Source organism: Delphinus delphis, chromosome 4 (genome assembly GCF_949987515.2).
Source record: "Delphinus delphis chromosome 4, mDelDel1.2, whole genome shotgun sequence".
Classification (NCBI taxonomy): Eukaryota; Metazoa; Chordata; class Mammalia; order Artiodactyla; family Delphinidae; genus Delphinus; species Delphinus delphis.
The window spans coordinates 106,432,018-106,576,196 of record NC_082686.1 but is presented as its reverse complement, the minus strand read 5'-3'; the positions used below and the strand labels follow the sequence as shown (position 1 = coordinate 106,576,196).

The 144,179-nt window shown below is 39.7% G+C and overlaps 1 long non-coding RNA gene across 1 annotated transcript; it reads left to right on the top strand.

The window, feature by feature from the left end:
* Positions 1-72,567: 72,567 nt before the first annotated feature.
* On the top strand, positions 72,568-132,262 carry LOC132424239 (uncharacterized). Its single transcript, XR_009519187.1, has 5 exons — positions 72,568-72,729; positions 83,817-83,969; positions 101,199-101,293; positions 115,706-115,785; positions 132,166-132,262. It is a non-coding gene; the product is annotated as an uncharacterized lncRNA (long non-coding RNA).
* Positions 132,263-144,179: the final 11,917 nt, after the last annotated feature.

Here is a 144,179-nt window from a genome sequence, read left to right as displayed (position 1 = left end):
AGAAGCCAATTGGATGACTTTGGTTGTCATAAACTATTGCTGTTTGTAAATTAGGTTGACTCTTCTTTGTGTCCATTCTACCTGAACTATATCTGAAGAGTTAAACAAATTGGGCCACCACTCAGAAAGGCATTAAAATAGTTTTCCAGCTAAAGAATTCCCTCTACCAAGGGCTTTCTTCAACCTAAAGGAAATTAACAAAAGTGCTACACTGAGTAGGGTTACCTAGTTCTAAACATGTAAAATTGTGGAATCAGTAAATCAGGAAAAAACATTTATCTCATTATCAAGGGGATTTTGCTTACATGGTTCCTCTCATGGAGGCCATACTAGGAACACCACAGAACCTACACACAGGCTCACCAAGAGGACCCACTTGAGGACAGGATAAAGAGCAGAATAAGGGGATGGGATTATTTTTTACAATATCTAAACTGTCCTTCTCCTTCAGACAGTTGGGAAGCCACTAGTTATTTTGATACCAGTAGCCCCTCGATTAGAAACATCATTGAAGCTCCCCTTAGACTAACCCCATGGGTTACTATTTAACACCCTTAAATTGCAACTGTAGATTAATTTGATCAAAAGTTTTCATATGTCTTGAGAGATTAGTTTTGTGGTGAGTCAACATTTCTAGTTCAGATCTCCTTTAGAAGAACCTTTAGATTCTGCAATTCAGATTCCTAAATGTGCACCTCAGAGGTTCTGAAGTTCTAAAGGACAGAACCAGCCTGTATCTCCTACCAGGAGAGGTACATTCATGATGAAATAATAGTTTCAGTGAGTGGGCATATAAAAATAGGCCCAACACCTTGAACTTGAAGGAATTAATTCTTGAAAATTCAGCTTTCTTATAAAGGAATCATTTTGAAGGGTTGTCAGAAGACTACCAGCATAGGGTGTTGAACTTCATTCCCCATCCATCCATGTTCCTTGGAAGAATGCTGAGTCACTGCGGGCACTGCTCCAGAGAGCCCTGGACATCAAGGGAAATGCAGGTATTGGCCTCATGAGATCCGGCAGTGCATGTTTCCAGTACCTGCTAATTTTGCTAACCCTATTTAAATTGCATAAGCCCAGCATGCTAATCTGAGACACAATGCTGCCAACCTCCTAAGCCATTTAGTCTCTTTCCCTTGGGAAGAGGAGAAATCTGGGCAGGAGCAATTCAGTGCTGACGTTCTGTAACAGATGAGAATGAACTGCACAGGGGTCAGCAGCCCTGGAATCAGAAAATCACCTTAGAGAAGATTTGCAAATGACAAGGAGACCGAACGAAATAGCAAAGGCATATGGAAGACCTACATTTATTACACTCCGGCAACAGCCAGCTTAAGAGAAAACAGTCTAATAGATCCACAATCTCATTCTAGAGATGAACTATTTACCTGAAGCAGGAGCCAATAGATCACTGAAATACAACCAGCATTTTGTCTTGCCCAGAATATTAAAAATAACCAGTAACTTATTCCAAAAGAATTCAGTGATATTCTAGGAGCAATTCTATGCCAGTTATCTCTGAGAGCCTGCCAGGAACTTATAATCTATTTGGGAAGAGAGCAGCCACACGGGACGTATTAGGGAACCATCTGGAACTTACCAGTACCAAACAGTAAATGTGCAGTACTTTCCAAAGGTGTATTAATTTTCTGTGGCTACTGTGACAAAATTACCACAAAATTAATGGCTCAAAACAACAGAAATTTATTCTCTCATGATTCTGGAGACCAGTAGTCCAAAGCCAAGGTGTCAGCAGGTGGCACTACCTACGGAGGCTCTAGGGAGAATTCATTCTTTGCCTCTTCCAGCTTCTGGGCTGTCCGCATTCCTCGATTTGTGGCCACATCACTCCAATCTCTACCTCCATGGTCACACTGCCCCTTTCTCTCTGTGTGTCTCAAATCTCCGTCTCCCTTTCTCTTATAAGGACACGTGTGATGGCATTATTCCCACCCAGATAATCCAAGATAATCTTCTCATCTCAATGCCCTTAAATTAATTGCATCTGCCAAGACCTTTTTTCAAATAAGATTACATTCACAGATTCTGGAAATTAGGACAGAGGTATATCTTTGGAGGACCATTTTTCAGCCTATCACAGAAGCAAAAATTCACCATAGGAAGGAGTAGTCAGAGTTTGGTCTTTTATCCCTGAGATGATGGGTCTTGAGCAACACCTGTAAAGATGGCTAAAATTTAAACTGGCAGGCACCAGAAGTTGGCCATTCAACGTGGAGGCATCAGCAGGTGCAAAGGCCATCATGTGTTTTCAGCAAATGAGGCATGGGGCCCATGGGGAGTGATTATCACTGCTTATCAATTCCTGATGGAGGGCAAGTAGTAATGAGCAAGGTCAATCAGGCTGGGCAGTTACGATGGAGCCAGATTATGCAAGCTCTTGAAACACAAGTAAAGAAGCTCAAACTTGACGTTAACAGGGAAGAGGGAATTGTGGATTTTTAAATGGGGAAGTACCATGAAGGCTAGTTTTCTAGGATCTTACTCCATCTTCCCAGCATGCATTCTTTTATTTATCCTATTCTCATTAGCAAAATCTAAGTCACAATATTTATTATTTCCCTAAGTTATCTTTTTGGGGGAAACAGTAATAAGAATTCAGTATAATTCCCATAATGATAGGTTCTGCTACTGGACTTACCCATTTCCATTAAGGGAATATATATATATATATATATATATATATATATATATATAAAATATCCATTACTTTGCTTGAAGAAAAGGCTCTCTTCATGAGCATTATTTATTCATCTGGCTTATAATAAAATCATATCATGCAAATGAACTGGATTGACTCAAAGATGAAATTCTGATTATAACAATATGGGACTTTGCAGTATTCCATTAGGGAGAAAGGAAATGCTAGTCAGCAACCCTACCAGGAAAAACTATTTTGGTCCATAAATTATGCAGCTTTGTGTTTATTCAATTAGGTTAATCCTAAATGAATCCTTCTGTGAAAACTCTACGTAAACACTGCAACATACAACAGGAAAGCAATGCTGAAGGGATGCCTGCCAGGAGGGTTGCTGATTGGATCTGCCCCACTGTTGCTCATTCACTTGACTCCACAGACATCTCCAACAGTGTGAGATCAGGTTTAATAAAAGCTCCATCTAGTTCTGGCGCCGTGCAAATCCAGGTGAGGCCTCACAGGTTCTTAAAATTTGATTGTTTGGGACTGCAGCAACACCAAAATTTGATGGAGGTTTTATTAAATCTGTGAGAGCCTTAAGAAGGCATATTTTAAAAGCCTATATGGAGTATTGGGTGGGCTGCCCTTGTGGACACATATTAAAAGTTCCCTTGTATATGGGAATTGCATGGGCAATTGCCCCTTTTCCTGACTCTACATTGAGTAAAGCCGGCCAGTGTTGGAATCTTGTACCCATCTGCATTAGCTACAATTCCATTTTTACGTTAATAAGAAACAATTAACCTAGTCTGGTTAAAACTAAATATATGAGAGCTTTTACATTTCAGGAAAGGACAGTTACCTCTCTACAATTTGCTTAATGGCTGGTAGCTTCCTCTGGGCCTTGATGATAATCACCCTGAAGCTCAGAGTTGACTTCTAATTGATAGAGAGGCTCTGTATTCTAAACTCGGTTTATTCTTTCTTATCTAGTGATATACTCAACACTGATTTAACTATTTGGTTACACTGAAAAGCAAGTGGTGTCTCAAATAAGAGAAACAAGGAAGAGGTGGTAACGCAACAGCTGGAAAACATTATCTCCCCAAAGAAAACAACGCTGGTGGTCAGTTAACATTGCAGAGTTTCGAGATAACAGTAAGTCAAAACCCTTATGATGTTCCCCACCGCCACTACCCAAATGTGGGTTGTGTTAAAATTCCACAAAACTAAGATTTTAATTTGATGCCTTTGGATACCAAAAGAAACATTTTCAAAATGGTCTTCATTGTAGTAATTTAACCCCTCTAACCCATCTGGAAGACACAACAATTTGGAAATCACCAATGGTAAACACAGTATCTTGTTTTTCTTTCTGCCACTACCATTTAAGTTAGTTAGAAAGACTCTCACAGCCCCTTGGAGATGGTATATTTCTATTTGGATGTAAAAACAAAAGGAAACAATAAATGTATAGTGGCCCCACAGACAGATCCAATATTGTTGGGTGATGCATCAAAGCTCTAAGCTCCTCCATACTTTGGAAATACCAATGGTCAACCTGGAGAGGCTATGTTGGAGGATCACTGAGTTACCAAACTAAGAAAGTATTTCTGGGTTACCTTGAATAGAATGTTGTGCAGTTGGAAACCTTTACTGGGTCTCATAAAATAACCACATAGTGTTACAAATTCCATGTCCCAGGCACACTGTCAACTCAATATTTTGCTACCCCTAGATTTGTCCAGTTTCTTATAGCATGGAGTAAGTGAATGATAATAGAACTGAATCTCATGGTCATTTAAAGTCAGGTATTTATAAGTGCATAGCTGTCAGATTTTTAACGAACCATTCCAGCTACAACTTAGACTAAAATTGTGTTGTTCTCCTCTACAGTAACATAAAATAAAATGTCCCACAGTAATTCAGACTAAAGTTCCTGAGGCTCAAGTTGCAGATTATAGTTCTTCTAAGACTGTTCCCTTCCAGGAACTGCTTATCCAGTTAACCAATTCCTGAGTATTTCAGAATTTCAATCATTCAGAAATGAAATGATGAAGCTGACGATTAGGGACTAGGGTACCATTATGGCCTTGGTCAAATATGTACACTGCAATTTTTCAGACATGAGAAGATCGCCAAAACATTTTAACAGCTTCTTATCCCTACACATACACCATCATTTGCTCTATTTCTTCTCCATGTGTTGCTGTGATGGTATGTGTGTGTCTGTATTGCGCATATGCACATGTGTGGGTATGGTGGGTGAGCTGAGTATCTCTATCTGATTTAAGTCTTCCCAATCAAGGAATGAAAATAGAAGACAGATATGGTGAACCCCGGTACCCCAGTTCTTTGTTAAAAAAAAAAAAAGTTAATGGATATTGACACTAAAGCTTAAGCTTTTAGCCAAGAGGCCATAATCTCCTTATTCTCGTGCTGCATTTTATTCAAAATTCAGAAAGGCAGAATTGTTTCACCTGTGAAGCAAATGGACAGTCTGTGCCAGGACAGCCTGTGATCTGGGAAATGTGAGCACCGATGCGGACCATTCAGAAGTGGTCTCAGGGTTACCCTTCTGCCACTTGAAGCATTTTTAGAACATAGAAAGAGATGACCCTAAAAAGATTTCTCACCCTTGCAAATGTTCTTGTTACAAACTTATAAAAGAATAGAAAAAAGTTGTCTATAGCCCTTCGTATGTTTATTCAACAAACGTTAATATTCCATTGTGCTGTGCTCTAAATAAGACAAAAACAAAGATGTATAAAACATAGTGTCAGTCCACAAGGCAAACAACAATAAACAGCAAATGGGGCTTCCCTGGTGGCGCAGTGGTTGAGAGTTCGCCCGCCGATGCAGGGGACACGGGTTCGTGCCCCGGTCTGGGAAGATCCCACATGCCGCGGAGCGGCTGGGCCCATGAGCCATGGCCGCTGAGCCTGCACGTCCAGAGCCTGTGCTCCGCAACGGGAGAGGCCACAACAGTGAGAGGCCCACATACCGCAAAAAAAATAAATTAAATAAATAAATAAACAGCAAAGAAGCCTCCTCTAAAGCCTCCTCCTTGTTGATAAAGTTATTATTTATTCCTTGTAAATTTTTGGCAGAGACCCTGATGCTGTTTGACCAATGGAAAACAAGCCTTCCATGACCTATGTGGTTATGACTTCTGTTAGAAAGACAAATCTGCTTAGACAATACCCAGAAGAATGGCAAGGAACTCATGGAAAAGCTGTAAATAGCATCATCGGCCATTATTTTGATCAATACTATTGACTCATTTGACCCGACCATAGCGGGTAAAATGTCTATCTCTTTCACCGTACTCACCTACAACCTTATGTTTTATCATTTTCTATGATTCCAATTTAAAATTACAAATATTACTTTTGTTTTTTTAAGTTCTTTGAGGGCACAGAACAAATTTTATTTTCTCTATATCCTCCCATGCCTAAGGAGGGCTTTATACAGAATAGTCATTTAACAAGTAGTTAAATTGACTTGGATCTATTCAGAGTTTTCCAAAATACCCAAACAATGACTAAAAATAAAGTGCAAATCTTAGAAAGAAAGCTTTGGTGTAATAAGAGGCCTTCCTATTTTTAGTTTAAGAAAAAAAAAAAAACTGTGGATAAAAAATTTAACTCCTCAAAATCAACCCATTTGTAAATAAAACTAATCTTTGTCTGACAAAATCATCTATAAACTTGTTATTTCATTGAGTCAACACGTTTTTACTGAACACCTACTATGTACTGATCTTTTACTAAAGTACGGAGTTTTCAAATTATCACACATAGGGATGGATAGGTTGTCTGACATAAAACCTGTCTCCGGGTGAATTTTGTGCTTTCTGCACTAGAGTGAAACCTTACAGAAAGTCAAAATGTCAAGTATAAGACAGAGCTATGTACTTAATTCCTCTAGACTTCCTTGCCTTTCCTCACTGGCCTCATCCCGTTAACTCACACTCAGTTCCTTTTTCTTCAGCTCTAGGTATATGCCCAGAGGTTAATATTACATTTCACCTTGGAAATGTCTACATCCATAAAGAAAGCTAAAAAAATCTGTTTATTAAATGTTCAAATTGTTCCAATAAAGTTGCTACCTCACATATTTGGCCTATCAGCTCTTGTTCCTCCCATCCTGTCGGTCTTAGGTCACCATGATATGGGAGACTCTCAGAAAGATTACTAGTGACATGATGGTTACACCAAATTCTGATCACCTTTGGACTCTTCAAAAGAGAAAAGACATTCCCATTAATTTGCCCTGTTTTGTGAACCTTCTGCCCTGCCTTCTCCAAAATATCACCATAAACCCTTTGCCCTGGTTCCATCTGTACATGGTTCCTCAATGATCCTGGGCTCATGGACCTCCTCTTCCCTCAACTCTAACTCCAGCCTAGGTCACTGCTGGTTTGAGCTGAGGTATGAGACCAGGCCAGAGTAAATTTATTAATCTCCAAGATGACTCCTCCAGTGGTTCCTAGTGGCTAATATAAATCTCCTCAGCAGCTTCTACAACAGGTTTGATAAGCTCATAATTTAGGCAGCTATCATGACCACAGCCAGATCTTCCCTGGTCTAATAGTTATCTCCCATAGGTAATTTTTTTAGACTACTGATCATTTGTCTTACTAATCTATTTGTTCCTGCAACTAACAGCAGATCCCCAAATACCCCCTGTAATTTTCTAACAGGCTGAATTTCAATTCCCCATAAAGAAATTCTGCTTTAAAGTGTAATTAAAGATCATCTAAGAAAAACAGAGCCAACTTTGAACAGCCCATGAACAATTTTTTCCCTCTGCCAGGAGGAAGGGTGTTTAGGGGGAATTAAAAATCACTTTGCAAAATTATAAGCAGGTTTAATGCAACCACTTTGATCAACGGTCTTGTTCTCAGTAATATATCTAAAATTAAGGTGATGGATTTTAAAAGTGGATTGAATAAAAATCATCTGCTATTCAACAGGCATATCAACCAAGTAATTTCTAATTCTAACTACAGCCCTTTACTCTTTTTAAAAGGGCAATGAAAGCAAAACTTGGTTTGTGAGCTCCTATTAAATTAGCATTGATTTTGTTTTACTGCCAAGCTAAAGAAATAGCAACATCAAGGAGTTTTTTAACCCTATTTAAAGTATGCACACTTACGCAGAATTTAGTCCACAGGTTGTTTATCTTGCTATTCACAATGAACTTTAAAAAAGAAATCAGTCCCAGCATAGAAGCTTTATGCATTGGCTATTTGAGAAATTGTTAGAAAGCAGCAGTACCCTATTAAGCAGAACATAAGATGGTTTATTTACCCTGTTCAGATATAAACTCACTGAAGTGCAATCCAATGTTAAGTGTTAAAAATTGCCTGCATTTGATCCAGTACAGAAAGGAAGGGCTCATTTAAGGCAAAGAGTGACATGTGCCAAAGTTATTTTCTTGATAGTTCTTATGTCTGTAAATATTTAAGGTTGTTTGGAGGTAAAATATTTTGGGTTGTTTGGAGGCAAATCTAAAAGACAGGGAATAATAATACATGTATGAGATTAAACAGTAAATAAAGTACAGCTTTTCTGGTTAAAAAAAAGTCAGTTCAAAGCAATGAAGCTTTGAAACATAAAAACTCCAAAAGCTATGGTGAAATATGTCATAGTGTTGACAGAGGTGTCAAAACCACTCAAAGAAGTCAGCACTTGGTGCAGCCCCTATGGAAAGCAGTATAGAGGTTCGTCAAAAAATTTAAAATAGAACTACCATATTATCCAACATCCCAATTCTGGGTATATATCCAAAGGAAATAAAATCACTGTCTTGAAGAAATATCTGCACTCCCATGTTCCTTGCAACATTATTCACAACAGCCAAGACATGAAACAACCTCAGTGTCCATTGACAGATGAATGGATAAAGAAGATGTGGTATGTATGTACAATGTATGTGTGCATACATACATATACATGTGAATATTATTCAGTCATAAAAAAGAAGGAAATCCTCCCACTTATGACAACATGGATGGACCTTGAGGGCATTATGCTAAGAGACATAAGTCAGACAGAGAAAGACAAATGCTGTATGATCTCACTTATATGTGGAATCTAAAAATGTCAGAGTCATAGAAAAAGAGAGTAAATTTATGGTTTCCAGGGGTAGGTGGATGGGGATTAGGTTTGCTGCAAATATAATAGTAATATGTGGAACTCTCCTACTTTGCAAGAACCTGATCTTTTTCTGATTATCCAAATCTAAAATTGATTGAAAGAAGGACAGCTATTAGACTTGTGTCAAAATGCCTTTCCATAATAGAAATTTACTAGCCATTTTGAAATTTAATCATAACCCTTCAGATCTTTCAAAGCCCTTAGAAACAATTTCTTTTTTTAAAGAAGATGTTGGGGGTAGGAGTTTATTAATTAACTAATTTATTTTTGCAGTGTTGAGTCTTCGTTTCTGTGTGAGGGCTTTCTCTAGTTGTGGCAAGCGGGGGCCACTCTTCATCGCGGTGCGCGGGCCTCTCACTATCGCGGCCTCTCTTGTTGCGGAGCACAGGCTCCAGACGCGCAAGCTCAGTAGTTGTGGCTCACGGGCCTAGTTGCTCCACGGCATGTGGGATCCTCCCAGACCAGGGCTCGAACCCGTGTCCCCTGCATTAGCAGGCAGATTCTCAACCACTGCACCACCAGGGAAGCCCAGAAACAATTTCTTTTAAAGTATAACTTTAAATAAGTCCTCCATATTCTATTTTTCTCTTACCTACTATGTTAGGATATATTGAGCATCTCAGAAGTTGCTTTTGTAGGTTAAAAACAAGAGAATTAGAGAGAGGAAACAAATTCTATGATCAAGATAACTCAGAGCACTCTCAGTCATTAAAGGACTCATTCCCAGAGCCTATTCGTGTGACCCAAGAAATCCAAGCATAGAAACCATTAACTTGTCTACCAAGTTCTTGCTCAAACTGTATAAGGTATTCTTCTTCTAGTCACATAAACCAACAAGGGAGCTCAAATTTATTGCACCTTTACCATGTGACTGGCATTGTGCTAAGCATGTTCCATGCATAAATGTATTCAATCTTCACAACAATTCTATGCATATTTCCATTTTACAGGAGACTTACACATAGAGAACCAACCTTAAGGTAACTTCAGTCAGACCAAAAAGCTGTACATTTCTCTATCAGATAGCAAGATCAATAGAGATCCAGAAATGTCAAGTGTTTGAAAAGCTTTCCTTACCAGCTGAAAAATTCATTGTTGCGATAAATGATCTCCAAGTTTTTTTCATTGCATATTGCTCTCAGAAAAAAGAAAAATTCTTGTGCATGTACCCACAATACATACATATTCATTTATCATAAATTGTGTACTGTATAGTATATATTGCTGTTAATAGCTAATACCTCAAGACATATTATCAGCTTAGGGCAAGGTTCATGATTTTAAAACACTCTATGTAAATCCACATGACAAACAGCCTTCCTGATAATTTTGAATATTTTGGGCTGAACGTCTTGTCAGAGTTTGATTACCTCAACATTGATTTTACTGTGTGAAGTGGCTGAAGGAGAATTCATCTGGTAGGAAGAAAAGAGAAGGATCAATTCTGCAGTTTTCTGGTGAGTTACTTACTTTGCATTGTTAGGACTAGATTAAAACCAATTCCTTTACAGGAATCTTGTTAAACTACTTATCTATTTTGTAAGTTTTTTTTTTTTTTAACAAAAAAACCCACTTGACATCAAAAGCAGTACATCTAAAGACCAACATGGAGGTCAGGGTCCCCCACATGCCCTGCATCCATCCCCTCCACTTTGAAATGCCCTCTTCTGGCCCATCCTCAGGAATCACGTGATCCTCAGTGGGTATAGGGGTGAGGCAGGCACTGAGAGCAACAGTGGCAATCTTTATCTTAGGTCATTAGTCGTTTGATTTTTTTTTATATAAATTAATATAAATTTTAATATATCCTTTGTACATTTTAATGACTCATCTGACACCCAGAGCCAGTCCCTAATTTGAATACTACTGCTCTAGCAAAGAGGGTTAGAAGTCAACATAGATTCATAAACACTGCTTTCAGTACAAGGTCTTCCTGATTGATTTTCACTAACTTCCCAAGACCCATCTGCTTAAGTTCTCAAGGCAGAATGAGGTGATAGAGACAATACTGAAAATGGTTAAGAGCTCCAGCCCTGTTATTTATGAAAGACAAGTTGCTTCACCATATGAGGTGCAATACTTACTTTATTTACAGTTGTGAGGATTAGTCTAACAACACAAAATATTTAGCTCAGGACGCATCCAGTGAACACAATAAGTATCAACTGAATTATTACAAAATATTTAAGCTAAGAAATAACTTAATGAACAATCTCCCATAGGACGTTTTCTTCCCAGGAATTAGGAAAGCTACATGCGATTACCATAAAGTTATTCATATTCTGAGAAGGTCTTTCCATCATTATGCCAGTTGAAGTCCTCAGTCTGAGTCCCAACACTTAACCTGGGTTCATAAGAGTCAGGTTCAAACAATAATGATTTGATATTAAAAAAAAAAAAAAGAACAATAACCGAAAAACATACCCCTCTTTTTTTTGAGGGGGAAAGGAGTTAGAATAAACCAGTGGCCCCCAAACCAGCATCATCAGCATCACTGGGGAGCTTGTTAAAAATGCAGATTTTCATCCCAACCCTAGACCTTCTGAATCAGAAAATCCAAAGATAGGTCTTGTGTATTAACAAGGCCTACAGGTGATTCTGATACATGCTAAAGTCTGAGAACTGCTAGAATAGATGGTACCTGTCTTCTAAAACAAAGAGGTAAGTAGGATTTACAGTCTCAACTAATAAGTGCATTAACTTCCTCTGTATAACTTCCCTATAATGGAGTAAGCTCTCTTCCTTTGTGAACATTACAATGCTAGAACAATGATAGGGATAATCATACTTGTTAAATGTGGTTTGGTTTGGAAAAACTGCTCAAAGTTAAATACAAACATCTGACTATAATCCAGGACTGTCATAAACTCAAGATTGTTGCTGTTCATGAGACATTTTTAAATCAAATTGTATCCCTGGATTATAATTTCCAATTTGGTACAATAAATAAATAAGGTTCAATATCTGTTTTTTCACTGTTCCATGTTCTTGGTAATACATATATGACTATCTCATAAATTTGTTTGAATAAGGAAACAAAAATCTCATCTACCTAATTTTCTCAATATTGCATTTGATACTATAGCAAAAAAACAGTTTTCCCTTACCCTTTTTACCTTTTTCAATCACTTTAACTTACTGCATGTCACTGTTTTGTTTGTTTTTTTATTTGGCTAACTTAGTTATTCCAGATAGCTGTTTGTTTGCCTATTATTGCATTCTATCCATAACAATGTCTACAGCCCCATAGAGAAATTCTGATCTTAAGCCATTTGAAAAAGCATGAAAGCCAACAAAATCATAATTGTCCCCTAATGTGGAAAGGAAGACCTGTGCAGTTTTCAAAAATAAAAATCGACTTCTAGTTAGAGAATTCTAGGTAATGTATTATATACTGCTTAAATTCAACATACATTTAGCGGTACCACCAAAATCTAAAAATACATAGAGTTGGGTCTCCTACATGAACTACTTTTCCTCAATACACATGACCCTCCCCTTGAATCAACCACTATTTATTAATGGGCTGCTCTCTCATTTATTCATTGTTTGGGGCCTGCTGGCAGAGACTTTGGCCCACTCACGTGATATAACTTACAAGACACAATGTGGGTAATTTCAAGCTTAGATGGCCTTTCAGTATTAGGACTGACAGATGAGATGTTGTAATACATTTGCAAAATTTGAGGAAAGCAGAAAAGAATATTCTCAGATAATAAAGTATGGCCCAAGTCCAGCCAGCTGTGAACTTGATTCTTTAAAAATGATTCACATGGTCCAATTGCACTGTCTGTACAATTTTCTTTTTACACAAAAGTCTGGATCTAGATTATATATATGTAAGATTTATTTGGTGTTTCTTCTTCATTTTGATTTATTATTACACTATTTGGACTCTACTTTTTCTGAAATGTATTCCATGAAAAATGATGTAACATTTATTGCATTTATTATACTTAATGATAAACCTTTCAGTAAATTCACCAATGTAAAAAAAATGATCAAAATAACATACATTTAATTTAATACAACACACAATTTTTCTTTAAGAGATTTTACACAGACGAAAATCCTCAAGATTTTGGCCTTTATCTAGGGCAAATTTCTTTCAGCAGGAGACTAGTTTGAATCAATTCTTTTCCCTTTTAGATTATATTAGTGTCAAAATTCTTATGTGAACCTCATGGTTATTTGTGAGACATGACAAAGAAAGACAAAATCTAACCATTATTTCTAGTTAAAAGGTTTAGATACTGTTTCTTATTTGATTCTACCTCTTTTGTGTAAGATTTAAGTGTTTTATTTCTCTTACCGAAAAAAGAGTTCATAAAATTTAATTTTAAGCCAACTTTTTGTGGTCAGATATATACTCCTACATGGAATGGAATGCCTTGAATTTAAAACGATTTCCAAATCTCCAGTCATGCTGTAAGACGCGCAGTCCTCAGCTGGGGATGGATTAAAAGGGTTAACATATCTTTTCAAGTTAATCAAGACTCAATTTGAACTAATTCAATTTCCCCCCCCACACAATTTAATGCTTCCATTTTGTACCACTGACCTGAAAACATTTGATTTCATAGATGCCAATGTAGACAAAAAGCCTAAAACACCAACGAATTGGTCTTCATTGCAATGACAACTTGTTCATCTTGTTTAAGCTGGTTAGTAAAGTTCACATTTCCTTGTCTAACATTCCAAATTTTATACTCATGCAATCCGGGCATCTTATTAACATTGCCATGGAATGCTTAAGTTTATTTTCTTGACCTGTGATTAAATTTAAAATTTCAATTATTTCTCCTATAATTTATTTTGAAACTAAAAGCCCCACATTTTCGTAAATCTTTTAAGTGTTTGGAAATACGCTACCATAAAATTACCTGCTTATATATTTTATAGTTCACACACAAAGCAAAATCAATCCATAGCATTAAAAACAAATGAATCTGAAGATGATTAATTCAGCTGAGGAGATGAAATGGAGCAGGACCCTATGGTCCTTGCTGCCATGTCCTCGACTTGCCTTCTGTCTGTAGAAAAACTTTAGTCAAAGAATGTTTAATCAGAGAAGTGAGAAAATGCAGAAGCAAGAGAAAGCAGTCAAACAGGAAAAAATAAAAACAATTTAGTCATTGAGCAAATCAAGGACCTTTAGTTCCTTCTCAAGGGCTATAGATAATATTCTAAGCCATATCCTGTGAGCTGTCTTGTAGATACTGAAACCCCCAGCAGGTGGAAGAAGTTAACTACGTGATGACCAGGCTGTAGCCATGACATAAGCTGCCACACTTCCGAGAATTAACCTCAAAGAAATGGGAACAAACCGACCCTGGAATTGAAGACTAACTGTACTTAAAGCAATCAAGATGACGCTGGTCAGACCACTGATGACCAATTTCAAGGTGACTGTCAGAGCTGACTACTGTTTCTGCATGTACCTCCCTCCCTTCACCTATAAAAGCTCGTGCCTATTTAGGTCTTCTGCCCATTTTTGGATTGGTTTGTTTGTTTTTTTGATATTGAGCTGCACTGACATATATACACTACCAAATGTAAAATAGATAGCTAGTGGGAAGCAGCTGCACAGCACAGAGAGCACCTAGAGGGGTGGGATAGGGAGGGTGGGAGGGAGATGCAAGAGGGGGGGGATATGGGGATATATGTATACATATAGTTGATACATTTTGTTATACAGCAGAAACTAATACAACAATGTAAAGCAATTATACTCCAATAAAGATGTTAAAATAAATAAATAGTTTGAAAAAAAAAAGCTCTTGCCTATGATTGTCAGCAGCAGGAGTCAGCCTTTGGACATGAGTCTGCCACACACCCCTGCCCCGCCCCCATTGCCAGCCTCTGAAATAAAGCAAACTTTCCTTTCCACCAACATTGCTTCTTTATTGGCTTTTGAGTGGTGAGCAGCCAGACCCTACTTTCGGTAACAGAGACATCCTAATTTAAGGGTTTTTTAAAGGCCCTTACCAAATAAATGATATCATTTGTATGTGATTGAAAATGTTATCCAGAAAAAGACAAATTGTGTTTTAAAAGGAAATGAACCTTCCCATATTTTTGTAAAAGACAACATCACTTAAATTTAACCCTATCCCCAGCATATCACCTTCACTCTGACCTTTACCAGGGAAAGTTAGACCAACTGAGAAAGAAGTACTCCGCAGAGGAGGGAGGAAGCAGGGGTGGGGGTGAGAGGGTGGGTAGGGGGTGCTAGGGAGCCTACACTGGATAAAACACTAAGTTCATACAAATGAACCACTGATCCAAAACAGTTGATCTCAGAATGGAGGACACTTCACATCAACTCATCACATCTTAGCACTGAGTTTTTGTTCAGGTCCTTTTTTCTTTCTGTTCCCCTTTGAAACCCGAGACATTCAGATTTGCAATCTTTACAATAAGTCAGAGTAATGTTAGATTGTCAATTTATTTTAACTTGGAAAATACCAATGACTTATCATTTGTTAACCAGGTCTATTGGCTTAATTTCTGTATATGGACAACTTCATTTTCATGTATCTTATTCATTAGAGAAACTTCTATTTAACATGAGCTCAACATTATTGTTATAATGTAACAGAAATTCACTGGACAATTAAAGAGTTTCACATCTCCCTCATTGCTGGCAGCTGGCCCACTCTAATCGCCAACCGTGAAACCTGCATTTGGTCACTAATACACTAAAACATTGCTAATGATATGGAGGTATGACAAGATAAGACCAGCCTCATAATGAATGACTCCACAAAAGCAAAGTGGCAAAAGTAATTATAGAATCACATGGACCGCTAGCCTTGAATTGTCATGGACATCCCATTTCATGTTCAGCTAAAACAGCTCAGAGATAACCTTATGTTCAGCAGAAGCAGAGGTTGTATCACAGATGTACTTCAACTGACACATGCTTCTGTTTCAAGAACTAATTGTTCTATAGGAAAACGTCTTCAATTTCTTTATTACCGAGACGAATTAAACAGTTTTCTACCATCAGATTGTATCCTGAACACAGCACAAGCCCTGTGGAAATGGGGGTAAATGATTCTTAAATGTTTTAATAATCTTGTATTGGGTTTTATTAAATACCACTCAGCATCTCCAACGGCCCATACATTTCCATAAAACTTTGTAAGAAGTTTTAACTTATACATGATATGTAACTATCATAATTACAAAAAAGTTGAGTGCATTTAAATATTATATCAAATGTTTAATCTGATATAATTATAATCAGGAAAAATCTAATCAACAAGCTGAATAAAGATGCTGATAAAAGTTGTATATAAATATTTTAAATTACTTAATGTTGTTTTAAAAATATATTTCAATGCAAATAAAAATCCAGGGGGCAAATAATAAAATCAGTCGATAATTCTATTAAACGTAACATAGAAAATTGAAAATTTATTTTTTTAACTAAACAAAGGATTGCTTCACTGAGGCAACACTGCAACAGCCCAGTTGGTCTGTCGTAAAACTGAGCCCCACAATCCAGCCTGTGATACTTTAACTTTTATTCAGATGGACATTTTTCTCCACAGCCTCTTAATAGACAGTGTCAAGGTGATGATAAACACCAGAATCTAGGCACATATATCAATACACCCTGTGACGGGAGGAAAAAAAAAAGCCGAAATAACCACAAATTCTAAATAGACTTACTGCTGTGATAACCTCTACAACAAATGTAACAGGTCAAGGTATTTTTAAACGTTAACCATTTGTTTGAGATCTAGGTCTAAAATAGCATCATCCTAATCTTATCAATTGAAGTTGAGGAAAAAAAGCATAAAGTCAGGGATGTGTTTGCTCTTGTAGCGCGTGAAATCCCAATGACTGGTTCGTCACTGAAAAACACTAAGTATTGGTTTTTTGATAAGCTGAAATTAATAGGAAGTGACAAATGAGACATAGTATAGTCAGGATAAGAAATTTATAAAGGAAAGAAAAATGTTGCCAGGGCATGGGAAAGAGAGAAGGGAGGTTCGTGAGATCCTAGAAAAATCTTGATATAGGAAACTGGTTTGTACATAGCATATTTATTGAGTATTAAAGAATTTTACCCAGACCTCCACTTTAAGCTTTTGCTAGGAAGAAAGTATCATTCTTATTTCTCATTTTGCCTCAGACAACAAGAAAAATAGAGCCAAAATTGGAGTACAGAGTTGCAAATTGACAAGACCTTGTAATATGTTTGTTTTGTTTTATTTTTTAAATTCACCTTACCTTGGTTTTATTCTATTTTTACATATTACATCTATTTACTTTACCTTATTTTATGTACTTTGATAAACTGCTTCAAATTTCTCTTGGAAAGAAGTAGGAATAAATGCCTTATTTCATTGACTCGAAGTCCTCCTTTATTGTAAGATGCGCCATTCATGTTTATGTGACTAAGGAGGGGGGACAAAAAAACCAACAAGGAACACACTGCCAATTGATCTTTGACACAACATCAATTATAATATGAATGCTGATTTCAGAGATGATAAAAGTGAAACAAAAAGTCCATCTTTGAATCAGTGAAATACAGTAACATCATTCTCATGGGTATATTTATAAGTATTTATTAACAGTTCAATTTTGTGCTAGGCTTTGGAGGGCAAGGCCAAGAATTTGAATTGTGGAGATGGGCAAGGCGCTAACCACCATTATGTCCTACCCTCTTGTCTTACAGATGAGGATATGCAGAAGAGAAGACAGGGTCCAAATCCTCAAGAAGCTTATCATCTCATTGCATCTTCAATGACCACATGACAATGGAATGTGCGTTGATGTCTATCAATTTCTCAAAGAATGGGGTGTATCATACATGTGTATACTGAGACTAAAACTAAACCTAAACTTATAAAGCTTTTCTTTTTCTATGAAAAATGACACACCAATACCAACTGAGTAGTCTCTTACATCTCATTTTTTTCTGCAAAATATAAGCTATTTTCATTTCTGGCATCTCAATTATTATTAAAGAGTTCCTTCCATGATTAAACTCTGTTGCATTAGTTAATTAGTTAAATATTAGTGAAACATTTAAGCAGAAAGTGGAAAAAGCCATCTCATGTAGAATTATCCCCTGTTGGAGAGAATTTGACTCCTTGGGTTTTTCATATCTAGAATAAAATAAATTTTACATGGATTTTGTGACACTCCATCCAGTACAAGTGAAAAGTAAAATTTCTCTTGAGCTTACAGTGTTGTATATATTACAGGGAAAATGAGTCACTTAAGTCAGAATTTCTGATTTTTGTTAAATGGTGGATATAACAGATTTCCACTTTTCCTCAGTTAAGGATTATGATATATTATCTTTATCTCTGTAACATTTCTAACTGAATGGTAAATCTTATACACATATCTTTAACGTCAAGCTACACTCCAGTTATAACAGAGACAATCAGTATCATATATATATATATATATATATATATATATATATATATATATATATATATATAGTGTAAAAGAATTCCATACTGAAATAAAACCTGATTGTAAGGTGATTGGCAATATGAATAGTTGGAAGTTAACAGTGACTTTGCCTGAACACACAACATTTAAACATTAATGATGGTAGAAAGCTAATTAGTAAAATTTAATTGGATGTATGCAAAATGGTATAATGAGAAGAGTTAAAGCATATTTAATTTTTAATCCAAACCCAAACTCTGAGTGGAAAACCAACTAAAGCCAATCATTGTAAAACGCAGAGACTGACACATTTTAAAGCCTACCCTATTAGCACGCAGAATGAATTGATATCTAAAATTAAACACAGTAATGTATTCTCTCGTGCCTTAGAAAAAACACACGCACATATAAAATGCAATTATCTAAACTGCTTAAAAGCAAAAATTTTAAATGGAAGGGTAGAGACATGTATATGGAAAAATGGCTGCATGGAATATAGCTTGAAAAACGAATTGAATTTTATTATATGCAGAGAAGCATCCATGGTAAGCCATTCAGTGGGCCAGAGAAACCTAGCAAGCAGCAAAGGTAAAAGGAGACAGGTCAGGGTTAGTGCCCAATTTCACTGAATCTGATATCAGGGCAATATGATATGGAAGTCAAAAAGGTCAGTGCTATTTCAGGGAATATATGTTACAGACAAGTCGATAGTCCCTCTCGATACACATGATATTGAAACCACACCCAGAGCTCAGAGCAAGGGAGAAGGTTCCATTCAGAGAGGATCACAATCCTCACTGCCCATTATGATCATCTGGGGAACTTTAAAATACTGATGCCTGAACTCCCACACCAGGGATTTGAGTTTAATTGATCTGGGGTGGGGCCTGGGCATGAGGATTTTTTAAAGCTTCCCCAGGGGATTCTAATGGGCATCCAGTGTTGAGGACCTTGATTTGGAAAGACCTTGGAGCACTTCCTTCTGGCTTTTGCTCACTGGTAGGTGTGTAACTTTTTCTTGGAAGTGAATGTTAACTTTTTGGTCTTGCCTGATATTCTTCAAAGTAGAAATGTGACGTTGGCACACAACATGAGTAAGAGACAGTGTCAAGATTATAAGGCAGACCTGTGTTATCTTAAGCACCACAATCAAGTCTGCAGTGTTTTCCAATGTCTTCTCTGTATGATGGACAATTATGCTAGGTTTTGGACATTGAAAAAAACCTGGTTTTACGGCTTCTCAGCAGGGAACTTAAAATACAACATAATCAAGCATGAGTTGTATCTGTCAGGGTTCTTTGTAGCAACAAAAACATCTCTAATTTAGGCAGAAAAGGAATTCTTAAAAGGCTTCTCTCTAGAAAGCCAAGAGCCAGACTTGAGGCTACAAACCAGTAACAATGTTCCAAACCATACTTCAGGACTGTCCTGTGAGAACCCCACTGCTCTTGGGCACAGACCTGGCCAGTCGTCAGCCTCTTGCACTGTTGGCATCCCCAGTGCAGGCTGCGGGACCCTGTAGCTAGACACCCTCACCCGTACACACCAGAATGGAGCCCTAGCTCCATTGCATGGAGTCTTACTGAAGGGAGTCTGTCTACAGCCCACAGAAATCCCAGCAGTTCCTGCTTCCATGTTACTACCTACTGAATCTAAGTCAGCAAAGCCACATTCCTGCCCTTGGCTCTCAGGGAGGCTGGCAGAGCCCTCATCTGGCCTTTTCCACTCCCATAGTGGAATGTGTTCCCTCTTTCCCACTAGGACTCTGAAGATGGGAAATTCTTCAAACAGAAAGGGAGTTCATTCACTAAGAAGCCAAAAAAGAACTACAAATGGCCTCTACAAGAATCTTTCACTTTTCCTGGAAGTAAGTAAAGCTAAAGGAAATTACTTGGTCTGCGTTTTCTTCTGTGTCTATAGTTTGCTGTATTCTGAGACTAGACCCTAACTTCAAGTTCCCAAGTTCATTTTCACGTGTCTTGCATTCATTAGTCTCTCCGACACACAAATATTTTATTAAGCGCTAAAGTAAAGTTGCTCAGTTCATACCTAGCATACCGAGTTCTTATGTTGGTTTCCCACATTGTGCTATGATATGTTCTTATATCTAAAATTTGCCAAGTATGGGCAGGTATTACACATTGCAAAATACTGATGCATCCTTAACTACATGTGGAGTACGAAATAACAATGCCCATTACCATACTCCAGACACTTATCCTAAAATTTCCATTTTACGTTATAAGTAGATCTCATTTTTAGAGGGCACAAACACTGGTATATGCCAGGAACTATGAGGTTTAACATCTTTTTGTAGCCTTGAGATCCTAACTTGCCCAGGAAAAAAAAAGTTTGTGCTGGCTCAGAGACATCTCTAAAACTTGTTCTCCCTGTCCGTGATGCTTTGATTATTTCTAAAACATTTTCTGGCCTTGTAAATTACAGCTCCACCTGCCATTTGTTGGCAGACACTTTGAAAGGAGTGGTAATATATACTTTTCAGAAACAACTGAATGGTATAATTTCAAGCCTACATAGTCACTGTTAAGCAGCCTAGCCTAGTTCTGACAGGTGAATCCAAATCTTCTCTTTGGGAACATTTTAGGTTATTATCTGAAATACAAAATCAAATGAATTCTCAACCAAAGCTTTCTCAGAGTCATTTCTTTCAGTGGGAAACTTTCTTTTTTCCCATGAGAAAGAAAGAGGTCATCTTTACCCAAGAGCAAGTATCCAGTTCAAACCAGAAAAAGTAAAAAGTAGTCAATCTCAATATACAATTAACAGAAATAACTTTGGAGGAGGGACCCCAGTATTCCCACAACCTACCTTCCTAATGCAGAACTCTAAATTTCCTTTTGGGAAAATAAAACAGGGGTCAGGTTAGTTTTGAAGCACAGAGTAACTCTAAATGCAAAGGGTTCTAGCTCTAAGCAAAGAATAATCACAGGGCTTTTATGAGTTACCATATTCTACCAGTTCTATGCATTCTTCTATGGAGAAGGTGCATAGCTTTCAACAGAATCAAAAAGGGATACATCTCGAAAAGTAAAAGTTAAGAAACAGTACTCTGGAGACTTCCCTTGTGGTCCAGTGGTTAAGAATCCACCTTCCAATGCAGAGGACGTGGGTTCAATCCCTGGTTGGGGAACTAAGATCCCACATGCCACGGGGCAACTAAGCCCAGGCGCCACAACTACTGAGCCCATGCGCTCTGGAGCCTGTGCCACAACTAGAGAGAAGCCCACGCGCCACAAAGAAGAGCCCGTGTGCCATAACTAAGACCCAACGCAGCCACATAAATAAATAAATATTTTAAAAAAGGAAAGAAAGAAAAGAAACAGCGCTCTGGAGAATAAAATAAAGAGCCCCTTCCCTGGTCCAAGGGTGGGTTCTTCAACCACCACCACCCAGCCATCTAACTGAAACAACAAAAGGTAAAGTCAATTTTCCAAATTCAAGATTTCTCTGGAGTTCTAGTTTCCATATTTCTTATATATGAGGACACAAACTGCCAACATCCTTATTTTAAAGGGATTTCTATAAGGGACTGAATTATTCTTCCATTCCTTCAAGAACAGTGAGTCCCTAGTGGCTGCCCCTTCTAGTGTATATAGACATCGTCACCCTCACCACCATTCCCAGCCCGAACCATCACATGGTGGCAGGCAACAGTACTGCTCAAGGAGCAGAGATGTCCCTCTGCAGTAGGAGACATCGTCATATAGAAAGAAGCAATAACTGTGAGGGTGGCATTCAAGTCATAAAAATGGCAATCGTTAAACTTTAAAATGCTGCTTGGCAGTGTAAAATTCTCAACAGTAAAGGAGGTTCTTCTGATACTTTCCATTGTGTTTCCACAAAATTTCAAGGAGATAGTTGTCATCAGATATGGCTGATGACACTAAATGATTCTTCTTACGACATTAAAAATATTCTGATTTGTAATCCAGATAGTCCAGTTCTCATCAGTTTGTGATTATAAAAGAAGTCTTGACTGAAGTAATCATTAGCCTTTTATTTTTCAGAAATTTGTCTGTTTCAAAGTGTCCTCCATTAATCTTAGGGGCCCCCTACAATCCTAGTTTACTTTGTTCATTATGGTATGACACCAACATTCCCCGAAGTGTGTTCCCTGGAACACTAGACCCAGAAGATGCCCAGAAAGAAAGAGACTCAAAGTCTGGGAAATACTGTATCTAGATCCCTCCTTGGCAAGAGGCCATGCACATTCAATTAGTACAGGTGCTAAGAAGTCCTATTTTGCATTCTTTAATCTAGTCACTTAACTCCTGACCCAAAAAATGAAGATTTTGTGGTAGAAGTAGATGTTTACGTTCAGCTGTAACATTCTGTAACTTTTATGATTTCCTCCTTGTTAAGTAGGTGGGGCAAGTATCAGCTGCTCCATGTTGGAAATGAGAAAATTAAGGCATGAAAAAGTTAAATTATTTATTTAATATCACCCAGGGTACGTGTGACAAAGCTGAGACTCAAGTCCAAGTCTTTCTATTACTCTGCTGGGTTGAGGCATCCAAACAGTCCCAAGAGGCTGGGACAGTCACTTACTACATGCCACATAAACAAAGAAACGCACCTGGGCCTTCAGAGAAGCCACTGTAGGAAAAATTTCCTAGTCACGTGATTTTCCCCAAATCCTTGATCTTATTATCCTGCCCTATTATCTTATCAAGGCCAGGAAATTCCTACTGCTTTCTCTCACCAACCCACACCCAAATTGTGTGTCAGCCTTTCTCAATTCACAGCAATTAGGGATGACAAATCTCCTGAAAATTTCAAGAAATGATGAAATGTAATGAACTGGAGAGAAAAAAAACCGCAAACCCTATATTTAAGGTTTAATACATTCCTTTATACCTTTACAAATGTAAAATTACTCATTAGTTTATGGAACATGAAATATTATCAATTGTAATTTGATTTGCTCACAAAATCATTAGGTTTCATTATAGTTCAAATAAACCATTTAATGGATTAATTAAATTTACATTTAAATGTATTATATTTTCATATAAGTGGAACTTTTTATTGCCAAACCTTAAACAATTTAGCTAGTTTTAATATTTTTGAATTTTTTGAGAAGCAGACAAACTCTTGAGAATAAGTGAAACATTATACGTTAGTGAGACAGAAGGTTATTACATTTTCTGGGAAGACTCTTCCAGTATAGGACAGAAGAAAGATCATAGTTTTTACCAAAAGAGCTCAGCAAAAAACATCTTTTTGCATGATTAAGCTATCACCACATGCAAGTGTGTCCGGATCAGTCTTAGTTGTCTAGAAACTTCTACGAGCAATTTCTGCCTTTCAAAAGTTTCCTTTGCATCTTTTTGTGGGCTTCTGAAAATTAGTTTTGTCCTAAGTGAAGCAAGTTTCTTCTTGCCTGTTTTCCAACACAGCTCACTTTCTTCCACCGGAGGCAGCCTTGTGTGGATATGCCTGACCTAGATGCAAGAAAGAGCCTTCCCCATCCCTGCTCCATGCAAATTCCATAACGTTAGAGCCTCCCTGGCGTACCATCTAAGAGTCTGAAAACACTGGCCAGTCCCCTGCACTTCCTTCACCCCACCCCACCAGCAGCCTCCAGGTGGTTCCTTTTCCTGAAACTCCTCAGCTGCATCATTGCTTGGCTTCATCTCTTCTCACCTAATCTTCACCCCACAGTTGCCTCTTGTTTTTCAGCACAGGTAGGTCTTAAAAACAAAATTGATCAACTATGTGTTTAAGAAGAACCCAAGTGTGTATAAGGTCCTTTCCCTGCCATTTCATTCATCCACTCAACAGACTTTTATTAGGAGCCTGCTCTGGCTGGTTTGTGCTGGGTGCCAAGGATGCAGAAAGCGTTAAAACAGGACCCTGGCCTAAAAAAGCTCAGTCTAGCAGAAAAGACATTGTGTCCAAAATAAATTATGACACCACAGAGTACACACAGCGACAAGTGCTGAAGAAACACGGAGAAGGAAGCAAATTACTCTACTGGGAGAGTTAGAAAAAGGAGGTGGCCTTACAACCAGGTCCTTGAAGGTTTTTATCAGTCTGAAAACTGAGCACAAGTATACCAGAGGCAGTGGCATATTTTAATAGAAATAAATAGGATGACTACATGCATTTTAACTTCAAACTTACATGCCAATAAAGTTTTGGAGGTGCAAATACTGTCAACCTCAAAATCTCTGTGAGAGAAATTTACACTTTCTGACCCAAAGGAAGGACATCAATCAACTTTTGGCATTCCCTCCACCTTACCTCATAGTCCTGTCAGGAACCTCTCCACACCCTCACCAACAATGATTTAAATAGGTTATCCCTTCTCCCAAGTTTTCAGGCCTACCGGTTAACATCCCATCCTTCACACCTGATAAATGAACCAGCAATTCATTCTCGTGGAAATACAGCTATAAAGGTTCTTAAAATAATAAATTAAAACTTGCAGTTGCCATCTAGGTTAAAATAATCTTTAGACTGACTATTGGCAGAGCATTTAGTCATAGCTCATGATGTAATATTGTTCCACCACATTCAGTTCTAATTTGTGCCTGAGGGGAAGTTTCCCCGTAAAAGTGGATGGCACCACATCAAAAGTGTCTGAATGTCTGGCGTTACGTAGGCATAATAGCTAACTATAGTTCTGGGGGGATTTACTCATGATTTATCCATGATCCTGGTTTTCCTTATCTCAAAAACAAAAATTAAAAAATGAACAAAACTTCTGTTCCCCCCTCTTCTATATCTCCTTTACTTCCCCACCAAATTTGGGGTGCAAATGACACTTCCATTTTATTACCACCTGTTCCCTTCTACAACCCCTCCCCTCCTACTCAGTGAGCTCTTTGTCAGGCTACTCCAATCCTATTGTAGCGATTCTGCCACTTGAAGATCTCTAATGACCCCTATACCGGAATCAAATGTTCCCATCAATGCTTAATATTTTATACCACATTATGTATTATTCCTGCCCACCATCCCTTCTTCTCAAAGCCATCTTCTCTCTCAGTTCTGGATGCAGTCATTCATCAGACATCTACTGATGGACCCAAGTCTGTGTTAGGCACTGGGGTTAGCGCCATCTCTGCTTTCAAGAAATTTATAATCCAATAGAGAAGTCAGAAAAGAGTCCCGTAGTAACGAAGAGGCCTGGCATGTTAATGGAAGATTCCCTGGGTGTACCCAACCAAAGCCAAAAAAAAATGTCCTGGAGAATGTGAGCTGGGTTCAAAAGGTCAAGGTTGAGTTCATAAGGAAAGAAAAGAAGGCACCACATTCCTGGAGAAAAAGTACATTTGTGCTTCTCCAGTCCGGCTACCCTACCTGTCATTCTGTCTACATCTTTTCCATTTTGATTCTGGGTATAAACCGAGGTTCCGTCCTCATTCCTCAGTACTTTCTCTACCAATTTTCACTCATTAACAGAGCCTATGTCATAGTTTAGCCACCTGCAATATAAGATGATAGTCAAATCTGAACCTCCTGCCCAAGATCCCCAACTCCCCGCAGCCCAGCCCTGCATGAGGAGCACGCCATCTCCTGGTTGTCAGTGTTTTCAGACCCTGACTCGTTATCGGCCCATGAACAGCGTCCCCTTCATAACTTGAGGATTTCCAGCAATAGCACCATCCTTCTTCCAGGAACTAGAATTCAAAACCTTGAGAAGAATCTTTTCCTTTTCTCCTTTCTCCCTACTCAGTTTTCCATGTATTCATTAATGAATAGAACTACTGTTCATCATAGCTTCCCCCTCTTCTATAACCTCTAATGAACTCTTTTGCCCTCAAAATAAAATAAATTCTTAATCTAGATTTAAAATTCTCCATAACCTGGTCCCTTATCCAATCCCAGTACCAATACCATGTACCCTCGCCACATTAATATAACATTTGATGGTTTTGAAGGGATCTTCCCAAAGCACTTCTGCAAACATGATTTCTTTTGCTCTACCACAATGCCCTGATAAGATAGGCAAGGCAGGCATTATTATTCCTCTTCTTTTAGAAGACAAAACCAAGACTCAGTGAAACAGATTCAATCAGAATTGAATTCTGACTGAATTGAATTTAATCAAAAATCTTCTAAGTTTTTTTTTTTTTTTTTGCGTTACGCGGGCCTCCCACTGCTGCGGCCTCTCCTGCCGTGGAGCACAGGCTCCGGACGCGCAGGCTCAGCGGCCATGGCTCACGGGCCCAGCCGCTCCGCGGCATGTGGGATCTTCCCGGACCAGGGCACAAACGCACGTCCCCTGCATCGGCAGGAGGACTCTCAACCACTGTGCCACCAGGGAAGCCCAGGTTTTCTAATTTTTAACTCAGTGCTCCTTCCCATTGGCTCACATTATGTTTCATGTTTTGATTTTGTTACATAACTGCAACATCAATTGTTTCATTCTCTCCAAGTTGTGAGCTTCTAAAAAGAAGGAAAAGTGTCCAAGATTTTTTTCTGTAACTCCTCAGCACGTGGCATGTGGCACTGCCCTGTGCATCAAAAAGACACTCAAAGATAAGGTGACCATATGTGCGTGGGTTTATCTCTGGGCTTTGCAGCACTATTTACAATGGCCATGACATGGAAGCAACCTGTGTCCATCGACAGATGAATGGATAAAGAAGATGTGGCACATATATACAATGGAATATTATTCAGCCATAAAAAGAAACGGAATTGAGTTATTTGTAGTGAGGTGGATGGACCTAGAGTCTGTCATACAGAGTGAAGTAAGTCAGAAAGAAAAACAATACTGTACACTAACACGTATATATGGAATCTAAAAAAAAAAAAAAAAAAAATGGTTCTCAAGAACCTAGGGGCCGGACAGGAATAAAGACGCAGACATAGAGAATGGACATGGGGAGGGGGAAAGGTAAGCTAGGACTTACCAGTCCCAGTGGCATGGGCATACACTACCAAATGTAAAACAGATAGCTAGTGGGAAGCAGCCGCATAGCACAGGGAGATCAGCTCGGTGTTTTGTGTCCACCTAGAGGGGTGGGACAGGGAGGGGGGGAGGGAGACACGAGAGGGAGGAGATATGGGAATATATGTATACGTATAGCTGATTCACTTTGTTATAAAGCAGAAACTAACACACCATTGTAAAGCAATTATACTCCAATAAAGATGTTTAAAAAAAAAGAATAAAAACACATAGAATAAAAGGTATATGATAAAAACTAAAAAAAAAAAAGAGAGAGACACTCAAATAAATGCTTCTTGAATAAATGTTCTAAACCGTCTGATTTTGCTTAAGGAAGTCACAGTCTTACTCCTTTGCTTAAAACTCAGCACACTCAGCTCTTCTGATTAGATTCTCTTAATCTAAACATGTGACCACAGCTGACAAGGCCTTTGTGATCTTACCATGGCCAACTGCTCTGATTTCATCCTCTCCCCCTCCCTCTTGCCCACCAGGCTCCTTCTTTCTGTTACTCAGGTTTGCTGAGCTCATTCTCACCTTGGAGCTTTGTGTCAGCTGCTTCCTCGAGGTGGAATGCTCTGTGGCCGGTTCCTGCTTATCATTCAAGTCTCAGCACAAATGCCACCACCTCAGAGAAGCCTTCCCTGACCACCCGACCTAGAGTTAGCCCCTAGTCATTCTTATCCTGATATATTTTCTTCCCAGCACATATCATAATCTAAACTTAGTGACCAGATATTTATGTGTTTTATTGCTTGTCTCCCACTAGAATGTAAATTCAGTAGGTCTGAGACATTATTTCTCTTGTTCCCCAGTGCCTAGATTAGGGCAATATCTATTTGTCAAATGCATGAATAGATGAATAGATGAATGAATGAATGAATGAATGAAGAGTGAATAAACCTCAGTTTCATCTATAAAGTCAGGGGTTGGAGTACATAACATCTAAGGTCTCTCCCAACCTAATGTTCTTTAATGAATCAAAGCTCTTGTTTTTTCATGGAATCAGCCAAGGTTCCTTTACTGGTTGTCATTAGGTAATGTTTTATTTTTCTCTTGACTTTAGTTCTCTCATTGAAGAGATTCCCATGAGTAGAGAAACAATACTGAGAAGAGACAAGAACAAGGTCAAACAGAACAGTTCAGGTAAAGAACCCCTTCCTTCATATTGTGAGAGCTGCCTCTCCCGTCACAGTTTTGTCACAGGCTGCAGGTCCCGCAATCACACTTGTTATCTACTTTTTGTTTTTTTAATATGTTTGCATTACTCTCCCCATATAACCCTTTGTTTTCTTTGGCCTTGATAAAGATATTCCTAAGATGGTTATTATTTCTGAGTTTTCCCCAAGGTACAAAATGTATTGACTGAGAAATCAGGTCTTCTTCAATGTAATGTTGGCACATACATGATGGGACAAGTCAGCATGTGCCTTCAACTGCTAGTGACAATAACAGCAGATGTTGTATGTGTTTGTGTATCACTCTCTTTATATGCTGGGCATCCAATTATTGCTAAATTACAGTTATTCATAGGAAATGTTATTTTGCAGCTATTCTGAAAACAGTAGACATGTGAGACACTACGATAAACACTGAAATGAGCCATTTTAAGTGTTCCTAACCATCATGAAGAAAAATCAACTACTAGCAGTGGGTCCAAATCTCTAATGATTGCTGACCTTTACCTGTGCTTGTCTTAGAAAAACAAAATCTACCACTGGATACTTTCTTTGTCAAGAGCCTCCAGAAAATGCATTTTGAAATTTGTTCAAAGCGTGCTAAATGTTTACCCATCATTTTGGCAACTTTAGACTTTCAATGTTTTCTGACCTCATCGCAACTTACTTACATGAAGATAAACTGAACAGCCTTCCTTAAAACATGATGAAGTTGGATGTCCTTATTGTTCATAACATGAAAAGGTCAGAAAATAGAAGAAAGCCTCCTTAGACGTTTCTTCGGCTTCAGTTCAAGTCACGCTCTTAGTAGACTGGCCTTGCATGCTTCACTTTCGTTTAGTTACATCATCAACTTCTAGTTTCCGTTTTGGGCAGGAAGATGCCAACTGAATCAGACTACAAATCATTTTCTGCCTTTTGCCCACATGCAGCGACCACTGGCGTCTTAGATTGTTATAGTTAATTAGCACTTCAAAGAACACAGAAAAATAGAAACTGAGCTTAGATCAAAATGTAAGAGTTTATGGTGGCCACTTCTAGCATAGGGTGCTGGCATTCCTTGCCCCAGAGCAGCTAGTGGGGAAAGGAAGGCCCCTGAGAATAGTCACGAAGGACAAAGGATTCTCCTCCTGAGCTAGACCCCCTCTCTTGGTTTTCTGCTTGGCATCTGCTTAAACCCCAGTTATTTGATTACAAAGATAAGATAAATGGATCCCCAAGGATTACACCAATTAAATTAATAACCTAAGATTTCAAGGACAAAAATTCCCAGGTCAAAAGATTCAGAATAATGGACTATTTACAGAAAAACTGTGAAAACTGTCTTCCAGCCATGAACTTTGTAAAATAAAGCCACCTCAAATGTGCCAGATTTAACTGATGATCATAAATAATGCTACAAAGTACATTATTATTAAATCTTTTCTCCCTTTAAAAAGGCTGGACAGAAACAGTAAAAAAAAAAAAAAAACTATCAAGTCAGTTTCAAAGCTAAGATGTAAATATCATAATTAGTTTTGCTGTAGGCCTTTTTATTTTTCATGAAAGCTGCTCTACTGATAGAGAAACAATTTATGAACAGAAGAAATACTTACTGCAGCCTGCCTCATGGTCATTATTGATCATTTAATTTATAGCATGAATAGCTTATTTCCACCTTTAAGGATATTTTAAGATCTGTTTTTAAATCTCATTACTGTATCTTATTTCACATTATCTAAATATATAATCCAAAAGAAAAGGCTTAAATTATTCTCATCACTTTAGATTAAAAAAAAATCTTGTTTCTTAATCACATGTTTATCCTAAAGATTAACATACTTTTCTTATTTCACTCATTTAAAAATAAATGTGTGTTTCCTAGTACTGCAACAGAGACTAAAGGATACATCTCCTGCTTCCCCAATACTGCTAACTTAACTCAAGGAAAATTCTCCTTATATAATATAGGAAATCATTTCAGCTCTATTATTTATTTAAAATAAAAATCAAATACAAACAACTAAACATGAAAAAAATATTATTTGGTATTATAGATGGATAATGCTTAAAAAGATGTAACAAAAATATAATTTTACATTTATAAAGGAAAAATCCAAAAAAATGATTCAAAAGCAATATCTAATCTTCTATTATTCTATAAACCCACAAAAGATAATAGCTAGCCATGTTTTTCTCCATTTTCCCCAAAAAACTATTGCCTAGTACAAGTTTAAAAACAGTTTTAAAAGCCAATATTCACCGTTATTTTACAATGGAAATACCAAAACTGGAAGGGAAATGAGTTGCCCAGCTTAATTCTACTATAGTGGCAAGCCTCAACTAGAGTTCAGGACTCTGCCAGGACCACTGAACATGTCCCCACATGTTGTGGACTGCTCATCTCCACTGTGTACTGCTTGTGTAAAATACAGTGTTCAGTGGCAGTCCTCAGCATTGGGCAGTGCACCACCAGCCCAGCTGTATGTGGCAGTCCTGTCTTAGCGCTGCATTTCTTCCACTGGATCACACTGATGTTACTTTAGTCTGCATTCTCTGGCAAACACTCTCCAGCTCTCCCTATTTCACTTCCACAGTCCTCTCTGTCATTTAACTTTTTAACTTCCTTCTGTTATAAAAAGGGAATTCTAGATGTTTTTATTGATCTAAAACTATCAATTTTTCATTCCGTATTCCCCCAAAAATCTGTGTTTGTCTACCAATTAAATTTCACAAATAAATTTCAGAGAGGATATTATTTTTCCTCTTAGGCTAAGTGGTATACAAAAAAGAACATGAGATTTAAAGTCAAACAGATCTTCCTAGGTATGTGACCTTGGGCCATTTTCTTTATCTCTCAGAACCTCAGTTCCTTCTTCTTTAAGATGGAAGAGGTAAAAATTACTTTCACATCTTCTTGTGAGGATCAAAATGATATATATGAAAGAGCTTAGCACAGCAGTTGGCATAATCTGTGCTCAGTATGTATTAACTTTATGGTTATTATTATTACCATCATCATCATTTTGAGCAACTGTCAACACACTATTGTGGTATTGAATTTTCACATACTTTCCTCATTTTTTCAACCCACGAAACACTAGTGCTCATTCATGACAGGACATAGGACACAATGAGGCATTCCAAGACTTGTGCCTGGCCTCAACTCCCCACAACACTTCCTAGGAAGCCACTGTCTCTATGGCATGTGTTATGAACTGAATGTTTGGGTCCCCCCAAATTCACATATTGTAGCCCTAACTGCCAATGCAATGGTCCCAAAGATGGGGTCTTTGGGAGGTAAATTAGGTTAGGTTAGGTCATGAGGGTGGGGCCCTCATGATGAGAGTAGTGGCCTTATAAGAAGAGGAAGAGATCTTTCTCCCTGCACACGTGCAAAAAGGAAAGGCCATGTGAGGACACAGCAAGGACTCAGCTGTCTACAGGCCAGGAAGAAAGCTCTCACCAGGAACTGAAATGGCAGGCCTATTTATCTTGGACTTACCAGCCTCCAGAACTGTGAGAAACAAACTTCTGTTGTTTAAGCCGCCCAGTCTCTGGTATTTTGCTATGGCAGCCCAAGCTGACTAATATAACATGTTAACAATTTGATGGCACCCTATACTCTGCTAGGGAGCACTGTACATCTATGGCATTTTGATGCAGAACACCCAAGAAAACTATGTATCAGCAATAAGAGATCAATGCAGAAATTGATCAGGCAAGTTTGAAACTTGACAAGGCAGTCCACACAGAATTTTAACTCTTCAAGTTCATTCTGCCCGAGGGGTTCACAGTTAGCAAATAAATGGCCTCAGTGTTTGCTTTTCCCCCCTTCAGTATAAATAGGCCTTTCTTCTGGATAAGCAGTAATATCCCTGGGTAGAATAACATATTCAACCTACTTCTGAGGCATGCAAAATCTCTGCTTCACCTACAGGAAGAGAGCTGTGAATGATGAAGAAGGTGAGGGATCAGGCCGTTTCACACACATGTGTTTTTCCTATAAAGCAGCATATGTTTTTCAGGTTGATGCTGGCCAGATTAAATTGATCAGGTCTTTGCTTACTGGAAGTAAAAGAAATTTCTGGGCTGTCTCAAGTGAAGCGACAATCAGACAGGTGATAGCCCTGCACTGAAGAATACTAACCATGTGGATAGTTCTAGATGGATGATGGGGTGTGGGTGTATTTTTTCTGCTGGGATGGGAATATGGCAAAGAAGACTGTTGGATAGGCATGACTATTTTGTATCCAGAAATGAGATACTAGTGCTACTCAAATAGGGATGGAAAATTCATCACTTCTGAGACAACTCCTTGAATGATTGCAGCCCTTTATTCTGAAATGAAGTGTCAGGGACAATCATCCAGGCTTCCTTTCCCTTTTTTTCTGATGATCAGAAAGAAAGTCTAACTCTGGAGCTAAAGGCCATGCAGGTGAGGTCAAATGTGGTGCTTCAGGCAGTTTCCCCAACTAAATACCGTGCAGTTTTCCTATGGGAAGCTGCACCTCAAACAAATTGAGCTACTCACCCCAACACTCTACACTTCCCCACCTGCTTACCATGCCTGTGCTCTTGCCCTTCCCCTAACTCCCCCTCATTATCTAGTGAAACTCTACCACCTCCCAAGCCTCAGCTCAAATTCCATATCCTCCGCGAAATCTCCTCCTTTGCTAAAAGCAACACCTTACCCTTAGCTCCCAGAGTACTTCGATTGTTCCTCTCCACTACACTGGGCACACACTTCTACCCACTCTGTTGTGTATTTCATCCTCTCCTTCACCTGAAAACAACCTGGAGTCAGGAGCTGTTTTACTTATCCTTTGTAGCACCTCATAGTAGGAACTCTATAAATATCTATTGAGTATAAATAGCATGTCTTCTCTTAATTTTTTCTCTCAAATGATCAAAACTTCAACCAACTCAAACCATAGAGGATTTGGGACCAGCTGCACAACTCCAGGGGGCCCCCTTTTCATTGCCCACGATGTAAATCATTCCCTGAAGTCATGCAATGCAGCTTTCCTCAGAGCCTCAGCGCTTCCACATGCACAATGACTTGAAACATCTAGAATTCAGAAGAAAGTCTGCTGCTAGATGGGTACTGCAGTGCTTCCTGGCTATTCATTCACCAGAATAAACAGTGATATTGTTTTATTCTTTTTATGTTGCATTTAAATGTGTCAGTATGAAGGCTTAAAGGTGGATTTAGGGGCTAACAGAATGGAAGAGAAGGTAAAGCAAGAATCAAACAAAAAGGGGCACATTTTTGGAAGGCCCATCAGAGATGTGCCAGAGGGTGTCAGCCCCCTTCTCTGTCTCACCCAGGCCTTTGGGCCACACCAAGGGGACCTGTTTTCACTCTGAAAGAAGGATCTTTATTGGTCACAGCTGTACCTCATCCATAATGTATTAGCCTAAAAAAGAGGCAGGAACCTAAACCCAGAAGCTGCTCCAAGAAATGACAAAAAATGATGTGAAATAGCATATTGCTCTGATATGATCTCTTTCTTCAAATTTAATCAAGTGTATCCCAGGAGGACACCCAAAAAATTATATCTTCAGAACTAAGGGCCTGCGGAGGGATGGGGGCAAGGCAGGAAGCCATGGGAAACAGTATTTATTGAGAAGGGTGGGGTGGGGATATGAAGAGTCTCGGCTTTCCAAATGAGACGACAAAGTGTAAAACACGAGCAGTCCAAGGCTCAGAGAAGTAAACGGGCCTCTACCCACATCAAACAGCAGAGCGGGGAAGATGACGGCCCAGGGCTCCGGCTTCCCCAGCCCGAGCTCTCACCACGCTGTCCCAGCACAGTATGATTACCCTGAGGGGTTTACTCTGCCTAAACACACTGCACCATCTCAAGTCGAAATACACACAACAGCTGTGGCTTCTGCCTTGTGAACTCTGACCTAAAATAAAGGGTTAGCTGCATTTATGTTCATTACAGATGTACTTTTGTTTGCTATGATTGTTAATCCCTGTTTCAGATGACAACCATTGAAGTCAGGGGTTTTACAGTCCATATAAACATTGGAAGAGTGAAGATAAATTTTCTTACCTTGCTGGTGATGTGATTCTATATATATAAAATTCAGGATACTCTGAAGGAAAAAAAAACAAACACACCATTAGAATTAATCAAAGAATTTGGTACGCCTGGAGGGGTGGGATAGGGAGGGTGGGAGGGAGGGAGACGCAAGGGGGAAGAGATATGGGAACACATGTATAACTGATTCACTTTGTTATAAAGCAGAAACTAACACACCATTGTAAAGCAATTATACCCCAATAAAGATGTTTAAAAAAAAAAAGAATTTGGTAAACACACAAAAATCCGTAACTATTTTTCTATACTGGTATTAAATAGCTAAAATGGATATTGAGAAAATGTTTAATTCGTAATAGGGATGTCTATAAAATAGGAAAACATCCCATAAGAAATATTGTTCAGGACACGTGAAGAAAACCATAAAATCTTATCAAAGGACATAAAACAAGTTCTGAACAAAGGGAGAAATCTATCATATTCTTGAATAAGAAGATTTAATATGACAAATTGTCAATCATCCAAAAATTAATATATAATATGAAAACTACAATTTTATTCCTTGGATTCGGGAGGAATGTGGGTTGAATAAAGTTGTCTTAAAGTTCATGTGGAAAAAAAAATGACCAAAGATAGCAAAAAATAAAAATAATAAAATAATAGTAAGTCAGGGGTTTCAGAGCAGGGGTTGGTCAACTTTTCCTGTACAGGCCCAGACAGTAAGTATTTTAGGCTTTGCAGGCCAAGAGGCAAAATTAAGGATAGTATGTAAGCAAATTGTCTAACAATTTAAAATGTCATCATTTAAAAATGTAAAAACCATTCTAAGCTTGTGGGCAGTACAAAGCAGGGGCTGACCGGATTTGGTCCACAGACCATAATTTGCTAACCCCTGGTTTAAAGGGTCGAATCGAATCCCAAGCAATATGTGTTCTTTCAGTGGAAACCCTAGCTGTACTGGAAGCATCATTATTTCTGAAGGAAATAAAATGCTAAAAGGGACCACTGAGTGGCGTGTGCTTTAGGGTCTTTTCAGTAACAAAATCTCCATTATGGAGCAGATAATTCCTTCAAAGTGAAACATAGTGATTGGACAGCTCACCAATGCCCACAGATGATTCACAGAGTCAAGGTATTCTGAGCTAAGGCCCTAGGAGCTATTCAGGACCAGTAGACACTTTCTATCCTACCTTTGCTCTGGTTCTTCATTCACATCAAACCTTTCGACCACAAAAGCACCATTACATCATTTTTTTCCCTTAAAAATAAATAGTAATAAAACTTTCAGGCAAGGAAAGGAAGTGTTCTCCATTCTACTGGATAGACAGAATAGCAGGTGTGCCTGAAGTTTCCAGGGGTCTAAGATTTCTCTTGTAAAATTCAAAGGAGACAAACACACAAATGCATCTACTGTCTTAACCCATTAAGAATAAAGGTATGCTGGGAATTCCCTGGTGGTCCAGGGGTTAGCACTCCACATTTCCACTGCAGGGGGCACAGGTTCAATACCTTGTTGGGATTCCGCATGCTTTGTGGTGCAGCTGAAAAAAAAGAAGAAGAAGAAGAAAGGTATGCTATCATTGGCAGGTCAGGATGCTGAGATCCCCAAAACTGACCAAATTCTACCACTCTTAGTTCATAATGCAAACTTACATCCCTGATGGAGGGAAACCCTCTGAAGCTAGGATCTGTTTACATTTCTTCATTTATTTATTCATCCTAAATAAACACCAAAAAGTTTCATCACATATTCCCTCACTCCCACCTCAATATGGATCAGACTTTCCACACCTCTGCAGCCCCTCTGTAGCCCTCAGCCACTGAATCCTTCAAACAACAGTTTGAAAAAACATTTGCTGATTAGAATACCCATTAAGACTTTAGTCAGAGAATAATTCTTGTCCCAGTTTCTCTATTAGAAATAATAGCAAACTATTAACCATTATGTCAGAAAACCTTTAGCAAAGAAAAGATCACCTAATCTGTACTCCTTAGAGAAACTGAATGATTCTCAGATTGAGAGTCACACAAGCATCTTCAGGTCGGAAAGGACCCTTGGCATCTATGCCAAAACAGAAACCCAACCCTCTCTTCTTTTACAGAATCCCTCTTAATTTGTGCATTAAGATTTCTGTCCTGGTAAATTTGATTCTTTGGTACTCATGCTTAGCTTCAACTGGATTTCAAAATCCCAAGTCTGACCTGCCCATTGTTCCCCTTATATCCAGGAGGATTAAAGACTGGTTCTTGGGGCACACAGCCCTAGGAGTTGTGAAGTATGGCCTTTACTGTGGACCAGTACTTGTCCCTAAAAGAACAAAAGTTTCTCTTAGTCCTTCCTGAGAGTAATTAGGACCAATTGAGATGACTTAGCCAATATGAGTAAAAAGAGAGTAGACCTCAGGGAAAGGGTGTCCAACTCCTGTGTTGAATGGTACATAGGGCTCCAGGAATAAGATGAAATTTCCATCACCTTCTCTGCAAAGCTTCAAAGGGGCTTGCTTTCTTGGAACCCAGAAGAAAAGCTGAGTCAAAGAGGATCCAGATAGATTCACATTACGAGACAGTGACTCTTAGAAAGACTGTGGTTGGCTCACTTGCATGTAGAGTAGCTTGACATCCATCCACCCACCTAACCAACCCCCACCACCCATCCCTGGAAAAAGACACTTTTTTCATAGACTTCTTAGAGCATGCAGCACCATGCTTTGCGTGCACCTTCTACTCAGGACTTTCCAGTGAGATGGCAGCCACCTGGGCATCTGTTGGTCTGCTGGTACTCTCTCCATTCCTGTCCATTGAGGACACCCACAGCATGTTGAGACACCCCTGGCTTGTAGCATGGGAACTATCATAGCTCCCTTAACGATCTGACCAGTGATTACCATTCTTCTCACAGCACCTAATGCGGGACTTCCTGGTGGCACATCAGGTGAACTAAAGACTCCCTTGGGACCTGCAGTGGTTACCAAGGGTGCTACTAACTACCAGGTGAAAGGATGAAGTTATAAGGATGCAAGAGATGCTTCCTCAATCTCGAAAGAATGAAAACATTTTAACAATTACTTTACCAGCAGATGGAATATAGCAAACAAAAAATGGGATTGCCATTTAACATACGTGAAGTTGCTACCACTGTGACCTGGCTGGTCTTGTATGACAGCAGTAGTCTTAGTTACTGCTGTGTTTCTCCAGTTCCTACTAACCCAGCAGAGCCACAGTCTTTAATACTAGGCACTGAATTAGACTCTGGGGACAAAGAAGAAGCTAAGCCATGGTCTTACGACAAAGGAGCTCACAGACTAGGAATGAAACTGGGGACAGTAAAGGTCTCATTACAATACAACATGATAGAGGAACGTCTGAATCATAGCAGGCAATCAAGTTCATTATGATATTGCTTTGCATGGTACATGCCACCCAGCCTTCACTTGGGTAAGGCCTCGTGAGCCCTCAGCTCTCATCTTGACAGTAGTTCCCTCCAGGACTCCTTCCCTGATTGGCAAGATACCCAGTAAGACTGATGCTCCTGAGGGACAAGTAATGGATCATCTTGTCCATCATTTCCCTTCACCCTGGGGCCCAACCCAGTGCCTGACACTGCTTAATCACTATCTGTCTGTTGAATGAATGAATGAATGAGAGAAAATACTCCATTGAAGAGGTAGCATTTGAACCAACGCCTTGAAAAATGAGGTGGAACCCGCCAAGAGGAGGAGAAAGTAGGAGAAAAAAAAACAGTATATATGTCCAAGGCATGCAAAGGTCTGCCAACCTACTATCATGGTAAATTCATTTGCAAATGCACCCAGGGATGGGCAGGGAGGAAGTGATAGGAGATCAGGCAGAGACTTAGGTTAGAATCAGCATATAAAGAGCCTTGTATGCCAGGACCTTATCCTGGAGGCGCAGGGAATTCGCTGATTTCTATAAATAAGACATAACAAAGTTAGCCTGTTTTATTTTTTCCAAACTATAACCAACAGCAGTGTGGAAAGTGAATTGAAGGCTGCCTGGGCCCAGGCCAAACATTCCCAACGCCTTCTCCCCTTGCTTTAAACCCACCCCTTGCTCTTTCTTTGATACCCTCCCCCAAAGAATATTTTACATTTTCTGGCGAATTCGCTGTTATTTTACAGGGTAATGAGTTTTCATGTCATAACCTCCCTCTGAGATTCTGGAATGCATTGCTCTGCCTATATTCTTTCCATCTCATAGAATAAAGACTCTAACCAAGGAATGTGACCGGGACCCAGTCTCTTTGGTTGGTGGGGGCTTTCTCTCATCCTTCATGTGACAAAACCTTGTGAAGCCGCCATCACATCAATCAGTGCAGTGGAACGGAGGCAGGCATGTTTGCACAGGCCCGAGTACAGCTACCTGGCCGAACCCAGATGCCTATGCACGGTAACACCAGGCCTGCGAGCTTCCCACAGAACTGAAGACAGCTCTGCCACAGAAGTTATTCCAGCTCTAACAGCATTTCGGTGGGTGAGCTGATCTCCCGTCATCCTTTGGGGCTCCTCAGTGTTTGGGAGGTCGTTGTTATCGGGGCCCTACTCCAACGTATTTAATATAAACAGCCAATCTGCTTACATCAACGCCTTCCTCAAATTCTTCCTGCAAGGTGTCTGCCACCTCTGCCTGCTGTTCTGTCTGAGTGCATGCTTTGGAGAAGAACAGTGACAACATCCTCTTGAAAGAGAAACCAGAAAAAGAGAGTCCCGAACCACAAGGAAAAAGAGAAAAGTTAGCTGGCCAAGATTTTAGAAGAGCCACATCTCCATGGGCTTCAAGATAAAAACCATTTTTGTCTAGTAAAGGGATTATCCTGGAGTATTTATGTGTGAATTTATGGTTAAAAGACAGACAACCTCCTTCTACTCAGTAGGAACTAAACACACAGTTCCTCTTTGCCAACAAACAGAAAAGGGCATAACAGATTTTAAAGAAGCAGAGTAGATTGCAATGCGAGTATCCCGGCCTAAGCCCTGAGCCCCACTGCCCACCCGTGCAGCCCGTTCCCAAACCCTGTCTTCCTGCTGCCCCTTGAAACCCACCTCTCCTTCAGCCCTGAAATTCTACCCTTACCCTCCTTAAGCTTTACCTGCTTTTGCACTTTGCAAAATGTTCTTTGGATCCCAGGCTTCCTACCTGTCCTCTCGAAAGAAAGAAAGGAAGGAAGGAAGAAAGGAAGAAAGAAAAGAAAGAAAGAAAGAAAGAAAGAAAGAAAGAAAGAAAGAAAGAAAGAAAGAAAGAAAGAAAGAAAGAAAGAAAGAAAGAAAGAAAGAAAGGAAGGAAGGAAGGAAGAAAGAAAGGAAGAGAAAGAAAGGAAGGAAGGAAGGAAGGAAGGAAGAAAGAAAGAAAGGAAGAGAAAGAAAGGAAGGAAGGAAGGAAGGAAGGAAGAAAGGAAGGAAGGAAGGAAGGAAGGAAGAAAGGAAGAAAGAAAGAAAGGAAGAGAAAGAAAGGAAGAAAGAAAGAAAGGAAGGAAGGAAGGAAGGAAGAAAGAAAGAAAAAGAAAGAAGGAAAGAAAGAAAGAAAATTATTTGTCTCCTCTTTGTTTTGTTGAGAAAACTATTAGCCTCAGTATTTTAAGAATAAGGAAATGGGCATCCAGGAATAACACACAGCCCACTGGGACTAAAAGGACTTTGTGGCAGCCTTAATCCAGCTTGGGGCAGGCAATATAAACATATTTTCATCTCCTTATTAATAAAAAATCTAGAGACACTTTGAATGCTTACAGGGCACACACATAGGCAATTCTGGTTCTTTTCTTTTCCTTTCTTCAGCTTTATTTGTCTCTTTTGTACTAATGAAAATCAGACCTTGGAAGTAATGCTGCTTTGTGCTTATAATGAAGCCTCATTAATTCAAACGCAGCTAATTCAGAACTTGTGATAATTTTACTATTAATTTTGCTAAGCAAGTTAATAGTTTAAATCAAATTTTAGAAAGACTATTTAACTTCCCCAAACAAATTATCCTTAAGGACATTATTAGTGGGTATTTGCATGCAGAAAAAGGAAAATCAAGACTCATTTGTGGTTACAGCTCCACAGTCCCTTCCTTTATCTGAAATCCTTGGATACATATGGGTTTCAGAATTCAAACCTTTTCAAGTTCTGGGAAGTTAATAAAGTGTACATATCATATATTATATCACACCCTGAGTAGAATCTGAGGCAGTACCCAATAATCAAAATGCATGAATATTTACACTAGGTGAGATAAAGGCTATACATAACCTTATATAACTTCAGGTCAGCTTGTTCTATCAAATAAATTCAGATGAGGTCAGGTTTTGCCAAAAAATAAATTATGGAAATAACTTCCACTTTCTAGAGCTCTGGAGTGTCCGGATTGTGGATAAGGGCCAGAAGACCTGTGCTGAATTATCCCTTCACGAAAGAAGTAGCCCTCTAATTAGAGAATCTGGGGTCATTGCTCAAAGGAAAACTTTGAGAATGGTAACATTGAGATGATTCCAATAGCTGAAGTTTTCTGTCTCTAGACCAGCTTTCCCATCAGATGGCCCGCCTCAGTGGTCACTCAGTCTGCGTATAACTTCTCGGATCTAAAGAAACCTCCTTTGCAATTCTCCATAATAGAACAGGACTTAAGCATTGCACCCAGAGATCTGACTGCCTCCAGAGAAGACCACAGCTATGCTGAAAAGTAAGGTCCCAGTGCCCAAAATAAGCCTCACCTTCCACAGACATTTGTCACAAGTGGATAACCCCAGACGTCTCCATTCTTTCAACCCCGGGCTACCCGTTCCTGAAGAGCAGCTGTGGATTTCAGTCTATACACGTCTGACCTAATCTTTACAAATTGCAATGAACAATCAGATGAAAGTCAAACTCAACCTTCCAACATTCCCCAGAACAGATTTTTTTAAAGAAATAGATCAAATAGTCATCAGAACTCAGCTTCAGGAGAAAGGTCACTCTTGGTCCGATAAGGAAAAGTTGGTGGGAATTCACACCACACACCGTTTAGCATGAACTGGGGGCTTCTTGAAGTCCTTTTTTGTTTTGTTTTGTTTTTTTTAACACTGTTCTTCCTATTGGTTTATCTACCCAACAAACTTCCCAGAGCTGAAAAGAATTCAGCTAAATAAAAAGTTATAACAAAGTCCCATCGTTTCTCTTAACAGTTTCCTACTGATTCTCTGAGAGGCTTGTAGAAATTATTTGGTGTGTGTTGTTTACCTGTTTATCTATTCCTTTTGGGTTTCCAATTTTATATTCTGAGCTTGCCAGTAAGGTATCATTTCATGTGAATTTTTAATCGGTTTTTTTTTTAAATCGTGCAGAGTTTTCAATAACCTGTTCTTAGTAAATGAGTATTCCCCCTTCAGGTATGTCTTTGTCAAATACCATTCTTTTAAAAACCTTTGGAAAATATTTACTTTATTACTTTTCTCTTCACTGGCAATACAGTTGTAACCTTAAAATAATTTGTTTAATGTCAGTTTTTAAAGGATCAGAGATTGCACTAGAAATGTTCATAAAGTCGGGAATTAGAGACTATTTCCCCCTTATTGTCCATGTGTACATATCAGCCCTAAATCACCAGTGGAACTGGAGGTCATTATTTCTGAATTTGCACATTAAAAATAACATCTACCCATAAGGGAATATATTTAAACCACAAATGCCAGAAATAACAATTGTATTAAACTGCATTTCATGAATACATAATAAAGTTCAATTTACCACTATTTATCATGTTACTTAAATTAAATCTATAATGGAAAAGAGATTTAGTTCTGTTTTGAAAATAAAAAATTCCTTTATGCCAATTGCACAGGATTTATATTAGCCCCAATACATCCATGTCAATTTATTTGTTTTTTGCTTAATTACTATTGCTCTCTATTGTTGGTATCCTAGGGGACAATTCACATTCTTTCATGTATTTGTTAAAGCTTAAAGAGACACATACACAAATAATACATTAAAAATTACTATAATTCAGTTTTATTTATTTATAAAATCTGAGACTTTTAAAAAGTGGCATGGTAACTCAAACATACATTCTCACCCCTTCATAAAACCTCCAACTTCTATTTGTATACTTCACTGGGGCTTTGATAGTTGCCTGGAGTTGCTAGAAAAAGTCACTGTGAATGCAGACAGCAGTATTCTCAGAGCTAATATCTGTGCGGTACCACACACATTCCCATGTGGAGAACTGAAGAAATCCACCAGAAAATTCAAGATAAGCACACACCCACTTTCAACTACCTGCACATCTTGGCAGAGGAAGAAGACAAGAAAGTGCTGAGAGGCCTTGAATTATCAAGTTATTGAGTATTCTTGGAGAAAAAAGAATTCACTGTTAATCCTATACTGAATTCATTAATATTCTTTTTTTTTTTTCTTTTTTGTGGTACGCCGGCCTCTCACTGTTGTGGCCTCTCCCGTCGCGGAGCACAGGCTCCAGACGCGCAGGCTCAGCGGTCATGGCTCACGGGCCTAGCTGCTCCGCAGCATGTGGGATCTTCCCGGACCGGGGCACGAACCCGTGTCCCCTGCATCGGCAGGCGGACTCTCAACCACTGCGCCACCAGGGAAGCCCTCATTAATAATCTTTATATGAGTTTATCCAATAGTTTTAACTGTGTTTCCATCTTAGTAAATGGTCTCCTGATGTACCCAACCACTCAGACCAGAGATCTTGGACTCCTAGTTCCTCTCTTGCAATCAACTGGTCACCAAGACAAGACCTATGCATTCTATTCTATGACGTCTCTCCAATCCATCTCCTTCCCTCCTCCCCACATTCTGCAACTGCCTAAGTACCAGTTCTCTGGTCTCTCTTCTGGGCTGTGGTCTCCTAACTGATTTCCTAAATGTCAAGATGACTCCTTTCTCTTAAAGAAAAAATTGCAAAATGATAATGCTACTCCCTTGCTTAAACTCCATCACCAGCTAGATGAAGTACAGATTTTCATCATGGCTTACCAAGTCCTCTATGATCTTCCTCCTGCTTTTGTCTCCAGCTTTATCTCCCACCAAATTCTCCTCAAAACAGCTCGATGTTCAACATCACTAATCATTAGAGAAATGCCAATCAAAACTACAATGAGGTATCACCTCACACCGGTCAGAGTGACCATCATCAAAAATTCTACAAATAATAAATGCTGGAGAGGGTGTGGAGAAAAGGGAACCCTCTTGCACAGTTGGTGGGAATGTAAATTGGTACAGCCACCATGGAGAACAGTATGGAGGTTCCTTAAAAAACTAAAAATAGAACTACCATATGACCCAGGAATCCCACTACTGGGCATATACCCTGAGAAAACCATAATTCAAAAAGAGTCATGTACCAAAATGTTCATTGAAGCTCTATTTACAATAGCCAGGACATGGAAGCAACCTAAGTGTCCATCGACAGATGAATGGTTAAAGAGGATGTGGCACATATATACAATGGAATATTACTCAGCCATAAAAAGAAACGAAATTGAGTTATTTGTAGTGAAGTGGATGGACCTAGAGTCTGTCATACAGAGTGAAGTAAGTCAGAAAGAGAAAAACAAACTGTATGCTAACACATATATATGGAATCTAAAAACAAAAAAATGGTTCCAAAGAACCTAGGGGCAGGACAGGAATAAATAAAGAGAATGGACTTGAGGACATGGGGAGAGGGAAGGGTAAGCTGGGATGAAGTGAGAGAGTGTCATGGACTTATATACACTACCAAACGTAAAATAGCTAGCTAGTGGGAAGCAGTTACATGGCACAAGGAGATCAGCTTGGTGCTTTGTGACCATCTAGAGGGGTGGGATAGGGAGGGGGGAGGGAGGGAGATGCAAGAGGAAGGAGATATGGGGACATATTTATATGTATAACTGATTCACTTTGTTATAAAGCAGAAACTAACACACCATTGTAAAGCAATTATACTCCAATAAAGATGTTTATAAAACAAACAAAAAAACAGCCCAGGCCTCACCAACCTATGAGCCACTGGCCCTAGTGCAGCCCTTCCCAACTGTTCTCCCTCGGGTTGTCCACACCATGCACTTGTCCAGGCTCAGCTTAAATCTGACACTTCCCAACATCTTTCCTGGTTCCCCTCTTGTTCCACGTGAGAAGACTGAGCCCTCTTCATTACACTCTTACTTCCCATGCATACTCCTAACCTAATATCTGATCATTTTTATTGTACTCATTTGTTTATATGTCTTTCCCTTCTTGTGTAGAAATCTTTTCAGACAAGGCTGTGACTTACTTATCATTGTATCCCCTACACCTAGCACAGTTCGTGGCATATAGTAAATATCTAATCAATAGTTATTTAATTCAGGAGAATCTGGCATACATGTTTATTCATGATTCTATGTACCCTTCATGCTAAGAGAGGAAGCTTTTCTGGTAGGAACAGGCTAACTGTTGCAAAATACACTCTAGCACCCCTAAAACATGTTTTCTATTGAACATTCTATCTAAAACCCAAAGTCAAATGCATTTCCTTTGGTGGCATATAATGACCACATTTTTGCTGTGGCATTATCTTGAAAATGTACAGTTACTACTTAGTACTTATCAGGTGACAGGTTTATCACCAGAACAGGGCTCAAAAAATTCTTGAAGAAACAGCTTTCCCAGCAGCTAACGTCTCCAAAGTCTCCTTTAAATACCAAATGAGACAGGCTGACTCAGCACTTCCAGTAACACTCTCTTCTTCAAATAAGCCCTGCAACAGACCATCATTGCTACTGACAGGCATCTGAAACTCGGGTTTGTTCTGCCCAGAGAGGACGTCGATGGTTTACACGCGGGCAGGGGAAGCTTTCCCTCCCAGAATAGCCATGTGAGGCATCGGGAGTCCCCTTAACAGGTTAGGAAATGAGGCACAAAGCACAGAGGAAACTGGCCCCGACTCTGCCATGCTTACACTGAGATGGGGAATGCAAGCTTAGAATACAGTCCCCAATATTTTCTGAATCCAAACTCAAAGTACCTATTATACAAACAGAAGTATTCATTGGGAGATAATTAAGCCAAATATTTTAATCAGAAAATATGGACAACCATGATACAGAGAGCTTAGGAATAAATAAAACTAAAATGTCCTTAGAAAGACATGGTTCTCTTCACAGTACATGCTCAAGGAAAAAAAAAGAATAAGGAAAGATAATAGCAGAGAAACCATATTCAAATTAGACCGTACTCTGAACCAAACAGAGAAGAAAAATCCTAAACCAAGTATTTTCCATCTCAGAGCCCACATTTTACCAAAATGTAAAGAAAGAAATTACTGCATATTATATGTTTGGTCAGATCAGTTTTAAAATCATTGTAACTAAATTAGACTTTTCTCCTAAATGAAACAAGCAGAAAACCAGACTTATTTAGCAAAAATTTCTTGAGCACAGAAAAGCCTATTCAAATCTGCAAAATATAATCTAAATGAGAAAACACTGATACAAATTATCTTCTTATAGTTCAAAATATTCACATGAATTTGGCATAAAGAGGGTTGAACACATAAGTTGTAAATGCTACCCAATTTATGTTAAGCAAATGTATCTTCTTCCTTGAAATAAATACTCACTCAGCAGGCTACTTTCTCACCTCAAGGATGAAATTCAATGGCAGGTTTCAAGATAGCTTTGACACGAACTTGTGTATCAGAAAAGTAGAGAAATACCTCTATAATCATGCTTAATCCTTTAAAGCTGTGATTGAGAAGTGGCATTTGGACAGGATTTAAACTTGGCTTTGGCCATGAAAAAGATTAAACCAACTCCAGTTCTCTCCTAGCCTTATTTTTTCCTCATTAGTTAGATGTCACATAGGAAATGAAATTATTATAAACATATTTAACTTGTCTAAATAACTTTAAAAACATAACTTACAATCAGTGCATTTCGAAATTCAATAAATCCTCTCACTTATTAGTTACAGAATATAGTTGCCTTTAACCTAATAAACTTTAAAACATAGCTTTAAGGAATACTCTTTCTTGGCAAGAATTAAATTGGCTTGGCTAATTTACATTGTTTTAAATTTAGAGAGAACTGTGTATTGACTCATGATTACAATACATAAACCATTTCCATGAAATGGTCTGAATTAACCTCCATGCTATTCATATAAACAGCACATATCACTGGATGCATTGCAGTCTACTAGATAGGAATTTTTTTTCGATCAGCAAATTAAGCTTGTAATTTAATCCTTAACTATGAGAATAAGGGAAGTTTAGTATTTCATTATGTTCTCTATGATAGCAGTTCATTTTTTCTGTATGTTTTGATATACCAAAAGTAGTTGTTAGTGCCTAAGTTAACGCAAAATTATGATTTTGAGTATTTGAGTGTGTATTTATAAAACCTATGTAATAAAATCAAAAGCAGCTAAACTATAGATGAAGTGATGACTGCAAGTCATGTGTAATGAATGAGTTGGGCCCCAAATCTTCCTGAGCTTATTGATTATAAGGGTATCCAATGATAACATTCACCCTAAAGACTATAATGACAACAGAACTACTATAAAATTTTCACCTGTCAGTTAGGAACTACATCCTAACACTGTCTATAGTCATTTGCTATCTAATCATGAGAAAGCTATATCAACTCAAAATAAGATTAAAATATTCAGGATTAAATTTGTTAATAAAATCTGACACCTACAAAAGACTTGAAGAACAATAGGTGTATGAAAGTGGGCAGGGAAAACACTGAAAGAATCAATGATTACAACTTCTAAAAGAAGATATATTGTCTTTAAAGAAACCACTGGTAGCAATATGACAATTTGATTTTAAAACCTCTTTCTATCCACAAAAAAATTAGAGATTTTCAATTGCGTGTTTTCTTTGGCAAGCCCATATCATGTCTTAAACTGGAGTTTTTTATGTCTAAGTTATTTGGTTATTCATATATTCTGCACCCTGAATCTCCCCTTCTACTGCAGATAGATTTACCAAAAATATTGTTTTTAATCACTGATATGTTTGGCCTATAGCATTCCAAAAATCACTGGATCAAAACAAAGCATTTGATCTATTCAGACAGAAAGAGATCAGTGGTTGCTTAGAGCTGGTATATTTGGAAGGGTGGGTAATGGGAAGTGACTGCCTGCAGATGAGTATGTGGCTTCTTTTGGAGACAATGGAAATTTTATTAAAATTGACTGTGGTGATGGTTGCTCAACTGTGTGAATATCCTGAAAACATTGAATTGTACACTTTAGTTGGGTAAATTGTACAGTATGCGATTTATATCTCAATTAAGTTGTTTAAAAAGTATACCACAAAGTTAATAAAAATATATAAAAGTGAAAGAAGGGGGAAAAAATTTGACTTTATTCCCAAACTCTCATGTCCCTCCAGCCACAGTGCATTTTTGTTTCCTCCAATAGAGCATGCTCATTCCCATTTCAGGGCATTTGCTTGAATGTGATGTGTTCTCTGCTTAAACCCCTCAGTCCCCGAGTCTTCACATGGCTGGCTCCTTTTTCCCATCTCCTCACCCACTCTATCTTAAGGACTACCTAGTCAAGCCACCCCATCACTCACCATCACATAACCATCTTTTCTGTTCTTCATTGCACCGTTTCCCCCTTTAGAATGCAAGAGTGCAGAAGAAACTGACCTTGCCTGTCTTGTTCATGGCTGAACCCCCAGAGCTGGACGGAGCCTAAAACAGAGTAGGTGCTCAATAAACACTTGTCAAATGAATCATTTCTATAGAACTTTATAACTCACCACTTCAGGTGTTGTTTAATCAAGATCAGATATTGATACTTTAGAAGTAGAAATCTCAGTAGAACAGAAGCAAAATACTTGATACCATTCATCAGGATCTTGGGTCTTGCCTAATTGCATCCATACAGAGGATTGAATTCGCTGTAAGTTTAGGTAATATGCCAGTTTGCGGGGTGGGAGGGAAGTTGTGCTTCTATTTTGTAATACTTTTCTCACAAGAACAAAAACTATTCTTGTTTGGCTGAGAAAGCCCACGGGAAATAGAAAGAATATAAAATAGCAATACCATCAGGATATCTCCAGGGCTTCACTTTTCATTACAAACAAAAGCAAACATAATTGTACATCGCTATTATTCAGAAGACAATGGAATCTACAACTTTATTAAATAACTAATTGAAAACAAATCTAAACAAAGTAACTTTAACCCAGAAAGAATGATATTTTATGTACTTACACTTCAAAAGAACACTGACCGAAAATAGTAATGATAATAGCTAACATTTATTAAGCTCTTCTCTGTGCCAGGTAGTATTATAAGCACATTCTTTGTTTTAAATCATTTAATCATCAAAAAACTCTATATAATGGCCACTATTATTATCTTCATTTCACATATTAAAAAAAAAACTGAAGCACAAAGAGTTAAAAAAAAACCTGAAGCACAAAGAGTTTATGTAACTTGCCCGAATGTCACACAATTAATAAGTGTGACCAGAATTCAAATCCAAGCATCCAAACTTTGGAGTTTGCACTCTTACCATGACACTATATAGCCTCATTAGGATAGTGGTATCACATAAGAGTAGAAATAACATATATAAAATTCCTAACAAAGAGTCTAGAATATTAGATACTTGGTAGTGTCCTTAGCAACATTTTATTTCTACATCATCTGAGAGAAGGCAATTCAGAGGACACTAGCCCCTACCAGAGGACAGGTCTCAAGTCCTTGATCCTGAGCTTGTTAGGAAGAATTTATCAGAGCTGAAGTCAGGCTATCAGCCTGGACTCAAGAACTCAGAGGTCAAAATTTAGGAAGCAGTTGAAGCAGTGAGCAGGAAGTCAAGTACAGAATGTAAGAGATGAGCATCACCTTGTCAAATCAGTATCAGGTACCCTGTAAGTCTCACAGATAAAGTCAAGGCCAGGAACAACAGAAATCAGGGTGCGGATAACCAAGGAAGCTGTTGAAACCAATGGTATTAAAGAGGCAGAATAAGATCAGAGAAAGTAGAGGGACTGTGGGTTTTTACATCCAGTTGGTCAGGGGGAATTTCCCACCACACCACACTCTGGCTCATACTCTAACCCTATGTTCTCAGAACCCTCTGCATCCCCACGTATCCTGACAACTCCATTTCATAGTGAAAGAAACTGATTTGTGTATCTAGATAATGTCAGTAACTTTCCAGAGAGCCTACTTATAATCAGTGATGGAAATAAAATGTATACTTAAGTGCTTTTCCAAGAAAAATCTAAGCTGACTGAGAGAACCATCCCAACACTGGGAGAAATCCCATCTTCTATGTTTTTGCTTTGTAGTTTCCTTTCTTATTGAAGGGTAAGCCTTAAGAAAAAGAATGAAAGAGGAAAGCCAAGAATAGGATGGATACTACCAATCCCATCACAATTCTGATGATCAATGGCTGAGGGTGACTTTTTCAACCCATCAGCAATGTCTCGGCTATATCTGGCTGGTCCCAAGGGGAGAAAATGACTTTCATTGAAGTTTTGGGAGAGCCAAGAACATGCCGTAAGCGTCCAGGTATATTTTTAGTAAGGAATCAGAAGCAGGATCCAGAAAATATGTCTTTATTAAACACAATCTGAAATTATGTCAGAAGCATAAATATATGTATGATATTAATACAGAAAATAGTTTTCACCTAAAGATCACCATTTCGAATATTGTCAGAAGGCATTTCCCTGGGTGAACAATTAAAAGAGGATTTGTTGGAAGCAACAATTCTCTTGACTCACTTCTACTGTCCCACTGTTTACAAATTCTCTGCGAACCTGAGAAGGAACATGGAATCATTTCTAAGTTAGACCTGAAGACGAAGAAGGCAGAGAAAGCTCTTCTTTTTAAACCGGGAGGTTATTTCTCAGAAATGACCACGAAGGGAGTCAAAGATGTCACAGAAGTAATACGTCAGAGTTCTGAGCAACATAGGGATTTTCTGAATTGTGAATCTAATTTTATATTTTCCCTCAACTTCTTCTGAAATAAGCTTCCAATTTAGAGTCTCATCTGTAAAGTTATAGAAATTATCTACTTATAAGCACCAAGAGAAGGGAATTTCCTGGTATGGCAATCTGGTAGCTCATTATCTGGTGAAAAATGTCTACATATTCAGGATTATGAATGTCACTAATACATCTAAAATCAGCACGTGTCAGTCATCAATATTCATATTGCTCAAACAAAACAGCTCATGCTGTAGCTGCTCATAAATCTGGCAGAAACTGGAGGGAAAGAAAAGGGAGAAGTAAAGAGATAAAGAAAGAAAGAGCTCAGGGATATATTGAACACAAGAGGGGTCTCCATTCATTCAGTCTAACATCTGCTCAGCCTGAAGTGGAACCACCTGTTAGTTTATTAAATTGTAGAATTAATTTATGTGGAAATAAGAGAGGAGGGGGAAAGAAGGCTTTAATTCATACCAAAGCGGGGGAAATATATATATATATATATGTATATGTGTGTGTATATATATATATATATATATATATATATGTATATATGTATCCTCTATTCCTATCTAAAAAACCGGCTTTCATGGGCATAATCAGTGCCATGAATGACTAGCCTCATTATATAATTTATTGAAGAAACGAAATGTTTCCCATGACTGTTATGTGGCATACTGCCTGTAATGTATTCATGGACTATTTCCTTGGTCCTCCTTGAAGAAAAAGACCACTGATCCCTTAGCAATTGCACAGCAGCAGCAGCAAAACAAGCAAAGAGAGTTCATAAGGATTTTAGCAACACCAAAAAAGGTCTTACCTTCTAAACGCCTGTCTATTTACCCACGTTTGTGGGGGTATTTTCATTTCTCCTCAGCAGGGCAGCTGAGAATAATACAGCTTCAGCTAAGGGAGCCTAAGAAATCTTGCTCTGAGTGATGCAGAAGTCTCCATTAACCTCTCTGCCTCCTTTAATGAAAGACATACTGCTTTGCTTCCTCCAATAGTCTCAAATCTCAGGATCTCAAATTTGCTAAATTAAAATGATGGATATTATATCTACAGTTGATTTCCTCCTAAGTTTGCCAAGAATGTCAGATGGTCATCGAGGAGCACAAATACGAAAAGGGATGAGAAGAGCTATATAAACTTTTCTATGAATCTAGATAGAGATTTCCCAATAGCTCTCATATGTCAACATGTCGTTTTTGTCTTTTTATAACCTGTGGATTGGTTATCTAAGTTGATCACAATTACCTGAGGCACTGTAGAGAACAGCCTCTCCCAAGGTCTGTTTTCCAACCACAGTAATTTAGAATTTTCTTTTTCTGGGGGGTAGGAGGGGATGGATTTCTTTTTGAGTTGCATTTTACTGTTTTTCAAACAACTAACGCTGTCCTTTTCTAAAGACTATTTCTTCTATGTAGCCTAGACCTTCTGAGGCAGCTTCCTTAAATCATGCTTTTTATCTGATTAATGTTCATAAATTTCCTTGGGTAAAAACGAGAAGAGATTATTTCAAGTTGCATCTTTTTCGTCTCTTGAAATAGTTACCCAAAAAATTGAGGCCAACTTTCCATAAAGCTTTTTTAGAAAATGCAGTTGGAGAAGCTAGCTTTCCCTGGAGTCTTATCCATTTACATGGACTGCGTGGTCTTACCCTAAGAGAGAGGAGCATTTAAAATTGTGTTTTTCTGATCATGGCAGTGAGTATAAAGAGAGAAATCTAAGAAATTCAATTATCTTCCGAGGTGTCACTCAACTTTGGGACTAATATAATTGGCTATAAATAATACGAGTACATTTTGGGTAGAACCTCTGTGGGTTTCGGTACAAATCCCCTTGCCACTGAGTTGCTAACAATTGGGCTTGCCATGTGGGTTAGTTAGGGTTGCAACTGCAAAGAGGTTACTTTGCCAACCGCTGGTTTTCCTCATTTTCATGGTCTTCTTTACATATTTTAATTAATGTCCCCAGTGTAACATTTTAAGCATGTATTGCCTTTTCAACACACACCAAAATGACCTTTTAAAGTAATGGTTTAAAAACCCAAAGCAATGCTTGATTACCAACTCAGTGCCATATAACATAACTTGTCTCTTTTTCATGCTCCTGAAATTGAATGCAGTTCTACAATAATGGAGGATGTGAATAGGAATGGCTGATGTAATGGAATTCTAATTCCCAAAGGACCATGCTAGTGGCCCACCCTGACTTAGTCTGTGTGGGGATTTCCCTTGACCACACTCCAGCCAAGACTTCCCAGCTGTGGAATGGGGAAAGCTGTAGCTCTCTACTTTATTGATTGCAATCAATAAAATTTGTTTATTTTATCCTAATTAAGCCTTTTGAAAACCGAAGCATGTTGATAGAATGTTTAAATAGTGCCACGAAGGATGAGGCTTTTGTAACTATGCCCAAATGGATGGGCAAACCCAGAGGTATTTCGAAGTCATCCAGTGTTCCAAAGAGATTTTCAAATGTTTTGAGTTTAACCAAATCCTAAACACATTGTGCCAAGTACTATTTTCCTTTAAGTCTCAAACTCATGTGAATTTTAAGGGAAATTAAATCCACATGTTTCTGATTCATTTTTACTTAAATCATTAAAATGCTGTTTTGGATGAGCCATTTGACTTCCAAGAAGCTTTTCTTCACAAACTCTTTTACGCCTTTTTGGTGTAGGGTCAAAAGCAGGAAGTCACACTTTGACAATGATAAATTAATTGTGACATCAAACACTCCAAATCCAAACCCTAGCATTCTAACAATACTTCAGCAGTTGACAAGTTCATTTTCCTAATTTTCTGTGAGGAAATGCTTGCATTTTTCTTCATTTTGCCAGCATAACCTAAGAAGCAAATGTCTCACCTAGAAGCACTATACCACATAGAATCCAGATTTGGGGTTTTATTGTTTTTGCAAAAAGATGCAACAGCACCATTTTCCAGCTCTGTTCTATTCGGACAGTCTTACCCAAGGAAAAGTTGGAAAACATATAGTACAAATCCTTTCTGCTTCATGCAAACTTAGTTATACTGAGCAAAATGTCTTATAAATACCATGCAAAGCCTGACAGAATATTGCCCAGGACATTGCAAGGGAAACAGTCGTCAAATCCTGTGTCCCTAGAGATTATCATACTAAGTGAAGTACGTCCCACAAAGACAAGCATCATATGATATCACTTATATGTGGAATCTAAAAGTGATACAAATGAACTTATTTACAAAACAGTAGTAGACTCACAGACATAGAAAACAAATTTATGGTTACCAAAGGGGAAAGGTTAGGGGAGGGATAAATTAGGAGTTTGGGATTGACAGATATACGCTACTATATAGAAAATGGATAAACAGCAAGGACCTACTATATAGCACAGGGAACTATATTAAATATCTTGTAATAACCTATAATGGAAAAGAATCTGAAAAAGAATATATATATATATATATATATATATATATATATATATATATATATATGAAACTCAATCACTTTGCTGTACACCTGAAACACTGTAAATCAACTATACTTCAATTTAAAAAACTCATGGGTCCCATCTCATCCTTCTCTGATTTCATAGTTCACATTAAGGCCCCCTACACAACATTTCTTTCTTAATTTATTTAAGAAATTAAGCTTTAATTTCTTCCCATCTTTTCTAACTTCACACCTCCATAAACCTACCCCATCTTTTGGAAAAGAGAGAAAGAAAAGGAACACTTGACCTGGTGCCTCCTCCCTTTAGCAAGCTTCCTGCATCATTCCTTCCTTCCAGTTCCAAATCTCTAAAACTTCATCTCACTAACCATTCTCTCCGTCCCACCAACTGTCTCCTTCACTTCTTGGTGATAATGTTCAAATCTACATTTTTAGTCTTGATCTTGAAGTTTAATGGACAATCCATGTAGATATCTTGCCACCCCTTCAAACTCAATTTGATAAAAATTTAACCAAATCTCATTCCCTGCTACTAACTTCCCCATTACTGTAACTGCTGCTGAGCTTGAAACTGCTTTGTCACACTGCCAGTCAGTAGCCAATTTTTTTTTGCAATTTGGCATGATGATGCACCTTGCATTCTCCCATCCTTTTCATTTCCACCACTCAGCCCTTCATTACCACATAATTGTGCCTACTAAATGATCTGTTTATCTCTAGCTTTTCCCCAGATTCCAGGTTATATTTGGCCACCAGATTAATCTTTTTAAAATACCAACTAGCTGATTTGACTCCCCTACTACTTGACAACTTCACTGGCATCCCACTGTCAAGGAAACAAAATTTAAATACCTTAACCTTGCATACTTAAAGTAGTTGAAAGTTCTTTACAGTCTGGTTTTAACCTTAATTTTCATGAATTCTCTCTTCTAGGCCAGTTGACCACTAATGTTCCCTTACATAATTTCTTGCCTCTCCCACCCCGACCCCCCCTTCCACCCCCAAATCTTCCCTATCCAATATGATCCAGCTCTCATCTACCCTCACCCATGAGCCTTTTCCAGATTAGGTTTTACCAGTCAAAAAGTCCTCCCTTCTTTTATATTCATAGCCCTTATTTTCCCTGTTGTAATAATTTGCCTTGTCATACCTTATATAGATTTCTGAATGTGTTGTCCTTTTCGCATGGTTAGGACTTGTATCATAACTACACTTTAAACTCCTTAAAGGCAGGGACCATCTATCGCTCATGTGTTTCAGTAACTATTTGATTGGGTAGTTTGACCAGTAATAGCAAAGAAATAATATTAAGCATCAGCTTTAAAATGAAAAAGGTACCAGTTTCAAGTCTATTAAATATGCCTAGATGCCTAATGATTGCCCTACATATACCTCAGCACCGTATACCTTAACGTCATATTTCAATACCACGAAGTAATATTCTGATGAGAAGGAAAACTACTTCAGTCACACTATAATGTGATATGCTGAGACTAACAGGTGACTTCAGTATATTTGAGGAGTGTAGGTACACAAAAACATCTAAAGACGGAGAAAATGTACAGTAGAATGGGACTATACAAGTCAAGGGCAATAGTCCATATTTAAGAAATTAATAGCCAACAATTACAATTTACTATATTCCAGGCTCTGTGCTAATCCCTTTAGACATATTATCTCATTTAATATTCACAAGAACCCTGTAATATAGATATTACTATCCCATTTTACCAATGAAGAAAGACCAAGGCTCAGAGAGGGCAAACAACTTGCCCAAAGTCACAGAATCTATAAATGGAATAACTGGGTTGAAATCACTAGTGGAATCCAAAGCCAGAGACTATAACCCTTACATAATCTATGTCACTCAACTACATTATCTATTTGGAGTATACATCAGGTGTATCTCAGTTTGAATTCATTCACCAAATGTTTTAATTTTATTTCATAACAGCCTAGAAGATATATAGATACACATAGACAGATATTCTGAAAACCCAACAATAACATTTTATGGTGTCTTAAAACTGAGGCCAAAAAAAAAAAATCACTGGTCTGAAAAAATATGTATCACTGGTTTGAACATGATTTGAGGAAGAGTAAATTACATGTGTTATAATGAAAGATGTCCTAGATGAAGAGACTGGTGAGATGTAATTTCACATCCCAGCATTTACACAGATTACTCTCTTGGCCAAAGCACATGGCCTCTCTGGACCCCTCTTTCTTCATCTATAAAATGAACTAGGTGATCGCTAATTATCCCTTTCAAATTTAAAATTCTGTGATCCAATCAATATTCACAAGTCAGAAGCAATGAGGAATAACAAACGTTTTCTGGATATATTTCAAACTCTCAGTAGCATTATATCTAAAACTCAAGCCCTGATTTGAATTTCCCATTACTGGTATAATTATACTGTTTAATCATGGTTCACACTCAGGAATTCTGAGCCACAGTCATTCGCTACTTATGGGACTTCCTGACTAGACAGTAAGCTCCTTGAAGAAAAGCACTGAGTGTTCTTTAATTCTACATCCTTAGTTCCTACATCCTCAGTGACATACAGTACAAGCTGAATGAATAGTGGGAATTTAGGGATCTATAGAAAATACAGGTAACCACAGTAACCTGTGCTAATTCGGGAAAGGAAGAGCAGCAATAAATAATGTAAAAAAATTTTTTTCCAGAACAAAGAATAATTGCAAAATAGATACAAATTGTGCCTCTCCTTATCTAGTAGTCCTCAAATGTGAGGTGCAGATGATTGGTGATGTGTGAAGCTGCTCCACATCCAATTAACCAAGTGTACCACATCCAGTGAGAATCCAGGAAGTCTGCATCTGGCATCTACTACAAATGTAGCACCACTCTTTGACAAATCCGCAGTTGAGAGAGCAATAGTTGCCCTTAGTTTAGGTCTATTTTTCTTTCAGAATATCTTAAATCAAATATTCATTATCACACATCAACAAAAATACTAAAATTAGTTGGTGCTGCAACAGATTCAAACGATGCATATTAAATCAAAGAAAAGCAAATGTAAGTTATTGGTATTAGTGAGAGAGCTATTTAAGGTGGCCAGACACAAAATTAGCATATGGAAATAATTCCTACACAGTAGTTAAGCGTACTTTAGAAAATATAATGGAAGATAGGATACCATTATCAATAGCAGCCAGTTGTATGTGATAAAGTACCCTAGCATAAAATGTCCAAATAATGAAGATACTCTACAGAGAAAACTTATAAACTCTATTAAAGACAATAAGAGAATATCTTAGTAATTGGAGAAACATACCTAGTTCCCAAAAGGAATGTTCTAATATTTTTAAAGTATAAATTCTCTCTTCAAGTTAATCTATACATTTAATGCGATCCCAATCAAAATCCCAACAATAAAATTTTATGGAACCTGACAAGCTGATTTATTTATTTTATTTTAATATAAAGATAAAAGTCAAGAATATATGAAAAAGAACAATGTGGTGGCATTTGCCCTACTAGATATCAAAATATATTGGGGAGCTATAGTAATTAAAAGAGTATTACATTGATGTGGAAATAGGCATAGTTCAGTGGAATAAAGAGTCTTAAAACAGGTCCATGGATATGTAGAATTTGTTTTATTATAAACAGGGCATTACAAGTACAAAAGGGAGTATAGAGACAAAGGTATTACTTAATAATTACTACTAAGAATTAAAGTATAAAAGAAGAGCTTTTAAATCTTGAGGCAGTAAAGGCCTTCTTACACAATATACAAAATTTACAAATCATAAAAAATATAGTTATGAGTTCCTAAAACTTTTAAGTTTCTGTGCAAAGATGCCATAAACAACGTTAAGATAAGCAACATTCATCAAAAGACACTATTGAGTAAAGAGGAAGTTAAGAAGTGGAAGATCTTTTCAGTACATACATGTAACGAAGAACTCATATCCAGATTATGTAAATAATTCCTACAAATCTACATTTTAAAAGATCTAACAGAAAAAACAGTCAAGAAATTTAGACCATGTGACTCATGTGAGATATTTCACATAAGAGAATATTCAAACGGCAAATAAACATGAAAGAGTGTTCAGTCTCATCAGTCATCAGGGAAATGCAAACTAAAACCTCATTGAGATCACTACATATCCACCTCAATGACTGAAATCTGAAAAAAACTGACAATGCCAAGTGTTGGTAAGGATATGGGGCAGGTGAAACTCATACATTCCTGGTGTGAATTTAAGATTGATACGATCTCTTTAGCGAAGTGTTAGCTACTAAAATCTAACATATACACGCTCTACAAACATACACTCTCCCCAGTGTATTCCCAACAAAAATGCAATTCACCATAAACTATAAACTATACAGACAGAAGTGAAAAAACTTATTTTGGGGGTTTAAGTTCCCCTACTCTTAATCTTTGATTTTGTGATTGGCCCCAAGCCACATTCTGGCACCTAACCTAATTATGTGTATGGAGACAATGGATGGAAAAGGGTATGATGACTGTTGGCATCCTTTTACAAGGTGTCTTCTTCAGATAAAAATGTTATAATAGCCTCATCTGACCATGAAGGAGGGGCTGTTTAATCTGGAGAGCAAGGGAGATTTAGTGGCAGTTGGGAGCTCAGCATACTCCCAACTGTTCTGAAACCTCCTGTATATACCTGTTTCAGCTCTCTAACTTTCACTTTTTCTTGATTGACTACTTAACCTTCACATAAAAAACTCAAGGAAGCTATGAATTCAACTGATAGGGTAATTTTGGAGCTCACAGGATCAAACCTTGATTTGATATTGAGCTATATCAGTCCTGGGATTTTAAGAGATAAAAGACTCTTTTAGGCTAATTCTAGTTAATTCCTCCTATTTCAATTCAATGTTTTGTGTCAAAAATTTTGGGACTTAAACTTGTTATTTTTTTCTCTAAGCTGCCCAGCACTCTAGAGCAATGATCGTACTCACAATCTTGAATGCCCTTTCATACTGTCTTATAGCAATAACAAAATGGTTTTCCACATTTTCCCCCATTTAAGATGCATGTTTTTATTGAGGTTAAAAAGAAATTTGTAACCAGGCACAAAGAATAAAGTGGACAAGAATGTTATAATCTGACTATATAATATTTTCTCATTCTTGGTGGATCACTAAAATATAGCAAAAGATTTTTCTCTATGTTAATGTTAAGGTTGTCCAGTTAAACCATTATCTGGTATCCTTTCAACAGACTTCTTAACTAATTAGTGTTTTTTCTCAGAAGAATTCGTATATTATACAGAAAATATTCATAGTTTGAAAGACATTCATATTTTATACAGGATGTACAAATTTGAGACAAGACAATAAAAAAATACACACAATTGTAGCTGCAACGCTATCCTAGCTGCATCATAGTGGTTATGTCGTTCGGTCAGCTCTACATTACACACATAGAATTGGATTTTAATAGTGTAATTTACAGCAGGGGCAAAAGACCCTCAATAGACACTGTCTCTCCTCAATAGACACTTCATTCCAGGGCACCACAAGCAATAATTTAAACAATTTTACATAATAATTATTTTACCTTCCCTTACCAGGGACTGCCAAGTTCAATTTTTTTTCTTTTTTTTTTTTTTTTTTTTTTTTTGCGGTACGCGGGCCTCTCACTATTGTGGCCTCTTCCGTTGCGGAGTACAGGCTCCAGATGCACAGGCTCAGCGGCCATGGCTCACGGGCCTAGTCGCTCCGCGGCATGTGGGATCTTCCCGGACCGGGGCACGAACCCGTGTCCCCTGCATCAGCAGGCGGACTCTCAACCACTGCACCACCAGGGAAACCCAAGTTCAAATCTTTGAATACCAGTAGGATTTTTGTTGCCTTTAGCCCCATTCATGATACATAACCAATTCCAGATCCTCCTCATCTCCCTGAAAGTCTTTTGACTCTAACCTACTCTCTTGTTGATTACTAAAACTTCTGGAGTCTTTTTTTTTTTTTGGCAATCAACAGAAATCATCTCTGGCTAACATTAAGCAAAAAGAATTTGGGGGAAGGCCATCAGATATCCCATCCTATCAATGGAAAGCTTGGGACTTACGCAGGAACAAAGGGAGGTTAGACAGCAAAAAACAGGCCAAGCTCCCACCACAGAAACAGTCTGGTGAGGACATGACTACTGGTACTACCAGAGCTGCCATGGATAATTAATCAACTGTCCTCATGGTTTTGCAAGCTTCAGTGATTTAGGCAAGGGCAACCAATTGGCCAGGCCAGGGTGCTTAGATGTTTCAATGATCAAAAAAAAAGACAAATGTCTATTAAATAATCGAATAGAAAAATGATCAAAGGATATGAATAGTTACTTTACAAAAATATAAACAAATGGCCAATTAATATATAAAAACTATTTTACCTCACTATGAAAATGCAAATTATAAGCATAGTAAGAAATAATTTGTTATCAAAAAACTGACAGAATAGTAATATCCTGTGTTTGTGAGCATGGAGGAAAACTGACACATTCTATAATATACACATTCTATGGTAGCGTTGATTGGTACAGTCTTTTTGATTGGGAATTTTCTATTATCTATCAAAATTTACAATGTGCATATCCTGTGCCCCAGAAATTTGACTTCTAGACATACAACCTAGGAAAAGGTTCATGTGTCCACAGAGATAGATGTACACAGATGTTCACTGCAGCACTGACTGTAATTATACAATTGGAAACAAATGCCCCAAAGTAAGAGGCAGGTTATATAAATTATGATACATTCCTACACTGGAAGTCTGCAAAGTCATTATAAAGAAATAGATGGATTTGTAAACACTGCTTGAAATCTCTCCTAGGAATACTCTTAAAGAAAAGAAACAAGTTGCAGAAAAAAATTTAAAATCCCGTATACGTAAAATAAAAAATAATATGTATGCATCTAGGTATGCAGAGAGAAGGGTATAAAAAATGCACACTAAACTTAACAGTTGCTATATATAGGGATCTAAGAGTTGGGGACTTCCAAGACACAGGGCTTCTACAGTTTGTTCTGTGAGCTTACATACTATATGAACTTTTCTAACAAAAATGTATCCATCTTTCACTTCTATATTAAGTAGGGTGCATGAGGTGGTAGATGAAGCTGAAAAAAGGAGACTAGGTTCCAGTAGTAGAGGTGCAAGCCTGGAAGTTCAGTCTTTCCCTGGAACTGTATTGATCAGACAGAACACAGACTTCATAGTTAGTTGGAACCTGAGTTCAAATCTTTACTCCATCACTTCCAGTGTGTGTCATTGGAAAAATTACTTAGCCTCTCTGAGCTTCAGTTTCCCTGGTTATAAAATGATAATAATAGTAGTATCTTTCACAAGAGTGGTTGTGAGAATTAAATAAAATAACTAAAATGATCATGGCTGTGCCCACCCCACTGCCTGATAGTGAATGGTGAACATCTCCTGCTTTATTTTTTTTTTAATAAAATGAGGGAGGTATAAAGCATCACCCTCTCTTATGACAATATCCTCTATTCAAGAATCCCACTATATAAGAAACAATTTACATACAGAATTGTTGTTGTTATGTCCTTAGTTTTCAATTCACCCTAAGGAGAGATTATAAGCATGATTCCCACTTCGTCAGATGGAGGAACTAAGTCCCAAAAGACCAAATGCTGGCAGAAGTCCTCAGCCCCACAGCTAAAGAGAGAATGCCCAACTCCTGCACCAGCTTCGGGCTCCCAGAGCCCACCACCCCTTTTCTAATCAGATCTTAATATGTGCTGCTTCCAAACATGTAGCAGAAGAGAAGCCTAAGCATTTGTTTGAAGTATTTCCACACAGAAAATCACATGTAGCTTTGGGTTTTACACTTAAAAGCCTCTTTTTTCTTTTTTTTAAGAGTCCAAAATCTGATCAATAGCAGAGAAGCTGTAATACTGATCCCTTTCACCAGAGAAATTTACAACCTAATAGGGCTTTAGAGCCAAGATTTTCGCAGCAATGAAAATGATGCGGCCAGAGGGAGGGGGGTAAAGGAAGACGTGGGCGATAACATCCTTGGGCTATCTCTAAGCTGCATTACACTATCCCAAAGAAATATAATAGGATTTGAGGCCCAATTATTACTTCCTCCATCTAACCCCCTTCATTTAACATATCATTAGTATTTTTAGACAAGTCCCTCGGGGCTCTCACACTTTCGTAGGTGAGTCAGACAGCAAGAGCCTTGGCAGCTATCCAAGGAAACTGATCCCCCTTTCAGTGCTCCTTTCGGGTTACCTGCTATAATGCAATTATCATGTACTGAAGCAATTTTCGGGAAAATGACTTGACAAGAAGAGCTTTGTCATTTTGTAAACAAGAACAAACGTTGTAATTGGATCTAAATTACACAATGCTCTGAGAGGTTATTTTTATTTCTTTGTTTGTTAATGCAATTATTTAGCTTCCCTATTTTAGCCTTGACCTTGCAGGAAGAGGGTATTTTCCAGTCAGCATAATGCTTTATCTTTGAAAGCTACAATCAATAAGGATAATTAATGATGCCGGCTGCAATGATAGCCTCAGCAATCATTATCCCACATTAATCCCTGCAGTCAGACTGGGGTCAAGGCCATCTAAATCATTCACCTAGGGGTGGAGAAATTCAAATCATTTACCCATTTAAATCCTTGCAAACAAATCCCACTTTATTTTCAAAGCAGTTTGAGTGCTGACCGGGTTTGTTTTGTGTATTCTCACTAGGCACTTTTTTTCTTAAGGACCGAATATATACTTTATATTAACATTGCAATTTTGTTGTTTGTGTTTTGATAAATTAATGTTAAAACAAGCAGCACATGAACCATCGCTGTGCCTGGACGTACATGGCCCATTTAGCATTTCACACGCCATCCCTGGTTTTAAAGGAGGAAGGGGGGAGGAAGAAAAGAGGATGGAGGCAGAATGAGAGTCAGTGGCCTCAGGCTGGCAGAGACCTGGGGAAGAAGGTAGAAAACTACCAGCTGGAGAATCTTCCAGATGGAACCGCAGGCTTACTCAGCATTATCAAAAGGGCTGTTGGACGCGGAACTTCTCTCTGGATCTTGCAAAACAGCCTCTGCATAGGTCTGTGTCTCCCTCATTTTGACCTTTCTTTCCCTGCCTTTCCAGAAGGTTGGATGACTTGATGTATGCTTCTAATTGTCTGCTATAGATCACACTGTGTTATAAAGAATTCCACTGGGCTCCAAAATATTTTTCAATGATTTCATTTTAATTAGTGTTTTGCTATAAATCATATTCTTCGTCTGCAGGCACTGGAGATGATATCAAATTGACGTCTGGTCTCTCTCCCTCTCTCCCTCCCTCTGCCCCACCCCCTAACCCTCTCTCTCTTTCCAGAAATGAATTAGCACATAAGAGAAGTCTGGAGTGCACTGGGTCTCAATAAATATTTGTTGATATTCTATAGCCAAGTTTACCTCAATCCTCTTTTTTTTCAAGTCTTGTAACATATGGGAAGGAATGATAGCAGTTAAGTGAACTTTCCTGGCACAGTAATTAGGGATTGGGATATTTATGGGTGTTTGGGGAAGATGGAGGACTTAGAGATAGCTGCTAGAAACATACTAAGAGATCCTGTAAAACACTCAGCCAGAGTCCCTCTGTCCTCTCACCGTGAGAAATTCTCTGCAAAGACTGTGTTGAAAACTGCCGAGAATTTATCATCTGTAGCTTTTTCATTATGAATAGTGACTGCTAAAGAGAAAGCACTTAACGTGTCTGAGCATAGTGATTATATTCACGATAAGGAACCTTTCTAATGAGATTTTATCACTATTTCACCATCTCCCAAATGTAGATCCTTGTCTCATCCTGGCAAAAGAAAAACAGAAGATATTTTTTGGGTCTTGGAATAGATCTGAGTGGAGGGAAAAAGTGAGTATAACTGAATTAAGAAGGCGAAAGTGAGCTCTGTGTTTTAACATAGGAAAGCATATGCCATTCTAGGTTGGACTGTGGGATTTCCAGCTCCCAGCTGTCTTTCTAGCTTGTGATCTTTAATGAAAAGCCCAGTTTTTGCAGATACTGGCTTCTCCGACCTTCACTCTGCCCTATCTGGCCTCTCACCTTGCAGTCCAAGAAGCATATTTTGTTGAGTATCTACAAGCAGGGCTGGCTACATAATTTGCAGGCCCTGTGCAAAATGGACATATGGGACCTTGTCCAGGACAACGAAGTCAATCTCCCCTTCCTGTGGGCCAGCCACCTCAATCCACAGTGGATGGACACCCCTCCCACCAAGGGACAGCAACCTGGGCCCTGGATGCACTAAGGATCCAGGGAGGATTAGTAGTAGGATCTCAAGAGGCCCCTACTGAGCCACTCACCCAATGCACCATGGAGCTGCCAGCCTGGGGAAGAGATGGCCACTACCCTGCCCCACAGAGATACCATGGGACACACAGCCAACCCTCCCCACACCCACACCCAGGCCCCCAATGGGGCTCAGAGTGACAGCGAAACGTGAGCATTCCCCCATCTTAGCAACGTGACCTGGTCATCATTCCCCAGGGGAAGGGGGCAGCAGGCTTGGAGCAGGTAGGGAAGGGGAGGCTAGGTGAGGCAGGGTACCAGAGGGCAGGAATAGGCAACTAAGAAGCCAACCTGAAGAGGCAGGGAGGCAACGTGAGCTCCAAACCCCCGACACACTCTCCATTGTCCATTGCCCTTCATTTACACAAACTCAAGGACAAATTACAAATCCAAAGATAAAATTGTTAAGAATTTCAAGACAGTGATTGCAGAGCCTTAAACCTCAAGCACAGGACCTTTCTGAGCAAAGGGTCCTATTCAACTGTGTTGGTCACTCACCCATGTAGCCAGCCTTCCTGTCATGTAGCTGGGGGAGACCCATAGAAGAAAAAGACTCAACTCCCTGGCTTCTGGGAGATCGTTGTCTAGTAGAGGACACAGGCAGGTAGAAACAAAAACCAGGCTAAATCACAGTGTGAGTGTGGTTCATTGAGCACCTAGTATGTACCAGGCATCGCCCTGAACAACTTACTGTATCATCAACATTATCCTCACAATGACCCCATGAGGTAGTATTATTATTACCCCTGGTTTTTAAATAATGAAACTGAGGCTTAAAAAGTTAAGTAACTTCATCAAGTTCATAGAGCTAAAAGGAGGCAGAGCCACGATTTGAATGCAAAATAGATGCTCCTAAGTATGGTACCCTGCTGCTTCCCTCGTCAGGGAGATTTGTGCAAAGTATTCTATGAAGAGTCCAAAGGTCATGAGTATTGCCTTACAGGAGTTGAGAAAGGCACTACAGATTACAATTACCCATGACCTTGAGTAATTTACTTATCCTCCATGAGTCTTGGTTTCATGGTATGTAGCAGGGATAAAAATTTTACCCATAAAAGCATATTAGGAGTATAAAATGACGTAACAAAGAAATATGTGAGTGGAATAGTTCACATGGCGGTGTCAAGAAATGTCAGTTTCCTTTACCTGTTCCGTCTTCAGGGTTCTCATGGTGTGAGGGGTGTGAGGTGGGTTCCAAACGGCTTCCTAGCTCCACCTTTCCTTGACCCTGAAACCTTCCTGCATTCCCCTCTTTGACACACCTTCTGTGCCCTGCACTGTGCTGTGTCCTGGAGACATAAAGGCGCGCATTATCCTTGCCCCCAAGCAGTTTATTACTCCAGTAAGGAAGCACTTTGATAGCAATTATTTATCAACAGTAGCAGGAGAATGAGTTGCCCAACAGTAGCCTTTATGTGAGGAATGCCTGGGCAAGGTTCCCTGTCTCCAAATGTCTCCCTTAACCCCAGAAAATTCTCTAAAGAGCAATGTTTTGGAGTTTGAATTATTGAATGGGAGAGAAAATATATTAAGCTATTCTTGGCTAATGCTTTGAAGAGCTTAGTTAACCATGAGGTAAGAGCTGTAGGGAACGAAGAGTAGAGGGATAGAGGCCTAGAATAATGGCATAGGTGAGAAGGCATCAGAGAGAAGATGAAGTATACCGAACATCAGACTCCACATCTATAATGTTTGTGCTGGGGTGGACTCCCCTCTCCTCAATACTCGCCTAATCAACCTATGTGGGCCAAATTCTAGAACACAACTCTGGGTTCTAGAAGCTTCCTCAAGAGGGAAGGGTTGACTGTATGGCACACCCTAGTTTCCTAGATTTTCCATGATAACTATTTTTTAACAAGCTCCATAACCTAAGTGATTTTAGTTTCCAGCTTTATCTGGGCTTTTACAGACTCCAATAAATCCCAAATAAAACCGAGAGGCTGAGCACATAATTTTCTTTGCTCTTTCATGAAAAAAAAAATTAGTCTAGAGGCTTTTGATTTTTTTCTTTACAATTATACCCTCTCCTCCTACTAAGATTGATTAGTTTGGAATGTAAGAATGGTTGTGGTAAAAGATGGAAATTGCTGGGATTTTCTTGTCTTAAGAAGTTCAGAGGAGATGCTCAGGAATGAGTCTCCTTATCAAAAAGTGAGCAGTGATGACCAAATCAAATTAGTCCAGGAGCTGCATCCAAATCCACATGTCCATTCCTTTCTCGTGTTTGCTATTTGAGGAAGACAATGTCTTGACGTCTCTCTGTGAGAAGTAAAAAGACCTCCCTCACAATGTTCTGTCCCAAATATGAGATCTGGGATTTTGCCAGCCTCTCAATCACTTCCTGATGACTCTCAATGCTGAACTGGCATTTCTTTGGCCTTGAGAAGGGATCAGAGAGAGGATTGGCTGCTTTCCAAAAGAGATGTAGGAGCAGAGGAAGGGGGAAGGGAGGATGCTCCCCTTGGCATTGAATTTTTAAGAACAGTGGATCCTCTCGGAGGCATTTTGGGCTCCTCCCCTAATTCTCTCAGGAGCATGGTCTGTCTGTGAGGGGTAGCTCTGCCCATCCTGATGACAGAAATGGAGCGGGGAGCTGGTTTGGGAAAAGAGGGAGAAGTCTGTTGTAAGCATATTAAGTAAACCGTGTATGTTAGTATGATAGGACATGATCATGGAAATGGCTTATGGCAAGTGATGAGATATCTGAGATTGGAGTCCAGGAGTTTGGTCAAGATTAGGAGATATTGATCTTGAGGGTCACCTACAGGGAGCTGAGGACTGAAGTGATGTGGTTTGCTCGGGGTGAAGATGGTCAGAAAGACATGCAGGCGTGACCCTCGGCCTGGTAGAGGCATCTGTTACAGATGTTTCCTATTTATGACCACCCTCAACAAGAGTCCTTATCCCTGACCACTCAATTTCTGCCTCCTAACCAAGCACGCTAACACCATTAGAATCACCTGGGAGCTTTTTGTGACGCTACCAGTGCCTAAGTCCCACCCCCAGATATTTTGACTTACTTGGTCTAGGGTTCAAGCATTTGGAATTTTCCAAAACTCCCTGTGTGATGACAGTATTGAGGTTTTGTTTTTAAAGTGAAATCCTTGTCTTTTAGAGATTCAAAATGAAATATTTATAAACGAAATGTTATTATGTCCGGGATTTACTTCAGAATAATGAGGCAGGTGCAGGGAGTGGTAAGGTGTAGAAGAAACAAGATTGGGCATGAGTTGATAACAGTTGAAGTTGAGTGATGAGAACATGGGGGTCCATTGTGTTTTACTTTCTATTTTCACTAAGGTTTGAAAGTCTACATAATAAAAAGTTAAAAATAAATTAATATAAAGTCTTTCTAGGCAATTTCACACTACGCCATGTTGAAGACCCCTGGGACACAGGTTCTTTGTAAGTACAGCCCTTCCCCTGAATCCTCAGTGCCATCAGCGATGGCTGTCAGACTTCCATGAAGATCCCATCCCAGGCTGAGAGTTTTCTTGCTTCTTCTAACTCTTCTAACCTAAAGCTAAGGGCTCTAATAGCAATCTGCACTCTCATCTTAAACTCCCCAACAATAAAATTGACAGTTCCAGGAGAACTGCTCATGGAGATGGTAGAATAACCACAGCAATTATGGTGTGTTTCTTAATCCCTGATTACAGATAATGGAGACAGCATGCCTGGTGCATGTACTCTAAATCCTTTGATTGAAAAATAAGCACTTCCTAAAATTGTTCTACTTTAGACACATGCTTCCAAAAGAGATACATTGGGATTCTCCTTCCCAATTCACCCATATTAGGTAAGAGAAGAGGAGGCAACTCACAAACAACTGAAATTCTAATAAATTTCATTCACTTTTATAAATCAGTTCCACTTTTCCCACAAAGCTTTCCTTAGAACAGCATTTTCAAACAGCAAATTAAGCTCCTTCAAACGAACAGGAACAGTTGGTGGGTCAGGAGCGGTGACTTTAAAAAAAAAAAAAAAAGAAACAGAACTGAATAGAAAATATCACAGTGCCTCACATGTGCTGGTGGTAAGTATTGTTTTTGTGAACATTAGTTTCAGTAATTATGTATATGTACATATGTATGTGTGTTTAATTGGTCATGATGTAAAATGGTCAAAATCATTTTAAATCAACTTTCTTTGAACTTCACGTTTTACTCTCAGTTCCAAAGCAAACCTCTTTTCCCTTCAGCTGAGGGTGAACTGGGGAGGTCTGGAGCTCAGGGCAAGCCACGAGAATTCAGGAGTGAAGAATTCAGGAGTCTGAAAGATGAATGAGATCAAGACCTAGGAACAGGCAGTCAGGGGAGGGAAAACAAGCAGCAGAGCTGGATCCAGCAAGCAGAGTAGGTCAAATTGGGCACTGAGGATGCCCAGCAAATCCAGGTGCAAGACTAGATAGCATGGCTCTGGAATCCCTACACTGCAGGGACCTCAAGAATGAGCATCTCATTGGGAGGGGTGTTAGGGCTTAAAGCTGTATTTGCATGGCAAACTGGGATTATATCTTTTTGGGGTAGGTCTAGTGGATTCTGATGGAAATTATGGGGAAACTAAAACCCCTCAACCCATGCCACCAAGTCAACCCCTTGACATAACCAATAGAGATAAGGTTGCAGAAGTCAGTCGAAAGCGGATTCTGAGACTGGGACCCCCAAGGAATTCTTTTTTTTTTTTTAACATCTTTATTGGAGTATAATTGCTTTACAATGTTGTGTTAGTTTCTGCTGTATAACAAAGTGAATCAGCTATACGTATACATATATCCCCATATCCCCTCCCTCTTGCACCTCCCTCCCACCCTCCCTATCCCACCCCTCTGGGTGGTCACAAAGCACAGAGCTGATCTCCCTGTGCTATGTGGCTGCTTCCCACTAGCTATCTATTTTACATTTGGTAGTGTATACATGTCCATGCCACTCTCTCACTTTGTCCCAGCTTACCCTTCCCCCTCCCCGTGTCCTCAAGTCCATTCTCTATGTCTGCGTCTTTATTCCTGTCCCGCCCCTAGGTTCTTCAGAACCTTTTTTTTTTTTTTAAGATTCAATATATAGCCCTGTTGCTTCTCCAGCTGCCTTTAGGTGCAGGAGGACCAGCGCCCACCCACCAGCAGGGGGCCTTCCAGCCTCTGAGGAGGCCTGCTGGTGAGACCCACAAGGGGTGTCTGGGTGAGACTTCACAGCCATCCGAAACAGACCAATAACAAAGGAGGGGAGGGGTGGAAATGGATTCAAGAGGTATTACAAAGGTGGAATTGACTGATTTTCTTAATTTGCTGGAAGTTAGGGGTGGTGAGACAGAGTGAGCACTCAGACTGCTGGGCTGGCAATCCGAAGTCTGAGTTACTGGGTGGTCTCCATTTGGGCAGGCTGTGTCCCCAGGTCACAGGGTTACACTGAGTTGCTCACCCTGGGACAGCTTGAGTAAGTCTATTAGAAACAACTCGGGAAGACATAATGGGATTGGAGGTCTCCACTGTGAGGGTCAAAGAACTAGAGCAGGGCATTTGCTTCACAATAATCAAAGACTATGAGGACAGTCACGCTGCATAATTATAATAATAACTGAACCAGCACTTGACCACATGAGAGAAGGTCTGTAAATACACTCAGCCCCACACAGTTCCTAAGAGAGGTTCTGTCAATGCTAGTTCCGTTTTACACTGTACAAAGTGTTTTCCCAAACATGGACATCATCCCATTTAAGGGAGATAAAGGATGGTGTTAACTCCATTTTAGAGACTATGAAACTAAGGTTTTATCCAATTAAATGATTTTCACAAACCCAGTAAGGAGGGTTTTGGCTTATAACTTAAGTCTTCTACTGCTTCACCTTACAGAAAACCAGCACAGGGAATTTGCTCCAACATTCAGGACCAAGAGGATCAGTTCCAGAAAAATAGGAACGAATCAGAGCAGATAAATTCAAGTAAGTGGCTCCAGGTAAGTGGATAAGTAAATAGGGGATTATTTAAACACCGAGACATTGATTATCAGCTGACAATAAACTTGAGGGCAAGAAGACCCTGAAAAGGGACAATCTAAGGTGAAAACAACCTGGTAAATATAATTAAATTTTTTTTTAAAGAGCATATCTTTTGAACTCAGGAATCTTTTATATATATAGAACATATATAAGTATATATATATATATATATATATATACACACACACACATATAATTTATATCAATCTAACATTTCATTTATATATATTTGGTATTGTATTATTCCCTGTTTACTATTTAAATTGTTTTTAATAAAAGTGAAATTAAATAATTTTTATTCCATTACTACATATACAGGAGTCCCTCCTTCTCTGAGGTTAATTGGTACCTGAAAAATTTTTAAGTCCCCTTAAAATAAGGACATCATAAGTAGTGGAGAACAAAAGCTTCTACTATAATTTAACCTGAAAAAGAAATGAAATTAAAATTATGAAAATAAGTTTTATGCTCTATTTAACCAAGTGTAGCTGTAGATCATAATGGCAACTAGCTGCTAACTCTAAGAAGGAACAAAGAATGTATCAAGTATTTTTTGGTTTGTTTGTATTTCATATAACTTTTTCAGTCAAGTAAGAGCAAAATAACAGCAACCTTCTCTTTATACATGCCCAGAAGATCCTAGGAAAGGTCATTTTCACAAATAAGCCCAAGAGCTTCAGAGATTTTTCCAAGAAAAACATCGAGAGTTCAGTCATGCTCCTTTTAATGTCTGCGGTGCAGCCAGTCCTCTTGATTTTTAAATGTTTAACCCTGACCGATCCTCATTTGTCAATGCCTTTAAATGTGATTGAGGTAGCTCAACATCACTTTTCTCAATTTCATGAAATCTTGCACATTTCCCCCTGCCATCAATTTCCCTTGTGTTTGTATGTTATCGTCAGATGTTTGCCACCTCAGAAACCCAGCAGGAGCCAGCAGACAAGCACACTGATGTTAGTGGGACCGCATTTTATAGGGGGTCACTCTTTATGTTTTATGATACAATAACTTTCACTCAGAAACTAAGGAAACAGATACTGAACACTCAGACCGTGAAAATCTCCTGTAATGGCTTTTTCTTGCATCTGCACGGTAAGTGTGGAATGGTACAGCTCATGTCTGAAGAATCTAAGTTATCTATGCCCAAAGGCTGTCCCTTCCCACCACCAACCCTTTCCAGTCAGAACTCATCACCTGGGAACAGCACCACAGGTAAAGACATTAGGGCTGTGCTCAATAACCCCAGTAAGGAAATCCCTACCTCCCCAAATCATGAGAAAAACATCACAGTCACAGTGCCGACCTGAACTCTTGACACCAGTCTCCATCCTAGGACAGCAGCATTATTCCAAAAGCCTGCTCTGGCTGCCATTCCTCCTAGTGCTGTCCCTTGGAGTCACAAAAACCTGGCTTCTCTTAGCAGCTGAGCAAAGAGTAAAGATGGTAGCTCATTGGAATTAGCAGATCAGAGGAAGAGAAACCGCTAGTCCCATCTGCTATGATCCATAAATAGAGACAGTTTTACATATGTGTCTATGGAAGGCAGTTTAGTGGAAAGGAATGTACATCTTCAGATAAGGCCAACTGCATTAGCAATGCTGCTGGTATTCTCGACAACCAGAGATGTCAGTAGAATTAGAATTCCAGGCTTGAGATCAGGAAGCAATTACTGGATAAGGGTCTTCCTTTTGGCCACCACATCAACAATAGTCTCTCCTGTGACTTTTTTTTACTCAAGAAAAGATTCTGGTTGAATGAGTCATCTTCTTTCCAGGCCAAGAAATAAAATTTCTGAAATCCTTAGGGTAATATTTTGGAGAAGCGGTTCAAAACTGAAAACTTGTGATTCATTCTGGCCAATCACTTTCTCTGCAAGGCTCACTGAGACCAAGTTTTCCACTTGATAAATATGGTGAAGACTTAAAATAGACAGTGCTCTGGAGGTAATGAAATCTCTCACATTCGTATATGGTGTTTCTAGTTGATTCCAAAAATGGCAAGGATGTAAAAGCTTGTTTCCAGGACACATAGATTCGGGGAGAAGCCTGCCCAACGTTGAATATATATAAACTAAGTTTTTGTCCCCAGCTCCTGGGCAACTTTATCATGGCAAGATCAAAGTAATATCTATTGATGGTGAATAGGAGTGATGCAAGTTCCAAGCAGGCTATGTACAGGCAACTTAGGACATATTGCTTGAAGTAAAAGTACATAAATAAGAATCCATGTGAAAAGAATGAGAGTGGCTACCTTCAGAAATAGGCCATTTACACTAAGTGGAAATCCACTAATCACATGCCCAATCTACCTGCGGAGAGCCTGGGAAATATAAGTAAGCACATGGAATATTTGATCATCGTTTACTAAATCTGCTACGGTCCACCCTTCTCATCACCAAGTATTTCTTTGTTTCCTTCTTCCCACACAGAATATACTTAACTCCTCCACAAAGGAGACAAGCCAAAGTTCCATCCAGCCGCTGCATTCAGCTCAAAGTTCATCTTTCTGGGTGATGTCCAGTTGTCTCTCCATCAGATTCAGTTACATGTGACTTTTCAACCTCTGGAGTCCTGATTTTACAAAAGACAAATTATCTATTCCCTCTCCACATATACTCATGTGCACACACACCCACCCACTAAGGTATGTATAAATACTTCCATTTGGAAAGAGAAGAAGGGGGGAAACACAGCAGCCACTGAGCTGTATCAATTCTGGAATCCAGCCCAGCAGACTGGGAAGACCTCCTACCCTGGGGATGGGAGGTTCCTTGGTTAAGCTATGATTAGCGCTCTCTGAGAAGAAGCTCCATTTTTCATTGTTCTCTATGGCTCTTAGATTCGTCCTCTAGAAGATTCTTTTCCCTTATTCTCTGGCCACATCTGAAGTAAGCTTTGAGGAATTTGGACTCCTGAGGGGCTATTCAGCTTTCTCCACTTGCTTCCTACTCATTGACTATTAGAGGTCCCAGGGTTGTTTTAAGTTCTAAATATTCAGATACCGTTTTATGGTTGCTTTAGTTACGTAGTTGCCTAAAAACTCTCTTTGCTCTTCACTTCATTGGACAATAGGCACACTCAAAGGACTTTTCCACATGTGGTTCTCAGATCTGTTTTATTTCTTTGCTTCCTTACCTCCATGCCTCCTTCTCTCACCCTTCATGGTGGCTACTGACATCAGGCTATTGGGCGTGGATGGGAAAACCACGTCTTGAACAATGTTTTCCTTGAGGCGTATGAATCAACTGAGAGGCTTCCCCCGCGCCCACCCCCAGCCACCTCAAAGACTTGTTAAATACCACTGCTTACCGTCGGGTTCTAGAAACGGTCAATTCTTCCAAATTTCTAGGCCCCGAATTTTGAACTCTGTACCTCTTCTCTTCTGCTTTATAAACTGATTACTTCTCTCCTTAGGGTATCTCTTTCTTGTATTGTCTTGCCAAACACAGCCAATAATACCACCCAACACTAAAGTCCTGTTTTTCTCTCTCTCTGATAGCACTACAAGTTTATTAGGTAAGTGATCTGCCTGCCTCGTTATCAGAAGCAATAGTTTACTTGAATATTTTGCCATGACGTATCAGGGATCATCATCTTTCCAGCTTTAATGTTAGTTTCCGCCCAGCTCATCCCCGATGCCTAAGACGACGCCGTACATTTTAGGTTTCTCTAATGGCAGCACCCCACTGCAAGACAAGTTCTATAATGGCACACGTTGCCACAACAGACCAAACCCCACATCTCAGTGACTCAGCTCAACAAAAACTCATTACCTGCTCACATGAAGTCTTATACAAAACAGCAGGAGCTCCCTTCCATTTAGTGACTGAGGAAGCTTCCTCTATCTGTGTCACTAGAGCCTGATCAACCTTGGGCCAGCCTATAAAATTTAAGTACTGAAGTTGTCAAGGGACTGGCCAGTCCCCTGGCACATGGTGAGACAATCAAGGGACAGAAGCCCAGCCTCAATGGACATAGGCACCTTCTGTCTCTTCATGCCACCTTTGTGGGGACAGCATACGCTTTGTACCTACATCTTTTTAAAATAATTGGTTTGTCACGGAGCACCGAGCTGAGCCCTCTGTGCTATACATCAGGTTCCCACTAGCTATTTTACACATGATCGTGGGTGGGGAGGGGGGGAGGGAGGTCCAAGAGGGAGGGGACATAGGTATACATACAGCTGATTCATTTCATTGTACAGCAGAAACTAACACGACACTGTAAAACAATTTTACTCCAATAAAAAAAAAATTAGGGCTTCCCTGGTGGCGCAGTGGTTGGTAGTGGGACACGGGTTCGTGCCCTGGTCCGGGAAGATCCCACATACAGCGGAGCGGATGGGCCCGTGAGCCATGGCCGCTGAGCCTGCGCGTCCGGAGCCTGTGCTCCGCAACAGGAGAGGCCACAACAGTGAGAGGCCCGCGTACCGCAAAAAAAAAAAAAAAAAAAAAAATTATACCTCAAAAAAAATATTGGTTTGTAAGTTTTTGTGGGTCCTAGTTAGAGTGACCAACTACCTTCGTTTACTTGGGACTTAGAGGGTTCCCAGGACACGGGACCTTTAGTGCTAAAACTAGGAGAGTCCCAGGTAAATTGGGACAGGTTGGTCACCCTAGTCATTGTTCTCTTAAAAAAGCAGATAAAAACAAAAAGGTACCCATGTCTAAAGAAACTGCCTTGGAAATCATCATCTGCATCCTCCTACCACTATGAACTCACATGACCTACTTTCCAAAAGAAGATACAAGCTCCTGGACAAATAGCCTGGCCCACATTTTTGTGTGACTCTGATTAAGTAAGAAACTTTTGTTGTGCTCTTTTAAAATTTAAGATGTGTGCAGACCCATCCCCCAACACAAAGTATGTAGATGAGGTCATAACAGGATTCAAAGAGGGAAATATTTAACAGGACATCCACAGGCAAAGCTTCTCACCCCCAAAAGAGAGCAAGGTCACGATCTCTGCATTCAGCAAGAGTTCATTGTGAGCCTGAAGAAAGACTTGCTTAGGGCCTTGGAGTTATGATGAAGTAGGTCAATTTTTAAAATAAACGTTCATTATATTTTACCCTTTGAAGAAAAATGCTGCTTGGCCTTAAACAAATTAAGAGTGTTCAGGCTTTTTATTTGGGGCATTTTTTTTAGTTGAATATTATTAAAAATAATTACAGGCTGTGGATTTAATCTAAAACACAATCAGCACCCCCAAAGTCCCCTACAGTGAGTTAAAGCATCCTCCTTCGCAAAATTCAAAATTAAGTGGAAATTCAGATTAGTTTTGATTTATAACCACATTATGAACTATTTAATATTTTCAAGAAGTCATTCCGTGTGCCCATATTAAATTAATTTACAACAGAACATTATATAATTTATATATGCATACATATAATAAATTATAGCCCAACTATATAATTCTACATGTATAATTAATTACATTAACCATCTACATTTTAAGCCTACAATTAGATAACCCTAAAAGACAGCGCCGTTAGCATTTTTTAATAAATACTTGTGTTTGGAGCTGTTTAACAGAGCACCTGATAGCTGATAGAGCAGTGTTAACATCTGTTCCATTATTTCCAGAGGACGTTGGTTGAACGCAATACTATTCACATAAAATATGCATTTGTTCTAGACTGTCAAGTACCTCTATTATTTTATTAAAAAGTCAAAAAGGAATATAATCAGACTTCATAATTTATGTGTGACATTTTCATTACAGAAAACTTTATGCAAAATTGAATTCCAAAATTTAATTTCCTGTGATGTTTAAATTACTTACTATCTGGCTCCTCTCCAAACATCGCGATCATTGAAGGCCCCATATGAATTCTATTAAGGATACATTTTGCTGCTGCCAGAATATCCAGGGCAGTTTTCTAAGGAACTCTAAGAATATGCTTCTTAAATATATTTTGTGCCAGTTTAAATAGTTTTTCTCACACAGGAAAGAAAAGCAGGAACTTTTCTTTCTTTTTTTTTTTTTAAACCACAGACAGATTTTCTCTGCTTCTCTCCTTCCCACCTTGCCTGTGACCTCTTATTCCCGATACTTTAACCCAAAAGAAGCCAGGCTGGTCCAGCCCTGTCAGTTAGGGCTCACCACATTACAGGACAATAACCAGGTTCCCTCTGGCTTTCTTTTTTTTCAGGCAGTCCGATAAAGAGGCTTTGTCCGGGGTACAGCCCACGGTGAGGACGTCTGACCCTCTCTCTTGTCACCCACCTTATGGGACAGTGGGTACCTCCTCCCCCCATTCCCTTTTCTGCCGCATCAGTGGGAGCAACCTGACTTAGCATCATTCCCAAGGTGCTTTGAGAAACCTGAAAATGACATCGCACCTCCCAGCTGCCGGGGGAAATGAGACGGCTCGTAGTGAGCAATAATTTAAGTAATGAGCCTTTGAGGGTAGGAGGGTACCCCCAGCAGAGTCACCTTGATGTATCCTCTGGCAGAGAACAAATTTCCAAAATGGCACTTTAAACGGGGAAATCATGAAACTGTAAGCAGTGAGAGGGCAAGAGACAGGGTGAATCGCTGTCAATCAGACAAGGGGTGGCAGGATTCCCTGCTCAGGGCTGCCCCACACAGCCAGCCAGCAGTCCCTGGATTCGTCCAGCTGCCCATTCCACCAAAGGGGGCCTCCACAGGTAGGCATCGTATGATGGGCTTGGAATATAGTGAGGTATAAGACAGGATTCCTGCCTCAGAGAGTTGCTAATTCAGTAGAAGGGTAAACTTCTTACATTTATGTAAAACTCTACATCTTACAAAGTGACCTGACATGGTGTTTCATTTGATGGTCAATTGCCTGTGAGACGGCGGCGGGCAATTCATCCATCCTAATGGATGAGGGCAGTAAGCCCACTTGAGTGATTTTCCAGATGTCATACCACAATAAGTGGGCAGGCCTCCTAGAGCCCAGGCAATCCACTTTACTCAAATCCTAAACTGGACTTCAATGGAGGAAGCCAGGAAGCTGAGCTGTGATATGTGTGTCCTGATACCGGGCATGGGGGAGGAACAGCTCATGCTTCCACTCCAGCACCTTTCCATGGCCCTCTGCAATGTTACAGCAGTAACCTCAACTCAGATAGTCATCCTTATAGCTCTTCTCATCTGTCTGCCACTGCAAATGTCTATCTGGTCCCATTTGGGGGATCTTGAGGAGGTCACCCTGTCAATCTCATTCTCCCAGGAATATTGTTACTCCCAGGCTGTCACCCCACTGCCTGAAATTCCACCACTGTGAGTGCTTCTTTTTTCCTCTTCAGGCACTTTCTTTTAAAAGATTGCCCTAGGAGAGTTCATACAGTTAAGCTATAACGAGCTAGTTAGACTCTACGGGGGATGAATTTATCAGCTGCCTTTCTCTCAACCACCCAGCACCCTCAGAACCATTCATGTGGAGCTGCAAACACCCCACCAGGGTTTGAGAGAATGTCCCCAGGATAGTTGTTGCATCCCTCCCTGCTCCCCCTCACACTCACAGTCCTGCTTCTTGTCCTTTAGACTTGGCTTTCCCATCTGGTCTCTCCCGATCATTGCCTTCAACTTCCTAGATGCTCAGGCCTGCATTTGCCAAAACCCATCTGCCTAGTAATCAGAACATCCATTAGATCATTGGTCCTTTGGGTTCCAACCTCCCACCCTGAGGCACTAAGGGGAGGGGACTTTATATAAAGCAAGAGAGAGACTTTGGGAGTAAGTGGTATCATGCATCGTAAAGCCTGAACTCATGGGCCCTGTGCAAATGGCCTGTGGTCTGAGTGGGAAGGGAAGAGTAGAAGGAGACAGGGGAAGCGAGAAAAGGGATATTTCCAGACTTGGCCACCCTGCAAAGTCAACTTATCCCCTCCTCTGCCTTAGCAACACAGGAATTCAGAGGAAGGCCCTTACAAAAGGCAATGCAGGAGAATGTATTTGACAGATACTTACGGGTGCTCAGTAAATAGAATCTACCAATAACAGTAATAAGGTGCGAATATCTTCAGGCCAGTTGCTAGAAAGTTCGGTAAGAGTTTCCATTTGTGTTTATCAGGTCGATGGAAGAGAATGAGAAGGCAAAGGAGAAGCAAAAGTAAGAATTCCAGAGAGAGGGCGCCACTGTGTAAAGACATGGGGGCCTCACGTGCAACAGCAATTGTGTGTATGCAGACTACAATCAGCTCAGGTTTGACCTATCCAAATGTGTCAAGTGTAAAAGTATAGAGTGGAAGTGACACAGGGAGAGGCTACATGGGCTTGCAGAGGCCGCTTCTTCAGCAGCGTGGAGCAAAAAGGAGGTAGCACTGACCGATAAGCAAGACTTTAATTACTATCTGATTGTGGCCAGAAGCCCCAAAAGGCTAAATTTAGTGGACGTGTTCACTCGAGAGGACTTATACCCTTCTTAAAGACGAGGCATCCTCCTCGGCTTGGCTCAGACATCTCCTCCTCCAGAAAGCCTTCCCTGGCCTGTCTGCGTGGACCCCTTTAGCACCTCTGTGCCCCTTTCATAGCGCTTACACTCTGAGTCTCCATGGCAGGGGCACTTGCTCGGCCCACTCCCCCCGCTCTGGGCACCATGAGGGCGGAATTGGTCACGGGCCTGAAGCAGGTGCTCAACATTTGTTGAAGGAAACTTGCCCTTAACCTCAAAACTCTTTCACCTACTACCCAATGTGTCTCCTTTGCTTTACAGCAAGTCTTCTTGAAAAGAGCCCTCCGTACCCACTGTCTCATCTTCTCCTTGCACTTTCCTCTCATGCTTTCTTGAAACTACTTCAGTAAGCCCCCTCCTCTCCTCCACAATGAAACTGCTTTTGTCAGCTGACCTCCACCATGACCTCCACGTTGCCAAATTCAATAGGGCTTTATCAGTGTTTCTCTTATTCCCAGCAACACACTGGACCACCTCCTCCTCCTTAAACACATTCCCTTGGCTTCTGAGATACCTTTCTCTCTTGATTTTTCTACTGCACTCAGAAGCTCTTCTCAGGTTCCTCCACTGGTTTCCCCTCATCTCCTTAACCTGTAAATGTCAGAGCGCCAGCAGCAAAAACCTTGGACTTCTCTATCCTCACTCACTTCCTCGCTGACCTTATCTGGTCCTATGACTTGAAACACCCCTCTTGATGCTGGTAGCCCCTTAATCAATACCTCTAGCCTCAAACTCTCCCTTGAATTCCAGACTCCCTTTGCTAACTTCCTACTCCACATTTTTACATGGAAGTCTATGAAGCATCTCACACCTCACATATCTAAAACCAGACAACATGCACCCCCAATAATGTTGCTCTTTTTCACCTTCTCCATCTCAATAAATGGCATTTACATTTGGCCAGAGGCTTAGGCTAAACAGCCAGCAGCATCCTTGCCTCCTTTCTTTCTCATGCACCCACATCTAATTCATCAGCAAACTCTGCCAGCTCTCCCTTCGAGATATATCCAGAATCCAACCACACTTTACCACCCTCCACCAAATCACAGACTCCCGGCTGCCAGCATCTCCCGCCTAGATTATTACAATCACCTCCGATTCAGCTCCACCCTTAATCTTCCCCCCTTAACCACACATGACAGCCAAAAGGAACATTTTAAAATATAAGAAAGATCATGTCACCCGTCTGCTCAAAACCTCCCCATGGTGCCACCTCCTCCTCTGTAACCACACTGTCTCTGACTTGCCCGCACCCCCTGCCCATTCCAGGTCAGCTACACTGGCCTCCTTGCTGTTCTTCAATATACCAAAGATGACCCCACCTTAACTCCTCTTACTTTATCATTCCTCTGCCAGGAAAGCTCCTCCCCCAAATACCCACAGGATTCATTCCCTTCTCCATCAGGCCTCTGCTTAAATCTCACACCTTCAGAGAGGCCTTCCCCAACCTCTGTAAGGAAGCTTCCCCTCTCACCTCCACCTCCTTTACTTTACTTTGGCCTTCTTTATAGCGCTCATCATAACGTGATATATTTGTTTCTTTGTTAAAAATTGTTTTTCTCTCTCCATGAGAGTAAGGATTTGGCTGTTTTGTTCACTCGAAATCCTCGACATCTAAAATTCAATAAATGTATGAATGAAAGAATGAACGGGAGGGGAAAAGTTGGTATCTTCAAACAAGGTAGGAAGACACTAACATAAGGGCTTCTTTTTTTTTTTTTTTTTTTTCCTGCGGTAGGCGGGCCTCTCACTGTTGTGGCCTCTCCCATTGCGGAGCACAGGCTCCGGACGCGCAGGCTCAGCGGCCATGGCTCACAGGCCCAGCCACTCCGCGGCATGCAGGACCCTCCCGGACCAGGGCACGAACCCGTGTCCCCTGCATCGACAGGCGGACTCTCAACCACTGCGCCACCAGGGAAGCCCCAGGCCTTCATTTTTAAAATGTAAAAGCTGGTTTCCTTAATGAACCTGGGTGAGTTTTTGTTGCAGTGGTGGTGGCGGTTTCTTTTTGTTTTTAATCTTTGTATCAGACTCAGAACTACCCACTATTTAACTCTGCCAGCAAATATGAGCTTCCCCTCCTGGTGCTGTGATCACTGTGGTGGCATCAACCAGGAAATGAAATCTTAATCACAGCATCTGCTATGCACCCTTCCCTTACAAGCCCACAAATGAAACTCCAGCTAGGCAATCTCATTTCACTAAAACGTGGTTGGACCCAATAACTGGAGGCTGGCGCTCACAGCGCATCGTTCTGCCCAGTGCTGTTCAATCTTGACAAGCTTCAAGGTTTATGGCACCCTAACCTCTAACTTAAACAGAAAAGCCTGTGCTGGGCTACTTACTTAGCAACCCACAAGCGTTTGTATCATATAAGTCTACCTGTGGGCTTTTCAGTGTTACTGCCTCAGTTCCTTGCCAGACTAAAGGAGAAAAGATTTTTTTTAAATCTTTTGGGGGCTTCCCTGGTGGCGCAGTGGTTGAGAGTCCGCCTGCCGATGCAGGGGACAGGGGTTCATGCCCCGGTCCGGGAAGATCCCACATGCCACGGAGCGGCTGGGCCCGTGAGCCATGGCCGCTGAGCCTGTGCGTCTGGAGCCTGTGCTCCGCAACGGGAGAGGCCACAGCAGTGAGAGGCCCGCGTACCGAAAAAAAAAAAAAAATCTTTTGGGACTGATGGTTATACCACTGTCACTACCAGTTTACCACCTAATGGCACTTGATGGAGAGAAAAAAAAGGGACAAGTCATGTCGGATCCAGCTTGACCTACCCATGAACACGTGAACAGGAAGGTGAGAGGGAGAGGGGCAGTTTTCTTCATTTCCCAGAGGACTGGGAAGAAGGGACCAGGGAACCTTGGGGACTTGGAGGAAACTGTACTCAATCAGATGGCCATATGTCAACAACAGCCCAACAGCATCTCAGGGCTCCTGGCCTGTTTCAATCTGAGGGGACTACAGTGTGATTTCCAGGTACCTGACTGGGGCCAGGCAATCCAAAGGTTGAGCCCTGTGAAAAGCGATTAACATTCCAGAGCAAAAGTGTTACCCGCAAGAAAGGCTGCTTCCAGGAGCACCTGGCCCCTTGAGCCAGGTGCAGGTTTGTCCCTGTGACCTCAGGGAGTCACTTGCAGATCGGATATCAACAGGTGAGAGGAGCAGTCACTGGCAATTTTATTGATGGAATTGGGTTTACAAATTACCCTCAAAACACACTAAAGTGAAATATTAAATATTCCCCATTCCCTAGTGGACCCCTTCTGGATTTGAAAGAAGGAAAGGCAAAACACCACCTTTCCTAATAGCCGTATCCCCACTACAGTAATACCTATTCAGAAGTAGACTGAGGGCTCCCAGGATCGGCTATTGTGAAAATTTGCTGGACAAACACAATGTAAAAATCCTGGGATCAAATAGCTTGATCCAATAAAATCAGGACATGATTACTACAAGCTGAAGACTCCAAAAAGCATCTACAGGCTGGTTCCTCGTGTGTTGGAAACTTCTTTTAATGACTTAAATCAGAATCAGGTGTCCTTTAAAAGCTACAGCACTGCCAATATCTTAACATCCACATTCTGGTGGTAATTTGGGGTAAAGGTGTTCCCCTTGATCTCAGAGAGGCAACTGTCCCCAGACATGCTTGAGTACTTGAATGATGGACTACACACCATGGCCCTCAACTCCAGATGCACATTAGAATGACCAATTGCACATCCCCATCTCTACCGACGGTCCAGGCAATGGTATTTGTAAAGGTCCCCTTGATGATTCAGTGAAGTCTGGGATAAGAAACACTGCACTAAAAGAAGAGACTTTGGGGCTTGTCTAGCCCAGGGTTTCTCAAACTTGTCTGGTCATCAGAATCACTGGGTGACGTGTGTTATACATAGAGACTACAAGACACACTGCTCTGGAGAGTCCAATTCAGTAGGATTGGGAGAGGGCCCTGGAACCTATATGTTTTTACAAGATCCCCACAGGATTTTTATGACCAGGCAAATTTGTGAAACCCTGATTTAATGCACCTCCTCATTTTATAGAGGCAGCCTGGTGTGATTCCTAACTGTTAGCTCCTCATGGGTAGAGCTGCTCCTGATGCATCTTGGTATTGATCTCAGAGCCTCATATACATAGTAGGTGCTCAATAAATAATTTCTGAATGAATGAATAGAATAGTGGAAAAAGCAGGCAACCTGATTTCACATTTTTGACTTGGCCTCAATGACCACATAACCTTGGCCAGGTTGTCCAGTGGCTAAGACTCTGTGCTCCCAATGCAGGGGGCCTGGGTTCACTCCCTGGTCAGGGAACTAGATCCCACATGCCGCAACTAAGAGTTCGCATGCCGTAACTAAAAAGATCCCGCATGCTGCGACGAAGATCCCACGTGCCACAACTAAGACCTGGCGCAGCCAAATAAATAAAAACAAATAAATAAAGACTCAAGACTTTGTTTCTTCATCTCTTAAATGAAGATATTAAGACTGATTCCACCTACATCCATAGGAATCAGATAAGATACTGTTTTCAAATAATTTTCATTTAAAGTTTCAGATATACATTACATATTCTCAGTGTAAACAAAGAAATTAAGGGCCAGAAAGGAGAAGTGAGAATGCTCACTTCACAGAGTTAAGAAATGGCAGAGCTAGACCTAACCCAAAGTTCCCTAATCCCAGCAAGGCTACTCACCACTTTGCCACTGGGAATGGAATTTTCTGGAAAGTGGCTGAAATACTTCACCCAAACTAGAGTGATAGTTCAGAGAAGACATTTTTCTTCAAGTTCCCCCAGAAGCCTATAAATACTCAGAATTCTGAGCTTCAAGCCCCTTGGTGAGAAACCAAGGGTTACCCCAATGGAACATTGAGGTTCCTGCATTTTTTAACTAGAGCAGAACCGAGGAGGGGAAAATGGGTTTGCACGTGTGCTGCCATCTGCACACAGAGCGGCCCAGCCAGGGCAGGAGGAGACACCATGGGAAGGGTGGTCTGTGAGAGGAGGACTTGGTTGCTGTGCTCTCTCAGAGATGATGTCCAAGGCAACTATATGAAAGAAATGCACTGCAGCAGGACAGAATGGTCAACACAACTTCAAGTACTCTGATTAGTCTCTTCATTCTTAGAATAACCTCTCAACACATGTACGCTAAATGTACATATACTGCAGACTGAGTCATGGGAAAATTGATGTATTAATGAGTTTGGGGGAGAAACTGAGACCAAGACTCTCTCCTGAAGACTCACTATTGCAACCTTACTATTTTCTGAGGCAGCTGAAAGTGTTTTTGGTTTTGCTAGATCCATCTCTTCTACTTTTTTGAAGAAGAAAAAGAAAAGTTATGAACTACAAAGCAAGAACCAGGGCATAGTAAATCTATGGGTTGCCCGTGAAGCTTGAAACATTGTCACAAAGCCCCTGAGAAGTAAGGGAAAAGCTGACATCCTTAAAAGGTAAGTTCAGACATTTTCAAACCAGAACTTTAAGCTGGACATGGATGCTGACCTAGCCCCTCAAAGTGATGAGAGGAGCATAATGTCAATGCAGGCAGACTTTGATGAGCTGAAAGAGTCCAGACAGTACAAAGCCACTCTACCTGCACTTCATGGGCCTGCTGTACTGGCTAAGAGCTGGTATCAGGCTAGGTTCTTTTTTTTTTTTTCCTTTAACGATCCCATGTTATTTTTAGGGATATTAATATGTCAAACTCCAGGAGAATGTAGCACTTGGAGATTTATATATATATATATATATATATATATATATACACACACCCATGTTTGCAAAATGCATTAAGTAATCATCGTGCTAAGACACTAGGAAGGCCTCACTTTGTTCTTCTGAGCTCTGTTCTATTCCTTGGCTTACATCCTGCACACAGGTAAGGGTGTTCAAGAGCAATAGAGGGAGGCAGACGAGTGGGAGTACAACAAAGTGGCCTTCCATTCTAGGAAAAGAAGCAGAGCCCATACCCAGCCAATGGCATGTCAGGCCATCTTTTTTGTATCAGAAGTCTAGAATCTCTAATTCATGATCCAGATATGATCCTTGGTTTTATTTCATTTGGCTATTAGGTAAAATACCAACTTGAAACACATGATCGTATCCTTTGCCTGCTCATTAATGTCATTGTCTACGGCAGAGCTTTTGCTCTAGAGCCTAGAATATAAGGCCTAGGTAATGCCTCATGTCCTCTCTGCACCAAATAGTTTTCCCCTCTTTTTTTCCTTGGTGACCTCTTCCTTCAAGATCCAGATTAAATACCATTTCAATGTGACCCCTTCTTGTGGCCCCCATTTAAACAAGCTTCTTTCTGTGGGACACATGAAAGGCAATGTAACATGGGGGAGGGGGTGGAGGAATAACAACTTTTAGAGACAGAGACAGCTCTGCAGTTTACCTTGGGCAAATTGTTAACCTTTGTGAGAATCAGTTTGCTGTAATCTAGTGACCTATGAAAACATATAATGTGGGACTTCCCTGGTAGCCTGGTGGTTAAGACTTTGCCTTCCAATGCAGGGGGTGCGGGTTCGATCCCTGGTCGAGGAGCTAAGATCTCACGTGCCTCGTGGCCAAAAACCAAAACATAAAACAGAAGCAATATTGTAACAAATTCAGTAAAGACTTTAAAAAATGGTCCACATCAAAAAAACTTTTTAAAAATACATATAATGTGATCTTTAAAAAGGTATGATGGGGCTTTCATGGTGGCGCAGTGGTTGAGAGTCTGCCTGCCAATGCAGGGGACACGGGTTCGTGCCCCAGTCTGGGAAGATCCCACATGCCGCGGAGCAGCTGGGCCCGTGAGCCATGGCCGCTGAGCCTGCGCATCCGGAGCCTGTGCTCCACAACAGGGAGAGGCCACAACGGTGAGAGGCCCGCGTACCACAAAAAAAAAAAAAAAAAAAAAAAAAAAAGGTATGGTGGTTTTTACCTGGGAAGATGGTGATGGTTAAATGAGATAATGATATGAAGAACCTAGCATAGGCTCTAGTACTATACTCAGGCATCAAAAAATGTTTCATTTCTTGGGCCTGGCACGAAATACCTGTGAAATACATTTATAGAATGAAGAAACTTCCATATATGCCCAAAACACAGCTCTAAAGCTTTTAATAGGCATATTTCAAATGGATAGGAGTGGTCAGTATTACTCCCAAGTGTTATATCAGTCTTTTCCTCTGCATTTCCTTCACTCTCTTTATCCTTTTTGCTCTCAAGCTTAAGTCATCATAGAACATGAATGGCCCATGCATTTTATATCTGACCTAGACCACAAGGACATTCCCAGCAAGCCTGAAAACACAAATTTCCAACTTAGCAAATTCATACAGGTCCTAATGGTCACTTCCTTTTCTCAAAGTGCTAGTAAACTATGCATTGAGAAACTGCTTTGCATCAACATCAGATGGGACGGTCCAGAGTTTAGAGAATCCTCCCCTTCTCCTCGATTTCCCATAAATGCAGGGCACCTTAGGACAAATAACACAACTTAAATCCTATCTCTGACCCACCCAAATCTAAAGATGAGACTGTATAAAAGCTATTATACAAGAAATCTTATAAAAGCCCAAGTATGTTTCAAATGAAATGCTGATTATTTATCCAAATCTATTTACAGTTTTATATGCTAGAAATACACATACTCTTTGAGGAGATTGATATACTTCTCTACCTAAGATTCCACAGATGCCCAGTGATGCCCAGAAAAGAGGCCAACAGAGCACTGATGCACTGAACATTTTTCGTGAAATGTGAGTCTCACATTTGAAGCCAAGGTTGGCCCTATACTGATGAGGAACACTATCAGAATAGTCAATGAGGCACCATAGGGTCACCCGGCCCCAATTCTGGATCTCCTAATGTAGTGAGCATGTGATGTGGATTTGTGCTGTCCAGCACCGCTTCTACTTGGGGAATTTCCCACCTTGGGAAGCTCACCTTGCCAAGGGAGAAGTCAGAAACTGATCTTTCAGGCCTCCCTTGGTGCTAGGTCCAGACCCATGGCCTAGGCTTGGGGTGATTAGATGACCCTCGGTCAAATGAGATACATTTCAAATGGGAAGAGAGAGATGAGAAGAAACAAGTCTCCATGTGGAACCCATCCTGACAGCTGATGGAGAATGTAGGAAGTCACCCTACTCCCAGAGATGGCAGTAGGACAGGCCCAGGGTTAGGGTCCTGTGGGGTGAACTGGAATGCCTGCGCCCACTGGCAGTACCGGCAGGGTCCCCAGTGGAACCCTCTACAAGTGCGATCTGGGAATTGCTCCTGGTCATACAGCATTTAAGCCTGAGTCTCTGGCCCCTCTGGAGGCTCTATCTGCCACCTAGTGTTATTTAGAAAATTCTTTTTCTATTTAAAATCCCTAGTAATGATTCTGCTCTTTGCGACGTGGTACCCTAACTGATTAATGTATATAACCAACCTTGGGCAGGTCATTCATGTCTATGGCCCTGAATTTTCTCAACTGAAAAATGAGGGCTAAATTTCCCTAAAGTGCTGTCCAGTCCTAAAAACCTGCATTTATTTAACACTACAAGCTGATTTTTCAGGATGACTTTTCAGGTCAATTCACAGACCAGCCTTCTGAGGTCTTGCAATTTGGAGAAGAAAACCAGCACACACCATGTTTCAAAGTGCAATTTTTGTCTACTAAAAACGATCATGTTTCTGTAGCATCATGGTCCCTTTCACTCAACAGGCATTGTGAACAATGTGTTAGGCCAACATTGTCCCCATCAAGGAGGGGCACTGTATCACTATGGGAGACAAATGAGATAGGAGGAAATCAATGTTTTCAGACATTATGCCCATGAAATAAGCACTGTGTTAGGCAGTGTGTGTGAAATGTATGTGAATTGTCTCGTGTTAATTTTCAGAATAACCCAGAGGTAAGATTATGATTTTCATTTTACACATGAGAAAACTGACACTGAAAGCCATTCAGATATTTTTCCAAGTTTACACAGGAAGTGAGTTTGGTATGACTTAGTAAGTTAGAAGCAATACTTTAAAATACTAAAAGCATTTATAGTAAGGTAGTAAGCCTATACGGATTTTAAAATTTTCTCTATTTTTCAAACTTTCCATTACTCAGAAATACTCAAAAATAATTGTACTACTAATATTCAGAAAATTAAAAATTTTAAAAGGAAGCTAATAAAATCTATAGTGAGTTTGGTAGAACAAAGATTCAATCTAGGTCTTCTCTCTGTAAGTATGTCTCTGCCTACTCCTCAGGGTCAAATTTGTCATAAGGAGAGTCCATCTTTACCCTCCTTACCAAGTTTGCTCAGTCAAAGAGGGCCTGAGAGTTGAAACTGTCTGTTCAAAATGAGGCACAAGTTGTTTTTTTCTGAATAACCTAGAAAATTCCTAATAAGGCTCATGATGAGCTTCCCAAGAGAATGGAATCTTAAAGAGGGTTTCAAAGATGGGGAGAAAGACGGTCAGATGCATACCAAGAATGAAAAGACTCTATAAGGAAAACATATATTCTTGTTTCCTTGTGCCCTCCCCCCCCCTTTTTAAATAATCTCCCCTATTAACTCAATTCGTTTACTAAAAACAGAAAACAAAATGAAAGCCTCGCATCCTAATATATATGATGCTCTTACAGGAAACTACTAAATATTTATTAAGGCCATACCATACATGAAAGGGAGAAGGAAAGCATGAAGCCTGTTTCACATATTGTTACAAATCTGTAATGTTAGAATAAAAGGGAAAACTGATTCCTACCAATTATGAAAATGTACAGGACTAAATCAATTGCTCTGCTAGATCTGACTAGCATCTGGTCTGCAGCAGGGGCCAAATAGATCTCATTTGGGATATTTATGAAAAGTAACTTCTAAAACATAAATCAGGACTATAAAATCATCATCTGATTACCCCCAATTTTTAAAGCAGAGAAGAAAGTATATTCAAGTGTAAAATATGGTTTTGGAGGAGGGAGAAGGCAGGCAGCTTTAGCACAGAACAAGAAGCAAAAATCAAAGAGCAAGAAGAGGGAGGTATGAGTGTCCAATGCAGAAAATTTAGGCTGTGGCTTTCTGGACGTGGAGCACGGAGAGGAGTCAAAGCAACAGCAGCTTCATCCCGGCCCTTCTGCAAGCCAACACTTTCATTTCAGCTGACGTTTTAGACCAGCTGAGAAGAAACGTGTGGCCTTACTCATCCAAATAATCACTTAGATTTGTTTTTCCTATTTAGATGTGGTCCTAAACCCCACCCCCAGGCCCCCGCAAAAAAACCTAAAGGAGAATTTATGAACCCAAGTATAAGAGGAAGAAAATATTGGTATGTTGAGAAGTAAATAGGGTATATAGACATAGGGGTTTGGTTTAGACACAGTTGTAATTTGTAACACGGAGATGGACTAAAGACCCTGAAACTGCCTGGGGATCTGTATAGGGAAGATGACTTGAGTTCTTTGAACTTCATGTGCCTCATCCTCTGTGATAAACGTGAATAGACAAATTCAAGTCATAACCAGATCCCATTTTCCAAGTTTCAAGGAATGCCTAATTTTAGACTCAACTGAGGTAGATTTCTATGGTTATATGATTTTTTAATTAGATAATTTCAAAATTCTGTTCTCCCATCTCTTCCCAAATCATGAAGAGGTTTACAACAATCCTGTCTTTAGCAGAGAGGGGCAGGGAGGTTGGAGGGTTGGGAAGAGTGGGCTCTGATGGGGAAAAAACAAAACAAAAACACTGAAAATAACTGGTTTGCAGAAATCTTTTCACTGACGGGAAAAGATTAAGCACTCCCAAACCATTGTTCAAACAAAAAGACTTTTTCTAAAGATTTGTCTAATTTTAATGTATAAAATGACATTAAGAGATTAATTCATTCAACCAAAGTTTTCAGCACGTCCTGTATGTCATGTGCTGTGGTAGAACTGAAGGGCAGAGAATGAAAAACTTAGTTATCAATCCTTTTTGAGGGAATATACAGCTGAGTCAGGATATAGAACATCAAGACATTATTTCAATGTTCTGTGGTAATAGAAATGGGAGACATGTTCAGAGCTGTGGGAGCACAAAGAACATGGGATATGAAGAACAATTTCCTGGGAGGAGTGATGCCTAAATAAATCCCTAAGAGTAACCTGGAGTAAGCCAGGGGAAGAAAGGGGCCTGTGCTGGGCAGGGGCCCTCTAGGAAGGGAAACAGCCTGCGCAACAGCATAGAGATTACCAGCAGCCTGGTGGGTCAAGAGAACCAAAGGCTGTTCAGTGCTTCTGGAGTGTAAAGTGAAAAGTGAGAAATAGCAGAAGATGATTCCAGAAGGGCCAGATCAGAGGGAGCCTTGTGAAGGAGGAGACATATCTTCTCTCAGAGAAGTTCACTCCCCACACAAAGGGCTAAATGTCAGCGCTATTCAGGAAGTCTAGACGTTGTTAGGAGATTCCACTTTCCACCGGCAAAAACAGCAAGCCAGAGACCATTACTGATCACAGTTACCCGCTTAGATGTTGCTACAGCCCAAAGTGCTGACAAAGTACCCAGAGTCCAGAGGGGCCTATGATGCCAGGTGATACCAAAAGAGAAGAATGAAACTGGAAGGTGACATTTGGAAGATTACAACTGGTCATGGTAGTGAAAAATCGGGAACGTAGGCTCTGCCAGAATCAGAAGGGGCAGCCGATAATTCTCTGTCCTCTGTAGGGAGTTGCTGACATCTGTTGGTTTCTTGTGGGTTTATTTGTTTTTAATTAACGTAAGAGAGGATTACCCTGAAATTTCTAGTTAGCGCTGCTTCTCCTCCTTAACAAATCAATATTTGTAAATTTAATGCCTCTCGGTTATGTAACAATTTGTTCTTCTCAAACATTTTCATGAACTTTCCCTCATCTACTGCTGAGAGGGAGATAGATGGGAGTTGTTACTGCCATCTTTCAGGTGAGTACACCGAAGATATCCTCCAGAAAGGATGAGTACCTTGCTCTAGGTCATCCAGCCAACCAGGTGTGAGAATCCTGCCTTCCGACCCAAATCCAGACACTCCCCGGTGACAGTGTCTGAAAGTCTGAAATAACAAGTGACTTATGAACAGAAAGACCGAACAGTGTTGGCTTAATTATTCTGTCTGTTTTCAGGAACCTAGAGTCCATACACAAAACCGCACTTTGGAGATTCCAGAGCAATGCAAGAGGAATGGAGGAAATAAAGCAGCTTTAGAGTCAAACAGATCAAACCTTTAAAATCTGTTATTTACTAGCTGCATGGCTTTAAGCAAGCTGATGCTTTTAAATCTCAGTTTTCTCATTTGTGAATTGGGAATAATAAAATATTCTTCAAAAAGAATTAAAAGTAATAGAAGAAAAGCATTTGAGGAGAGTATCTGGTATTGAGTAGGTACTAAGTCAATGGCGGCTACCACAAATATGACCATTATTCTGCACCAATTTACACTCTTTGTTCCAAAGGATAAGACTGGAAACGCTCTGAGCAAAATACAGAAAGTTTTGTCCTATATACACTAAAAAAGCTTTGAAATATCAAGAGCTCACTTTTGGCTGCACATTGATGCATCTGTTCTTTCTGAGCACCCAGTAACCAGTTGGAATAATGTCCTAATGCCTCCGTGAACTAGTTTATTATTAATTTCCCTCTGCTGATCAAGACAGAGAGGATACAAATCATTGATTGCCAAGCAATTGTTTCTCCACGCTCGCGATATGATTAAATGATCTGCAATGTTGAAAAAGATGATTAAGGGGAGGAAAGTGATAAAACAGATGTTGAATAAAAACAATTTCCCATTGAATAAAGTAGTAGTTGTGCCCATGAGAATTAGCTACACAATACATTCTTCCCTCAATGGCTTGAGAGACATTCTGTTCCTGTTCATTTGCTCCCTAGAAAAAAAGCCCAACCCCCTCAAGGGAGTCATGAATTATTCTGTTTATTACCTTAGTCTGTGATGTACTCTATATCTTTTCTTAAGTGTGCAGACTTTAAGGTTAAAATTCAGTGAGTTTCTTAACGCTTACTTCGGTCTAGGCGTCTAACAAGAGGCACCACGCCTTTCATGAACTTTAACGACAACTTCAGCAAGCTGGTTTGCTCTCACACTCAAAGAACCAAGAGTGAAATGTAATATTTCCATGCACCTCTTGAGCTGTTGCACAAGGAAAGGCACCAAGAGCTCTTTTCAAGTGGCTTTTTGCTAGACACTCTCTACAGCCTAGTAAGCATAAGAGTGCCTCAGGGTTTGCCAACATTTTCCTTCCTCAGGGTAAAAATAAATAAAATTGAAAAGGAATGGAGTGATAAGTGGGTAAAAATAAAACCAGAGACCTGACATAACACTGTATTATTCAAATGATCTAAAGCATTCCAAGTGGGAAAAAAGAAATGTGAATATCACCAGTGTGACCAACCTAAAGAAGACATAGAACAAATTATTTGCTATTTGGTTTCTGTTTAACATTCATAAGAAGCTTTTAAACAGTTCCCTCATTACCCCCGTACCCCAAAATATAAAGATGTTGAGTTTCACCACCTAAGGCTATTGAGCTTCATTTTTAGGTTTCTGTGTAGAAAGGAGTTAAGACATTTTTTTGTAGAAAAGGATGAGGTATGAATGATGATTAAGACATAGAAAGGAAAATTTTGTAAGAACAGGCTTCTCGTACCCTACTTACTGAGTACTACTGCTAAGTTAAGCTCCTTGTTGCCGGAAGTTAACATTCTGAAGCACTTAGATTCCAATCAGAAATTTTTCAGGTCATTTCAAATTAAGCCATCTGCCTTCTTTTTTTTTTTCAAACTAAGCCATAGTCATTAATCTTTTTATCAAATATTTTTACCTAACTTCAGAGCACTTGGTAGGATTGTACTTACTTGTGTTAGGTGGAGCCAGTAACTAGTTTTTTTTCTTTTTTTTTCAATAAATTTATTTTTATTTATTTATTTTTGGCTGTGTTGTGTCTTCATTGCTGTGAGCAGGCTTTTCTCTAGTTGCGGCCAGCAGAGGCTACTCTTTGTTGCGGTGCATGGGCTTCTCATTGCAGTGGCTTCTCTTGTTGTGGAGCATGGTCTCTAGGCATGTGGGCTTCAGTAGTTGTGGCACACGGGCTCAGTAGTTGTGGCTCGCGGGCTCTAGAGCACTGGCTCAGTAGTTGTGGTGCACGGGCTTAGTTGTTCTGCGGCATGTGGGATCTTCCCAGACCAGGGCTCGAACCCGTGTCCCCTGCATTGGCAGGCAGATTCTTAACCACTGTGCCACCAGGGAAGTCCCCAGGGACTACTTCTGACCAATAACTTTCAAGCAAAAATGATATATGTCACATCTGAGTTGTGCATTTAATTCCTGGAGTCATTCTCTAGAGATTTCACTTTCCCTCTGATCTGATAATTGGCAGTTCTCCAGATGATTGCTCTGTCATCCTGGGACCAGAAATGACGACAACCATGACAAGAAGCATCTGATTAAGTGGCTGTGGACATGTGATATATGAGAGGTATAAACCGTCCTTGTTTTCGGTCACTGAGATGTGGGGGTTTTGTTACAGCAGCATAGCCTAACCCATGCTGATTGATACACTTGACTTTTCATAACTGCACATGCTCTAACTCACTGAAGTAACTTCCCCCATTCAGGAGTACTGTTCCCTCTCACACCTTCTCTCCTCTCTCCTATTAATTCAGCCACAGCACTAATTCAATCTAAAACTCTCTGCTGTACTGTGGTTAACAAATTTGATGTTGACAGAACACAGTAATTTATGGCCAGAATCTTAATTTATTTATTGAGCACTTTATTAACCTATACCTTTTAGAGCCTGTGCATTTTTAATGGGTTTATAGTGGGATTATTCATTTATCCCTGTGCGTGAAATGCGTCCTTCATAATTCACCTGTGGCATTACCAGATATTAATTATCAGGATCAGGAACTCACTAATAGTGAGACCACTAATTGTGAAGATAAAATACATTCTCTTGTACTTTGCAAAATCCCTTGCCATTCCCAATAGCAGCAGCAGCACATTTTATTAAATTTAGATTACTGGGTTTGAATCTAATTTAGATCACTAACTTGGCTAACACTTTTCTGATATTATAAGCGTGGGATAGGAAGGAGCAATATGATTATGAATAAATAAATATTTTATTCCATCCATTGGTAAAACAATTTAAAGATGTATTTTTCTACAATGTTCAGTGTTCTAGAAACAAAAATTAAATGCCTATTTTAGGCTATTCCCAGATTAGGCATATATCAGAGTTCTTTGATTACAAGCCCAAGAGTCCATCCTTGAATAATAAGCAAAAATGGGTATTATTGGGATGATATGGAAATGCTCACAGGATCTAAAAGAAGGCTGAATAAAATGGCTTAAGATGTACGGGAATCAAGCAGTTCTAAAGGGTCTTGGCAAAAAAGAATGGCTAGGTTACTAGTTTTTTAAATCTCCTTTATTTACTAGTTTTTAAAAATCACCTTCCATTGTGTGGGCCATAATCTCTCCATTTAATCCCTGTTTCACTTCTCAGAATTTATTTTTTTAAGAAATCATATATAATTTCTTTGAAATATGGACACCTATTTAAAATCTTCCTTTATTTTCTGTGAATAATTCATCATGTGGAAGACATTCTTTTTCTTTTCCTTTTTTTTTTGTGGTACACGGGCCTCTCACTGTTGTGGCCTCTCCAGTTGCGGAGCACAGGCTCCGGACGCGCAGGCTCAGTGGCCATGGCTCACGGGCCCAGCCGCTCTGCTGCATGTGGGATCCTCCCAGACCGGGGCACGAACCCGTGTCCCCTGCATCGGCAGGCGGACTCTCAACCACTGCGCCACCAGGGAAGCCCTGGAAGACATTCTTCATCTTCCTTTTGTTTATGTTCCTTTCCTCACTTTCTTTTACAGATTTTCATACATAGTTCCCATCTTTCCACTTATTTTTCATAGGAGTCACTACCTGCTTGAGAATATCATAGGACTGACTTAGTGGAAGATGGAAGAAGAAACTGGGGAGTTCAGAGTCCTCACTTAATTTTGTGGTTGTATTACTCAGCTATCACAGCATTAAAGATGTTTAGTAAATCATGTAAAACTCAATGTCTTACAAAACACTTGTTCATGAGCTTGTGAGTTGGCTGGAAAAGCTTTTCTTCAGCTGGGCTTGCCTCCATGCTCCCTGTAATGTTAATGTCTTCTCCATCTCACTCTGGGGCCAGGTGGAGAGGAAGTAGCTACCTGGTGCATACTTTTCTCATGGCAATCACAGGAGCACAAGAGAGCTAGCCAAACTATGCATACACATTTCAAGCCTCTGTTTGCATCATATTTGCTAACTTCCCATTGGCCAAAGCAAGTCACATGATGATGCCCAAAGTCAAGGAATGAGAAATGTACTCTGCCACCATAAGCCATGGAAGAGCATGGATATATAATTCCATGGACCGAGGGAGTAAATAATACCACAGTTGCCTTTAGCAAACTGCTGTCCTGGGGCCTCTCCTCCTCACTGTTTTGGGCTTCATGTGGTCAGTGCGATTCACAGTAAAACCATTAGGTAACAAGTCCTCTGGCTTCTGATCTGGCAGTTACTGGTTTCCTCTCTTACCTTCTCCTTTTACCCTTCACTGGTTACCTCTAACATTCTCTCTCTCCGTGAACTGTATCATGATAGACAATAGAAACAGCATGTCAGTAAGTTTCCTCCTTCAAATCTACCTTCCCCACCTTTCAGTGGTTAGAATGAGGTCTTTCTAGAGGCTTCAGTGATTGAAATGAGGGCCTTCTAGAGGCGTTTCCAACCTCTCCTTTGATCTGTTTTTGGCCCCAGATGCATCGTTGTCCACATCCGTCAGATTTACGGCACATTAATCTTACATCCTTATCCAAGGATAACGCAAGAATCCACATTGCTACTCTCAGCAAGCTCCCACATCTCAGCCCAGAAGCCACAGCATGTGCGCTTCTTGCTTTATGGTCTGGGTTGTGTCGTTTTTCTTTGGTTGCATCGAATAAAAAGATTTTCTTTTAAGTTTCGGGTGGGTTTTGAGGGTTAAAATGTTTGACTTTGCCATTTTTAAGTGGAAGCCACAAGATTATATGTTGAGTGTGCAATCAAATTAGAAACCCCAGGATCTTTTTTATATTTTGTTCTACTCAGTCATGTCATCCGATACTATAGTTATACAGTTGAGTTTCTAGATTTAAGAGCATAGCTCTAAATTTATCCTTGTTAAATGATGTCTTGTTAAATTCAGCCTTGTCTGAGATTTTGAAGGATCCTAAGCCTGGCATCCAGTATATTTATCTAGCCCTTCCATCTTCCCATCATTCATAAATCCAGACAACTTACTGTTAATATGCTCATCCAATCACAGCTAAAACTGTTGAATCAGGGGTGGCTAAAGGCAGCCATCCCTACCTCCCCCGCAGTCTGTCAGTCACCACGATCGATTTAACCTACATTTATCCATCTTGTGTCCAGAGATAATGTGATATGTTTTGTCAAATGGTTACTGAAATTCAGATACTTTCTGTCTGCAGCATTCTCTGATCAGCTAGAGTAGAGAGCTGTTATGGTCTGAAAGTGTCCCCCGCAAAATTCACATGTTGAAATCCTAATGCCTATTTTGATGGTATTAGGAGGTGGGGCCCTTGGAAGATGATTAGTCATGAGAGTGGACCCCTCATGAGTAGGATTATTTCCCTTATAAAAGAGGCCTGACAGAGCTCCCTAGCCTTTTCCACCATGTGAAGATACAATAAGAAGTTGACTGGGACTTCCCTGGTGGTCCAGTGGTTAACACTTTGCCTTCCAATGCAGGGGGTGTGGGTTCGATCCCTGGTCAGGGAGCTAAGATCCCACATGCCTTGTGGCCAAAAAAACAAAAACATAAAACAGAAGCAATATTGTAACAAATTCAATAAAGACTTTAAAAATGGTCCACATCAAAAAAAAAAAAGAAGTTGACTACTCAAAAGAGGGCCCTCAACCAACCATGCTGGTAAACTGATCTCAGGCTTCCAGTCTCCAGAACTGTGAGAAATTAATTCCTGTTGTTTATAAGCTACCCAGTCTGTGGTATTTTACTATAGCAGTTGAATGGACTAAGACAGGAGCTAATAATTTTAGAAGTGGGCAAAGGCAATAATGACAAAGCAAAAGAAACAGAAGTAGAAAGAGGAATAGGAGGAGAAGAAAAGGGGGGGAAGTGGGGAGAAAAAGGAAGAGGTGGAGGAAGAACATAAAAATTTAAAGAATAATTAAGAAAAATAAAGAGAATTAAAAAACTGATAATATAATACAACCATAGAACAAAAGAGAATTGCAGAGCATTTTAAATCCCATTCCTGATTTTTTTTTAATAAAGTATTTCTTTTTTAAAAAATTTATTTATTTTATTTATTTATTTTTGGCTGTGTTGTGTCTTTGTTGCTGCATGCGGGCTTTCTCTAGTTGCGATGAGTGGGGGCTTCTCTTCGTTGCAGTGTGCGGGCTTCTCATTGCGCTGGCTCCTCTTATGGTGGAGCACGGGCTCTAGGCGCACGGGCTTCAGTAGTTGCAGCGTGCGGGCTCAGTAGTTGTGGCTCACAGGTTCTAGAGTGCAGGCTCAGTAGTTGTGGCACACGGGCTTAGTTACTCCACAGCATGTGGGATCTTCCCGGACCAGGGCTTGAACCCGTGTCTCCTGCGTTGGCAGGCGGATTCTTAACCACTGTGTCACCAGGGAAGTCCCCCATTCCTGATATTAAGGAAAGTAAATATCTAAACCAGGGTCACTAAAACTATGTTTTGCAGAACAAAATACTTAGAAGTGTCACAGCACAGAATAGATGCTTTAACTACAGAACTTCTCAGAGCATTTAATGTGCTAGTCTCCAAAAGGGATACAGTATCCAGAATTGATGAGAAGTATTTGATCAGGATCCCTTTTCACACTAGTCTTCTCTCAGGATGGGGTTACCAGACTACATTTTGTGAAGCGCTGGCATTAAACAACCCATTTTATTATTTGACCTATTTAGAGAGCACATGGAAATGCTCGTCAAGTTTACCTTGACTTTACGAAGAGGAATTGCTTTAGTTTGCCTTTCTTCATTGAAAAAAGGAAGGTAAAGCACTGCTTTGTGATGTTTAGCTCCAGAGACTAGAGTCAAAATTCATACAGGAAACCAGACCTGAGTTAGAAAAAGCTAGCAGGAGAAAGAAGAAAAAGGATTAAACTTGAAGGCAGATCCACGCTCTGCCACTTACTGACCAGAGAACACTGTTTGGGCAAAGAATCTACCTCTCTGTGTTTCAGTTTTCTCCTCTGTAAAGTGGGTATAATACTCATCCTTCCTAGATCAAAGAGCTGTTGTGCATATCAAATGAGATAATGTCTATGAAAATGTGTTGTACAGGCAAAGCACTTTAAAACCATAAACACATATTACACAGGAGATGCTAACAGCTATACCAAGAAAACACCAGTAGCTTAACATAACAAAGATCTTTCTCCTGCTCAAGTCGCATTTCATTGCAGGTCACTGAGGTGGGTGGTAGTGTTGGCACCCTCCACTTAGTCATGCAGAGACCCCCTTCCATGTGGTGGTGCTACCACCCTCATTATGTGACTTCCAAGGTACTGTGGAGCTGGACCAGAGAATGGAGGATAAGAGTACAAGGAAGTTCCAAATGGGCCATCCCATGAGCCAGAACACAGACACACGGACCCAACATATCTGCCAGTGGCTGGAAAAGTAGTTCAGGCATGTTTCCAGGAAGAGAAGAGACGCATATGCACTGGCATTCACCGACACAAGATATTGCTAGTAGGTGAATAAAAGTAGGAAAAGATGGTAACCACCTACAGTGCCTTGCACCCCGCCAGCCCAAGGGCCATTCTCTATGAACCCATCTAAATCTATGATCTAACTTAACTGACTCAGAAGGAGGAGTTCACATTTCAAACCGACAAAGTATAATTTAAATCTATTCACTAAATAAAAAAGAATTTTTGAGTACTGAAAACCAGGCAATGAGATCCTCATTAGAACTTTCTAATAATTAAGTAAAAGCGAATATGCTCTCAGAAAAAAATCCCCCTCCCTTCCTCACAGTATGAGGTGCAGCATGCCTTAAGGTAATACGCCACTTACAGAAAAGCTAAATAAGAAGCCCATTAACTGTTTCTAATAATATTTTATCTTGTTACAAAGACAGTAAATGTTCGTTGTAGAAATGTTTAATATAGATAAGTAGCTATTATTCAAAAATAAGTGCTATTAACATTTTCTTTTAACTATTTTGTATCACATGAAGGTTAAAGATTTGACGACTGCTTCTCCATAAAGAAAAACATGAATGAAATGTGCCTCTCCCCTCATCTGCCTTCTGCATAACTTAATTCTTGTTCACTCTCTGGCAATGGTGGAGAAAGCCTGGTTGCCACCCAGCCCAATCAACAGCAGTAACCTCACCCAGCAAATTGGTTATCTGTTGCTGCATAACAAACTACCCCCAAAATTAGTGTCTTCAAGGACCAACAACCATTTATTACTGCTCATAATTCTGTGGGTTAACTGGGCTCAGCTGGGTGATTCTTCTGCTCTAGGTGGTATTGGCTGTGGCTACAGAGATTCAGATGGGCTGGAGCATTAAGATGGCTGACCCACATGGCTGGGAGCTGGTGCTGGAGGTCGCTGAAAGCTCAGCGTGAGCTGTTAATGGAGCCCCTCAGTTCCCCACCACATGGGCACCTCCACGTGATTTGAGCTCCTCACAACATAGAGTCTGGGCTCCAAGAAGTGAAGGTATAAGCTGCAGATTTCTTAAGGCCCAGCCTCAGAAGTTACATGGCGTCAGTTTTGTCACATTCTTTTAGTCGAAATAGATCACAGTTCAGACCAGATTCAAGGGGAGGGTAAGTAGACAAATAACAACGTCACATTGCAAAAGAACATAGGAGGGAAAATACTGCTGTGGAATATTCTTTGGAAACACACTTTTCCACCTGTTTAGCAGGTGTATCTTGCTCTAGTCAGTGCTTGTAAGGACCCTTCCCACCCAAATCAGGTCTATGGCTACAAGACATCTATACAAAGTTACGGCTACAACCTCTTGTGCCCAGAGACTTTCTCCAAGTCCTACATCCTACCCTCTATTTCAAGCCTTCCCATTCTTTAAGGTGGCTTTCCAGGACTTGTACCTAGACACTGCTTCTCCGCCCGCTCCCTGTAATTAACAACTCATTATAAGAGCAGAGGCCGCTCTGGCACATCTCTCTGAGAGGAGCTTAGAGACTGCAAGCATGGCTGGAAGTGGAAGTCAGAAGCATGTTGTTTATACATGGGCTGTAGTTTTATTTGGATGACGGGGTGTGGGGAGGGTGCATGATGGAGCTCATGAGGGAGTTAAAGTCATGTGGTGCTGCCACTGCAGAACACTGCGTCAGGAAAACAACTGGAGGTGGAAGGAAGGAGTTTCTTCTCAAAACATGGCATCTCCAAACTCACAGACATACACACACACACACACACACACACACATACACACACACACAGAGAAAACCACATGCTCACACTCATACCCACATACCACTCACACAACACACGCACAAATACACACTCACACACACTCACGCGTACATTCACATAAACACCGTACACTTACAAACACATTCACATATTCTCACAGACCCACACATACTTTCACATAAACACACAGAGGCTCACACTCTCACACGTTCACACAAAGACATGCACATTTGCACACACTCATCCAATCGCTTACCCGAAGCCCAATCTTCCAGCCCCTTAGCAGTTCTAGAGGGGAGCAAGGGGGTCAGTGGTTTCCCTTGAGCTCATTCGCCAAAAGTGGTACCCTTTCAACAATTTTTAGCTTGTGAGTGGCCACGGTGCTTATCGACTGTGATCCTGAGATGAAAGAGTGTGAAAGAAACACCGCGAAGAGAATGTAGTCAAAAGAGAGGGCTGTCTTTGTGCTTACTCTTCCACACCACGAACTGGCGCACCCCACCATGTCCCCCACAGGCCCACCTTCCCGCCCTTAGAAACTAGATGTGCCTCTGCTCAAAGCCCCAGTTATCTGGGGGCGGGAGAGGCAGACCAGGGGTCCTGGAGACACTTTCTGGTGGCAGCTTTCTCCACAGAGATGTTGATCAATGATTGGATGAAGCCTGCACAGGCCCAGGGGACTGGATTCCAAGAAAAGATTGTGCAACAGAGGGTTTTCCATTGTGTGGATGTCAATTGTGGGCTTCAGAAAGCAGAAGGAAGCCAATTCAGGGAAGTATTTGCAGAGGTGAGGGGAAGAGGAGGTCAAGGTTACACTAGGGCAACGGGATGGAAAGTGAGTGGAAACTGAGAGCTTTTCTAAAAATTCGCCAGCCCCTACCATGTTTAATATTTCTTTAGTATTGTGAAAATAAAAGGGTCAAAGGGAGATAAAGGTGAGCTTTTATCCAATTGAGGATGCATACTGTTTTTGTGCCTTTGCACATTCATTTCATTTTAGTGTCAAAGAAAAACCAGCACGTCAAAATCCCATGCACACAGTTCATTTGTTTTATTGGGAAGGTTGAAGCAAAATCATTTGAAAACACCACTACTTTCTATCATGATGCATACGTCAAACTTTCAACTTCAAACATAACCTCCAAAAATATCAAAGTTGATTTTTTTTTTCTTTTTCAGTTAAGTGTACAATGACAAAGGTACCGATGTTAGGCTCCAAAAGAATACCTCCGCCTCACACTGACTTCTCATCACTGAAGGCTGATAAGTCAGAGGTAAGAAAAACAAGGACTGCAGAGTCAAGTCTGGTCAGCCCAACAAATACTGAGCATCTTCCATGCATCAGGCACTATTCTGTGTGCTGGAGATAATAAGATGAATAAAAAAGATCTCTTTCCTTCAATGGTGTATAGCCTGGTAAGGCTGGCAGAAGGGAAATGAGATATTATTTTTAAATGGGTGAGGGATGCACATGGTGCCGTGGGACCCTAGAGGAGAAGCACTTAGCGCTGCCCAGAGAAGGCATTAGAGCTGAAAGATACTCAGGCAAAAAAAAAAAAAAAAAAAAAACCGCTGACAAGAGGACAATCCAGCGTAAGAAGAGGCCAAGACTTGAAATAGCAAGGTGTGTGCAGAGACCAAACCCTAAACCAACCAAAGCCTCCCGGGTAGTCCGTGTTAGTCAAGGAGCAGCAGGAGATGACATACGGTAGGTGGGCAGGGGGAAAAGACTTCGGCGTGTTTGTAAGGAGCTTAAACTTACCCGGAGGTAACCAGAGACAGGGGACTCACATAGCCAGATTTGTATTTTTAAATAGAGTCCCTCAGGCAGCACTAAGAGGATAGATAGGAAGAGGGTTAAGACCTGAGGCAGGGGACCAGGTGGTAGGCTGGTGCAACAGTACCAACAAGAAATGGTAGGGCTGGAGCCAGAACAGCGTTTGCAGGCTTAGTGAAGAGGAAATGGCTTCAGAAAATATTTAGGGGGAAAAAAATCTGACAGCATGTTTTTAATTAGGCTTGGGAAGGGGAAAGAGAAGAGAAGGTGTCTCAGGGGACTGGTGTGATTAATTAAGAGAAGGGCTCTAGAAGGAGGAGCAAGACTTGGGGGAATCTGAGGAGGTGGCTATGGGAAACAGGAAGATAAGGAGTCTGGGAGAGACCAACCAGAGAAACCCAAAGCTCAAAGCTGCCGAGAGCAGTCAGGAGGAGATAAAGAGTCTCAGGAATTAGAAGCCAGGATGGATGGAAATCTCCCAGGGCATAGGGTGAGAAAACTCGTGGATGAGGCAGAAAACAGTACAATTATACCAGGGGCCTTTATTCAAGCAGCATGGGTTACAAGTGTGTGCTTGTTATAGAAGGTTGTATGTGTGTAGAAGCTTGGTACTGAATGGTCTAAGCTGTGTATTGGGTGAAAGCCCAGAAAAAAACAGAAATCGTGGCGCCTCAAGTCAGGTGGCTAGTCCACTCTTACGATTCTTTTTCCTGCCAACTGCCCTTCCTCCCTCTTCTGGTCACCCCACAGATAGTACAACAATGGCAGCGGAAGGGTTTCACTCTCTGTGAAGCACTCACCATGCCCCAGGATCTGGGCTGAGCTCTAAAGTTACCAGATTGTAAAAGTATGTCCCTGCCCTGGTGTGGCTGAGCTTTCTCTTGTTGGCTGTTTGCTATTTTATCCCCTTGCTTGCCTATTTACCACAGCCAGGCTCGATCTAAGTCTTTTATTTTCCTACCCCCCTACAAACCAGTCATAATTTCTGCCTCACCTAGTAGAACCGAGATGCCCCTTCTTTGGGCTTTTTTGTTTTGTGCTTTATTTTTGTGGCCTGAAAGTTTCTACGGGCCTTACAGGAGGGTCAGTTGTGGTGACGGGAGACAGGGAGCTACAAGATGCTTGCTACTTAATACAGGACAAAGAGAACATGTTAGTCCTATCCTTAGCCTCCCTGTCCCCCTGCCTCCAAGCTGAGTTTTCATGGCTACTTTTTCTCCTCTCTCCTCCTCCATTCTTCAAGGTCACCCTTCCCACTCCTTAAATGGAAAGAAGTTTACATCCTAAACTTGGACATCATTAGAGGCCACGGCTGTCTCAAAAGGAGAAGCCCTGCTTTCACCTTCATTCATTCATTCATTCACTCAATTAATTCATATTGAGAGCCCACCATGCACCAGCATCTGGTTATAGTGCAGGGGGTGTGGTAATGGACATGGCAGACAAAAATTCCTGCCTTCGTGAAGTTTATATTCGTGTAAACTTTAGCTCACTGCCTAGCAGGGCAGCACTAACATATACACACACGGGGGCAATTAAGCAGACTCTAAGACCCCCAGCTGGGATATTAGGTCAAGATGGTGGGGTAGAAGGACGTGCGCTCACTTCCTCTTGCGAGAGCACCGACCAGAATGACAACTAACTGCTGAACAGTCAACGACAGGAAGACACTGGAACTCACCGAAAACGATACCCCACATCCAAAGACAAAGGGGAAGCCACAGTGAGATGGTAGGAGGGGCGCAATCACAATAAAATCAAATCCCATAACTGCTGGGTGGGTGACTCAAAAAACTGGAGAACACTTATACCACAGAAGTCCACCCACTCGAGTGAAGGTTCTGAGCCCCACATCAGGCTTCCCAACCCGGGGATGTGGCAATGGGAGGAGGAATTCCTAGAGAATCAGACTTTGAAGGCTAGTGGGATTTGATTGCAGGACTTCGACAGGACTCGGGGAAACAGAGACACCACCCTTAGAGGGCACACACAAAGTAGTGTGCTCACTGAGACCCAGGGGAAGGAGCAGGGACCTGATAGGAGACTGAACCAGACCTACCTGCTAGTGTTGCAGAGGCAGGGGGTGGCAGTGGCTCACTGTGAGGACAAGGACACTGGCAACAGAAGTTCTGGGAAGTATTCCTTGGTGTGAGCCCTCCCGGAGTCTGCCATTAGCCCCACCAAAGAGCCGGGTAGGCTCCAGTGTTGGGTCGCCTCAGGCCAAACAACCAACAGGGAGGGAACCCAGCCCCACCCATCAGCAGACAAGATTAAAGTTTTACTGAGCTCTGCCCACCAGAGCAACACCCAGCTCTACCCACCACCAGTCCCTCCCATCAGGAAACTTGCAAAAACCTCTTAGATAGCCTCATCCACCAGAGGACAGACAGCAGAAGCAAGAAGAACTACTATCCTGCAGCCTGTGGAACAAAAACCACATTCACAGAAAGATAGACAAGATGAAAAGGCAGAGAGCTATGTACCAAATGAAGGAACAAGACAAAACCCCAGAAAAACAACTAAATGAAGTGGAGATAGGCAACCTTCCATAAAAGAATTCAGAATAATGAGAGTGAAGATGATCCAGGACCTCGGAAAAACAATGGAGGCAAAGATCGAGAAGATGCAAGAATTGTTTCACAAAGACCTAGAAGAATTAAAGGACAAACACCTAGAAGAATTAAAGAACAAACACAAACAGAGATGAACAATACAATAACTGAAATGAAAAATACACTAGAAGGAATCAATAGCAGAATAACTGAGGCAGAAGAACAGATAACTGACCTGGAAGACAGAACAGTGGAATTCACTGCTGCAGAACAGAATAAAGAAAAAAGAATGAAAAGAAATGAAGACAGCCTAAGAGACAACTGGGACAACATTAAACACAACATCATTCGCATTATAGAGGTCCAGAAGGAGAAGAGAGAGATAAAGGACCCGAGAAAATATTTGAAGAGATTATAGTCCATAACTTCCCTAACATGGGAAAGGAAATAGCCACCCAAGTCCAGGAAGTGCAGAGAGTGCCAGGCAGGATAAACCCAAGAAGAAACACACTGAGACACACATTAATCAAATTGACAAAAATTAAAGACAAAGAAAAATTATTGAAAGCAACAAGGGAAAATCGACAAATAACATACAAGGGAACTCCCAGAAGATTAACAGCTGATTTCTCAGCAGAAACTCAAGCCAGAGGGAGTAGCATGATATATTTAAAGTGATAAAGGGAAGAACCTACAACCAAGATTACTCTACCCGGCAAGGATCTCATTCAGATTTGACAAAGAAATCAAAAGCTTTACAGACAAGCAAAAGCTAAGAGAATTCAGCACCACCAAACCAGCTCTACAAGAAATGCTAAACGAACTTCTCTAGGTGGGGAACACAGAGAAGAAAAGGACCTACAAAAACAAACTCATAACAATTAAGAAAATGGTCATACGAACATACATATCAGTAATTACTTTAAACATGAATGGATTAAATGCTCCAGCCAAACGACACAGGCTTACTGAACGGATACAAAAACAAGATCCATATATACGTGGTCTACAACAGACCCACTTCAGACCTAGGGACACTGAAAGTGAGGGGATGGAAAAAGATATTCCATGCAAATGGAAATCAAAAGAAAGCTGGAGCAGCAATACTCATATCAGATAAAATAGACTTTAAAATAAAGAATGTTACAAGAGACAAGGAACGACACTACATAATGATCAAGGGATCAATCCAAGAAGATATAACAATTATAAATATATATGCACCCAACCTAGGAGCACCTTAATACATAAGGCAACTGCTAACAGCTATAAAAGAGGAAATTGACAGTAACACAGTAATAGTGGGGGACTTTAACACCTCACTTACACCAATGGACAGATCATCCAAACAGAAAATTAATAAGGAAACACAAGCTTTAACTGATACAACAGACCAGACAGATTTTATTGAATTTATAGGACATTCCATCCAGAAACAGCAGATTACACTTTCTTCTCAAGTGCACACAGAACATTCTCCAGGACAGATCACATATTGGGTCACAAATCAAGTCTCAGTAAATTTAAGAAAACTGAAATCATATCAAGCATCTTTTCAGACCACAACGCTATGAGATTAGAAATCAATTACAAGGAAAAAAAATGAAAAAAACACAAACACATGGAGTCTAAACACTACGTTACTAAATAACCAAGAGATGACTGAAGAAATCAAAGAGGAAATCAAAAAATACCTAAAGACAAATGACAATGAAAACACGACAATCCAAAACCTATGGGATGCAGCAAAAGCACTTCTAAGAGGGAAGTTAATAGCAATACAAGCCTACCTCAAGAAATAAGAAAAATCTCAAATAAACAATCTAACCTTACACTTAAAGGAACTAGAGAAAGAAGAACAAACAAAACCCAAGGTTAGTAGAAGGAAAGAAATCATAAAGATCAGAGCAGAAATAAATGAAATAGAAACAAAGAAAACAATAGCTAAGATCAATAAAACTGAAAACTGGTTCTTTGAGAAGATAAACAAAATTGATAAACCATTAGCAAGACTCATCAAGAAAAAGAGGGAGAGGACTCAAATCAATAAAATTAGAAGTGAAAAAGGAGAAGTTACAACAGACACCGCAGAAATACAAAGCATCCTAAGAGACTACTACAAGCAACTCTATGCCAATAAAACAGACAACCTGGAAGAAATGGACAAATTCTTAGAAGGGTATAACCTTCCAAGGCTGCACCAGGAAGAAATAGAAAATACATACAGACGATTCACAAGTAATGAAATTGAAACTGTGATTAAAAATCTTCCAACAAACAAAAGTCCAGGACCAGATGGCTTCACAGGTGAATTCTATCAAACATTTAGAGAAGAGCTAACACCCACCTTTCTCAAACTCTTCCAAAAAATTGCAGAGGAAGGAACACTCCCAAACTCATTCTATGAGGCCACCATCACCCTGATACTAAAACAAGACAAAGATACTACAAAAAAAGAAAATTACAGACCAATATCACTGATGAAGATAGATGCAAAAATCCTCAACAAAATACTAGCAAACAGAATTCAACACCACATTAAAAGGATCATATACCATGATCAAGTATGCAAGGCTTCTTCAATATACGCAAATCAATCAATGTGATACACCATATTAACAAACTGAAGAATAAAAACCATATGATCATCTCAATAGATGCAGCAAAAAGCTTTTGACAAAATTCAACACCCATTTATGATAAGAACTCTCCAGAAAGTGGGCATAGAGGGAACCTACCTCAACATAATAAAGGCCATATATGACAAACCCACAGCAAACATCATTCTCAATAGTGAAAAACTGAAAGCATTTCCTCTAAGACGAGGATGTCCACTCTCGCCACTATTATTCAACATAGTTTTGGAAGTCCTAACCACAGCAATCAGAGAAAAAAAAGTAATAAAAGGAATACAAATCAGAAAAGAAGAAGTAAAACTGTAACTGTTTGAAGATGACCTGATACTATACATAGAGAATCCTAAATATGCCACCAGAAAACTACTGGAGCTAATCAATGAATTTGGTAAAGTTGCACAATACAAAATTAATGCACAGAAATCTCTTGCATTCCTATACACTAATGATGAAAAATCTGAAAGAGAAATTAAGGAAACACTCCCATTTACCACTGCAACAAAAAGAATAAAATACCTAGGAATAAACCTACCTAGGGAGACAAAAGACCTGTACGCAGAAAAGTATAAGACACTGATGAAAGAAATTAAAGATGATACAAAATGATGGAGAGATATACCATGTTCTTGGACTGGAAGAATCAATATTGTGAAAATGACTATACTACCCAAAGCAATCTACAGATTCAATGCAATCCCTATCAAATTACCAATGGCATTTTTTACAGAACTAGAACAAAAAATCTTAAAATTTGTAATGGAGACACCAAAGACCTCGAAGAGCCAAAGCAGTCTTGAGGGAAAGAAACGGAGCTGGATGAATCATACTCCCTGACTTCAGGCTATATTACAAAGCTACAGTAATCAAGACAATGTGGTACTGGCACAAAAACAGAAATATAGATCAGTGGAACAAGATAGAAAGCCCAGAGATAAACCCACGCACCTATGGTCAACTAATCTATGACAAAGGAGGCAAGGATATACAATGGAGAAAAGACAGCCTCTTCAATAAGTGGTGCTGGGAAAACTGGACAGCTACATGTAAAAGAATGAAATTAGAACACTCCCTAACACCATACATAAAAATAAAGTCAAAATGGATTAGAAACCTAAATATAAGACTGGACACTATAAAACTCTTAGAGGAAAACATAGGAAGAACACTCTTTGACATAAATCACAGAAAGATCTTTTCTGATCCACCTCCTAGAGTAATGGAAATAAAAACAAAAATAAGCAAATGGGACCCAATGAAATTAAAAGCTTTTGCAAAGCAAAGGAAACTACAAACAAGGCGAAAGGACAACCCTCAGAATGGGAGAAAATATTTGCAAATGAATCAATGGAAAAAGGGTAAATCTCTAAAATATATAAACAGCTCATGCAGCTCCATATCAAAAAAACAAACAACCCAATCCAAAAATGGGCAGAAGACCTAAATAGACACTTCTCCAAAGAAGATATACAGATGGCCAAGAAGAACATGAAAAGCTGCTCAACATCACTAATTATTAGAGAAATGCAAATCAAAACTACAGTGAGGTTTCACCTCACACCAGTTAGAATGGGCATCTTCAGAAAATCTACAAACAACAAATGCTGGAGAGGGTGTGGAGAAAAGGGAACCCTCTTGCACTGTTGGTGGGAATGTAAATTGATACAGCCACTGTGGAGAACAGTATGGAGGTTCCTTAAAAAACTAAAAAATAGAGTTACCATATGACCCATCAATCCCACTACTGGGCACATACCCAGAGAAAACCATAATTCAAAAAGACACAAGCACCCCAATGTTCACTGCAGCACTATTTACAACAGCCAGGTCATGAAAGCAACCTTAATGCCCATCGACAGATGAATGGATAAAGAAGATGTGGTACATATATACAATGGAATATTACTCAGCCATAAAAGGGAACGAAACTGGGTCATTTGTAGAGACGTGCATGGATCTAGAGACTATCATACAGAGTGAAGTAAGTCAGAAAGAGAAAAACAAATATCATATATTAACGCATATATGTGGAACCTAGAAAAACGGCACAGATGAACCGGTTTGCAGAGCAGAAATAGAAACGCAGATGTAGAGAACAAACGTATGGACACCAAGGGGGGAAAGTGGTGGCGGGGGTGGTGGTGGTGGTGGTGTGATGAATTGGGTGATTGGGATTGACATGTATACACTGATGTGTATAAAATGGATGACTAATAAGAACCTGCTGTATACAAAATAAATTAAATTAAAAAAATAAATAATAAGACCCCCACCTGCATTACTCAGTCACTCACTCACTCCCTGCTAAGTGCGCTAGCCCTCCCTGTCTTTTCTGCCTCTCTTCAGATGGGCTGCAGCTACATCTTTATTATCTTTGGTTTGTCAGCCTTTGCTTAAGGGAAAAAAATATGAGACATATCTGGGAGAGCAAAGGGACTCACTGGGGTGACTTCAGCAGTAAAAAGTGGCAGTGGTGCAAGGTTTTTATTCTAAATAGAGTCCAATTTACAAGCCATGTTGGTTTATATGCTGTAATATACACTGACTAGCCACCACCTGAAGAGGTGCAGGATTAAAGAACAAGGTTTGCCTCTGGAGACAAGGGACAAACAGTAGCACTGCCGGGAGGGGCGGGGGGCAAAGAAGGAGGAGAGAGGGATCCAAAGTCAGACTCTGCTACAGAGAGTGCCATGTAGCAAAGAAGACAGTATAGCTTGTTGATCACATGTCTTTGCTCCCCATAATAAAATTGAATATTTACACTCTTGCTGTGGGTTCAGTATGCTTCCCTGCCCCTAGATGTCAGCTTGATCACAGGACTTCCTTTGACCAATGGGATGTGGGTGGACAGGACTCTAGCAGAGGTAGAAACGTGCCTGCAGAGTTTGACTTGGACATCCGTGTATCCGCCAAAGCCAGGAGAAGCACAAGCCCTGGCTAGCCACCACCCTGCCCACCTGTGCACAAGAGCTACACACACAGGGTAAAGCCAAATCCCCAATGACCCACAGACCTGTGAGCAAGAAAGATACGCATTTGTTGTTTAAGCCACTAAGATCTTTGAGGTTGTGTTTAATGCAGCATTATTGTGACACTAGCTTAGTGATATACACTGCTGAGACACTTTCACACCAAAGGGTTCCTGGGAGCATCCCATGAAAATCAGTTTGCTGCATACATCAATGGCAAAACGCATCCACATTCTTGTTGTTTGGGCCACTTCTCCCCACCTAAGAGGTCCCCACACAGGGCATTCCAGAGCCGAGGGTCCTCCAGCTCTCTTGCCCCATCACAGGCTTCATTCAGGTTTAATGAACTGCTCCTCTATTTGTCTCATGTCACTATTTTCCCCAACTCGGCTGTACAGTACCTGGACTGTCTAGGAAAACCCATTACCTCTATTAGCCTGCCAATAGCAAATCAGTAGAATTGCTTGTTCCTTAATTGATAGAATACACTCCCCTCCTCCTGATAGATTACCCTGGTCTAACAGCTCCAAGACCAATTCCCCAGTGTCTGACTACCATGCAATCTGGAGCAATCGGTTTATACTTTCAGTAATAAATCCTAACCTATCAATATATAATAGCTCTTCATAATCAACATCCACAGATTCCGTCTGGGTTCAGAAGCAACCACCAGCCATTTCTTACATGCCTATAATTGGCAGTGGCCAGGTGATATTTGCGCATCCGAGCACAGTCCTCCTTCCTCGCCCAATAAGGGTAACACATTTTACATAAATTCAGGCTGATTGAATTCCCTTGTCAGAGTATGCAGATATAAATACATTTATGCATGTGTGATGTTGTGTAAATTGAAATAGTTCAGCTGACCTGAGTGCTGCTGTGAGAGAATCCAGCCTGACCTCTCCAAGAGGCTGACTGTGGGCTGGGGCAAAGGAACTGGCTCATACAGATCAGCAAAGACGGCCACATCATTTATTAAACACCCGTTGAGCTAAGTGCGTCCTGCAAGCTTATGAAGATCTCATCTCCATCTAAGGGCAAAAAGTCTTGGACCAAAATGCACAGTCCACTGGTGTTTAATACCAAAAGGGTACCGACATAGGAGGCAACCTTCGGGGGAAGGGAAAACAATTTACTTTAAGGGGGAGAGGAGGGGTGGTGGGTTAGGCACCACGTAGCTAAATGCATATCCCTCAAATGTCTCTGCCAGCAAGTTCACCAGCCATGAGGACAACAGTGTCCCCTTGCTTCTTATAAATTAAATGTCACAAAAGAAAGCCGGTGAGAGGAAAGGAAGAAAAGGTGCCCTAAACAAGGTAATAAAACTATAAACTTAATGAGGGCCAGTTTAGCACTCCTCAGTCTCTCTACTTTATAACATGCCCTTATGAGCCAGCCTGTCAGGATAATGTAATTGAGAACTTGCTATAAAACATATGTTTAATGGAGCCAGGGGCCAAGGAAAACACTGTGTAATTGTAATAAGCAGCCTGGTAAGTAAAATGATATCTTTTAAAGGTTAAAATAGAGTTGCTTTCAGAACTGGGCCAGTCTGCTTCTTCAAATATTGCTTCACTAATGATTTCTTCACTTCACTTACAAAATGCATCTCTGAGGAGATTTGTTACAAATTTGATGCCTGCCTGGGAAGTAAACTGCTCACCATACAGAAGGCTTGGGCATTTATTCTCCAGTTTTATATAACTTGGAGAATGATGTTAAAATTGGCAAATTCATCTGAGGCACACCAGGCCATAGGAATTTTTTTTAATCCACTCATTGTCCAATGCAGTTCAACTTGAAAGAGATACAACAGAGAAAAGATTGATCCTTTGTGGCCTATTCTCTTTCCAGAAGGTAAAAGCAATTCCCATCAACAGAGCCCAGTGCTCCGTGGGGTCATCTCTATTCTGCTCTGGGGAATGTGTTGCTCATCAGGGCATGAATATTTCTAAAAATAAGAAAGAAAAGGGGAAAATGAAAACTGATTCTGGGAGCTGGAAGACCCCACCTGTTAAAGGTGGGGTCTAAACCTAGTACTTGCTGACCATGACCTCAAAGATCCTCCTTTGGGCAACTAATGGATGAGATTTCTCAGTAGTAACCTTTTAGATTGGTGTTTCTTAGGCTTTCAAGGTTGGCATTTAAAAAAATACAGTCAAATCCACTCATTCCACCCAATTCCACTGGCTGTTGTTTGTTGTGTGAGGGAGTAGGGGGCTGGGAAACTGCATAACTGATTAGAGGAACAGCCTGGCTCCTGCTAAGAAGATCCAAGGAGGCGCGCACTCCTCTCAGTGGAGCTGGTGACTCTCCAGGAGACTCTGGGTGCTTCACGTTACCTTCTGGAGCTCAGTTAAAGCAACTGTATAAATGGTACCACAGGAAGGATTGACCTAGCAGATCTCTAAGTCACTTCCAACTTTAATGAACTGGTATTGAGTTTAATAGCAAAATTATATGGCAGAGAGATTGCTAAATGACCTTCAATATATGCCTTCCCTTTCTTACAGTAGTAGAACTCCTAGGTTTTAGCTCACATAGCTGCCCAGAATAAAGACTACATTCCCTGACCTTCTTTACAGTTAATTGTGGCAATATGACTAAGTTCTGGCCAGAGAGATGTAAACAGACGTGTCATATGTCAACTTCCAAGACAATCTGCATATGTTCTTTCCCACTTCATCTACCATGCTGCCTGGAAGATAGATGCAATGGCTGGAGCTCTTGCTGGTATTTTGGACCATAAGGATGAAGGCTACACTTAGGGATAGTGGACCAGAGAGCTGAAAGGGTGCTGTAGTTTGAGTTTTTCATCTAGCCGAATCCCCATATCAGCTCCGGAATTATCTACCTCTACATTTCTATGCACAAGGGAAATACACTGCCTCATTTAAGTCATTTAAGCCACTGCTATTTGGGGCTCTCTTACTTATAGATGATTTATGCACTGTACGCAATACGTAATTAAATAACTAAATTATTCATTCCAGAAATACCGACCACACATATGTACAGTAGTCATTCAACAGCATGATATTTGAAAATATAAAATCACTATGTCACTTCCTTGCTTAAAATCCTCCAACAGTTCTTATTACATATACAATAAAATCCAAACATCTTCCCCGCCCCACAAGGACCACGAAATCATGTCTGACCACATCTTACACCTTTCTCCATCAGAGTTCAGTGTTGTTGCCCCAACCACGTATGTCTTCTTTCCACTTCTGGAAACTGTCAAGCTCATTCTGGCCTTGGGGATTTTATAGTTACTCTTTGCGCTTCCTGAAACACCCTTACCCAGCTCATTGCATGGCTCATTTGCTCTAATCATTCAGGTTTCCAACCAAATGTCACTGCTCAGAGAGATCTTCCTTAACCAGCCTCTCTAAAATGACTTCACACACACACACACACACCACACACACACACACACACAGCATGCAGAGTAATCCCCCACTCCATCGCTGCATTATAAAATACACTGAGATGCTCTTTAAAACGCTGAGATGCTCTTATTTCTTTATTGAGCCTCTTCTCCAGGTAGAGTATAAAACCCATGAAAACAAGGACCAAAACTTCACTGTAACTGAGAGCCTAGAACGGGGTCTGGCACTTAGCAATCACTCAGTAAATACTGATTAAATGAGTGAGTGATCCAGAGCTCTGTGCTTGGGATGGGAGAGGGATGAGTGGGTAAAAAATAAGTAAAAGATAGTATTTCTCTGGTCCAAACAAGAGTGCAGATACCATTACAGAGGCTCACAGACCCTTGGACACAGATTGCTTTGGAATTCAGAGCATTTACTATATGCCAGCACTGTTCTAGGCACTGCACCTATATTTACTCATTCAATCTTCACAATGACATTATGAGTCACACTATTATTATTTGCATTTTACAAATAAGGACACTGAGGTCAGAAAGGCTAAATAGTTTACCCAAGGTCACAGAACTAATAAGAGGCAGAGTCAGAACACAAACCCAAGAAATCTGGCACCTGAGCCTGTGTTCATGATAACCTCCCCAGGCGGTGTTATGGGCAGGTGGTTTTGTTCAGAAATTATGAACAGAACACTGAAGGTGAACGGACAATTCCAGCTCCTCCTTCTTCTCCACTCTCTACCATCACTACCCTTCTCCGCTTTAAATCCGAGCAAAACATGTAGCAGAAAAGCACAAAATTGTGCATTGTCAGTTTAGAGATGGCTACATAGGAGAATGAAGGGATGGGTAACCAGACTCAAGGGAGGGGCAAATAAAGGGTAAAAAGTGAATCACAATCTAAAGCGAAAGCAGAAGGGGTCCAGAGGCAGATCAAGTTGGGCCAAGAGAAGTGAAACCAAAAGCAGGAGGGGCAACCAAAGAGGGCAAAGGGTAGGGCTTCCAGAAGCTTTCTCTGACAGCCTGAGAGCTAATGACCAAATGAGATCAGCATACTCTGACGATATGCTCAACGCTCGGAGGCCGGCAACCCCTTTGGCATCCTGGCCTGGGCTGCGTGCTCTTGCTTGGTTTACTGTGGCCACCAGGTTAGCAGACTCACTGTCTTCCATCTCTCAATTGTAAGATTCTCTCTATATATAAAGAGACCAACTGCTTGGCCTCACAATATGTGTGCAACATCGAATCAATGTTTATTAAATAGTTACTCTGCTGTGCTGACACAGAAAATACAAAGATGAACAGATACAATCCTTACCCTACAAGATCTCACAGTCTCTCAAGGAGAACAGACCTGCGTGTACATAATACAACAAGGCGTTATCTTCCGTTCATTCAACAAACATTTATTGATCATCGACTGTCTGCCAGGTATTAGGTATAGGACAGAAAATGGAGTTGCACAGTCACAGGAATGAATACAGGAGCCAAGCAGGAGTGCACTCACCTGCCCAAAGGAACTAGGTGTATTAATATAGGGAGTTGGGCTCTCAGGGTGGGGAGGGGACTGGGGCAACCTGGAGAGGCTTAGTCTTGTAAAGGGGTCAGACACTCCCCAGCTGCATTTAATCTCTCCATCCAAGAATGCAACTCAAGTGTTGCCAGATCTCATTTTGCAGAAGCATCCACAACTCAGAACTTTTCTGTGAAATCTTCCAATGTGTAACTGTTGCAGCTAATTCAAAATATTTTTAACACCGTACAGACTGACAAGGAAAGTCTGAAGGCTACCATGTTGTAATGGTCTGAAAGCATTCATAACACAGAACCTTATTAGGCATGGCTGAGTATGCCACACATTGCCACTTCCCCTCAGCCCACTGGAAAGTCACCTCTTCTGTCATTCTCCACTCTCTCGGCCCTTCACCCCTCCGCAGACCCTTCCCAGTGGCTTTTCCCCGGTCCAGCCGTCTCCTTCCTCCCAACAACCTCTTTGCTCCACCCTTTCACTCCCCATCCTTTATGCCTAGCCAAGCAGTCTCTGTTTCCTTCCAAAGAACATGGTGCAAAGGCCTTAACCACAGCTCCCATAAATCCTTCCTACATTTCAACATCCTAGTCTTTCCATTACTGTTTTCTCACTCAGAAGAGGGAAGTAAAAAACTAATTTTTCAGCATTCAACCCAGCTGGCTAGGGAGAAATGAAACCATGTAATCCACAGATTAGTCCTTCATAAGATGGGGTTCATGACTCTTTGTATGTGTTCATCTCTCTCCACCAGCAACTTTATTGCCCCATGAAGCCAGGTCTATTCTTCTTGTAGAAATATATAGATATTTTGAATTTTTACCTGTTTTATTCCATAGGTCTGATGCTGATTCCTTTGAAGTTGGGAGACCCTGAACCAGACTTCTTTCTAGGACTGGGATACATCACAAGCGAAAAGGTCAGGGCTCACTGTAAGCAATAAAAAAATATATCTTATAAATTATATATATGCATGCATGTGCTTGTGTATGTACCTATATATACATACAGAGAGAGAGACAGAGAGAGAGAGAAAATCTTATAAGTGCAACTTCTAAAAGGATCCGCTGGAAAAAATAATTTCCATACGTTTGTTATCAAAAACTCAAAAGGTGTTTTTATTTTTTAAAAAACCTAAAGGCTTTGTTGCAAAGATATGAAACATCATAAAAACGATTGCAGGTGACTAGCTAGTCTTTTGTTATATCTCTAAACATAAGGCAAACAATAATGTGGGGTTTTTTTCTCTTAAGAAAAAAAAGAATTCAATATCAGTCACAGTAAACCTCAACATATGGGAATAGGTACAGGGTGGGGAGCGAGGAAGGGAAGCCCACTTTTCATAGTTTTTTAAACCTTTAAAACTGAAAAAAAAAATGTATCCCTGCTTTCCGTATATGCACATAATGTAAAATTTCATCAACCACAATATTTTAAAAGACAGAAATCATGAGATATATCACATCTAAATGGAAATATCATCTAAGGAAGGCACCATTTATCAACATCACTTTGAAATGCAGTGGAGGATGTGATGGCATTATGTAGATCTCAAATATCTATGGGTGAATGAAATTGGGTAACCTTAGCAACCCCAGGTACATCCATGCAGCTATAAATCAAATGTCAGCACTCTGAGCTATGCACATAATAAAGAAATAATTCTTTGAAATATTCATAACTCTACGCAGTGTATTATTTTGTATGTCTGTCCCCATTATGCATTTTTGAATCTAACTAAAAAAAAAAAAAAATAGATGTAACATTTGCATAACGCACCACCCACGCCCACCCTCCCACCCACCCGCCAGCCGACAACTACAGGAGCTTCTAGAAACAATCAGACCCGCACTATATACTAATGGCCACAGCAGAACTCCAGTTCTGTGTGTGAGAAGGAAAGGGAATTTTATACACAGGCAGCTAGTCTGACAGCAGCCCAAATGGTTTCATATTGATTATTCCATTAAAAAAATAACAACTAAATAAGATATGAGAATTTTGGTAAAAGTGTCATGATATAGGTATTTTTGTATGTGTGAAGGTAATATATTCAATATTTCACCCTCTGAAACTGGAAGAGATTTGCTTTAAAAATAAATAAATTCTTGCTGGTGAGAAAAGATACTAGTCTTCTAATCGGGAATACCTTGTCAATACAGAATTGTAACAGGCAGCCCCAAACTAAAGTCTTTTATTTCATTTACACTTAAGATTTTTCTTTGATAATTTAGTTGTTTGGAGGGGTATATTTTTTGTATAAATACGTTTGTTAGCACCTCGTTTTTAAAATTCTGTCTCTGCCTGTTCCTGGAACTGACACTGCAGTGCCTGAATATCATAATACCTGTGAAGGATTCCAAGGGCCTTCAGACGATAATAGCTGTGACATAGGACTCAGTATGATTCTAAATCATGCACATGTAAATATGCTAATGCTACACAAAGACAAAATACTCAAGTTGACTAATTGTTTTGCTGTAAAAGTTTTATAAGCACATTCAGCTTAAAATATCCAATACAGCGAGCCAAGTGAGTCATCTTGATACCTTTAAGTGGCTGCTATAGGAAATAACAGGGCTTTTCATATACAATTAGATAAGCGTCATTTTACAAATGAGTTCCCTTCACTATAAATGCTTCGAAAGTGGCACCAAATGGACAAGGGGTTTACACCAAGAATTAAACAAGCCATTCTAAGGGAAATCATCTTGTTTATCCTCAATCTATTTTTTTTTCCAAGTTACTATCCTCTTCAAGCTGTATTAATTGTTCTGGACCTATAGCACATGCTTCAATGAAAATAAATTACTTTATTTCTATTACACCACTAATGGCTGTGTGACTTAATTTCATTAGCTCGAACCTGTTGAGAGTATTCAGATTTCCATAGCAGGACGCACTTTAAATGAAAAGATTCTTTCGATTCTCAATGAACGGAATCGTTCTCTTTCAACTGAAATGAATGTTATTGAAACCAATTAGCATAGACTGGAAAATCTCTTGCTAATGAGGGGAGTGTGGGTGAGTAAACAGCAATGAAAAGATGAAATTAGAGGAGAGCCTCTTCTCGTTGGCCTGAATAATTACATGCTTAGTTGCCTAATTGTCTGGTGAAAAGCACCGCGGTGATAGTAACAGATTGCCATGTTCATTAGGCAGCAAAAGGCCACCTGCTGCTAAGCTTCATTTTCCCGCAGTCAATATACACGTGTTTATCCCTGGGGATTGATATTTGGACACAACTCTAGCTGGGAAAAGCAAATGAGCTTGCCAATATGCTGCAATATTGTGTCCTTTATGCCAAGATACAGAAGCTTAATATGTCAAATAGAATGAATAAAAACCAACAGGGATAAAGAAGTTTATGAGGAAACTGACCTTAGAACGGGCCCAGTGTAGGACTCTAAACTGTGTCGAGTTCAACCTTTCAATACAGATGTTCCTTTCTGGCCTGAGCAGCTCCAAATTATACAGTACAAAAGATAAATTACAACGGTTAGGGCCTCAGCAATATTTTAGACAATGGTGTAATGAAAGCATGTGATGTAACTGTTAAAATTGAAAACAAATGTTCAGTCCTAAAGGCAAAAGAAGTGTGTGAGAGGAAAGGCATTGTTCCTATCACCTCTCTGTAGACAGAAGGTCAAAGAGGGGCCCCTTCATCCACCATCTACCCTTCCTTCACCTCCCCTTCATTTCTTCAGACTGTTCCTCTATAGTTGTTTTCACATGTCCTCTAGCCAGACGACATTTTATATTACACACCATCAGCTTTCCCTCTAGCATCCCACCAGCTCTGATTGTCTATGATTCTGAGACTCAAGAAAAGCACAGTCTTTTTTTAATGTCAAGCTTCTTTTGTAGGCATTATCATTTCATCCTTGGAAATGTTGAAAGGAGTTTCAATATCGTAAATAATGCTCTTGATAAAATAGACATTTCTTAAAAATCAGTTCAGGGAAGTTAGTAAGAAGCCTGTCCAACATCACTGATACAATCCACCTGTCTTATTCAGATTTCCCCAGCTTTACTTGTACTTGTATGAGTGTGTGTGTAGGTTTGTAAAAAAAAAAAAAAAGAAGCCTGTCCAAGCTCACATAACAGTGCTCCCTGTCAGATGGAGTAGAATTGAGCGATAAGGCTCCTAGAAGGTCTGGGGTCCAGAAATGCAGATGTTCAGCCCTCGGACTGGATGGGGTCTATAGATGTGTTTACCTCCCACTGTTTTCAAAATCTGTTTACATTTCTTGCCAGCAATCAAAAATCAGGAGATTTAATATAAACAGCTACATATCTGGCTTCTCTTAAAAACTTGGGGACTTGGAAAGCCTGGCAACAATCAACAGAATAACACTGGTAATGAGCATTCAGTTTGCCACAGTCCCCACCGCTCTCTATGTATCCCCAATATGGAGGCAAAGCACCAGTTCCCATTTGCTATTGTTCGTGCACTATTGTTTCTCTTATAAAAATGCAACAAATCCCTCATACCCATATCTTTTTCAAATGTGTGGGGAAAAAAGGTCAAGAAGGCCATATGTCTTTTGAGAAATAGTCTTCTTATAGCTGGGCTGCTTCAGTCATGCTGTTACCCACCTTGTTTAGCAGCACTTTGGAATTCACTTTGTGATTCTAAATGCAGTCCTACCCCTTATTTTCCAAAAGAAAAGGAAAAGAAAGGAAAGGAGAGGAAAAGAAAAGAAAAGGAAAGAAGTTGAGGTTCTGAGGGAAGGTGAGTTTTCAAGGTTCACTCAGTAACAGAGTTGGACTAGAATTCATGGCCTCCAACAGTACCTTCCCCCTATACAGGGCCACCTCTGTCATATAAAAATACAGAATAATTTCTGAGCATTAAAAGGCATGGATCCTATCCCTATAAAACAATCTGAAAAAGAATATATATATATAACTGAACCACTGTGCTTGTACACCTGAAACTAACATGACATTCTAAATCAACTATACTTCAATTTAAAAATAAAATACTTAAAAAAAAAAAAAGCATGGGTCCTATCCTCAAGAAGTATGTCAAGATGCACACACTGAAAAATAACAAGAAACACAAGACAACCCAAAATACACATACACCATCGGTGATAGACTGCTGTAATAACATACACACTTCAGGCCTCGCAAGAGGTGTGAAAACTGGCAAGTGGAGAGGGGGGAGGCAGAGAGCTCCATGTGAAGTGGGGGCTCCCCATCTCCCCTTTTGATCTGAGAGTGGAAGGAAAATTGAAAACTTTGGTGTTGGTTGAAGCATCAATCATCTCAGAAGCAAAAGCCTCTCAGTGGCCACTTGGGGGGACCAACCTCACCATCCAGCTCAATAAAAGATGACATCAGGGAGCTGAGTCTAAGGAAACATTCTTGTCATAACACCAGCACTGGCCGGATCCTGGATGAAGCCCGGCTCCCGCACGGAAGGACAGAAACTCGAGCAGAGACAAAAGCCCACGCTCCATCGTCCCCAGGATCCCAAATTTAAAAATCCCTTTGGATCCATCAATCAAGACATGCTTTGCAATTCCGAATGTTGATGCATGTGAGCCTGTGTTGGTGACACCAAATCAAGGTCATGGACTAGAAACAAAAGCCACATTTTGGTGAAGGACAGGGATGCCCAGCCTCAGTGTGTGTCACTTCATGTTGTCCCAAATTATGTCATGGGGTTGAAAATTTTCACAATAACTTTTTCCTTCCAAAAACTATTTAAGCACACATTATTTTGCTTTTTGTTCCCAGAGTTCTTATTTATACTTGGGATTTGTGGGTTTGTTCTTTTTTAACAAAGGTAAGTCATACTACATAAAATTTTAAAGGAGTTTTATGCCATAATTTTGTTATTTATTCGAGTAGTACATGTATTTTTTAAATTAATAAATGCATATAAACAAAAGAAAGCCATTTTAAAATCAGTTATCATCACCATCCAGAAATAAACACTATTAAGATTTTGATGTATAATGTTCCAGACTTTTCGCGTGTGTACATGTGTGTATTCATATATAGATTTTATTTTCTTCCTTTTAAATTTTTTAATTCTGAATATAACAATAATACAACTATTTTTGAGTTATAGAAATTTTGGAAAATAAAGAATTTTTAAATCACCTATAATCTTACTACCTTACTATAAATGCTTTTAGAATTTTAAAGTATTACTTCTAACTTACTAAGTCTTACAATTATAATTTTTCAAAACTTTACTTTAAAATTCTGAAAGTACAAAAAAGTAAAAATTTATCCCTAATGTAATCGCACCCCCAGGAGTAACCCCTATTAAAAATTAGATGATTACCCTTCCCAATTATTTCCCGAGTTTATACTCATACTTTATATACTGTGTTTTCATTTGCTTTTGGGGATGGCTGTGAACCTCAATAATAGATAGTGACTCTCTTCAATAAATTTATAGCCATATTAGCATTCTTAAATGTCTACAGAGTATTCTGTTGTAGAACTGTGCCAATCCCCTCTTGCCAAACATTAAAGCTGTTTCCAATTTTTCACTATTATTTAAAAATTCCAATATAAACATCTTTGTACATATGTTGTACACATATCCAATCATTTTCTTTAAGACACAGTTTTAAAAATAGATCTGCCAACTTGAAAGATAAGTCCTCTTATAACATGGGTCTGGCGATGCCTTTTTCTCCATACCCTGGCTATACTGGATATAGTCAATCCTACATCTAAACACAGTTTGCTTTGCTTTTAATTTGCTTTTCTTTGATTACAAGTAACAGTGAACATCTTAAAATTCTTGGCCATTTGTAATGCTTTACTGAATTGCCTGCTTAAGTCTCTACCACACTTTCCTGTGAGAAAGATAATAATTTTGTTATTTACTTGAAAGAATTCCCTATCTTCATCTTTTGTCATGTGCAGCAACACTCTTCGCAGGTTATCATTTGTGTTTTACCTTGGTTTGTGCTCTATTTTGCCATTCCAGTTTTAAATGTACAGATACCCACTTTTCCCTTTATGATTTCTGCCTTCAGTCATGCTTTGAAAGTTTTTCTCTACCTTGAGATTTCACTGTTTTCATCCATGATTGCTTTTTATCATTTTACCTTTTATTGTTAAATCTTTAATACACATGGGACTTATTTTATATAAAATACAAACTAAGAATATAACTTCAGTTTTTTCTAAATAGTAAGTCAGTTTTCCCAGCACAATTTATTTAATAGTATATCCTTCCTCCATTGACTAGTGATTACCATCAAATTCATATTATTACATATACACAGTCCATTGTCTGTTTACTGTTGTGCCAGCACCGTTCAGTTTTAATTTATTGAGTCAGTAGAATTCATAATGATTCTGATTAGGTACCCTGTTTCCAATCATAATGATTCTTTTCTAAACATTTTCCTGGCTATTTTGGGATGTTCGCTTTTCCGGAAGAAATTTAGAAAAAAATTTCAATATCCTGTGTAAAAAAAAAAGCCCCACTTAGGTTTTGACATAAATTACATTAAATGTATGGATTAGTTTGGGAATACAAATTTATTTTTAAAATAAAAAATATGCCACAGCAAAACTCTTAGGAATAATTACTACATTAAAGGAAAAACAAAGGAACTGTATGTTTTATCAGAGATTTCAATAGTTGGAAGGAATTTTTTTATTAGTTTAGTCAAGTATTTGCACTTTATAGGTGAGAAAACTTAAGGTATTGTTACGATGTTTAGTCAGATGAGGAAACAGACCCAGAACAAGGCAACCCCACAACTATCAGAGTAGCTAACTTTTAAAGAATGATCACAATACAACAGGCACTGGGTGTTTTACACATTATCCCATTTTTTCCTTTTATCTGAGTAGACAAAGACTTGATTCTCTTTACTTTTGGAATTGTTGGAAGCAATTTTAGGGGACAACACATAGGTACCAACTTTATTGAAGGGTCTTGCCAGAAACCAACAGCAGTTTAGTCCTGTTCAAAATTTCAAAGCAAACTTTTAGAAAAGATGCATTCTCTACCTGCACTGGCTTAAAATTATGTAAACAGAATTTATGTGCTCAGTGACCCCACTTCATTGATTTGACAGGGGTAATTCCTGGGTAAGAATGAGCTATTTCTCTAATGTATTGAGTATGTGCTTCCATGACAGTGTTTTTTTTTCCTCCATTCCTTTAATTAAGTGGACAATGAATTGAAATGCAAAAGAATTTCTCTCTAATAGCTGATCCATCCTCAATGCTTTATGTATGTTTTGTTTATATATATATATATATATATATATATATATATATATATATATATATATATATATTAGCAACAGTGAAAGAGCAAGCTAATAGTATCCATCCTAAAATTCCCCTGAATTATGCCTGGGTGAGACGGGAGGAGGGGGAGGCAGCCTGAAGAAAGAGACCCAGCCAGCCCCTTCCCACAGCGTTCATCTCAACACTTTGGGATGCATTTCAGGGTCACAGAAATCGCCCTGTCTCGAGGACTCACTGAGCAGTGCTCACACCACCTGCACCTACTGAGGACAAATCCTCTTTTATCAGGGAAGGACATTCCTGTTGTCTGAGCTGGCAACTTAAAGCCTGACGGACCCACATGGAGGTGAGGGAGAAAGAAGACACCGGACCACCACTTCAGTCTAATGGGCCTTGGCAATCAATGGTGTGGCAGGGTCACAGCCAGGTCACCCTCACATTCAACTCCCTGGGCAAGTCCCGCCTTGACTCAGAGGTTAGCCCTGTGCTTATTTAATTGATGGGAGGCCATAGAGGGCAGAGGGTGTGCATGGGGGCCTTGAGAGTCAGCCAGGGCAGTCTGAGTCCTGGCTGCCCTGACTTAGCTTTTCCAAGCTTCCATTTACTCATTGGTGCAATGAAGATAATAACCCTACTTCTCAGGGCTATCATAAGATTCAGAGAAAAACATGCATGCAAAGTGCCTGGCACATAGTAAGTACTCAGTAAATGTTAGCTATTATTGTGTTTCTCAGTAAGAAGTAAGGCTTGTTTTTTGTTTTTTTTTTTTTAGAAGATGTTGGGGTAGGAGTTTTTATTAATTTATTTATTTACCTTTGCTGTGTTGGGTCTTCGTTTCTGTGCGAGGGCCTTCTCCAGTTGCGGCAAGCGGGGGCCACTCTTCATCACGGTGCGCGGGCCTCTCACCATCGCGGCCTCTCCCGTTGCGAAGCACAGGCTCCAGACGCGCAGGCTCAGCAGCTGTGGCTCACGGGCCCAGTTGCTCCACGGCATGTGGGATCCTCCCAGACCAGGGCTCGAACACGTGTGCCCTGCATCAGCAGGCAGATTCCCAACCACTGCGCCACCAGGGAAACCCATAAGGCTTGTTTTTAATCTTTTCATGTAAAGAGTAAATCTCTATTGCTTTTAAGTCTATTTCTCAAGGAATTATAGGATCTCAGAATTGAAAGGAATTTAAGAATAATTTAGTCTTTCTTTTATACTGTGTCCTTGAAACTTTAAGATATATATTTTTTGTAGGTAACAAGCAAGCGGCCCTAAAGCAGGCAGCCCAAAAGAACCCTCACTTTGCAAAAATCCTGTATCAACTCTAAGGATTTTAACAAACTTGTCAGGCTCAATGCTAGTTAACTTTTTGTGAATTTCTTAATCTTCATGTTACTGCCTTCAGCATACAAACCCTGACACATATAATATTGCAAAGAAGGAAGCCTGCTTTCAGAAGACATGCCCGCATGTGCCAAAGTGGCTTCAGGAAAAGGAGAAAAGAAAGGGGGGACCTCACACCAGGCCCAGCCAGTGGCTTAACCGATTCTGTAAATATACATGAGTAGAGGCACCCAGGAAGAGCTATAGGCCATATGATCTGCAGGGCACAGCACAAAATAAAAATGTAGGACATTTATTCAAAAATTACTAAGAATTTCAAGACCACAATGGAGCACTATGCCTTCAAGAGCAGGGCCCTTGAAGCTGGCCCTAGATGCACCCTGCCTGTCTGCACCCTCACACAGCCCTGGGAGTCAGGGTGGGCCCAGTGTGCTAAAGGTCTCCACCAATAGTTGGAAGATTATTGCAACTGGAACACATCTTCCTATTTGTCAACTGCTAAGGCACTTATAATAAACTAGAAACATTGGCTTTGGCCAAATCAAAACTGGCTTTAGTTCAGAATTGAATCAAGCTAAGATTAACTACAATTGATCAAGTCTCATCCTAATTTCTACCTAGAAGCTAACTCTGACACTTCCAGCCTCAGGTATAGCAAATGCCATTTTACCTGTTTTGGGCAACATTATAATAGTGATGCACAACAAAATGTCTTTAATCTCTGAAGGAATTTTATGTCTTTAGCCAAACTGAATATCCAAAGTACCTTATAAGTCTTAAACCAGGCCCAAGTGATTTAAGGCCCAATTAGTAAATTGACTACATTAATTACCAAGTTCAGTTTTACTACAATTGGTGAGTAGGTGATTAGGTGGTTTACTACTTTCCTCATAGTCTAATCTGATTTATGGGAGATGTGACTATTAATGTTTGCTTTGGGGAGACATAAGCTAAATAGAGTTCAGTGAGATTCCCCAGCCCACATTCAGGAAGACATGGAAAAATTCAATGCAAGTGAGCTGAATTTAAAACTTAAAGTTATTCTGAGCAATGAAAACAAGTGATATGTACAAATGAGAAAGATATGCATTCTATTAAGTCTAAATTTATTCAAAGTCGGGTATTTTTACTTGATTTTATTTGGAGAATTTCCACTTTGGATATGACTATCCTGAAAATGGAGAAATTCTACTAATTTAAGGAGTAGCAAATTACATGAATTAGTCTAAGAAAGTAAAGAAACAGAAATAGTACTGTCAAGATAAGTCCAATCATACATCCTATACGACAAGTCATGAATAATAATGTACCATGTGCTCAACTCCTAACACCTTCACACCAGGAAATGCTGATGCCCTTTGCCAAGGCTACCCAATGCATTTAATTGGGTAACCAACCTCAAAGAATTTTCTCTCTCTGGCTGCAATTCCTCAAAGTTTAGACTCTAAGTGGTAGAATCTACAACTTGTTTTATCCTAAGACCAAAACACCTGGTCTCTCTTTTCTGAAAGCTCTGAAATCTAAACTGAGTCCTTGCATTTTGAGAGGCAGTTTTAAACTATGCCTGATTTTGGCAAGTTATGGGGACTTTCAAGATTGAGTCCAAAGCTAAAGACACCCCCAACTGGACAAACATTATAGGCTCTAACGTATCAGCATTAAATGCCCATCTAGAGTAAACTGGGCTTAACTGTTGAACCGGTGTGGGCTCACTATGTGATGGGCAGGGCCTTTGTCTAAATCAGCTCTGAGAGAATTGTTAACAACAATGAAACATGCATTGAGTCCTTACACTAGGTCAGATCTATGCTATGCACTTTTCAGATAGATACCTTTTCACATTTAATGCTTACCACACCATGAGAGGTAGATTAGAGATGTTTCAGACAACTAAGGGTCAGCAGGGCTAAGCAGGTTTGTCTAAGAACAGAGTAAGTGATCAAGCTGGGACTGGAGCCAAAGTCTTCTGTCCCCAGGACGATGCTCTTTTGATGATGCCACAGAAGAAATTTCTGGGATGGTTTTGCCTTTAGATACATTAGAACATCTCATCCTACTTCTAAGTTTTTGAAGTACAACCTCTCCTATTGTATGTGTCTAATACTGGGAATATAACAAATTCAGACTGACAATTATGAGATCTGTTCAGATAAGAAAAGCTTTCAACCCCATATTTTGCTACTACATTGAGCAAGTAATAGTTAAAGATCAAGGTGAAAACAAAATGAGACAGGTTTATCGACAGTTCCCTTCCACTTGGGAGTTATCCGTTGAAGGACCATAGGAATTATAACAAAGCAAACTGAAGAAAATTCCTCCTAACCAAAAAAAAAAAAAAAAAAAATTACAGGTTTGAAATTTGAAAGTCCAGTTTTATAGTTTCAACAACAAACTGTAAAAGCACAGGTGCAATACCTGTTAAAAGTCAAGTGTTTAAGACCAGTGTGTGGAAAGAAGTTACACTCTGATTTTCCAGAAAAGGAGAGGTTGCTATCCCTTTAAACAGATATCTAATCATTTAGTCGAAAGACAGTCCAAAATCCATGTCAAGGCAACTGCCTACCTACACCTACATTCTCACACAAGTACACTCAGCCAATAAGAGTGGGAGAGAAAATAATCACCATGTAACTAATTACCATCTGTCTTCACATTCTTATAGCTTGAACGTTTTCCTTTAAGAACTCTACCTCTGAGAAAAGGGTTCTTTATCTGAGCAGCTGCATTTCCTTTTCCCTGCCCATTTTGTGTGTGTGTGCGCACATGTACATATATATTGCATATATACACACATATTTTTTCTAAACCATCTCAGAGTAAGTTGTATACATAATTCCCCTTTACTTCCTAAAATTTCACTGTGTATTTCCCATGAACAAGAATGTTATCATACATAACCACAGTACAGTTATCAAAATCAGGAAACTGAACATTAATTCAATACTATTACCTTCACGCCATATTCCAGTTTCACCAATTGTTCCAACATGTCTTTTGTACCAATTTTCCCCTTTGGTTCAGGATCCAACACAGGATCTCACTTTGCATTTAGTTCTCATATCTCTTTAGTCTCATTTAATCCAAATCAGTTACTCAGCATTTCTTTGTCTTTCCTGGTCTTGACATTTATTTTAAAAGAACAGGCTGGGGCTTCCCTGGTGGTGCAGTGGTTGAGAGTCCACCTGCCGATGCAGGGGACACGGGTTCGTGCCCCGGTCCGGGAAGATCCCACATGCCGCGGAGCAGCTGGGCCCGTGAGCCATGGCCGCTGAGCCTGCGCGTCCGGAGCCTGTGCTCCGCAACGGGAGAGGCCACAACAGTGAGAGGCCCGCGTACCGCAAACAAAAGCAAAAATAAAAGAACAGGCTGGTTATTTTGTAGCATGCCCCTGACCTTAGATTTGTCTGCTGTATCCTCATGATTAGATTTTGATTTTACATTTTTGGCAGGAATACCACAAAAGTGATACTGTGTCCTTCCCAAGAGATCACATCAGGAGGCTCATGATGTTGGCTTATTCCATTGATGGTGATGCTCACTTTGATCACTTGGTAAAGGTGGCATCTGCCAGTTTCTCCACTGTAATGTTACCATTTCCTTTATATAATTAATGAATAATTTAGGGACATACTTTGAAACTATCCTTTGAAACTTTCAAACCTGTTCCTCATCAAATTTTTAGCTACTATTTTTAGCATCTATTAATGACTCTTTCCTGATGATTACAAAATGTTGATTTTTTAACTTCATCAGTCCTCATTCTGTCTACACTTGTTAGTTTGATTTCTATTGTAAGGAAGAGCTTTCTCCCCCCCCCTTGTTTTGTTTGTTTGTCTGTTTATTAGTAGTCGTATGGACTGAAGAATTCTTTTTTTATTCATGTGTTATAATCCACTAATATTTTACTTATTTTGATGCTCAAATCCGCAATATGGTAGTAGAAACAAGGGCCATTTCTCAAATGTCAAGAATGTAAAAGAAATTGCCAGGAGAGCAAACAAATTTGGTTTTGATTTCCTGACTTCCAAAAGGAGCCAGATGTCAACAGAGAAAACTTAGTAGTAAGAATAAGAAAATATAAAGTAATCATGCAATTGGATTTTGATAAGAAAGGGGCAAGGCTTGAAATTATATACAAACACCCATTATTGCTTATGCCTTCATAAAAACTTCCACTTCTGCGTTTCATATTTCTGGACTCTGTTTTAAGGGAACATAAGGTACGCACATCCAGTAATCAGACCAGTCGCTCTCCCACTGACCAGTTGCCATGTGCATTTACTGAATTGCTGCTGGAGACCTCAGTTACAATCACTGTTGTTTTCTTTAATTTAATTTCATTTAATTTAGAAAGACATTTTGCTCAAGGTCATCAGTCTGGGAAAACATTTGAGACACTGTTATTGTGTAGCTTCCCTCTAATGTGACCAAACCTCTGCTTATAAAAGAGAACATTTCATTTGGATCAGTGCTTCCAGCCTGTCTAAAGAAATGCCACATTCAGAGATTGCTGAGTATCTGCTCAGAGTTCTACAAATATCTGGTTGGCTCACAAATACAATTTGCTTAAATTAATCCTTTAGTCCTGAGAAATATGAATATCATGGAGTGAATAATACTCATTAAATACAATGCCTGATACATCTACAATGCCTTGTCACATTAAACTTTGTGCCATGTAGGTGGGGATAGAATGGAACAGGGGAAGGCTTCCGATGCCATCTCAGGCAAAACAACTAAGTCTATTAATAGTTCATTTTTCTCAAACATTTTTCTTTTTATGGACACAGCATAACTTAGGTTTTTATTCTTTGTTTCTGAATCAGATTTCTTTATGAGTTTGCAGTCCTGTGATTTTATTTCCAAGTTATTGTATGCTCTGTTCTTGAACTTAATGTGGGGGGTATTACTATTCTTATTTCTCACAAGTAGCCCCCAAATGTTCACCACTATCACTTAAATATAGCGTTTATTGAGCACTTACTATTTGCCAGTCCCTCTGCTCAGCATCTGCATACATTATTTCACTTAAGTCCTAAAACCACACAGGAAGTGAGTTCAGATGAGGATGCTGAGGACGCAAGGGGTTGAGAAAACTGTCCAGTGTCCCTCAGCTTAGTGTATGTCTTGGGCAAGTAAATGTGACAGAAGCTCCAGCCAGTCTGTCCCCAAACAGATGTGACCAATGTGCTGTATGCCCTTGTGAGCAGTGGAGAGGAGAGGCTCTTCCTCTGATGTCAACACGAGAAGCCTTTGATTCCAACCCTCTGTGTGATGTTTATAACCCAGGTACACTCCTGAGCCATACTAAGGAAAACACACTCCCCGGGATGGGAATGTAGGCGAGACAGCTTGAACTGCTCAGGCTCCAAATTTCAGGCTTATCTGGGATTCATCTTTCTCTCCGTTCCTTCGTCCTCTCCATATCCAATTAGTCACCACATCCTACCAATTCTGCCCCCAAACTGTCTCCCTTCTACTGCCCCTCCTCTAGTTATACCACTCACCACTCTCAGCTCCCAGTGGGGTTCCCCACCTCCACTCTCCTCCTCCCATTCATTCTTCATTCCTGCAACAAGGAAATTGTCTCAGACAGCTCCTCACCTGCTCAGAAACCCTCAAGGGCTCTCCATTGCTTACAACATAAAATTCTGGCTTATTAGCCTGACATTTAGAGATGCCTACCGTTTGGTCCTCACGTGCCTCTCCAGTTGACTCATCTGCACCCCAGGCTTCCCGCCCTTACTCCATGTACTGATACACTTGCAGTTTCCTAAGCCGTCCCTCCACGTTCCAGCTTCCTGCTTTTATCACGCTGTCCTTCAACCCGGAATTTCCTCCTTCTTCCGTTGCTCCCTTTTCCCCACTTTTGACAAGAAGTCCCCCACTTTTGACAAGAAGTGTCCATTGTCCCCCACAAAAACCTACCAGTTCAGAGAGGGTCCAGCAAGGCTTAAAGGGGTCAAGCAAGGCTAAAAATTATCTATTATATAAGAGATACTTCAAAACTCACTGTCCACAAAGGGACTACCTCAGTCAGATTTAATCTCTCCTTCTTGTATAAGCCTGTTTCATTCTGTGTATGATGCTGTTACTGTACTTATAAAATCTTGCCTTGCATTAAAGTTAATTGTATACATTTCCATCTCTCCCACCAGACTGAATGTTTGAGAAATAAGAGCCATCTTAAACATCTCTGTTTCCTCGCAGGCATATGTTGAATTTAGTGTCTGGTTACCGGTGAGAAAATTTGTCGCTAGGAGATGAGGATTTTTATTTCTAAAAATTATGGTATGGGGCTTCCCTGGTGGCGCAGTGGTTGAGAGTCTGCCTGCCGATGCAGGGGACGCGGGTTCGTGCCCCGGTCCGGGAGGATCCCACATGCCGCGGAGTGGCTGGGCCCGTGAGCCATGGCCACTGAGCCTGCGTGTCCGGAGCCCGTGCTCCGCAACGGGAGAGGCCACAACAGTGAGAGGTCCGCGTACCGCAAAAAAAAAAAAAAAAAAAATTATGGTATGTATATAGATAGATACATCTTTATGCATATATATGTTTTATATATATATAAAGTATTTATATATATTGTTTTACATACACACACACACACACACATATGTGTGTGTCAGTAGATATCTAATAAATATCTGTTGATTAAATGAATTAAGGAGTTGTCATATGATCCTGCAATCCTGCTCCTGGGCATATACCCAGACAAAACTATAATTTGGAAAGATATATGCACCCCTATGTTCATATCAGCACTATTTACTATAGCCAAGGCATGGAAACAATGTAAATGTCCATCAACAGCTGAATGGATAAAGAAGATGTGGTAAATATATACAATGGAATATTATTCAGCCATAAAAAAATAATGAAATAATGCCATTTGCAACAACATGGATGGACCTAGAGATTATCATACTAAGTAAGTGAAGTAAGTCAGACAGAGAAAGACAAATACCATATGATATCACTTATATGTGGAATCTAAAATACGACACAAATGAACATATCTACAAAACAGAAACAGACTCACAGACATAGAGAACAGACTTGCAATTGCCAAGGGAGAGGGAGGGTGGGGGAGGGAAGGATAGGGAGCTTGGGATTAGCAGATGCAAACTAGTATATACAGGATGGATAAACAACAAGGTCCTACTGTATAGTATAGGGAACTATATTCAATATCCTGTGATAAGCCAGAATGGAAAAGAATATGAAAAAGTATACATGTATGTATATGTATAACTGAGTCACTTTGCTGTACAGCAGAAATTAACACAACATTGTAAATCAACTATACTTCAATTAAATTTAAAAAAAGAATTATCATCATAGAGTTACTCATAACAATAAAAAATTGGGAAAACAAAAATTATTAAATAATAAGGAAATAAATCTGTTATGTAATATCCATACAGTAGAATGTCTTAATCACTAAAAATAACGTTTTCACAAGCTATTTTAAAATGTGGGAAATGATCAAAGTTAACAGGAAAAAAATCTGTACATTATATCCTATTTTTGTGAAAATTATTTGGTGGGATTATAGGTAATTGTTTTTTCATTCTACACACCTACTTTTTCTGAGTTTTCACATTGGCAAAGAGTCTTTATTCTTTAAAACCCAAAATGAAAATTTTAAATGATACTTAATTGTCTTATTCCCAGTAGGAACTGAGACTCAAAGACCAAACAAGTCCGTTTTCTATTTCCTCAGAGTGAAAACAACTGACTTCAAGAAGCCGCCGGAATGCTGCTGTAAGCTCCCATTTCAAAGAAATGGTGTGGTGTTTGTAATGGATAAATTTGAAGAGACAGCTAGTATTATTCTCATCTGTAATATATCATTTCTGCCTCTGATATGATCTTAAAAAAAAAGATCCACTTTCACTTCTCTTTATTTTAACTCCCTACAACTGTATGGACACCACTTGGTAATAAAAACAGCCCTAAAACCATGTGTCTCATTATTTCACAGCTACTAACCATAAATAATAGTCTCATACTTTTGAGATTATAAATTATTCATATGAAAGTAATGCCAAATTATTAAAAGCCTTTGGGTGAACCTGTGACCTTGTTTGACAGCCACTGGTTTGAGTGACAGCCTGGGAGACCATGTAGTCAAAGCCGGTGTGGACTAGTCCAGGACGAGCTCTGTCCTCCTAAGCACCAGGTTGCTGTAACTTGAAACCAAATGAACCACATCTCTGAGAAGAAAGGAGAGTCTCTTCCAGCCTGGAGCTCTGTTTGGGGTGATATGTGTACCTTGGGTAATAGAAATACTCAATTCTTAATAGGTAACGAATCACTTTCATATTTATTAAACCTACACACTTGTTATTTTTCTAGAATCACTGAGATACCTGGATTTTCTTTGCAACATAACATAGCTTCTGGTCTAACTGCAAGGATAAGGAACATTTATTTACAATGTTAGAGCATATTCATTTTGTCCCACCTTTTGTAGTTAATAACACTTTATTAAATGGTACAAATATCAGAGCAACAAAAAAGACCAAAAAGCAAAACCAAATAATCAGAACTTGAGTATCCTTAGATCATTTTCATTCAGCAGCAGTCAACCTAGCTCTGAATCCTGGGGGTATATCCTCCCTCAGCCATTGCCTTCCCTTTGGAAAGCTACAGCTTTGCTCAGCTGCTAGCAAAAGATGCTAATTTGATCACACTGATTCCTCTTAATGCAAAGAGTGAATTGTTTTTAGACCACTGGTGATTAATGTGGGTATTGATTAGCTGATCAATAAGGCCACAGTGTCTAATTATTGATAATCCCTCTCCGAATGAAAGATCGAGTGTTAGAAGTCCTAGTTACAGAGTTCAAAATATAAAGTGATTGAATGTGATGCCCGGTAATTGAAAGTCAAACTAATCCCATAAATTAAATCACAACAATCCATAACATTTACCTGATAAATCCTTTGGAAGCTGTATTTAACTTTCACTATTCCTGACTTTTTTTTTCCCCTTACAAAGTCCTCTGAAATGCACACAACTTGTTGAGGGAGGTATTCTAAAATGATTTATCTTTATGAAGTAAGGGGTCTAATGGCACCAGCACTGACGGTTACATATTTTCAATAATGGCTTCCTCTCTGTATCACATCATAGAATGAAGAATAAAGAAAATTTACCATGAATGCTCAAGAAAATGAAGGTTCTTCCTGATATTTAGGGTCACAAACATGGAAGGGAATTCAGAGATCACATAATCACCTCCTCACTCTGCCACAGACTGTTTAAGGGACCTGATGATTGTCACACAGCCAGCCAGAGGGCAGGACAGGATTGATGATCCAGGATTGTTACAACTTCTACCCTTTCCTAGTTTGTACAGGGCGTGTAAGCATTAGTTTGTACCAGGGCCAAAAATTTACTCATAAAGCCAACTGCTATGATGTGCAATAAAAATAAAACTTCTTTTACATTCTGAGACGTATCTCAGCTTGCTCCAGAGACCCTGCATTTCCACTGGTGCAGAGGCAAGATGGGGAGATCTTGCTAAAGAAAAATAACTAAATCTCTTTCCATTTGGGGTTACCTTAGTCTCCTTTGGGTAAATGCTAGATTTGGAAATTTCCTCCTCCTCCCTTGCTCCTCCTTAAGATGGCATCTAAGTCTACAAGGGGCTGCTGTGGCCCCATATCAGTGAGGGAAGGGAGCCTCAGATCCATCTGGGTTTTTGGCTGTCCACTGGAATTCACGGAAGTCTGCTGGGGATGGCTGGTGACTGGTCATTACTAATGCACAGCTGCTCCTGCCTAGTATTCTTTTTTTTTCCTTTTGCACTTTTTATTTTGACACATTTGATTCATGCAAAATAACCTACATAATAGATAGGTAAGTTAGAGAGCATGATAATGAACACTCATAAATCCACCATCCAGCTTAAGAAATGGAATACAATCAATACAATCAAAGTCCCCTAACTGTCCCTTCCCAATCTCCTCTACCCACTTCCCTGAGTTTTCTGTTCATCATCCCTTTCCTCATCTGTATGAATTTAGAATGTGGGTAGATGTGCCTAAAAATATACAGTTTTTCATTTTGCTTGTCTTTGAATATGGTTCATCACTCATGTACACTTTGCATTTTTTTTCATTCAACATTCTAAGATTCATCTATTCTTATTTCCATGAATTCTTAAGCCAAAGTTCAAGTTGGTGAGAACAGAGTCCCCAGGAATCCAGACTACATTTTCATCATGCCTTTGCTCCTCAGAAAAATTCCCTTCCTCCCATGGTGGCGAGCTTTCTACATCCTCCTCCTATCTGGTGAGAACATCTCTTTCATCATATTCTGTCCTCTCTGCATTATGGGTTATAGTAAAACTCTATTATACATCAATTGATCACACCTGGCTGGTGATATGTAAAGAGGAGCTTCATAAAATTCAGGAAGCCTTTCTCTTTGGCAAGACAACTTAACTAATTTTTGGACTTCTGTTTCCAGCTAAGACAGAGTAGCTTGTGTCAATCCAACCCTCACACCAAAAACAATTCTAAAAACTGCATTAAAAAAGAATTTTTAAAAAAGCAGCTCTTTGAAGCCATAGAAGAGCAACCAGCACATCTGGACTTGCAGAGCCAAGATCTCAGAGAAAAGACAAAAGCATTGAGGTGAGCCCAACTCTCTCTACCTCTTCCCCTCATAAGGCATTTACCAGTTTGTAAGAGGTTTAGGCAAGAAGCTGAAAAGAAAGTGGCACTCAGAGTTCTCCACACTCTCACAGAACTGGGATATAGACAGTTGGAGTTCAGGCTTGCCAAGGCAGCCAGGACTTGAAGGATCAAGACCCAGGAGAGAAGCGGGGCTCAGGAATGTGAGAGGCTGATGGTCTGAGTTACTTTTTCTTCTCAGAGTACTCACCTATTTGCCAACTATGCAGGAAAAGAGGTGGAGAATCAAAGCAGAAAGAGCTGCTAAAAGACTGAGAAGCTAAACAGAGCTATCCACAGCCATCAATGTTAGGGAGATATAGGCTGAAATTAAGGCCCAGGGAAGCTGAGGGGCCTTGGCAAAAACACAAGCCTTTCAGTCTGGAGCCCTGAAGGACTAACTGTGGGAATGTGAGCACATTGGAAATAGACAAGGCCTTACAAAGTCCAGCCTTGAGACATCTCAATCCAAGACCTTAAGTCACAGTGATTTGATCCCACTCTAACTGCTAAGAAGGCAACCAAAAAAAAGGACTTTTAGCATTTTCATGAGGCCAGAAAGAAAAAAACTGAAGGTCAGGGTTACTAAGGCAGCCAGGACTTGAGGGGCTAGAATTTAGGAATAAAGTGACCCTTAGATAAGTGAGCCCAATGTTCTGCACCACTTTTCTTCTCAAGGCATTTTCCAATGTCTACGGTCTATACGGCAAGATGCCAAGCAGAAAGCAGCAGCTAAGTGGCTAAAAAGCTAAGTCACACCTCACAGGGAGAAGAGGACTTAGAAGACATTCCAGGGTTTCCCTTGAGACCCCTGAAGACCAAGCCCTAGTAGTGAGGGCAAACTAGAAATCAGAGAGGTCCTTACAAACACTGACACCCACCTTCAAATCATCTCCGTCCCTTACTAGATCAAACTGCTCACCAGAAGAAAATTAAATTTTCCTGGTAAAATACTATCACTCAAAGCTTCTACAATTTTCACTTATCATACCTAATACCCAATCAAAAATTACCAGGCATACCAGTATACGAAACAACATCCACAATCCAAGATTTAAAAAGAAAAAAGACAATTAGGGACTTCCCTGGTGGTGCAGTGGTTAAGAATCCGCCTGCCATTGCAGGGGACGTGGGTTCAATCCCTGGTCCGGGAAGATCCCACATGCCACGGAGCAGCTAACCCTGTGTGTCACAACTACTGAGCCTGCACTCTAGAGACCGTGAACCACAACTACTGAGCCTGGGTGCCACAACTACTGAAGCCCGCACACCTAGAGCCCACGCTCCACAACAAGAGAAACAGCAGATTCAAACTCAAACATAGAAGTAATTCTATAACTTGTAAGTAGACAAAATAATTCACTTTTTTAAAAAACAAGCTTACCAGACTGTGGGGGAAAGAACTAAATATACACTGCCTAGAAAAGACACCTGTAAGGCAGAAAGTAAAAGAATGGGAACACAAATTACACAAATATTAGCAAAAAGAAAACTGACAGTTTTAACGTATAAATAAATCAGACTTAGGGCAAGAAGTCTAGTTTGATCAAATAAAAAGGGAATACACATAAATTAGCAGATACAGTGGTTAAGAGGGGGCATTTCCTAATAAGAAAAGGTTAATTCATCAGGAAAATATGGTATTTCTAAATTTACATGTCCCTAAAAACACAGCCTCCAACCATGTAAAGCAAAAACAGATGAAACTAAAAGGATAAAGGGACAAATCCACAAACATAGTACGAGATTTTTAACACACCTGTCTTGGTAACTAATGTAACAAACTGATAGAACCAAAAAATCAGGAGGAATACAGAAAATTTGAACTAAATGACCAATATTACATAACTGATTATATGTATGCATGTACATGTGTGTGTGTATGTGTATATATACATATATATTGGATTGGCCAAAAAGTTAATTCGGGTTTTTCCCTAACTTTTTGGCCAACACAATACATATGTATATATATTCATATATCACTGCACCCAATGCACATTCTTTTCAAGTATACATATACATTTACCAAAGTCATCTAATCACTGAGGCAAATAAAGTCTCAACAAATAACAAAGTTATAAAATTATGTGGAGTAGTTTCTTCAATCAGTAGAAGTAAAACAAAAATCAGTAACAAAATGATACCTAGAAAATCCAAAACTATTTGGAAATTAAGCAGTATGCTCTTAAATAACCCATCGGTTAAAGAAGAAATCACAATGGAAATTAAAAACTATTTTGAACTGAATTATAATAAAAAATAATTTTTAAATATAACATAACTTGCATGCTATAGCTAAGAGCACCTTAGAGAAAACGTTAGTCTTAAATGCATATATTAGAAGACAGGAAAGGGTGAAAACGGATGATTTTAGGATCTATCTAAAGACACTTTTTTTTAAATGGGGAAACTAAATTACAAAGAAAGTAAAATATAAAAGCAGAAATTAATGAAATTTTAAAAAAACATAATAGAGAAAATCAAGTCAAAACTTGCTTCCTTGAAAAGATTGATACAACTGATAAACTACTAAAGACTGGTCTTTAGAAGGAAAAAAATAAATTAGCAATATTAGAAATAAAAAATGGACATCACTACAGAAGCTATAAGCATTAAAAAGGTAGTAATGGCTGTGAACAACTTTATGCAAGTAATTTTTAAAATTTAGATCAAATAGATAATTTCCTTGAAAACACAACTTACCAAATATATACACAATAAGAAAGAGAAATAGTACTGTCTATCAAACAATTTTATTTGTAATTAAAATCCTCCCCCAAAAAGAACTCCTAGCCCAGACGTCTTTATCAGTGAATTATTTTAAATATTTAAGAAGAAAATAACATAATCTTACACCAATTTTTCCACAAAACAGAAAAGAGGAAACATCCACTATCTCATTTTATAAAATCCACACAACCTCATAAACAACATTATAGGAAAGATAAAAGGCCAATATATCTCCTGAACATAGATGCAAAAAAATCTAAATATACTATTAATAAATCAAATTTAGCAATTTAAAAAAAGAATAATGCATTAGAACCAAGTTCAGTTGTAATGCAAGATCCATTTTATTTATAAATCAATCAGTTTATATCAATTAATTTATAACAATGTAATTCACCACAGTAACAAAAAATATTGCATGATAATCATAGTAGATGCAAAACCATTTGATGAAAATCAACACATATTGCTAATTAAAAAATAAAAACTCAGTAAACTAGAAATTGATTTTCCTTAATTGGATAAAGAATACTTTTAAATGGTAAAATATTGGAAACTTTTCCCCGAAGATCAGGAACAAAAAAGAATCTCACTATTATTACTTGTAGTCAACATTTTACTGGAGATTCTATTCAATGTAATTAGAAAGGAAAAAATTAAAATGCATATAAATCAGAAAAATAGAAATAAAACTATCATTATTTGTAGATGATTGTGAAGGTAGAAAATCTAAATGAATCTACAGGCAAACCTTAGAATTAACATGTGAACATAGAAAAGTTTCTGGATACAAGATCATTATGCAAACATCAAATTTTTTATACTGTAGCAATATATAATATACATTTGAAGGTGAAACTTCAAAAAATTATATCACTTAAAATAGCGCCCCAAACTTTCTAATACCAAATATTTAACAATAAACCAAATGAAAAATGTAAAATATGCCTCCACAGAAAACTATTAATGTTTCTGAGGAAAATTAGTATAAACTTAAATAGAAAGATAACCACATTTATGGCTTGAAACAATCAATAATTTAAAGATGTCAATTCACCCCCAAACCGATCTATAGACTCAATGTAATCATCATCCAAATCATAAAGAATTTTTTGTGTGAAAATTAGCAAGCTGGTTCTAAAATTCATATCAAACTGCAAAAAGTCAAGAAAACCAAGACAATCTTCAAGAATAGCAAAGCTGAAAAACTCTCATTACCATACGTCAGGACTTAGTGTGAAGCTACATTAGGAAGATGTATTGGTAGAGGGTGGTATTGGTACAGTATAGACAGACAAATAGAACAGAGTAGAAAACCAAGAAACAGACCTCACACATGCAGTCACTTCATTTATAACAAAGATGACACTGCAGTGCAGTGGGGGAAAGAATAATCATTTCAATAGTGATGAATCAATTAAGTATTTATGTGGAGGAAAGAAATCTTGACCTTCTAACTTGCACCGTAAACCGAAATCAACTCTAGATGGATTTTAGATGTAATTGGGGAAAATAAGACAATCAAGTTATTAGGAAGTGACAGAAGAATGTTTTCATGACCTTGAGATGGGCAAGAATTTCTTAGACAAAGTATATCATAAAGGAAAAGATTGATAAATAGCACCACTTTAAAATTAAGAATTTTTTTCATGAAAAGACACTAATAAGAAAGTAAAGCTGTATACCTGAAACTAACACAATATTGTAAGTCAAATATAGTTAAATTTAAAAGAAAAAGAAATAAAGTAAAAAGACAAGCCAATAGTGAAAGACGATTACAATATATATATCTAACAAAGGATTTATATCCAAAACATATAAAGAACTACAAATCAACAAGAAAAATACTGACATAACAATTTTAATGGACAAAACAAACCAAAAACAACTCACTTTAATAAGCATTTTACGAAGCAAGATGTATAAATAGCTAATAAATATATGAAAAGCTGGTCAACATCATTAGTCACTAGGGAACTATCAATACAAATGCAAACCACAATGAGATACCACTATGCACTCAGCCAAATAGCTAAAATGAGAAAAGATCACAATTTGAAGTATTAGCACCTGGAATTTTCATTCACTGTGTTGAGAAATAAATTGTGGTATGTTCATAAAATGAAATATTATACATCAATGAACTTAAACAAATTGAAAAAACTAATAACATGGATAAATTTCACAAACCTAATTTTGAAAGAGAGAAGTGACACATAAATTATCACATACTGAATGAGTCATTTTATATAAAGTTACAAATATAGGCAAAACAAATCTATGGTGATAGAAACTGGACTAGTGGTTACATTTGACGGAGAGTAAAAACTGGAAGGGCCAGGGAAATTCTGGGCTGCTGGTAATGCTCTTATCTTGATCTGGATAGTGGTTACACAAGTGCATTCTCTTTGTAAAAATTCATTGAGCTGGACACTTATGATTTGTGCATTTGTTGTTAGTATGTTATACTCGACTCAAAAGTTTACATTAAAAAAAAGCCCATCTTTGAGACAATTACCTTAGTGTAGATCAGAAGTCCTATTTTGGAATTCAAAAGGTGAACATTGGAACTTTCTCTTTTCATTCTGTTGTAACAATCCTAAGCTTCCCCAAAGCATTGGATGCCTCTGGCTGGATAGCAGAAGATCACGTAAAAGGAAGTACAAAAAGGAAAAGAACATTAATATATTTCCAAAAGTATTATCCTTGCTACACTTTTCATAAAGCCTAGAATCAAAAGAACAAACAGATGTAAATTAAAACTGTGATATAATTTTTCAAGATAATGACAAAGTATCTTTGAGAGGACATCCTTCACGGTAGAGAGGATGCTTCGAAATACACATTCCATATGGTATTGGCACCTGCGTTCTGAAGGAAAATTCGGGGAAAACCTGTAAAAAGTGCATACTCTTTGACCTAGTAATAATGTCCATCCCAGAAATATGACTTTAAAAAAAAAGATGGGGATTTATCTACAAGGCTTTTCTTTGCAATTTTTTATTTTTATTATTTTTTTTAGAAAATCGGCTTAACTCTTTTTTTTTTTGGGGGGGGGGCTGATTGGGTCTCCCTTGCCGCACGTGGGTTTTCTCCAGTTGCAGCGAGCAGGGGCTACTCTTCGTTCAAGGGCGTGGACTTCTCATTGTGGTGGCTTCTCTTGTTGTGGAGCATGGGCTCTAGGCGCACGGGCTTCAGCAGTTGTGGCTCGCGGACTCTAGAGCACAGGCTCAGTAGTTGTGGGGCACAGGCTTAGTTGCTCCGCAGCATGTGGGATCTTCCCGGACCAGGGATCGAAACCGTGTCCCCTGCATTGGCGGGAGGATTCTTAACCACTGCGCCACCAGGGAAGTCCCTTCTTTGCAATTTTAAGACGTAAAGAAATGTGGGGGAAAATCTAACTGTCCAATGGTAGAGAAATTATGATACATTCATATATAAGACTGTAGAAATACAGGTTTTGAAAAAAAGGATATTCATACTTTATTTTAGGTGGGAAAAAACAAGTCATTAAACACAAGTAGACACCATAGGGTTTCATTTTTTTAATATATATTGAAGAAAAGTCCAATGGGCCAGGAGGAATTGCCTCTGGGTGATGGAGCCATTCATTCATTGATTAATTCAATGTTTATACACCAGGCCCAATGTAGGGAACAGGTGTACAAAGACAAACATGTTCTCTGCCACTGTGGAGATTAAAGCCTGGAAGAAGCTACAAGCCCTCACCTATCTTACCCCACTAGAGACCTCCTGAACAGAGATTACGAAGGAAGGAGGGAGAGAGAAAGGAATCTCATGATCCCATATCCCCGCTCTAGCTCTTCTCCATCTCTCTGCTTTCCTTTACAGTAAAACTCCTCCATATAGGTTACTCAATGGCTGTTCTTCCCCATACCGTCTTGAACTGTCTCCAATCAGAGCTTTATCCCTACCATGCTCCAAAACTGCTGCCTCCATATTGCTAAAAGCAATGCTCAATTCTCATCTAAACCATCGCAGACACAAGGGTTGTTGAAAACTTTCACAGTCAAGAAATGAACGCTTTTTAACCTGAAGTTTCCCAGCTACAATTCAAGGATGTTTCCTGGGGCTGTTTGCTTAGTAAATGTGAGAAAGAGCTGGTCACCTCCTGTCCCTAGTTGCTCCTCACTAGAAATGGAAATCAGAATTAAAGCTTGTTAAATAGTTTCTAAGAGCCAGGAGGGTCATAAAGTCATTTTTGTTTGAGTTTGAATTTGTTTTACATGCTAAGGCAATCTCAAAATACAAAAAGAGCAAGCCAAGACATAATTAAAATGAGAAATTTCACAATGAGATTTATGCTTGCTCATTTTATTTATTCTTCATCTGGATAACCATGGAATAATATTTCTATAACTTTAGATACACCAGAATTATAACTTAGTGGTTAAAAGCGGACATTGGAATCCAGCTTCCTGGATTCAAATCCTAGCTGTATCATTTTTTGAGCTTTGTGACTTAGGGCAAGGTACTTAATATCTTTGAACCTCAGTTTCCTCATCCATAAAATGGAGAAAATAATAGTAAACAGGCTGTTGTGTGGATTAAATGTGATATAGTAAAGTTCTTGTGATAGGACCTAATAAAAAGTAAGTTCTCAAAAATAATTGTTTATTGTTGCATTCTAAATATAAAATGACTCACTTCTTTTAACAGAAACAATGGATTTCTGCAAACCCTTTAAGTCCCAACTGGCTCTAATTAAAGATTCACATGAAGAAAAAAGTTCAACTCACAGCACAATCTACCAGATTACATCTGAAATTCGAAAACTGAGCAAGTAATTATTTGGTTAACTTGTTCAATTCAGATAGCCAATATGGATTATTAAAACACTTTTTCCTCACCAAGTGTCTTTGGTTTCCTTTAAAAATATGTCCTCCATTCTCCAGTTCATATTTACCACTGGAGCGGCAATTTCCAGTATCCTATGATGTTCAGCATCCACCAAAGCCCATACCTTCCTGGAAACTCCTGTCCCATTGTGGCTTCAGAAGAGCAGGATGGTGCAGAGACTGCTTGGATATGATGTAGACACCAAAGAGGTCATGTTTGACAATTATTTTTGCCCTGCCGGTCTCTGAGCTCATGGATTATTTACATAGTGCTTTACAATTGCTAGATCAGATCATATAACTCTCTCTCATGGTTGGTTAGATAACTCTGTTATAACTTCACTCATTGAAGTCACAATAACGGTATATATATGATTTACATGGGGCAGAGCAATCCCTAAATCTCCCCAGCCCCACACTGCCCTATGTAAGTTCTTACAGCATCAGATTTATTCCTTCCATCTGGATCATACCTATTTGCACACAAACATGATGTTATATCTTCCATCTGGAAGAAAGGAAGCAAGGAAAGAAGGAGGAGGGAAGGAGGGGGAAGGGAAGGAAGAGGGAGGGAGGGAGGGAAAGAAGAAAGGAAAAGATGAAGAAGGAGAAAGGGAAGGAGGGAGGGAGAGAAGAAGGAATCTTGTGATCCCATATCCCCCCTCTAGCTCTTCTTCATTTCTCTGTTTTCCTTTACAGTAAAACTCCTCCATATAGATTACTCAACAGCTGTTCTTCTCATTCCCTCTTGAACTGTCTCCAGTAAGAGCTTCATTCCTACTATGCTACCAAAGCTGCCCCTCCAAACTGCTAAATGCAATGATCAATTCTCATCTAATCTAACCTCTCTCAGCCACAGTTTCTACAGTTGTTCACTTCCTCCTTCTTGAAATGCTTTCTCTACAAGCACAATCTCCTGGTTTCCCTCCAACCTCACTGCCCACTTTTCCTCAGCTGTCCTTTTTGTCTCCTCCCCCTCTTCCCAACATCCAAGTATCAGAATGCTCCAAGGCTCCCGCTTGCGTGATCTCCTCTCATTCCATGGCTTTAAATACCATCTATACACTGATGACTCCCAGTTGTGTGTCTCTAGTCCTGACTTCTCTCCTGAGCTCCACCTGCCTACTCAACATCTCCTCTTGATTTCCACCGCCCCTCAGACTGGTTCTTTTGTCAGGCTTCCTCATTTCAGCAAATAGTGCATACCATTTCACCCAAGTACTCTAGCTTAAAACCTTGCTGCCATCTCGACTTCTCTCTTTCTCTCAAACCTCACATACAAATTATCATCCAATTCTTGCAATTTTTCTTGCATAATGTAGCCCATAATTAATCACTTCTCGGTCTCCTCTGTTACCACCCTTGTCCAAGCCCCCATCATTCCTCCCAAGGATTACTCAATAGCCTCATCCAGTATCCTTGCCTATATTTTTGTCCCTCTATAGTCTGCTCTCCACACA